The sequence below is a fragment of the Symphalangus syndactylus genome, chromosome 1 (assembly GCF_028878055.3).
Source record: "Symphalangus syndactylus isolate Jambi chromosome 1, NHGRI_mSymSyn1-v2.1_pri, whole genome shotgun sequence".
Lineage (NCBI taxonomy): Eukaryota > Metazoa > Chordata > Mammalia > Primates > Hylobatidae > Symphalangus > Symphalangus syndactylus.
The window spans coordinates 60,517,155-60,661,333 of record NC_072423.2 but is presented as its reverse complement, the minus strand read 5'-3'; the positions used below and the strand labels follow the sequence as shown (position 1 = coordinate 60,661,333).

At 37.3% G+C, this 144,179-nt stretch overlaps 1 protein-coding gene and 1 pseudogene across 19 annotated transcripts; one reads left to right on the top strand and one right to left on the bottom strand.

Annotated features, from left to right (window-relative positions):
* Positions 1-44,605: 44,605 nt before the first annotated feature.
* On the bottom strand, positions 44,606-120,016 carry SS18 (SS18 subunit of BAF chromatin remodeling complex). 19 transcript variants are annotated; one of them, XM_063613939.1, is made up of 11 exons: positions 119,769-120,008; positions 116,273-116,349; positions 106,928-107,012; positions 86,168-86,321; positions 81,218-81,439; positions 67,893-68,060; positions 67,162-67,266; positions 64,436-64,528; positions 63,610-63,732; positions 60,964-61,097; positions 44,606-46,725 (listed from the first exon to the last, which is right to left on the bottom strand). In XM_063613939.1, the coding sequence occupies exons 2-11, from the start codon at positions 116,347-116,349 to the stop codon at positions 46,699-46,701; spliced, it is 1,188 nt and encodes a 395-aa protein (XP_063470009.1). In that variant the 5' UTR covers positions 119,769-120,008; the 3' UTR covers positions 44,606-46,698. The 19 variants fall into 19 exon arrangements, 18 of the variants coding, with proteins under 18 accessions (XP_063470009.1, XP_063470067.1, XP_055091690.1 ...); XM_063613997.1 differs by having other exon boundaries at positions 119,855-119,998; XM_055235715.1 differs by having other exon boundaries at positions 119,859-119,984.
* A 6,499-nt stretch (positions 120,017-126,515) lies between these two features.
* Positions 126,516-127,988, top strand: LOC129488276 (small ribosomal subunit protein eS24-like; annotated as a pseudogene).
* The last annotated feature ends 16,191 nt before the right edge of the window (positions 127,989-144,179 follow it).

The window sequence follows — 144,179 nt, the reverse complement described above, 5'->3', positions numbered from 1 at the left end:
CCTCCAGAAAGAACAAACAGCAGTATTTATGAATGTCCTTTGCCTGCCACCCTTACAACAGGATTTGGCATTCTTCTTAAACTTTACTTATCTGAAAAATTAAAAAGTATCTTGCTGTTGTTTTAATTTGAGGTTTACTAATCTTTATCCATTTGATGTATTGTCTGCTGTATTGACTACTTATTTTTTGCCTATAGTTCTATTAGGAGCTATATTTTTCAGGTTGATTTGTGAAGATCCTTAAATAAGTATATTAACCCCCAAGCATATAAATTGCAAGTGGATTTTTTCCCAGTTAATTCATTTTTAATTTTTTTAATATAGCCAATTTGTCTGGATAGTATTCATTTGTTTTTTTGTATTTTTTTTTTTTTTTTTTTTTTTTAGTAGAGACGGGGTTTCACCGTGGTCTCGATCTCCTGACCTTGTGATCCACCCGCCTCGGCCTCCCAAAGTGCTGGGATTACAAGCGTGAGCCACCGCGCCCGGCCTCATTTGTTTTTTAATTATATTTATTGCGTTACATTTTCTCCTGACATCGAAAGCTTTACATTGTTTGTTGGTCAAATGTATCATTCTTTCCTCTCGTATCATTCTTTCTTCTTAAGGTGCCCTTGATTCCACTTGGTGCCCATATTTCTTAAAAGAGAGTGGCATGACATATCTTGAGAAACAAAAGGGAGGAGCTGGCTCAAGCACAAGCAGAGTAATTCCATCCACTGTGCCAATGTTACAGGAAAAGGGTCCCAATACAGACCCCAAGAGAGGGTTCTTGAATCTCACACAAGAAAGAATTCAGGGCGAGTCCACAGAGTAAAGTGAAAGCAAGTTTATTAAGAAAGTAGAGGAAGAAAAGAATGGCTACTCCATAGACAGAGTAGCCCCGAAGGCAGCTGGTTGCCCATTTTTATGGTTATTTCTTGATGATATGCTAAACAACAGGTGGATTATTCATGCCTGCCCTTTTCAGACCTTATAGGGTAACTTCCTGATGTTGCCATGGCATCTGTAAACTGTCATGGCGCTGTTGAGAGTGTAGCAGTGAGGACGACCAGAGTTCACCCTCGTGGCCATCTTGGTTTTGGTGGGATTTAGCCGGCTTCTTTACTGCGATCTGTTTTATCAATAAGGTCTTTATGACTTGTATCTTATGCTGACCTCCTATCTCATCCTGTGACTTAGAATGCTTTAACTGTCTGCGAATGCAGCGTAGTAGGTCTCAGCCTCATCTTGCCCAGTTCCTATTCAAGATGGAGTTGCTCGGGTTCAAACGCCTCTGACAGCAAGACACATAAACAGCTGGAGAATGTTAAGGATTGCAGTGTGAAAGGTGACTGTAAATATCATCAAGCTCTATCCTTTTCAAACTTTGGAAACATGAAATTCCAAAGAAATGCCACAGGGCCCCTGCTAGGACCATGGGACTTCTGAGCAGATGGCCCAGGACTCTACTGCAGCTTCAAACAGAACAGCTCAAATTTTATCTTTTTCTGTATTGGACTAACACAAAATGTTTACATAATGTTACAAAATGTTTACACTCTTATGTGTTTGCCCTCTTAAATTGCCCTTAACACTCTTAAATTTGCCAACAAATGTTTAAGTGTACGGTACAGTAGATCATTAAGTACAATGTGCTAAACACGATGTACAGATCTCTAGAACTTTTTCAACTTACACTGCAAGAACTCTTTACTCATTGAACAGTAATGGAGGCGGAAATGGGGAGTTGCTGTTCAATGAGTATAAATGTTTCATATTTTTTAACGGGTTCCTTAATCTGATCAAGAGCAACACACTTATTTATAAAAGCCACTAGATGGCCTCCACTTTCTTATCACCGTCACTGGCCTGCATTCTGTAAGAACTCCCTCAATGTGGCCTGAATTAATTAAGTCACTTGTCTGAGGTAGCACAGTTAGTGGCCAGGCTGGGACTGGAACCTAGGTCTCCAGATTCTCAAGTCAGTGTTATTGTCAGAAGCATGAGAACCAGAACAACTCGATCTTGAGTAGGGCTGGGTACAATGAGGTTGAGACTTACTGGGCTGCATTCCCAGACAGTTAAGGCATTCTAAGTCACAGGATGAGATAGGAGGTCAGCACAAGACACAGGTCAGAAAGACCTTGCTGATAAAACAGGTTACAGTAAAGAAGCCGGCTAAATCCCACCAAAACCGAAATGGCCACAAGAGTGACCTCTAATCATCCTCACTGCTACACTCCCAGCAGCTCCATGACAGTTTACAGATGCCATGGCAACATCAGGAAGTTACCCTATAAGGTCTAAAAAGGGGAGGCATGAATAATCCACCTCTTGTTTAGCATATCATCAAGAAATAACCATACAAATGGGCAACCAGCAGCCCTTGGGTCTGCTGTGTCTATGGAGTAGCCATTCTTTTATTCCTTTACGTTTTTTTGTTGTTGTTGTTGAGACAGAGTTTTGCTCTTTCGCCCCAACCGGAGTGCAGTGGTGCGATCTCCACTCACTGCAACCTACGCCTTCCCATTTCCAGCGATTCTCCTGCCTCCACTTCCCAAGTAGCTGGGAGGCACGCGCCACCATGCCTGGCTACTTTTTGTATTTTTAGTAGAGACGGGGTTTCACCATGTTGGCCATGCTGGTCTCAAACTCCTAATCTCGTGATCTGCCCGCCTCGGCCTCCCAAAGTGCTGGGATTACAGACATGAGCCACCGTGCCCGGCCTATTCCTTTACTTTCTTAATAAACTTGCTTTCGCTTTACAGACTCACCCTGAATTCTTTCTTGTGCAAGATCCAAGAACCCTTTCTTGGGGTCTGGATTGGGACCCCTTTCCTGTAACATTATTGTCAGAGGCGTGTGAACCAGAGCAACTCCATCTTTTTTTTTTGTTTTTGAGACAGAGTCTTGCTCTGTCACCCAGGCTGGAGTGCAGTGGCGTGATCTCATCTCACTGCAACCTCCGCCTCCCAGGTTCAAGCAATTCTCCGGCCTCAGCCTCCAGAGTAGCTGGGACTATAGGCGCCCGCCACCATGCCCGGCTAATTTTTGTATTTTTGGTAGAGACAGGGTTTCACCGTGTTAGCCAGGATGGTCTTGATTTCCTGACCTCGTGATCTGCCCGATTCGGCCTCCAAAAGTGCTGGGATTACAGGCATGAGCCACCAGGCCTGGCCCAGAGCAACTCCATCTTAAACAGGAGCTGAGTAAAATGAGGCTGAGACCTACTAGACTGCATTCCCAGATGGTTAAGGCATTCTAAGGCAAAGGATGAGATAGGAGGTCAGCACAAAATACAGGTCATAAAGACCTTGCTGATAAAACAGGTTGCAGTAAAGGAGCCGGCCAAAAACCACGAAAACCAAGATGACCACAAGAGTGACCTCTGGTCGTCCTCACTGCTACACTCCCAACAGCGCCATGACAGTTTACAGATGCCATGGCAACATTAGGAAGTTACCCTATATGGTCTAAAAAGGGCAGGCATGAATAATCTACCAGTTGTTTAGCATATCATCAAGAAATAACCATACAAATGGGCAACCAGCAGCCCTCGGGGCTGCTCTATGGAGTAGTCATTCTTTTATTCCTTTACTTTCTTAATAAACTTGCTTTCACTTTGCACTGCGGACTCGCCCTGAATTCTTTCTTGTGCGAGATCCAAGAATCCTCTCTTGGGGTCTGGACTGGGACCCCTTTCTTGTAACATTATGACTACCATTGTCACACTCTCTACAGTTCTTATGGCACTAAGTTTAATAATATCTGCTGGATAATTGCTCTAATCTCCTGTTCCATGGAAAAACAGATGCACACTTCAACTTTCTCCTTGAACATTTTCCAACTGTTTATGTGTCTTGCCACAGTGGATGGAATTACTGTGGTTGTACCGAAGCCAGCTCCTTCCTTTTGTATATTCAGTTCGTGGTTGTTCATGGCTGGCTGCCCTGGCTTTCTCCAAGACTGGCCTTACTGGGATGGGATAGAGGGTCCCCTAGTGGCTGAACCTGAAGAGGACTAGCTATGGTAACACTTAAGAGGTTTTTTTGTTGTTGTTGTTGTTTGTTGTTGTTGATACAGAGTCTCACTCTGTTGCCCAGGCTGGAGTGCAGTGGTGCAATCTTGGCACACTGCAACCTCTGTCTCCCAGGTTCAAGCGTTTCTCCTGCCTCAGCCTCCTGAGTAGCTGAAATTACAGGCATCTGCCACCGCACCCAGCTAATTTTTGTATTTTTAGTAGAGATGGGGTTTTGCCACGTTGGCCAGGCTGGTCTTGGACTCCTGACCTCAAGTGATGAGCCCACCTCGGCCTCTCAAAGTGCTGGGATTACAGGCATGAGCCATCACACCTGGCCAGTTTCTGCATTTCTAACGAGCTCTCAGGTGTTGTGATGCTGCTGGGCTGAGGACCACACTTTCAGTGGTCTATCTCAAATTAGCAAGCAAGTCTCCAGAAAAGACCTAGAGGGAATCGAACACAGGGCATAAATCTGGTGACAATGATGCATGAGCTCTGGTCTCAGGAAGGCCAGCACTTGGGAGATTTCTATGGTGGGAGGCTCAGCAAATCCTCCAGGAAAGGCTTGAATATGGTCGCAAGCCACTGAAAAGGCAGGAAACCAAAACTTCTGTTTTGCTGGAAGCTGCCTGGGTTTACAAAAAATACACAACTGGGCTCAGAAAAGCAAATGGGTGAGTCTTCTAATGAACCATCTACATGCCTAGCACCCACACGGGGATCAACGAGAGCCTAGAGTCCTGGATTGTTTAATAAGATCCACTTACTAGTCTCCCTTGACTTTCAAGTTAACACCTCACCGAGGTGACTTCGCATGCCCTGGAGTGGCACCTAGCTCCATGGTGGCAGGAACATTATCTGATTGGAGATGATCGTCATAAAGGCTTTGGGACAGGAGCATTTGCTAAGCTGGTTTCAGTGAGACTTTCACAAAGCTCCTTAAGCAGTTTGCCTCATAGCAGGCAATATTCAGTCTTCCTCCCTCTGTGGCGTTATGCGGGGGCTTGGAGCTTCATTAGCCTCAGTTTAATTTTTACCAGATCCCTGCTGAGCATACACAGAAGCAATTTTTTTAATTGCCTATTTTTTTTTATATTTTGTGCTTTTCTTTCTTCTTCTTTTCTTTCATTCAAAAAAAATTTATACAAATACTTTTGCATAAGGGAGATGAATCATTGGTGAAGTTTGAAGTTTTGTTTGTAGAGTGTTTTTAAGGCATTAGGGTAAAGAATATTCTTCTCTTTTTAACACTATACAATTGACCAGCACTTTGGGAGGCCAAAGTGGGTGGATCACTTGAGGTCAGGAGTTTGAGATCAGCCTGGCCAACATGGTGAAACTCCATCTTCTCTACTGAAAATACAAAACTTAACCGGGCATGGTGGCGTGTGCCTGTAATCCCAGCTACTCGGGAGGCTGAGGCAGGAGAATTGCTTGATCCGGGGAGGTGGAGGTTGCAGTGAGCCGAGATGGCACCACTGTACTCCAGCCTGGGCAACAGAGGGAGACTCTGTCTCAAAACAAAACAAAACACTATACAATTCAGAAATATATACATATTTTTTCAATAATGGGGGATATCTTTTTGTAACAAAATGTAGAAAAAACAGCCCCAAAAATATTTTTTTCAAACACTGTCTTGCATGTAAAATTATATTTTTCATTACTTTGCTGCTAATAAAGTATAAATTTAATTTATGGAAATGATAGTTATATTTAATGCTTATCTTACAAATATCTTTTATTAAAGATAAACATCAGGCCAGGCTCAGTGGCTCACGCCTGTAATCCCAGCACTTTGGGAGGCCAAGGTGGGAGGATCACCTGAGGTCAGGAGTTTGAGACCAGCCTGGCCAACATGGTGAAACCCTGTCTCCACAAAAATACAAAAATTAGCCCGGCGTGGTGGTGCAGGCCTGTAATCCCAGCTACTGGGGAGGCTGAGGCCGGAGAATCTCTGGAACCCGGGAGGTAGAGGTTGCAGTGAGCCGAGATTGCACCATTGCAATCTCCACCCTGGGTAACAAAGCAAGACTCTGTCTCCAAAATAAACAAACAAACAAACAAAAAAACACATATTATTTTCATTTCTATTTGTCAGTTACAAGCTTGAGACAAACCAGAGATAACTTCATTTTTAATTTTCTCAGTTTGTTGACAGCACTTTTCCTTTCTAACCCTTTCTCGAAGATCCAGGATTGGGTAAAAGAGGGGTTTCAACTAGTCAGGAGTTGGCCTTCCTCTTCACAGAAAAAAACAAATGTTTTGCTGGTGTTTGGTACATTGCGGAGGGTTTTCTCTGGCTCTGATCTACAGTTGCTATGTTGAGAAGTCTTCCTGTTTCTATTATATCACTGAAAAGTTCATGTTATCTTAAAATGTCCCCTGCCACAGCCTCGATTCTCCCAAGGAGCATATTCCTTTCCATAGAATGGGCATTTTTCGAACTTAATATCTTACATTTGATTACCATTGGTGCATATTTAAATGTTGTCTTGCTCATCTTGTTTATTACATATATGTATTAAAAACTAATAAAAGCAAAATAATACAAAAAGTGAGCATTTCATTTTGGCATCCTCCCTATTACAAAACCCTGCAGATGTTTGGCTGCCTGTGATATATTTTGGGGGGTGGAATTTGCAACTGCTATAATTAAGCAATACCATTAAGTCACCCGAGAGTAAATTAGAAGCTAAACTGGTGCTGTGTGCTCAGGAACCCAAGATTATGGGCTGAGATCTCTATTCAGTGTATGAAGTCAGCTTCCTTCAAATTGATTCTGAAATAAAAGGTGTTATTTCTATTCCCCACCCCCAGAATACATAAGTGTATTAAACATGTCCCTAATATTGATTTGGCATGCCGGTTGTAATCTTAAATTGTAGGGGGAAAATGTTTTCGTAAATAGAGCTATTTCTGTTTTGCTACTACTGTTTCAGCCGTAATGGGCAAGAGAAGTGTGTAGGTCTGGATTATTTCCAAGGATTTGGCTGGGTTCCACTGACTCAGTAGTGGTAAAAAAAAAAAAAAAAAGAAAGAAAGAAAGAAAAGAAAAAGAAATCAGGAGAAAGAAATAGGGAAAAAATAGTCCCAGTATATATTGTTGCAATTAGATTGGATAGTTAATGTTACTTTTCAGAGTCTTCCTTACATAATACTATCTGAAGCAAGACCATCAAATCCCAACAACCCAAAACACAAATTGTCAGCCATCTGAGTAGAACACTAACACAATGGTTGTCACCAATGGCAGTTTAAGCAACCTATAATCAAATATACCTAGAATATTAACAATTAAAAACATGTTGAATTGTCTAATATAATTAAAAGATATAACCTTGAACACACCATCATGCTAAGCTCCTCTCTTCAAAGACAATTTAAGTTGACCAGACTAAGACAAAATGATTATCTAGCCCCTTGATACTCAAAGTGTGGCCTTTGGAATAGTATCAGGAGCATAGTGTGACAACTTGTTGGAAATCCAGAATCTTAGGCCCCACCCATGGCCTACCAAATCAGAATCTACATTTTAACAAGATCCCACAGTGATTCGTGAGCACATTTACATTTGAAAAGTACATAGACCCTTTACTTCCTATCTGCTTCTGGATACCTCATTTGGCCTAAATTCACAAAGCCTTTTAGTCACCAAACTGCAGTGTCTCCATTGAATCTCTTCCCCACCTTTCCACTTGTCAATCCTTCTTTGACTTTGATGATATGGCTGAAAAGCCACACTTTATTTTGGCAGCTTTCCAGAATTCTTTACAAATACCCACTGTGCAGAGGATTGAACATCCTCTCTCATCTTTCCAGAACAGCTTTCACTGAGGTTCTTAGAGAAATGTTGACAAGATATTGATGCTGTAAACATTTTCAGTTTAGTCCTTAGACTGATCTCTTATGTACTTGAATTGTTAGGACAAATTGCTTTTATCTTCATAGCTGTCATATGTCTCTCCAATCTCACAATCTGCGGCAAACTGGCAACTCAAGTTTAGGAAGTTTTTTGTTTGTTTGTTTGTTTGTTTTGAGACAGACTCTCGCTCTGTCACTCAGGCTGGAGTGCAGTGGCGTGATCTTGGCTCACTGCAATCTCTGCTTCCTGGGTTCAAGAGATTCTCCTGCCTCAGCCTCCTGAGTAGCTGGGACTACAGGTAGCTGCTACCACGCCCAGCTAATTTTTGTATTTTTAGTAGAGACAGGGTTTCGCCATGTTGGCCAGGCTGGTCTCGAACTCCCTACCTCAAGTGATCCACCCTCCTTGGTCCACCCTCCTTTGGGAGCAAAGAGCATGTTGACCAGGCTGGTCTCGAGCTCCCTATCTCAAGTGATCCACCCTCCTTTGGGAGCAAAGTGCTGAGATTACAGACATGAGCCACCGTGCCTGGCAGTTTATGAAGTTTTCTATTCTTCTTTCAGTTTTTCTTCTACAGATACTACTCTGCTTTGCTTCTTCATTAGTCTGGACTTAATCCATTTTTATCTGGCAGTCTTTATGCAGAGGGAACTTTTTTTTAAAGTAACATTTGTGACCAATCAGGAGTGTGTCTCCATGCCCTTCTCAAGCTTCCACTTTTTCACTCTTCCTTATCAACAGAGATGGATTAACGTTTCCAATTCTCCATGATTTTGTTGGAAGGTTGCAAAGGGTATCAACATATGAGGGCATATATCCTCTAATGTTTTGCTTTAAGGAAAAGGGAGACAAGGCCGGGCGCGGTGGCTCACGCCTGTAATCCCATCACTTTGGGAGGCCAAGGCGAGTGGATCACTAGGTCAAGAGATCGAGACCATTCTGGCCAACATGGTGAAACCCCGTCTCTACTAAAAATACAAAAAAAAATTAGCTGGGCATGGTGGTGTGAGGCTGAGGCAGGAGAATCACTTGAACCTGGGAGGTGGAAGTTGCAGTGAGCCGAGATCGCATCACTGCACTCCAGCCTGGTGACAGAGCAGGACTCCGTCTCAAAAAAAAAAAAAAAAGAAAAGAAGAAAAAGGGAGACAAATACAAACCTATCTGCATGAAGTTCATTGCCTTATGTTCCTAAAGGTAAAAAAAAAAAAAAAAAGATTTAATTGGCCGGGCGCGGTGGCTCACGCTTGTAATCCCAGCACTTTGGGGGGCCGAGGCGGGCGGATCACGAGGTCGGGAGATCGAGACCATGGTGAAACCCCGTCTCTACTAAAAATACAAAAAAAAAAATTAGCCGGGCGTGGTGGCGGGCGCCTGTAGTCCCAGCTACTCGGAGAGGCTGAGGCAGGAAAATGGCGTGAACCCGGGAGGCGGAGCTTGCAGTGAGCCGAGATTGCGCCACTGCACTCCAGCCTGGGTGACAGAGCGAGACTCCGTCTCAAAAAAAAAAAAAAGAAAAAAAGATTTAATTATGGCAAAGTCCAATCAACCACTAATGGTAACTAGTATATCAACCAAAAGGTCAAAGTCAGCTTTGTAGCTGAGCCAGCCTCTATAGATTCTTCTCCTTCTCTCCCAAAATATGCTTGCTTTGCAGTTGCCATCATGATTATATTCAATATAAGATTTTGCTACATAGGGTTTGCTTTTATTTCTAGCTGGCATTTCAGTATAGCCATGACTTTCACAGTCTCAAGATCATGTATCACCTGAGAAAATAATGAGCCAAAATGCTTGAATCCAGGAGAAATTTCTACAGAGCTGTCTTTTGACTCTCTGTTCACACAGAGTGTGGTGTTTCTTGTCATGGGATAATAATCTGAGAAAAAACATCTGGCCAGATCCACTACTTGGTTTCAAACTGCACACGACTTTAATATGTTAGAATAAACATTCCTTGAGTGCCTATTACACACAAGGAACAAAAGAACAAAGGAACAACTCTTACAGCTAAGTTATTTTGTCTTATTTCTTCAAGACTTTTCTTCTCAAATCCATCACGAGGGCCTCCCATCCAATTTGAAAGGTCTCTGTGGCTGTCCCCACTCCTGGAGGTGTTCACATCAGCCCTGGGAACACTATCAATTCAGGAGAGGCCTTGAATACGGCTTTTCAACTCCCCATGGAAGCACTCTCCCAGCCATCTCAAAGAGCAGAGCTCTTGATGGCAAATCAAACATAATTTTAGTTAATATGTTTCTAAGTCATCTCCGTTTAATTTTTTGCCCTCCTCCCTCCATGGGCCATTTTTCATACGACTTCCAATGGTATGAACAATTTCCCAGCCTCTTGAAACTCTATGTGCTTAGCACTGTGGGACCTAATCAGGTTTTCTGAGCAGCTCCATGCTGTGTTCTCAGCACTCTGGGGCAGTGGAAGACAGCTCTAAACTAAACTGGGGGAAAATATGTTTTCCCTCCCCTATTCCCAAGTCTGTAGTTGGCTCTCAACAAGTTTGCTTCTGATATAGTAGCCACTTATAAAACCTTATCCTCATATTGAGAATCACTGCCCTCAAGACACATCCAAAGATGCTGAGAGACTTCTGATATCCGACAGTGATTTGTGAGAGACAAAGGAGGGAGCACTCAAGACAGCAAGTCTGTGCCGGATGCTGGATTTGCGTATCATTGGCTGGGCAGAGACATGCACATGGGCAAGTAAAATCTCATTTGGCGAAAGCCCTATCAGTTTAAGCAATCTGCTCCAATGTGGACTATTTGTCCAACTGAGACGTTCTTTAACTTGGAGGGACTCTTCATTCTATTCTCCTCAGTGCTCCCTGGTAAATTTTTTCTTTTCCACATGGTAAGTTTTTGGTTTCTGAGCCTTTTTTTCTAAGCTTGCCTGGAGCTTCATACAACCATTTTTATAAAGGAGGATTACCAAGAGAGAATATGCAAACAGAATTATAAAGTTTAGACAAACACTGACTGATTCGAAAACTAGAAACAAGTTCGAGTCAGCCATAACGATTTCGAAAAACAAACCTCGCTTATAATAATAGGATGCTCTGATACATTCCCTACTTTATACTTTGTAAATTAGGCTGCTGTGCTCATTATTCACCCCTCAGGGTTGGCGAGAAGAGCACTGGCACCCCAGGTAATATTTTTTGGCAACCCCTCCCCAAAACAACAAAGCCAGTCCCCCACCGCTCTCTCCTCTCCATTCCTCAGGTCGCCCCATCTCTCTAATTGGTATTCATCCAATGCTGAACAGTAGCTATCAGTACTTGATTAACAGCCTTGTGAGACCTTATGATAGCAGCAAGAGTTGGCTCTTGTATCCACCATTTAAAAGGGACGCATGAATGTGAGATTCTGGTTTCAAAGAGGTACAGATGGAGGGCATTGTGTTGCCACCATCTGAATGGGTAGCAGGAACAAGGGATGTGTAGTTCAACAAAATGAAGAGGAACACCGCAATCCCTCTGCAGTGTTCCCCACAGAATCGCCATATCCTGGGGAACTTTTAAAGCTTGATCTGAGTCTGCATCACTCAAACATGAATCAACCACTTGATTGTTTAGTGTTGAAATGCCCTTTTGCATTTCAAAGAGCCTTAACGACTCTCACTTTTCCTACATTCTGATTTCTGTGCAATCACACCCCTTTTACTCCCACCAACCCCAAATTCAGAATTCCTAACTCCCTATCTTATAACACCTTCACTGAGTCATAGGACATTGAATGTTCATCTCTGCTGATAGACTAACTAGACAGCAGCCCAGAGGTACATGCAGAAATCTACTTCTCTTCTGAATAGCCCTGAAAGTCTCTAGTTACGAAGAATTGTGCATGTCAGGATTATGCTTCCACCATATGGGGCTCTTTGCTTTGCAGTGAGTTGGGCACAGGATTTCAGAAACATGTTTTGGGTCTCATGGAACGACCAAGTATTGTTTGGATTGCACCAGATTTTACAAGCCATCGAGTAAATTGTAAATACTTCTGGATACTGGTGCACATTTTATAAATAATTCTGGCAGGGTTTTAATTCTCTAGGACTTCAGGGGTTTGTTATATTCAATTTTGTATTATTTGTTCATTTCCATGTGGCCTTACTTCTGCAAACACAATTTCTTGAAAAATGGAATTAAGTCCAGATTTGGCAAATACAAAAGGATGATATGTAACATTTCTCTCATAAAGTGGTTCTGAGCAAAGGCAAAATGAACTCATTTATACTTAGTAAAACATCATTGTAAATGTATACGCAAATATCAAAAGGCAAACTGATATTTTAAATTTCATCAGTCTTTACAGTTGCTATTCTAGCATGTCTTTAGAGTGACAAGGACTCTCTCTTTTGGTCAGTTTTAGACCCAGAACCTCACAGGGCCAATACATTTGACTAGAGGAGGCAATGATTAAGGGGCCCCAGTGCCAAGTTCCCTTCAGAAGAACTGTTTCTTTTCAGAATACTTCACACTTACATACCTGCATTGATTCTGCAGAGTGACCCAAGGAGAGAGAAAATGGCTTTACTGCCTTTTTTTTCTTTAAGAGATAGAGTCTCACTCTGGAGTGCAGTGAGAGGATCATAGCTCACTGCAGCTTCGACCTCCTTGGCTCAAGTGATCCTCCCACCTCAGGATCCCAAAGTGTTGGGATTATAGCTGTGAGCCACTGTGCCTGGCCACTACTACCTAATGTTTAAAAAAATTCTGAGCTGGCTGGGCTCATTGGCTCACGCCTGTAATCCCAGCACTTTGGGAGGCCGAGGCAGGTGGATCACGAGGTCAAGAGATCGAGACCATCCTGGCCAACATGATGAAACCCTGTCTCTACTAAAAATACAAAAATTAGCCGGGCATGGTGGTGGGCACCTGTAATCCCAGCTACTCAGGAGACTGAGGCAGGAGAATCACTTGAACCCAGAAGGCGGAGGTTGCAGTGAGCCGAGATCATGCCACTGCATTCCTGCTTGGTGACAGAGCAAGACTCTGTCTCAACAACAACAACAACAAAAATTCTGACCTGTTCATATGATTATGTTCTCTCTGCCTAAAATACTCTTGAAGCAGATGTCATGATGGCAGCCCTTCCTGGCCTCCTACTTAAAATTGTAACCCCTCTAGCCTGAATCCCAATCCTCCTTTTCTGCTTTATTCTTCACCAGGCCACTGCATACACACATCCACATACATGCACACACACACACATGCACAAACACGCACACACAAACACGCACACCTTATTAGACATCTCCTTGAGGAAACAGATTTTTGTCTTTTTTAAAGTTCACTCTACAAAAATAAAAAATAAAATAAAGTTCAGTCTAAAGTTTTAAAGTTCACTCTGAAGTTTTAAAGATCACTCTGATGTTCCCCAGTTCCTGGAATAGTGCCTAGCACAGGAGACACAATAAGTATTTGTTGAATAATCAAATGAATGCAAACCCACAAACAACATAGGTACAAAAACACACTCTTACAACCACACCTTTAGTGTAGAGCCTACACTTCAATATTCACTTTTCCCCTAGACTTTGTTTCATTAGGACTAAACCTGTATTTGATATTTCTTTTAGCCTGCTTTCATCTCTATAGAAAAGTTTGAGGTGGGAGAAAATGGATTTCCTGAATTCTGCACTTGACTGGAAGTAATTAGCCAAGCTTTTTATATGACTCCTCAATGGCTTTATTTCCTCAACAGCCTCTCTCTTCAAGTCCTTCAGTATGCACTGACTCTCTCGCCATCAGGCCACACAACACCACTGCAATTCTTGCTCAATCTCTAAATCCAAATGGACAATTCTCTGTTTTCTTAATTTTTCTTTCCTTCCTTCATTCCTTTCCTTCCTTCCTTCCTTTCTTCCTTCCTTCCTCCCTCCCTTCCTTTTCCTTTTTTGTAGCCAACATACCACATTTGCTGGGTTGGCAGCTCACTTCATTGCATACATCTTGCCCTCCTGGCTTCTAAATGCTGTCTCTCTGATTTCTGGCTAATCTTCAGCCGCCTGTGCACGTCCATTAAATGCTAGATTATTCAGGGCTCGACCTATCGCCTATAATCAATGACTCCCAAATGTCTGCCTCCAGCTCAGCTCTTGCCTCTCAGTTTCACGCTTGTATTTCTACCTGCTCATGTGTCACCTCCCCTTGCTGTCCCACAGCCCCCACCCCCGGGGCCCACATACCCAGAACCGTCCTGCTCGTCTCCAGGTGCTCTCACGGGAGGGCATCGCCATCTGCCCGCTTGACCAGTTAAAAACCTTGGACCTTCCTCTCACCCTCAAACTACCTCCATGTGAGAGTAGTTAGCAAACCAAGGGCAAAAGCAGCGGCTTTAGGGGGGCAGAGCAAAGCCAGGCTGGAACCTAAACTCTGTGAGATCTTGGGCAAATCACTTACACTCTCTGAGCCTAAACTTTCTCACATGTAAAGTGGAGATATTTATTATCTAATAACAATATCTGGCTTTAAATTTGTCATAAGGCCTCATTTAATCATTTTACAAAAAGGTACGCATCAGGTGCTATGCTAGGCAGTAGGGTTTAACAGTGAACAAAATAAACTGCTGCTCTCTGGAACAAGTGAGATAATGAGGTACAGCTTTTTATACTTAATCTAACAGAGCTCAGAACACAGAGAATAGTTTCCATTCTCAGCAAATGGAAGCTATTTTTATTATTATCCCAGTCACTATGATCTATTAAATCTACCCTATCAATACATATTAAATCCATACCAACCCCCTTCTTCCTGCCCCACCCCCCACCTCAGTTCAGGCTCTTAATATTTTTTGCCTGAATTATTTGCTGGAATTTCTCACCTTCTAAAATGTTTTCCAGGCCAGGCACAGAGGCTCAGGCCTGTAATCGTAACACTTTGGGAGGCCAAGACGGGCAGATCACCTGAGGTCAGGAGTTCAAGACTAGTCTGGCCAACATGGTGAAACCCTGTCTCTACTAAAAATACAAAAATCAGCCAGGTGTAGTGGCATGTGCCTGTAGTCCCAGCTACTCAGGAGGCTGAGGCAGGCGAATCGCTTGAACCCGGGATGAGGAGGTTGCAGTGGGCCGAGATCACGCCATTGCACTCCAGCCTGGGTGACAGAGTGAGACTCCACCTCAAAAAAAAGATTTTCCTACTACCATTTGTACCATGGTGTTCATGCAAATATTTAAGCACCTACCTTGTGTTAATCACTATTTAAAAATCTGAGGCCATGACACTGAACAAAACAGACCCCAAAAATTCTTGCTGTCATGGAAGTGACATCCAAGTGGGTCATACTTACCTCACTTTAATTCATTCTCCACAATGATGTCAGAATGAATGATGTTCCAAACTTTATGCTCAACCTTCAGGCCTCAGTTGAAATGCCATGTGTTTTTCCTCATCCCTTAAACAGGGTTGGGTGCCCAGGACAGCTGTCCTCCTAGTGTCCTGTCTTTCTTCATTATGGTCTTCATCACTCTTGAAACTTTTGTTTTTTTTTTTTTTTTTTTTTTTTTTTTGAGACAGAGTCTCGCTCTGTCGCCCGGGCTGGAGTGCAGTGGCGCAATCTCGGCTCACTGCAAGCTCCGCCTCCCGGGTTCACGCCATTCTCCTGCCTCAGCCTCCGAGTAGCTGGGACTACAGGCGCCCGCCACCACGCCCGGCTAATTTTTTGTATTTTTTAGTAGAGACGGGGTCTCACCGTGGTCTCGATCTCCTGACCTCGTGATCCGCCCGCCTCGGCCTCCCAAAGTGCTGGGATTACAAGCGTGAGCCACCGCACCCGGCCACTCTTGAAACTTTTTAAGGACAAAGTTCAAACTGTTTACCAAGGTATAATCTGTAGTCTTTGCAACTGCTCATGGGCCCAGCTAATGTCCTGCCACTTCCTCGTGAGCACAATCTGTCCCCACCATAGCAACTTACCACCAATTCCCCAAATGCATGCCATGCTCTCAGCTCTCTAGGCCTTTGTTCATGCAGGAGCTAGCATTTCTTGAGATCTCTTATACATCAAATGTAGTACCAGGAATTTTTAATATATTATCTCATTTAGTCCTCAAAATAGGTTGCTATCTCAGTCAGAAGTTTTGTTTTTATGTCAAGGGACAGAAACCGGTTTATGCATAAAGGAGACCTACTGATTAATAACAGCAGAGTCCAGGGGTAAAATCGGTGTCAGGCTTGGCCTCACTGGGGAAAGAGCAAGAATCTTGGGGCCTGGTTTTCCTTTTCCCGCTTCTGAGCTCTGGTTTCTTTATATTGGCTCCAAACTTCCTATGCCCAATGTAATTTTAGGTTCAAGATTATCCAGAAGAGAGAACTCAAAAAATGAGAATTCAAACAAAAATCTAAAAATTGAGTGTGGCTGGCCCTCCTCATGTGTCCATTCCTGAACCAATAGATGCAAGGCGCCAATTGCCCTGTGTCCAAGACACACACCTCCCCTCAAAGCTGAGAGTGAACTCCAAGGTTCACCCACAGATGAGACATGGTTTCCCCAAAGCAAAATTAGCATACGGTATAACCAAAAAGAGAGGGGAAATAATAACAAAAATAACAAACACCTATTAACTAAAACCATGATTACAAATAATGCCCTCCCTTCCCCAACACTGCCCTCCCTTTTTTTTTTGTTATTTTTTTACAGTTTTGGCAACAAAAGTGCATAAAGATTAAGCCACTTGCCTAGAATGACAGAGGCCAGTTCTCTTTTGTGTGCCCACTGCTTTTTAATGCCTCTCTGTTCCCTTTACTTAGAATGGTCTTATCCTGTCTCCTCACCTGTCAAACTCCTAAAGGTGCTTTGAAACTCAGCTCAAGTGTGACTTTTGAAAGGCTTCATATACACATCTTCTCTACTATCCCAGCTGATAAACTCACACTTCACTGAGCACCCCCTTACTCCCATAACTTCCCGAATATTCCTCCATAAGCCTTGACTTTCGTTTGTCTCTGCAGAAAACTGACTTAGGCTAGGCGTGGTGGTTCACTCCTGTAATCCTAGCACTTTGGGAGGCCAAGGTGGGCGGATCACTTGAGGTCAGGAGTTTGAGACCAGCCTGGCCAACATAGTGAAACCTGGCCTCTACTAACATACAAAGAAATTAGCTGGGTGTGGTGGCACATGCCTGTAATCCCAGCTACTCGGGAGGCTGAGGCAGGAGAATTGCTTGAACCTGGGAGGCAGAGGTTGCAGTGAGCAGAGATGGCACCAGTGCACTCCAGGCTGGGCAACAGAGTGAGACTCTGTCAAGAAAAGAAAGAGAAAGAAAGAAAGAAAGAAGGAAAGAAAGGAAGGAAGGAAGGAAGGAAGGAAGGAAGGAAGGAAGGTAGGAAGGAAGGAAGGAATGGAAATTGTGATTTATTCATCTGTAGACCCCCAGTGAGACTCGAAAGAAAGAAAGAAAGAAAGAAAGAAAGAAAGAAAGAAAGAAAGAAAGAAAGAAAGAAAGAGATTTATTCACCTGTAGACCCCCAGTGAGACTCTGTCAGAAAGAAAGAATGAAAGAAAGAAAGAGAGAGAGAGAGAAAGAAAGAAAAAAAGAAAGAAAGGAATGAAGAAAGGAAAAAAGGAAGGAAGAAAGAGAAAGAAAGAAAACTGTGACTTATTCATCTGTAGACCCCTGGTGCCCAGTACAGTGGTTAATAAGTTTGATGAATAAAATTGAACTAACATGGTGCTTTAATTTCACAAAATAAAAGATAGCTCATTGGCTCCATTATCCACATGAGGAAAACTGAGGCTCTGAGAAGTTATGTGTAACTCTCATCTCACAGGCTCTTGGGTGCTGGGTCACCAGGGGTTGGTGCTGGGCTGGATAACTGAGCTAAAAGAGGCTCAGAGGGAAGTAAGTCTGAATTGCAGTGAAGTGAGTGTGAATCTATATTCTAAACAATGTTGGGAGTTAAGAGAGGGACAAGATAGAAAAATAGAATGCTTGCGAGCAAGTGGGCATTAACTAAGTAGGGAAGGTTCTGGATAATAGCCGTGAAACAATAGAACTGTTCACGCGTCCAAGATTTATATTTACTGGCAACTGGGTGGGATTATTCAGAAAATGTTGAAGCCAGGGCTCAAGTGGAGGTTCTCTCCTTCAAAGTCAAATGCTGTTTACATCGTTTTTTAAGGTATAAAGCTCTTGGCTTACCTTAATCCACTTCTATGGGTTGTAGAGGTCATTCTCATCTAAAAATTTAATTGATAACTTTCCTGTGTGACTCAAGGTTCAGAATCAATGTAGAAATAGAATATTTACTAAAAGATTCATTTCCATCTTTATGTTAGCAGCAAAATGGCAGGCGAGGCAGAAAGAGAATTAGGGGGCACATCGCTTCAAATACCATGGCAAACAGGGTGCACCCTGCCTTCTCTGGAATCCAACAGGGCTAGCCCCTGCTGCCCAGTCTTGCCGGGTACAGAGGATCCCAGTACCCGGAAGAGCAGCCTAACACCGGGCTGCTCAGATTAGACTTATTGTTTTGACCGAAGGCACTGATAACAGTGGGCAAGAAAACTGCCTTCCAGGAAGGGCGAGGTATTCAGAAAAAATGATCCTTTGTTTCCTGGAAGAAGGTAAAAATGATTCACAAGAGGGGGAAACATGAATAAACATGACACAATGACAATATTCTGGCCTACTAATAATGTGATTTGGAGGACTTTTTTATGATTCCTGTTGTGAGAGAACTATTTTAAAGTCTTTCACCCATCAGGCAGACCTAATACTGTTAGCTAGACCGATTAATTTTACATCTGTTCTAACGTAAATAGCCAACAGGCATATTATTTTCAGATTCCTAAAGGTTAGTGAATAACAGTGGAATTAATTCTTGGTACATATGAGAACAAACATGCTCTCCCCCATTTATGTCCCTTTTTTTTTTTTTAATAGATGACACTTAGCAGAGCTTCCGTTTACAGTCATCCCTGGCTTCCTACCAAGGTAACATGATCCTTTGGAAATTTGGAACTATAAGGTTTTGGAATCTGTATTACAAGGAAGATACAAAATTATGAAATTCACCAAAACTGTCATCCTGGATTTGGTTTGGATATGCTCCTAATAACAGTTAACATTCAGTCTTCCTCATGGATTTACCCTGAGACTAGATTCTCTATCCAAGTCTAGCCCAACTGGGGAAAGAGGACATATATATTTTAAAATATCACATTTCATTACTTTAGCACTGAATTGAATACTATTCAAATAGAAAGAATAAAAGAATACCTCTGGATGCCTAGGCCTTCAGAGAATATCAAGATGAATTAATTATTGTCCTTGCCCCCAAGAAGTATATAATCTAGCAGGAGGCTAAGACAGTAGGCTGTGATCACTTATATGAGAGAGCTTCATTCAAAATACAATGTGGATTCAAAAGAAAAAGATGGGTTGAGAGATAGAGGTTGTTGCAATTGAGAAGGATTTTAATAGTAATTTATGGGGGTGGGGAGGAGAAGAATAGAAAGTTGAGGATGTCCCAGAGGGCAGGAATGCACATGGGACACTCTTACTGTTGATTTAGAGGAACTGCATGACTCAGCTGGATGCAGTGGCTTACACCTGCAATCCCAACACTCTGGGAGGCCGAGGCGGGAGGCCAGGAGTTTGAGACCAGGCTTGCCAACATGGTGAAACCCTGTCTCTACTAAAAATACAAAACTTAAGCGGGCGTGGTGGTGTGTGCCTGTAATCCCAGCTACTCAGGAGGCTGAGGCAAGAGAATTGCCTGAACCTGAGAGGCAGAGGTTGCAGTGACTTGAGATGGCACCACTGCACTCCAGCCTAGGCAACAGGGCAAGACTCTATATCAAAAAAAAAAAAAAAAAAAAGAACTGCATGACTTATCTTTCTCTAAAAAAACAAATTGAGTATTAAAACTGCTCCACAGATTTTTTTCCATTTGGTTTTAATCATCACTGCTGTCGATCACAAATCAGTAAGCAAATCCTTAAATCTGTGAACATATCAATAGAATCTGAATAAATCGAGCTAGTTTAACGGCTAATATGAATACGCTGGATTTTCTGTTAATGATTCAATTTGTAATCTGCCAATTGACCCCAAAGTTCTGGTCCAGGTATAGACAACACGTAGACAAGGAGAGCTCAAAGTCGGAACTCACCCCTTGGTTCACGCATACATGGTATTACGTAAAGCCACTGCCTCCATTTTCGCAACAGGTTTTTCAGAAACCATTCCCCTGAGAAATAGTACTAGTAACTATTTATTAGTGAAGTTTCATCATACATTGTGCATCTTTCCTTTCCCTTTTCTTCAGCAATATTGCAGAGGAAGAGTAAGCTTAACATAATATACATGATCATAACCCAGCAGAATGAACTGTAACCAAGGAGAACGGCTTCATCTAGTACAAGAGATGCAAGCGCTCTTTACTTGGATTCAGATGTCCTCAAATGACCACCTTCTCTATATCTTTAGGTTGCCCTACCTGGAAAATAGGGCTAATTCAACTAACCTAGATAACTCAGACATGATGGCAAAATTAGCTATTTGGGGTTCATTGAGTGCATTCAATATGAAAAGCACGACGTATGTCACAAACACAGGGCTGTGACTTCAGGGGAGACAAGAAACAGCAGGCACAAATGAACTTTTGAAAAACAAAGGCCCTATTCTCATGTAAATACTCCACAATAAAGGCTATGGAAAGAAAGCAGCAGGAAATATAAAATATAAACAGAATATTTTCCATGAGGAGTCAGCAGATTTTATCAAGTTAATAAATTATTACAATAGAGCATATAAAATCAAACTCATGCAGAATCAGACCAGAGAATATAATGTGTGGCTGCTGGGATTATCTGGTGGGAAGGATTTCATTGATTTTTATAGAGCACTGGATCTGGGAGATTTTAAAATTAGGCAAGGATGATGACCCAGTTTGGGTGGGAAAAGCTTAGAGAATCCATTCAAGGAAGAATATAGACCAAGAAGAAGTCTCTGGAGGTACAGTTATTTTTAACCTTTCAGACCTACATGACATAAGGAGAATTCTGAAAACTGAATGCAAAGAGGAAACATTTTATGAACTTCAGTATCCATTTCTCATTGTCATCACCCTGGCACAGAATTTTAAAAGAGTGGCAAAGTTTATTTACACTTAAATAGAGATTTGAGGAAAACAAAATCAAACTTGCTTTCTCGTTTTTACCAGCATATGCGAGAACAAAGTTGGGTAAATTTTCTTTTGGGCTCTGATGAGACCAAGAAATCCTTATACAAAATAAAAACCATAGCATTAAATACAAAACATATTAGAAGTGGGTATGTCAAATTTAAAAATCAGTGGTGGCCAGGTACAGTGGCTCATGCCTGTAATCCCAATGCTTTGGGAGGCAGAGGAGGGCAGATCACTTGAGGTCAGGAGTTCAAGGCTAGCCTGGCCAACATTGCGAAACCCCGTCTCAACTTAAAATACAAAAATTAGCCCGGCCACCACACATGCCTGTAATCCCAGCTACTCAAGGGGCTGAGGCAGGAGAATTGCTTGAACCTGGGAGGCAGAGGTTGCAGTGAGCCGAGATTGCACCACTGCACTCCAGCCTGGGTGACACAGTGAGACTCTGTCTCAAAAAAATAAAATAAAATAAGAAAATTCACTGGAAAATTTGTAGGAACACTGAGAACTACAAAAAAAATTGTGTATCAGTTAGCTATTGCCAAAAACAATGCTGCATAACAAAACAACCACCAAAACCAGTGGCACACAAGAAGCACTTGTTTTCATGGTTCTATGAATAAGACAGGTGATTTTGCTTCACAAAGACTGTGTCTGCTCTATGTGTCTTTCATCCTCCTTGGACTAGTGGGCTAGCCAGGCATGCTAACATCTTGGATCTAGGCTCAAAACTAGAATTTTCACCCAATTCTGTTAGCCAAATTAAGGACTACGGACAAGCCCAAAGTCATGAGCACGGAAGTATACTCCATCCATGGTGTGAGGATCCAACAAGGGTAAAGAACTGAGAATTCAATCAACCACATTTTGTTTCAAAGTTACATATCAGTACAGCTCTGAAAAAATGATCCAGTCAGAGATCAAAATGGACCTGAATACAGAGACACACACTTTTAACGAACTATTCATTGTAATGATGATGTTTCCAATTTCCTTTTCATCTAAGTGTGTATTTCCCCTTGTGCATATAATAATTCTAATGGCTGACACTAACTTATTTTGTTATAACTGCTTAAAAAATCTACAGCAGCCAGGCACAGTGGCTCATGCCTGTAATTCCAGCACTTTGGGAGGCCAAGGTGGACAGATCAACTTGAAGTAGGGAGTTCGAGACCAGCCTGGTCAACACGATGAAACCCCGTCTCTACTAAAAATACAAAATGTTAGCCAGGCATGGTGGCACGCATCTGTAGCTCCAGCTACTAGAGAGGCTGAGGCAGGAGAATCGTTTGAACCCAGGAGGCGAAGGTTGCAGTGAGCCAAGATCACACCACTGCACTTCTGCCTGGGTAACAGAGCGAGGTTCCATCAAAAAAACCAAACCAAAACAAAACAAAAACAACTAAGGCATTTTTCTTTTTAAACTTAAAGAACTTTATAATGGTTCTATAATATGGAGAGATTAGATCCCGTGAGATGCATTCCCCATATACTGAAAGGTTTTGAAAGTGTTATTTCTGCAAATTACAAGTAAATTCTTAAGAAGGGTTCTACCATGTTACTGCCTCCATCCTTAGAGGCTAATTCCACTCCATGAATTTTGGGAGCATTTCAAACTAAATGAGGAGTGGAGGCAGCAGCCCCTAGATTTATACTCCATCTTCATTTACCCAATGAAACTCACAACAGACTCTCAGAAGAGTTAAAGGCTCTCAGAAGAGATAACTCTCAAAAGAGTTAAAGACACACTTTTAAGCTCAATTACCCAGAGAATCTTTTCCATCTGCAATATCAACTGTCCCCATGCAAGTATTCCTCTTTATCATCAGAAATATTAAAAATGGCTTCTTAAGATATAACTTTAACCAATCAGATAAAAATATCAGTAATGTTCTATTTTGGTAAAGAAACAAACACTTTAACACTGTTGGCTAAGAAGTAAGTTTATACAAGTTTTTTGAAAGCAATCTGGTGATGTTTATAAAAGTTAGCTAGCTGATATGTGAAAATATCATATCCCTTGATACAGTAATTCTACTTCTGAGAGTTTATCTGAAATAATTAACCAAGTGTAAAAAGAAGTATATATGCAATGTTCATTGTTGCATTATTCACAATAATAAAAAAGCAGAATCTACCTAAATCCTCATCAATGGGAAATTTGGTAAATAAGTAATGGTACTTCCTTCCATACCATGGAATATTAGGCAGCTATGAAAAAAGGCAAAACTATTTATCTAATCATGTTAAAGACCCAAGATGTATTATTGACTGAAGAGTAGCAGATTAAAAACTGTAATAGTATATATAATTTGTTTGTTGGAGACAAGATCTCACCCTGTCACCCAGGCTGGAATACAGTGGGCATGATCCCAGCTCACTGCTGCCTCGAACTCCAGAGTTCAAGTGATCCTCCCTCCTCAGCCTCCTGGGCAACTGGGACTAGAGGCATGTACCACCATACCCAGCTAATTTGTGTATTTTTTGTAGAGATGGTTTTTGCCATGTTACCCAGATTGGTCTCAAACTCCTGGACCCAAGAGTTCCACCTGCTTTAGCTTCCCAAAGTGCAGGGATTACAGGCATGAGCTACTCCATCCTGCCATAAATACATATAATTTGTGTGTATATTTTCATATATGTACATTCTATATGTGCATATGTATGTATGAAAAGCTATATACCAACCTATTCACAATAATAATCTCTTGGGGGAAAGGGTTGTTTTAGTAGTGTGGAGGTAATCGTTACTTCTGTTTTTTTTTTTTTTCATGCACTTCTGTATTATTTGGATTATTTGTAAAGCATATGTATTACTTTTATAATACTTTTTCAACTAAAAAAAATGCTTTCAACTGTTTTCACTTCCTCTGTCCATCTAAACACAATATAATACCATCTAAACACAATAAAACCGTGCCAAAACGGGTGCCTGTAGTCCCAGCTACTCCGGAGGCTGAGGGAGAATGGTGTGAACCTAGCAGGCGGAGCTTGCAGTGAGCGGAGATCGCGCCACCGCACTCCAGCCTGGGCGACAGAGCGAGACTCCATCTCAAAAAAAAAAAAGCCCTGCCAAAATCCCACATATGCAGAAACCAAAATATTTGGGTAAAATGTGTCATTGTAAAGTAAACAAAATGTTGGAGAGCCTACACAGCTATCCACTGGTAGTTCCGGGTCAGGTGCCAGATCCAAATGTAGTTTAGCTGTGGTTTGGTTTGTCTACTAGTGGTTGTGTCTATTCTGGTTTAAATATCAATAGAGACAATTCTGGGCTCTGTGCCTGACTGGGACGTCAAAGAAAGTACCAACAATTCCAGTTATATCCTTATATCCTGGTTAATCAGTATCCATTTCATAGCCATGGAACAGATGCTAAGTCTAGAAGACTTAGTATCTAGAAAACCAGTATCTAGAAGTCTTCTAAGTCTAGAAGACTACTGGGATGTGGCAACACATCCTTTGCCTTCCCATTTCCAAAGATGGGGGTTACCTGCCCCTTCCCAGGCCAGGCTCCACCCCAAACCATTCTCACCCCTCTACCTCCAGTATAAGAATCTCAGCCTGCCCCTGTTTAAGAATGGAGGCTGAATGAGGACAACAGCCAATACCAATCCCTGTATCTAACTTCACTTATTGTGGGTGTCTTGTTACAGGGTTTACCATATTTCTAAACCACAGGTCCCTAACCAGACTGCTTTCATGCACTGTTTTCATTCCCTTCCATATTCCCCCAGTGAGAATTTTTTTTTCCACTGTCCCTTCAAGAGCCAATTCAAATGTTGCCTCCTTTATGTGAAGCCATAGAAATTCTCCTCCTTGACTCTGATAAAATGCTTCACTGTCCTCTGATCTTCCCCACCACTTTGTACTTCTGTCAACATTTTCTTGATCATTTTCTGAAGTCTAGGCAATCAACAAAAATAATAAATGAAGCCCCAATTTGTAGCATTTCCCAATTTCCATGGTGTAAATATTCCCACTGTGGCAGTTTTCAAGTGACCAACGTAACATCACTAAATGCGAAGTTGGAAATGATGTGGTAGTATACCATTAAATATTCTTTCTACCATACAGATGCAATAGACATGCATAATCTCAACAGCATTGATAATACAGAAATGTAGCAAACTAGAAAATAATGAGTTTTAAGTGTTTATTAATTTTGTCTTTAATATACTTTATTTCATTGTAAATTTACACAATTTTAATAATGTCTGGGTTTAGCAACTGGCTTATAAAATTCTTGAAATTTTAACAATTGGCTCTCATGAGATGGTGCAACACACACTATTGGTTTAAGGTGAAGTGGAGAGGTGTAGGCTGGGACATTAAGTGTACAGGTAGCAGTCTAACTAGGGATATAGATGAAATTCCTCCCGGGAGAATATATTTAGTAAGAAGGTAAGAGAAAGCAGCTAAGGATGAAACCTGGAGGATACCAATATATATATATTTTTTTGGAGACGGAGTTTCGCTCTGTCGTCCAGGCTGGAGTGCAGTGGCGTGATCTCGGCTCACTGCAATCTCCGCCTTCCAGTTTCAAGTGATTCTCCTGCCTCAGCCTCCCGAGTAGCTGGGATTACAGATGCCCGCCACCACACCCAGCCAAGTTTTTATTTTTAGTAGAGACGGGGTTTCACCATGTTGGCCAGGCTGGTCTCGAACTCCTGATCTCGTGATCCACCCGCCTCAGCCTCCCAAAGTGCTGGGATTACAGGCGTGAGGGACACCAACATTTAAAGGGCAGGCAGTAGGAAGTGAGGAAGAGATGAGAAATAGCGGATGGAGAGGTAGAAGTGCAGCCAGGAGACAAGGTGGTCGAGAAGCCAGTGGAGAAGAGTGATTGAGAAAGAGGGAGTGGTCGGAGGGTAAAAGGAAACCAAGAGATGATGAACAGGAAGGGAAATTATGCAGTCATTTATGGGATCACTTGTTATTCATTCAACGTTTTCTGAGAATTCACTTTTAACGAGTGCTCTGGAATGCTTGGAAATCAAAAAGTGGGACCTTTCAATCTTCCTGTAGGCTGAGACCCAAAACACACTTCACATGAGGTGCCAGCCCACCTAGACAGGGTTTGCCAAGACCTTCCTCCCAACCCCCATCTGAAGGGCATAAAAAGAGTAAAATTAAAGTGATATCAAAGTGGGAATTTCTTTGAAGAGTTTTCAGGGGCTGTGTATGATAACTCCATGTGCATTTCACTTACTTCAAGTCCAGGACGCCATTCAGAACCACTTTGGAAGCACCTGAAGTTTCTGGGGCTTGGGAGACACGGTAGACTGATGTCTGACTCATTCCAGAAAAAAAAAAAAAAGTGTACAGACGAGAGACAGGCTGAAGTGGCACAGAGTACACTCCATAGACAGAGTCCAGGGCTACATTTGAGGACTTACTATACTACCTCTAATAGGAATCTCAGCCTGGAAATTTTGTAAGGTATCATGCTTAAAAGAGTTTTGCCAGAGGGCTAGGTGACCTCTGCATAAATGTTGGGGGTATCATCATATGTCTGGATATGGAGATCAAGGGCAAGAAAATAGCCAGCAGTAAAATTCTCAGGACCAAAATTGGACACAGCCACACATTTACCACATTGAATTTTCTTTCCTTAGTTTCTGTGACACAATTTCTCCTGGTTTTCTATCTCTTGATTTCTCACATTGTCTGACTAGTTCTTCTTTATCTACCCACTCCCTCCAAGTGTTTACATCTTCAAGGTTTCAGTCCTCCTTATATTTCAGGAACTCCCCTGGCGATATCATCCTCTCCCATGACGTTAAATGTTACCCGTGTTCTATGACACATCCTATAGCTCCAGCCCATCCTATCTCTTTGGTTCTGTACTTGGATTCCCAATTGACTATAAGCAACTCTAAATTAGCTGTCTCATGGGCTCATCAAACTCGAACCCTACATCTTCCCTCTAAAATATTTGCAAATGGCCGGAAGTTTATTAAAAAGTTTTACCAAAAAATCCAAAGTTCTACTCCTAGATATTTACTCCTATTCACTCCTGGAAATGAAAACGTACGGACACACAAAAGAATTTGTAAACAAATGTTCATAGCAGCATTATTCATAATAGCCTAAAACTGTAAACAATACAAATGTTTATCAGCTGATAAATGGAGAAGCAAAATGGGTTATGTCCATACAATGAAATATTACTCAGCACTAAAAAGGGGAAAACTGTTACACACAACATAGATCAATCTCAAAATCATCATGCCAAGTGAAAAATTCAGAAACAAATGTTTACATACTGTATGACTTCAGTTAAATGAAATTTCTAGAAAAGGCAAAACTATATAGCAACAAAAAACAGATTTGTGGTTGCTGGAGCCAGGGATGGGGACAGGTTTTGCGTACAAATGGGCATGAGGAAATGTCTTGGACTGGTGGAAGTGTTCTAAGATTGGATTGGTGATGACAGCTACCCAATTCTATGAATTTAGTAAAATTCATTGAGCAGTACACTTAAAATGTGTGAATTTTATGATATGTAAAGTATACACCAATAAAGTTGTTTAAAAGGAAGTTGCAGAGTAATATGTAATGCACATAGCATCACTAAATCATTTAAAAAATAAACACAATGTAATATTTACATCTGTGTGAGCCCAGAAACAACTCTGGAAGGATACACACCATTCCATTACTGCTGATTATCTCAGGGGTAAAAGGTGAAATGAATTATATTCTTTACACATATTTAAATATATTTAACAGTATAAATAACAGGTATACTCTGCTTTGAAATTTATTTTTTAAAATAACAGAGGAAACTAAAGATTTAAACAAAACAGAAGGGCAGCAAGAGACTCAGGTCTAACAAGCAGCAGTAGACACTTATATATAGTAGAAAGAGTAATATGGGCCAGGCATTGTGGCTCACAACTGTAATCCCAGCACTTAGGGAGGCCGAAGCAGGAGGATTGCTTGAGGCCAGAAGTTCAGCCTGGGCAACATAGCAAGATCCTATCTCGACTTTTTAAAAGAGTAATAGAATCAATTGAAAAGGTGGACTGAATTGAAAATAACTCAGTTGGCCACTCCCTTGAAAGTCAGAGAGAAATCCAAATGAACATGAGTAGAAGTAAAAAAGAAAAGAAGAAAAGTGCTATTCCCACTACTGCAAGAAAAGCAGAAGAAAGGAATATTTCTGTGTTAAGTAGCAAAGCTTTCTCAAGTACTTGAAAAACCAAAAGCTGATAGAATTATATGGCTAGCCAAAAATAAATATATACAGTCAAAATAAGAATAACAGGAAGGGGGATTTGCCCTGCTAGATATGCATTCATTCATGTTTTCAGTAAATATTTATTGAATACTCGTATATACCAGGCTCTGTTCTGGGCACAGACACTGTAATTGAATAAAAAGGAAAACAAAATCTCAGTTCTTGTGAAGCATATACTCTAGTAGAGAGGAATAAGCAATAAATGAAACTCAAGATGTGTGTGTGTGTGTGTGTGTGTGTGTGTATTACAAGTTTATAATATAGTATGTGAGTTGATGATAATAAGTTGGAAAAAAATTAAAGAGGAATATGGAGTACCCGGGAGAAGAGGTTTCTATTTTAAATGAGTGGTCAGGGAAAACCATACAATTGAGGTGACACTGTGCAGAGACTGGACGAAAGGAGAGTGGAGTGAGCCATGTGGATACCTATGGAAAAAGCAAAGGCCCTGAGACAGAAGTGTGATTGGCAAGTTCAAGAACAACAAGGAGACATGTGTGACCTCCTTACATTAAAACATACTTTAAACCTAAAACAGTTAAAGGGGTAGGCTTTAGGGCAAGGATAAAACAACAAAACAAGACAAATAGCCCAGAGAAAGACTTTAATATATGATAAAAGAAGCAACAATAGAACCAGAATGATGTCACGTAAAGGGGGAAAAGGGGAAAAAAAGGGAGAAAACAACTTCAAAATGTTAATGATGTTTATCAATAGATAGTGGAATTATAGACAATTTTAGTTTTCTTCTTTATGTTTTCTGTATTTTTGAATTTTTCTAAAATTAGCATGTATTACTTTAAAAATGTTTTTAAGAGCAATGAATTAGTCTAAATGTACTGGTTAATATATTCAAGGAAAAATTTTATTAAAAAATTACAGATTAAAGTTATATGTTTTAAAAATCTAAACATTATAAAACAAAGAAAACATAGATAAAAGTTAAAGGACTTTTCAAGCTTTCAAGCAATAAAATAGACATATTTGCCTATATTAGATAATCAATGTTATACACATATAAACTACCAAAATGAAAAAACTACTTTTTAAGTATAAATTACTGCTGAATTAACTTATCCAAAAAACTATATTACAAAAGCATGACTTATTATCTATTGAGCTTATCCAAATATATAAGGAACCATTTAAAACCAGTAAGCAACATAAATAGGCAGACATGAACAAATAAGGAAATACAAATGGCTAACACATAGAAAATACTCAATTCAACTCATACTAATAACCAAAGAAATAAATATTAGAATAAACTACCATTTTTGTCTGTGAGATTTAACGAAGACTTACTTTTAAAAAAATGCTAAGCCAGGCCCAGTGGCTCGCACCTGGAATCCCAATATTTTGGGGGACAAAGTCCAGAGGATCACTTACGGCCAGGATCTCAAGATCAGCCTAGGCAACACAGGAAGACCTCAACTCTACACACATTTTTAAAAATTAGCCAGGTGTGGTGGTGTGCTCCTGTAGTCCTAGCTATTCAGGAGGCTGAGGCAGGAGGATCGTTTGCCCTCAGGAGTTGAAGGCTGCATGAACTATGATCATGCCACTGCACTGCAGCCTAGTGACAGAGCAAGGCCTGTCTCCAAAAAAATAAGTTATTAGTTAAAAATTTAAAAATAAAAATGCTAAAAATTGACAAAGGAGGATTAATATATACTCAGTCTATTCTAGGAGTATAAATTAGTATAATCTCATTGGAAAGAAATATGGCAGTATTTATCCAGAGTGTTAGAAAATGTTTATATCCTTTGACAAGATAATCCCATTTTAGGAATCTATTCTAAAGAAATAACCCCAAATAATAGTAATTTACTTATTTAGCACTTACCACATGCAAGGAACTACTATATCTAATGCATTAACATGCAATAACATTGAGAAATTTGAGTAATATATTAACTCATTTAATCCTTACAACAACCCTGAGGTAGGTAAGTATCCTATTCTCTCTAGTTAGAGATACAGCAACTGCGGCACAGTTTCAATTGTTGCCCAAGGTTTCAAAACTAGTTAGTGATGAAACTAAAAAGGCAAGACTCAAACCCAGGCAGTCTGACTCCAGGTTCTATGTGCTTAATCACTCTGCTGCACTGCCTCTCAGGATAAACAGAAACACAAAGATGTTCGCCTCAGCAATACTGATGATAGAAATTTCCATAAGAAAAGCCAAATATTCTACAATAGGGGAAATGACTAAGCAAAAGACAGTGTAGATAACATATTATACTTATTTTTTAATATAGTTTTTGAATTATATGTTATTATTTAGGTTATTATAGACTCTAAGAAACTTTAGTCTATTAAGAAAATTAAAATGATATGTACTGAAAATGCAAATAATATGGTGTGGTTTTAAAAACATTTGTATTGTACTTCCTCTAGTCTAAAGCACTATCAATTATAAGAGTAAGACATATCATTATTTTATGTTATAAAGAAAGAGAACAAATCCCAATTTCAGAGATATTAAAATGTGAACTCAATGGATCTCAGATTTAGTTCCAACTAGGAGGTATTCTTTCTCTGAGGATAATTTTTGATCTGAGTTCCCAAATATGAAACTCAATGCAGTGTGGCTATTCTTTTAAGCCTGAATGTTTATACAAAGTCTTTTCTCCATTGTGGCAACCTTATTGATCCATTAGCCCAAATATGAGTCAATAGATCCTTCACATCAAGGAGCCCTTGCTATCTCTTTTGGATAGAAGAGGAGAAATTATTACTAACAATTACACATGCCAGACCAGAAGCCCATCATTCCCACTGTAAGGAAACTTTATAGCAGAGGAACTTGAGAATTCTTCAAAGCCATAAAATTAAAAAAAAACAGGTTTAACAGGTGGCTTGAAAGAACACGGTTGAGTGAATACTATGCAGTAAGGAAAGCCATTCGGCATATCACAGATTATTTAGGCAGGGTTATACAGAGGGACGGAGGAACACTGGGAAATAGAAGGAGCATTGTTAAGGTGGAACTGGCATGGAGCCAAGGCTATGAGAGCATTGTGAAGCACAGAGGCAGAAGGAATCTCATGATGGTAAGATTGTTACAGGTATCATATAGTTGTCTATACTGGTGAAAGAGCATAATAGTGCATGCTTTCCTAGCAAGTCGGATTCTAATGGTTTAGCTCTGGGCACAGACTAGCAGATAACAGACACTAAAGAGAGAAAATGTTGTCATATATGTCATCGTTCCATCTGCATTCCCACAAAATATCTTCCACCAAGGAGACTTTTTTTTTTAATTGAGGGGCAATGGGACAGTTAGCTACGTTTATCGTTTTAATTATTGCAATGCTACGATTCTTTAATAAATCACTGGTATGACCAAGCACCTACTCCAGGCCTACTCAAAATGAAACGTACCCTTCTAGTACACAGCTTAAGTATAGACATTTATACAGGTTCACAATCTCCTCTCCAGCTTCGTGGGGCCAGATGTGTGCATAGGCAGTATATTACATGGCACCTCCAGGGGACTCTGAGTCAGATAAAGAGACTATAACCTCACCATGGGTCAGACCAGGTTTTATAGCCAAATGACCTCAGGGCTGGTCCGGATTTTGGAATTTTGGCTAAGGCACTGTGGACTCAGGTTAAAGCCCTAACTTTTACCTCTAACCCATCTATTTTACTACTTCATTTTCAATGTATGAATCCTAAATGTCTATAAATATCCTAATTAATAACATTTCTAATACTCAATCAATATTTATGGAACTCCCATTACATAACTGGGCATTATTCTAGGCATCATTCTAGACATCGAGTGACTAGTAGTAGACAAAACAAAACCCCTGCCTTCAGGGAGCTTTCAATGACTCCCCTGGGGCAATGAGAAAATTCATAAATGAGCTATAAATAAAGAGTTCAGTGTTTCATTCCTAAATCTATTCATGGCTGCCAAAAAGACCAGAGACCACATCATATAACACAGCTATTTATATTTTATCATGTCAATGTCAAATACAAGAAATTCATAATCAAGCTTTCCATACAGTTTTTTTTGTGCTATTCTTTCAGTAAACATTTAGAATATATAGCATATATGTAATCATATCCCCCTTTCCCTCCCTAAAACTGCTTATTAAAACTGCCACCCCAGCTGGGCACAGTGGCTCACACCTGTAATCCCAGCACTTTGGGAGGCCGAGGCCAATGGGTTGCTTGAGCCCAGGAGTTCAAGACCAGCCTGAGCAACATGGTGAAACCCCATCTCTACCAAAAATACAAAAATTAGCTGGGCATGGTGGCGCTTCCCTGTAATCCCAGCTACTTGAGAGGCCGAGGTGGGAGGATCACTTGAGCTTAGGAGGCGATCGTCAAATTGCAGTGAGCCAGATCGCCACTGCACTTTAGCCTGGGCAACAGAGGGAGACCTTGTCTCGGAAACTGCCATGCCTGCAACCCCAGACGGGTTGAGACACCGGCCCGTGATCCCAGCAGGAGAGCCACAGGCACTCAATTACAACCCTACTATAACCTGACAGCTGCAGTGTGGGCTGTGCCCAGCAAAGCCATGAGAGAAGGGGCGCCAGGAACTCCTGCCCCAGTGTGTCCAGAGGCAGTACTTTGAGTCAAAGATTATCCTGGGAATTTAGAACGTAATATTGTTTGCCCTGTTAGGGTTGGAACTTGCTCGAGACCTGTTACCCCTTTTTTCTTCCCTATTTCTCCCTTTTGTTATGCAGATGTTTATCCTATGCCTGTCCCACCACTGTATTTTGGAAATACACAACTTATTTGATTTCACAGGTTCACATATGAAGAGCAATTTGTCTCAAGATGAATTGTAACTTGGGTCTCACCCATATCTGGTTTAGATATTTAGATGAGTCTTTGGACTTAGACTTTAATGTTGATGCTGAACAAGTTACATCTGGGGCTACTTGGATGAAATGAATGTATTTTGCATATGAGAAGGACATAAATTTTGTGGGGCCAGAGATGGACTGCTATGGTCTGAATGTTTGTTCTCTCAACATTCGTATGTTGAATTCTAATCACTAAGGTCACAGTATTAGAAGGTGGCATCTTTGGGAGGTGATGAGGTCATGAGGTTTCCCTGATGGGTGGGGTTCTACCCATATAAAAGAGACCCCAGAGAGCTCCCTCACTCTTTCCACCATATGAGGACACAGACAGAAGGCCCCATCTGTGAACCAGCAAAAGTGCCCTAACCAGATACTAAATCTCCCTGCATCTTGAACTTGGACTTCCCAGTCTCCAAAACTGTGAGAAATAAATTCATTGTTTATAAGCCACCCAGTTTATGGTATTTTGCTATAGCAGCCTAAACAGACAAAGACTCTTGTGCCTTAGTATCTTTTTTCTTGATCAATTTATCTTTAAAAAAAACAGCTTTTGATGATCCTCTAATTTTTAAATTGTATTACTTTCTGCTTTTTAATAACTTCTTCAAAATTCTAATGTTTTATTTGCATTCAATTTTGGAATCCTCATCTATATTCCTGAACTAAATTTCAGTCTTTTTTGTTTTTAAATAAAACCATTGAAAGCTATCAATTTACTTCTAATAACTGCTATATCAGCATCTCATGTTTTTTCCTTCCTCTTTTTTATGTGTACAATATATTTTTGTTAACTATAGGCTATAGATACCAGTTTTGATAGAGAACTTTTATTGTAGCTCATTTCTAAATTTCTGCTGAGACCTTCTTTAACCAAAGGCTGTTTAATCAATTTTGAAAGTTGTTAACACATGTACTACTGTTGTCAAAGAAAATGACTTGTAGAATACTGACTGAATTTTGATCAGACTTCTTTTGTAAATTAGCACAAGGTACATTTTAAAAAATTACTACATATACTTAAAAAGAATGTATATTCTGTCAGGTACAGGATTCGATATTCATTTTTAGGTTTTCTGCATCAAAGCTATCCTGTATTCCACATCCACTGGCCATATGTGGCTACCGAGCACTTGAAATGTGATTAGTGATAGGCTGTAAGTACAAATAAAATACAAACCAGATTTCTAAGACTTACTATGAAAACAAGGATGTAGAGTGTCTCATAAATTTACATGTTGAAATAGCATTTCTGATATATTGGGTTAAATACATTATTAAAATAAAGTTTCCCTGTTTATATATTTTTAAAACATAGTTACTAGAAAATTTTAGCCTGGCATGGTATCTCACACCTGTAATCCCAGCACTTTGAGAGACCAAGGCAGGCGGATCACCTGGGGTCAGGAGTTTGAGACCAGCCTGGCCAACATGGTGAGACCCCTGTCTCTACTAAAAGTACAAAAATTAGTTGGGCATGGTGACACTGCCTGTAATTCCAGCTACTCGGGAGGCTGAGGCAGGAGAACCGCTTGAACCCGGGAGGTAGAGGCTGCAGTGAGCCGAGATCGCACCACTGCACTCCCGCCTGGGCAACACAGGGAGACTCTGTCTAAAAAAAAAAAGTGTTCTGCATCCTTATTAATGTTTTGTCTGTTTTAAACAGTTTCTGCTACAAATGGACTAAAATCTTTTCATTATGATTTTGGAGTTTTAAATTTTGCTTATAATTCTCAGTTTTTGCTTATATAATCCAAAGTTATATCTTACTTAGGATCCTTTCTTATCCCTATTAATGCTTTTTGCCTTACAGTTTGATATTAATATACCTGTATCTAATTTCTAGATTTTTGTTGTATTTTTAGTAACATCTCTTAATAAGCATTAGTTGGGGTCCACCCAACATAATGTCCTTAAATGAGTTTAATCTATTTACATTTATTGTGATTACTGATGTATTTACACGATTTTATCTTCTTTTGTATTTCTTAAACATCTTCCCCACTTTTTTCTCCATTCATTCCTCCCATTGGATGAGTACATTTTCTCTATTCTCATGCTTTTTTCCTTTCTTCTCTTTACTGGCTCTAAATTTCTGAATTGTATGTCTTCTTTTAAAAATGACTTTTACATTTTATTATTATTATTATTTGAGAGAGTCTGGCTCTGTTGCTCAGGCTGGAGCGTAGTGCTGCGATCTCGGCTCACTGCAACCTCCACCTCCCAGATTCAAGCGATTCTCATGCCTCATTCAGCCCCCTGTGCAGCTGGGATTACAGGCGGATGCCACCATGCCCAGGTAATATTTTGTATTTTTATTAGAGACGGGGTTTTGCTACGTAGGCCAGGATGGTCTCAAACTACTGGCCTCAAGTGATCTGCCTGCCTCAGCCTCCCAAAGTGTTGGAATCACAGGTGTGAGCCACCATGCCTGGCCTACGTTTTGTTGTTTTACCTGAAAATTTTCCAACTAAGTTTTTTTTTTTTTTTTTTTTTTTTTTTTTTGAGACGGAGTCTCGCTGTGTCGCCCAGGCTGGAGTGCAGTGGCGCAATCTCGGCTCACTGCAAGCTCCGCCTCCCGGGTTCACGCCATTCTCCTGCCTCAGCCTCTCCGAGTAGCTGGGACTACAGGCGCCCGCCACCACGCCCGGCTAATTTTTTTTTGTATTTTTAGTAGAGACGGGGTTTCACCGTGGTCTCGATCTCCTGACCTCATGATCCGCCCGCCTCGGCCTCCCAAAGTGCTGGGATTACAAGCGTGAGCCACCGCGCCCGGCCCCAACTAAGTTTTTCAGTTTTCCTATTCTCCTGACCATGAAAACCCTTTAGCATTCTAACCCTTTAGTTGCATGCATGCAACCCTTTACATGACCTATAATCTATTCATTGGTCATGCTTCCTATCTTGTCATTGTATCTTAGTATTATATCAGCTATTTATTGCCACAGTAATGCTGCATAACAAAGAACCACACACACAAACAAATCAGCAGCTCGTATAACTATAAACACTTATTTAGCTTAAGAGTTTGCATAGTCCAGCTGATCTGTGCTAGACTTGCTTATGCTTCTGCAGTTAGCAGCCTGGTTGGCTAGGTGGCTCTGATTTTGGTTAGGTGTTAGCTGGTGTTGGTTGTGCCAGTTCAGCTTTGCCCCACGTGTCTCTCACATTCCTCCAGCAGGTTAGCCTGGGCAGATTTCCATGGCAAGGGTAGAGGTACAAGAGTGGAAGCAGAACTCCACAAGCGCTTTTACAAACTTCCTTGAGTCAACAACTAACATCCCCTTGGTCAAAGCAAGTTACATGGCCAAGCAGAATCAACGGGCAGGAAAGTAAGTCCCACTCCTGAGAGAAACATACTTAAAAAATCTGTCCGACTCATATATAAAAAGGGGACATGGACTTGAGGGCCGAAAAATGAGGCTATTAATGGAACCAACCTATCACACTTAACTGTACCCTTTCTCACACCCAAAAAAGTAACGTTTCCTATCCATAATTATGTTTTGACAAATTTTATGTAGTCTCTATTCTTGTTTACATCCTACACCTTTCTATTATTTCCTTTTGCTCCAATACATCTTCTATGGATGATGAATTCTCTTGGTCTTTGCAAGCCTGAAAATGTTCATTTTGCCCTCACTTTAGAATTATATAGGTTGTTGCAAAAGTTATTGTGCTTTTTACCATTACTTTCAGTGGCAAAAACTGCGATTACTTTTGCACCAACCTAATAGTTTAGCTGGGTGTAACATTTAGACTTACTTTCCCTCAGTATTTAACTCTATCTTTTGATTATTGCAGAGAATGGTCTAAATTTTCTTTATAGGTAATGTGCCTTTTCTTTCAGGTAGTTTTGAGATTTTCTTTTTCTTAACAGCAATATAATGTGTCTAAATATGGACAGGATTCATTTTTATTCACCCTCGTTGGAACTTGGTTAAGTTACAATTTGTGTATTCAGACTCAGTTGTGGAAGACTGTGAGCTTTCATTGTTTTGTATCTTTTTTTTTTAACCAATGCTTCAATTTCCTTTTGCTGAAGCTCCCATATTAAAACTCTGCACTCATATTGTCTTAATTTTTCCTTCATATATATATATATATATATATATATATATATATATATATATATATAAATCTTGTTTCTTGGTGCTCTGGTATGGGGCAATTTCTCATACCTTAATCTGTTTCACAGATTTTCTTAACTGTGTCCAGCCTACAGTTTATGCCAATTAAGCTGGTCCAATTACTACGTTTTTCACTTAAAAGCTTTTTTTTTTTTTTTTTTTTTTTTTTTTTTTTTAGAGACAAGGCCTTGCTTTATCACCCAGGCTGTTCTGCAGTGGTGTGATCATAGATCACTGCAGCTTCAACCTGCTGTGTTCAAGTGATCCTCCGGCCCCAGTCTCTGGAGTAGCTGGGACTCCAGGTGCAACACCCAGCTAATTAAAAACAATTGTTTTTTGTAAGTAGAGACAATGTCTCATTATGTTGCACTTATACGATTTCCAAATGCTTTTTACACGTACCTGTTATTTCACTTGTTTTTGTTTTATAATATCTGAAAATCTACGTGGATGGATGGGTTATCTCTTTAAACATTCTAAAATACATTATTTTAAAATCTGTCAGACTTTTAAATAAAATCAATGTTACGTGGTGTGAACACAGGTTCCAAGTTAGTTTGTTAACATATTTTGGAAGTTTGTTTCGTGGGCTTAAAGTAGGTTCATTTTTTTCTCTTCCCCACCCTTCCTGCTTCCTTCTGTGCATCCATTTGTCTCCCAGATCCCAAACCAAGTCTAGAATCAAAACTTTGAGAAAATTTATTCCTATTCTCCTAATGATTTTAGAAATTATTTAAAATCCAATACTAAGTTCAAAATAGCTTGGTTTAGTTCTAGATCGAGAGGCTAAATATGTATCTTCTAGCATCATTATGTCCAGCTTCTTCAAAACAAGGCCCTAGGTGGTGGCTGGCAAGAAGGGAGCTTTTGTTAATTTTCTTTCATAAATAGGAGGGAAAGTGGGAGAGAGTCACATTCTAGCCTCTGCCTTAAAGCAGCAAACCTGGCTCCATTATCTTATTATATTATGTATAGTATTTTTTGGCTCAATTACTCCACAGGAACCAATTTCTCAAGTTCCACTATCAATTTCTACACTCAGAACCCAGGAGGCTCATGGTTTCCGCCTTCCCTATTTACATTTTTATTCTGGTTTTGGTCCATAGAGATGCTTACCTTCTTTAAACCTGACTCTCTGTACTTTAATTCTTCTTTGGTTGGTTTCTATTAGTAGCAGCAGTATTATGTGTATAGTGGGTTACATCAAAGTACGATATAATGCCTTCTTGATCAGAAGTCTTTATATAGAATATTCAAATAAAGACATACACCAAAACACACACTTTCTGACCTTGAATGAGTGACATTTGAAATAAAGAATTAAGTAAAAATGTAAGATGCACATTTTTAGTGATACTGACTAAACATGAACTGTTATTATCTTCCAATAGATTGTTGAAAATTATGGTTCAAAGCCACTTAATCACCAGAACATTCAGGTAGCATTTTATTTCACAGAACCAAAAAGTTAAGTGCCACTGATTTGCAGCTTGGAATTCAATTTCTTCTTATAAAAATCCCAGTTAACTTATTAAAAATCAAAATGCTTTTTGGGGGGGTGTGTGGAGGATGAATGACTTTCGGACTAGCCCCAGAGTTGAGAATTATAAAAAAAAAAAAAAAAAAAAAAAAAAAAAAATGCTGTGTTTATTTAGAGAGTATTACCCCTTGGAGCCACCGTTTGCACTAATGCATTTTACATTAGCGTGCCGCATCAGGAAATCCTGACTTTTTGGTGCCAAGGGGGTAATTAATATCAGTTCATGTTTTCAAAATGGTTGTGTTTATGTGGGAATGAGGACTGAACACTAACATGTAGAGCTTGAAGTATGAAAGCTTGCTGTGAAGCAAGATCTTGGGAAAGAATGGAATACTGAAATTAATGAACAGGAAATAGGATTTCTTTGGATAGAATATTAGTGCTGAAGAGAAAGCCAAACTACACTTCCTTGCTCTTAATTTTCAAAGCAATAACAGACAGAATTCCCTAGTATAGCCATATTGATAGAAAAGAAGGTAAAATCCTTGATAGCTATATGCAGTATTTTGGTCCACTGATATCAGGAGTCCTGATAAATATCATTTCTAAATATCATTCCATAGCTAATACAGTTACAGCTTCTGTAGACATAAAACTCTTTACATTTGACTTAAGCTGAATAAGAGCTACTATTAGAGTAAAATCAAAATACTTTTGGTGCATGTTTTTTTTCTTTATCCTCAAAGAAAAGATGGCAGAGAAACTAGAATCAAAGTACACATACCATAGAGTGAAAGTCAGAAAACCAAGGAAGCAGCAAGAAAGCATTAGAGAAAAAAATTCAAAGAATCAATTAAAGTGATAAGTCAAAACAAAGTTAAAATCTTGAGAGATTTTATGAGGTCCTACTTACAAAATGCTCAAAGTAAGTATATAGAAAACATGATATTTATAAAATTTATAATTATACAGATGCCAAAAAAGATCAATATTAACTATATTTTTACCAATACTTTCAAATTAACCAAATTTATTGTTATTAAATGTGGCATTCCCATTCATTCAACTGATGGAAAGCAGAGAGTGATCTTAGAGAAAATGCTACATAATTTTGGCCTATTTCACTAGTCACAAACATGAATGGAATTATTATAATGTATGCTAAACACATAGTACACTCATCATTCCTAAAAATTGATTCCATACAGAGCATATCATAGAGTAATATGAACTGGCCACTACTGCATCACCCTACATCAGAGTACAGGATTTGCTCCTATCACAAAGGGCTTAATAACATAGAAGCGTTACTTCTCTCATGTTGAAGTCCAAGCTGATAAGCGGGAGAGGAGAAGGCTTCATGACAACCATTTTCAGGGGACTTTTGATTCTATCTACCTACCCTGTCATTCTCTGGAGTATCTTTCTATCTATAAAGCCAAAGCTCCCTAACAATAGGTCATGTTCCAGCCCATGGAAAAAAGAAAAACGAAAGCACCGTTTTAAGAATGTGGTCTAGAAGCTGTACACATTACAACTGATAGCCTCCTGGGTTGAACTTAAAGTCATATGACCACATCAAGCTGCAAAGGAGAACGTTAAATGTCTCTAGGTAGGCAGCCATGCACCCACCCAAAACGAGGGGTATGTTTTAAAAATAGTAATGGAGGGGCCGGGCGTGGTGGCTCATGCCTGTAATCCCAGCACTTTGGGAGGCTGAGGCGGGCGGATCACGAGGTCAGGAGATCTAGACCATCCTGGCTAACACCGTGAAACCCCATCTCTACTAAAAATACAAAAAAAAAATTAGCCGGGCGTGGTGGCAGGTGCCTGTAGACCCAGCTACTCAGGAGGCTGAGGCAGGAGAATGCTGTGAACCCAGGAGGCGGAGCTTGCAGTGAGCCGAGACAGTGCCACTGCACTCCAGCCTGGGTAACACAGCAAGACTCCGTCTCAAAAAAATAAAAATAAAAATAAAAATAATGGAGGAAAATCATTATTCCTAGGAGAGAACAAAAACGATAACCTTTCAGAATATTCAGGATTTCTTACTCATCTATTTTAATATTAAATAATATTTTAATATATCATGAGAAACCCTCTCAGGATGGTATCACAGTTCAAAATTATAACATAAATGCATCAACTCACATATCTAAGTTCTTTTTTTTTTTTTTTTTTTTTTTTTTTGAGATGGAGTTTCGCTCTTGTTGCTCAGGCTGGAGTGCGGATGGTGCAATCTCAGCTCACTGCAACCTCCACCCTCCCGGGTTCAAGTGATTCTCCTGCCTCAGCCTCCTGAGTATCTGGGATTACAGGCATGCGCCAGCACCCCAGCTAATTTTGGATTTTTAGTAGAGATGGGGTTTCTCCATGTTGGTCAGGCTGGTCTTGAACTCCCGACCTCAGCTGATCTGCCTGCCTCAGCCTCCCAAAGTGCTGGGATTACAGGCATGAGCCACCACGCCCGGCTCTAAGTTCTTAAACTATGGATCTCTATCAGGAAAAGACAAAATAAAAAATATATACACATTTACCCATATATCTAACATATATGCATATATAATACACACATATACACATGTATATGCACCTGTATTTGTGTTTATATATGTAACACACACACGTGTGTACATATATACATATGTGTGTGTATATATATGTAAAACAATCTCCCATTCTCAAGGTTATCAAATTGGGCAATAAATGACATTGTCACTCTAATTATACGTCTTTATTAATAAAAATTATATTGCATTGTCTATTTCTGAGACTTGAATTTGTAAACAATAAAACAAAGTTTTCTACTGATTTCTTATTTTTTTTTTTTGTTAGTAATCAAACAGAGATACTTTGGGGCAGCTAAAAAGATAGTCCATTAGCAGGGCACAAAAAAATTAAAGAGCTTTTAAACATCAACAAGCAAAAATCTCTAAAAGGTTGTAGTCATTCTTTACAAAAACACACTTCAATAATTTTCTTACTATTAAGAAGCTAAGGGCCGGGCATGGTGGCTCATGCCTGTAATCAATCCCAGGACTTTAGGAGGCTGAGGTGGGCGGATAACTTGAAGTCAGAGTTCGAGACCAGCCAATATGGCAAAACTCCATCGCTACTAAAAATACAAAAAAATTTGGCCAGGCATGGTGGCACACTCCTGTAATCCCAGCTACTTAAGAGGCTGAGGCACCACAATCGCTTGAACCTGAGCGGCGGAGGCTGCAGTGAGCCAAGATGGGACCACTTGCACTGCAGCCTGGGAAACAAAGCCAGACTCTGTCTTTACCAAAAACAAACAACGAAAAAGCTAGTGATTATGTATAACTTCGCAGATAACTTTTATCAAATAAAAAAACACTGTGTTAGAGAAAAACAACTCACAAGTTTATGCCAATTAAATTAGACAGTTAAATGCATTTAACTAGTCCTTGAAATGGAATACATAAAACATAAATAAATAGCTTTAACTAGAATTAATTTCTTAAATTAAAGGAATAGAGTGGCTTCTCAAATCACTGGAAGAAAAATGATACAATAAATGATGCTTAAGCAACTAGTCATCCATAAGAAAAAAATTAATGTCCTAAATTATATCATGTACAGTAAGTTTCAGAAAAATTGAAGCAAATATGAGGAATATTTTTACAAATTTGCTAGTTAGGGGGGAGTCATAAGCCAAACTTTTGACTACATAAAATCTTAAAGCTTTAATACAGTGAAAGACATCGTAAGTTACAAAATAATGGACAGAAGAGACCTGCAACAATAGAAGAGACAAAGGATTAACTGTACAGGGACATATGTAATTTTACATGTATGTGCACACATCTCTGTGTGTCTGTGTGTAATTTCCTCTCTCTTACACAACAAACATCCCAACAGAAAAACAGACAAAGAACATTAAAAGGCAGTTCATAGCCAAAAAAAAAAAAGTGTAATAGGCACTTAAAATGATGCTCAACTTACAAATAAATGCAATTCAAATAAAATTCAGAGATAACTTTTTTTTTTTTTTTTTTTGAGACGGAGTCTTGCTCTGTCGCCCAGGCTGGAGTGCGGTGGCGCAATCTCGGCTCACTGCAAGCTCCGCCTCCCGGGTTCACGCCATTTTCCTGCCTCAGCCTTTCCGAGTAGCTGGGACTACAGGCGCCCGCCACCACGCCCGGCTAATTTTTTGTATTTTTAGTAGAGACGGGGTTTCACCGTGGTCTCGATCTCCTGACCTCGTGATCTGCCCGCCTCGGCCTCCCAAAGTGCTGGGATTACAAGCGTGAGCCACCGCGCCCGGCCTCAGAGATAACATTTTAAAAAATTGATGAGAATTGCAAAAATTAGTGAGACTAATGAACTGGTGTTGCCAGTGATATACCTTTTATGGTGATACTTTTTTCAACATCCATAGCCTTACACTTAAGATATTACAGATTTACTGTATAGAAATACCCCAACAGCACACAAAAAACCCCCCCAAAAAACTCTGCAATATAGCTTATAAAAGCTTTGTTTCTGCAACAGTAAAAAATTAAGAGGCAACAAGGGAACAGGGAACATTCAAGATATTTCTAAGTTAAAAAGAAAAGAAAGTTGCAAAATAGTACGCAGTATAATTCCATTTTTGTTTTAAAAAACAACATATAGGTTGGCTTATTGTGTAAAGTTAAACTGGAAGTACCAAATTTTTAATAACTGTGACTTTTAATGGATGAAATTATGAAAAATGTTAACTCTTTGTATAATGTATGTCTATTAATCTTTTATTTAACATGAATGACTTTTTAAAATGAAAAAAAGGCAATGACTTACACGTACAAATTCTGAGATGGTTTCTAATTCAATGTTAACATTGAAAACACAGAACTTAGGAGCAAGAAGAATCTTCAAGTACTTTTAGATATGTTTACTGGAATATTTAAGTGATTAAAAAACATAGTGTTTGCTTCTATTTGGGGGTTAACGTATGAACAATCAGAAGTTCGGCCATGAGTTGCTAAGTATATAAATTGGGTTACCATTACATGGGGGCCCATCGCACCATACTCTGCTCTACACTTGGGTGTATGTTTAAAAATTCCATTAAAAAATTTTAAGACAAAACCAAAAACAATGTGCCACCTGAATAATGCTACAGAATAATAACATATTCCCAAATAACAGAACTAACACACTTAGCATATTTTGAAATGTTTAATAGTGACCCCACTCTTTTCTTGGTAATACCTTGTTTCTGGAATTTTATGGGATAGTATGGTATTATTACTTTGATAAAATGCCAATTTCAGTTGTAGAATATATAGTGTGTACAGAAATGTCAAATCTAGTAGACAGCTACTGGTAAAGTTATTCCTCTTACTAGGTAACAGAGAAGTAAGGTAATTTTTGTCACCACCAATTAAAAACTTTTAGGAAATAGGACTGTTATAAAACAATTAAACCTTGCAAATGCACTAGTCTCCAGGAAGAAAGTCCTGGAGGAAATTCTGCTTATTAAAATTGCAATTTTAGTTTCCATTAAAAGGAGAATAAGACAACAGAAGATGGGTTGGCAAGACAAATTATTTCTTAATGTCAGTTGAGCTTATTTCAAATGAGGTAACGTATCTACACCAGGTTGGGTTCAGTACAATTTTATCTCCTCATTTATCTAATTCAGTCATCTTGATTATAGCCTCATGGACTTCATTTTCAGAGAAAGAATTCTGTAACAAACGGCCTACATAACATGCTGATTACTGAACGGTTAATTCTAATTAACTTGGGCATGGCAAGAGAATTTTTGATGAAGTCCTAGAATACAAATATAGTCTGCTTATACTGGACTAACTTATATAAAAACCCACAGCATAGTCTCCAGACAAAACAAGAGAGTCAAAGAGATCTAATTTAAAGAAACAAATGAGAAAATTAAAATCACAAATAATTTATTCTTCCGTTAGAGTTGATACAGTTTTAAATAGCAACAAAGTACACAGTGGTGGAAAATTGGCACAGAACCTACAAGCATTTCAATCACAATAAGGCTGTCCATGCTTTATCTGTTCAAACTTGATGTCCATTTCCTACTGATCAAGTTGAAAGAAAAACCCTAATTCTGGCCAGGCACGGTGGCTCACGCCTATAATCCCAGCACTTTGGAAGGCCGAGGCGGGTGGATCACCTGAGGTCAGGAGTTCGAGACCAGCCTGGCCAACATGGCGAAACCTCGTCTCTACTAAAAGTACAAAAATTAGCTGGGTGTGGTGGCGGGTGCCTGTCATCCCAGCTACTCAGGAGGCTGAGGTAGGAGAACTGCTTGAACCCGGGAGGCGAGGCTGCAGTGAGCTGAGATTCCGCCACTGCACTCCAGCCTGGGCGACAAGAGCAAGACTCCATCTCAAAAAAAAACCCCAAAAAAAAACAAAAACAAAAAAACCTATTCTGACCTTGAAACACACAAACACACACTCTCTCTCTCATACACACACAAAGACCCACTGAAATTCCTCCTTTTGATTACAGTATGTTGAGAACAGTATGTTCTGCTTATTCAAATCTATGACACCCCTTCTGTTTTGTTTCCAGTTAGAAGTTGGAAAAACCAATTCAATTATAAAGAATACATCTTATTCCCTGGGCATAGGCAACTGTGATGAAAATAGCAACTTACCTTTGGGCTAGATGTTTTCAGATTATGCTTAAATAACCGTGGTTAGAAATTTTTCAATGCATGCTTTCCTGCCCCACGCAATCTCCCTGAATTTAGCTAAATAATCAGGCACAGGACAGTCTCAAATAATGATTAAAATATGCCATGCTAATAAACAAGGTTATCTAGAATGCAACCTCTGTGCTTCAAAAACAGATAGAATAAACCTCATCAATAATCATTTTCCTAAATATCTCTTTGTGTTATATTAACCAACATAAAAAAGGGAAAAACATAAAAGTGTCCCTTTATAAATGATATTATTTCCAGATAAGAAAGTTGAAACAAAGGTTTGTAAAGTCTCCTGAACTATTCAGTTTAATAACCAATTATCCCTCAATGTTACAAAATAAAATTACTGGATCAATGTTGACTCTTCTTTGATATCATTTATAAAATGCTTTGATATTACTAAGTTCCCTGATAACTCAAACAAGGTAAAATTAACACCTTCATTTTCAGTTATTGCTATTTTAGAAGAGGATTACCACTTTCATTTTTATGAAACTGTTTTACCAAAGCCTCCTCAGATCCAACACAAAGTAATTCTTATTGCCTCACATTTTAAAACAGTATTATAAATGATCTTTATAAAAAGGTTTAATCCACAAAACTGGAAGGCTTTTAAAAAATGTCTTTTTACTCAAAACTGTATCACAGTGCCCTTGATTATCTAATAGATAAAAGGGATTTGAATTTCCTCTATGAGAACAGAACAGTGGACATATGGTGTGCTTTGTCTTCCCCTCACCTTTATCTTTATAGCACACCATTTTGAGACCAAAACAATCAAGCATCTACCATGCTCCAGTCCACATTAACAGAGGATTTCTGATTCTGTCCAGTGCGTAGTGTACCGCCTTGCATATTCACCACATGAAATAAACATAATATACAAAATATTGCTGCTGTAAGAAGTGTACATTTCCCTCTTCCCCTTACAAAAAAATCTGTGGAAAAGTATTAAATTCCCTTACCCTTCATAAACATACAAAGCTGTTCACACCTTTCAGTCTGTAACAGTCCATTTGAAACACAGTTCCAAAATCATTACAAATTGGTTATGTCATTGCATTTTCTGTCCAATGTTGCCATCTAGAGTAGAAATGTGAAATCAAGAGTATTTTTGAGCTACTAAAGCCTTTTATAACTAAACCACAAAGGCTGCTTACTGATGAAACAGCCACTTATCCACAAGGTTTTTCCAAAAACTAGATGGAATGGAAGGATCTCTTCACAGGGAGGTGTCCACAGTGCTGAGGTGACAATATGGCTGCTAATAGATACTGGCTATTGGAATGTAAGTACTTTTTCACTGCTGGTAATTTCCATACTGTCCCTAAAAGATAAATTTAAAAATATAATTAGATAACAGTTTGACCATAACAGGCAAAGAAGATTACAAGCGAATCATTTCTAACACTGTCATACCACAAAAAAGCAGCCGTACCTACAATAAACAAAATTTTTTTATATCGTTAGGTACACAGTATCACCCTGTAATTTCTTCTGATATGATATTCAATTGCAAATGAATTTCATAGTCCAAAATATGCTAGGGATTAGCAAATGAGCCTAGAATAATACTTGTCAGAGTGAGAACTTAAATGTTTAGTGAATTTTGTTGAATGAATTCAGCAGGCATTGAGTGAGAAGTTCTAGTTCTAAATTCTGATGTAATATATATATATATATTAGGGTGTAAATCATATGCTAGTGTGACAACTTTGTGAGTGTTTAGCTTGTTATAATTATTACAAATGAACATCAAGGGTATTTGCAACAAGTGAAAATGGAAAGGTATGTGGGACATAAAAGGTAAAGAACCTTCTATCCATACCAAAATAATTGGTCCTTTCCCTGAGGTCAACAAAGTTCAGTAGAGGTATTTAGACAGGCCACAGGGACATAAAATCAAGGAAAGTTGTTTTTATTTGTGTTGTCTGTTTTGTTTTTTTAATAAGGTAGACTTGAAGACCCTCAGGATGACAGGATGAGACAGAAAGGGAATATAGATAAAAGGGACATGATGAAGCAGCACAATTCTGTGAGTGGGGGGTAAACAATGTCCGGTATACATCTGTTCAGGTTAACTTTTGGAGAAGAGCAGCAACATCTTTTCCTCTAAAACAGAAGGTAGAAAAAAAGAAAGACATACTATGAAACATGTATTTTATTAAAAGTTTCTTAACTGTGTTTAAAACAGATGTTCATAAAAGCACTAATTTTCAAAAAGCATGACTCACTGGAAGCATATAATTAGTTAACTGTTTCCTTTGGCTAAACAATTCTCTCTCCACGTCACAATAATATAACTCAAAAACATTCTAGACTTGAAATACTTCTCTACCATAAGAAACGGTACCCTAAAAATCTACATTTCCACAGAAGTAAATACACATGATAATGTGTTGAATGTCACCACATATATGATGGAATAATGAATTAAATAGAATTACGGATTTTATGGGCCAGGCATGGTGACTCACACCTGTAATCCCAGCACTTTGGGAGGCCAAGGCGGGTGAATCACTTGAGGTCAGGAGTTCGAGACCAGCCTGACAACATGGTGAAACCCCATCTTTACTAAAAATACAAAAATTAGCTGGGCGTGGTGGTGCACATCTGTAATCCCAGCTACCTGGGAGGCTGAGGCAAGAGAATTGCATGAACCCAGAGGGCAGAGGTTGCACTGCACTCCAGCTTGAGCAACAGAGCAACTCTGTCTCAAAAAAAAAAAAAAAAAAAAGAGATTAGGGATTTTACACTAGTGTGTTTTACATAGTTATATTCAGCTAAATTTAAATCAATGATCATCTTGAAGGATTTATGGGTAAAATGATATCACATCTAAGATTTGCTCTAAAATACTCTGAAAAAAATAGTGTAGAGGGGTAGATAAAACAACACTGGCAAAATGTTGATAAACTGATGAAGTTGGGTGATGGGTACACAGGGGTTCACTATATTACTCTCTTTTCTATATGTGTTTAAAATAAACATAATAAAAGGTTTAAAATAAGAAAGTTATTGGTTAGCATACTGGAGCTTATTATTCCATTGTTGGATTGTCTAAATACTAAATCTGAGTTTAAGTTCCAACTCTATTGCTAACTTCTTATTTGAGTCTAAAAAAAGCTCTGTGAGACTCAGTTTCTTCAATCATCAGTGGGAGAGTAACATATACATCTCTGGATCACAATTTCCCTTCTGTTAATGTCTACATTAATTCTTGTACCTCATTTGTTTGTTATGATGCTTAAATAAGAGAGGACATGAGAAAGCGCTTTTTAGAATTATAAATCAGTGACTCTCAATGACGGAGATTGGAAATGCTCCCCTAGTCAATGTGTAAAATGAGATGCTAATGATGAAAGTGAGTTGCAAATATAAATGATGTGAAAGCAGAAGAGAGGTTAAGAACCACTGTACCATAGTTTATAAGCTACAATTTATCTACTATATTATGAACTACTTGAAGAAAGAGACCAGGTCAATAATGTATACCAAATAAATTATATCCAAGCAACTGTGAACACTTATGGAACAAATACTCATCATCATCATAAATACGGAAAACAGAGAAGACTCAGAAATTAAGGTGTAATTACAAAACAGATAAGTTCTCTAAGTCTTAGCAAACTTAAGAGAGTTCAGAAAGGAAAAGGTTAACATAGCCTAAATTAATTAGAAAAATATTCCCAAGAATGTGGGAGCCTTGAGAAAACAGTAAGATCTGAATAGCAGAAAAAAAGAAAAGGGGGCAATTCAAATAGAAGAAATAGCTAAAACAAAGGCACAGAGGATAAAATATAGAATGCTTAGGGAAGTGGGAAGAAAGAATATGCAATAATGAGGAGTAGAAGCTAATAATACACCCTGATAACAATACCTTAGTATGTGTTACACATTGTATTAAGTGCTTTGTGTCCATCTATAATATAGTAAATATTACCTCCATTTTACAGATGAAGAAATGGAGGCACTGAGAGTCTAAGTAACTTGGCCCATACTTGATCACAATGCTAGGACCAAACAAAATCACAATCATGCCTAAAAAGGTAGGTTGTGTATCTGCAACCATTAACAAATTCCAAGGTGGAATTAAGGATTAAAAGTATGGGTTTTGGAGCCAGAAACCAATTTCTAGTGCTAATGTCACCACTTAACAGCTTCTTATCCTTGGGCAAGTTGCTTAACCCCCCTTGAGTTTCAATTTTATCATCTGACAAGGGTAATTATAATCTCTATTTTAAAAAGTTATTCAAGAAGAAAAACATGAAAATGCTCTGTGAACTACTCAAATACTCATTAACAGTATGGGTGGCAGCATGGCACAGTGAACAGAGCATGGGCTTTCAGCACTCAGCAGTGGTCATGCAGCTTCACCACTCCTCAGTTCTGTCATCTTGAGTAAATCACTTGAACACTCTAAGCCTCACCTCTCTCTTTGCTTCTTCAATTTTTAAAAAAACTCCTCTGACTACAGTATGAAGAATTTAATGGGAAAGAAGACAGTATGGAAGATTCTACTGCGATGAAGACAGGAGATGAACGTGGTCTAAACTAAGATAAGGGTGTAGGTTAGAGAGAAATGAATGGATTCAAAAGCTTTTCAAAAAGGAAGATCAATAACATTTGTCATTTATTAGACGAGAGAGGAAAAGGAGGGACACTTAATTATCAAACAGACACTTGGCATTCTAGCTTGGTGATAGTACCCCTCTCTTTGATAAAGAACACAGAAAAGTTTTGGTAGAAAAAATTATAGATTTATTGTGTTTCTGCTGAATTAATACCTATGATACATCTAAGCAGAACTGTCGAGTAGGCATCTAATTTCCAGAAGAGAGACTGAGACTATAAATAGAGATTTGGGAGTCAACAGCATGGTGAACTGAGACCTTGTGAATAAATGAGAATGCCTAGGGAGATTATATTGAATAAGAGTTCCTAAGGTAGAAATCTGAGCAATACCAACATCTTTACATTTCTTTCCTTCATTCTATTTACCTAATCAGTTTAAAATCTTAACATTATTTCTTCACAACATTTTAGGGGTTTCCTCTTATCTCTAGTCTTGTGATCACGCATTCAAATCTAGAAAGTAACGGCCTTATTTACTCAGTTGTTTATACTTTATTCACCAATATTTATTGATTATGTGCTGTGCTCTACTAGGTGACAGAGACTCAACAGTAATAAAAACAGACAAAGCGATGCTTTTAAAGTGGTTACATTCTTCGGGAAGAAGAATATGACAATAAACAGTAACAAAATAATCTGTCAAATGAAGAGAAATGTTATGTTGAAAAATTAATGCACGTTTCTATTCAAGATGGATTTATCTGGTAGCCTGAAACAATAAAAAAAAAAAAAAAACTACACAAAGCATATGATAATCATATTCAGGACACACAGGACAGAGCCAGCAAACGACAATGATCCCTGAGACATGGTAAACAAACGAGGCCAGCCCTCTGACTACCACAGCTAACTACCTTGAGAGTTTCCAGTCTGCAGTATATGAAGGGGAACTGAGGCTGAGTCTGCCAGATGTTCTGACTTAAGGAGATAAGGCTTAGTGTCTGGAGAGAAAAAGGTAGCTAGAGTTAACAGGACAGAGTACCCTAGAAGAAAGATCTGCCTAAAGAGACAACTGTGGAGATCTGCAGAAGAACCCTCCTCCTATTCAGTATAGTACAGATATGCAAATGTGTGAGGAAAATACCCAAGGTTGAGGCAAGAAACATCCAAAAGGATTAGGGGAAACAATACTTGTTTGTCACATAGGAACAGAAACAATGCTTATTATTCCCACCAGCCAGAGTAAAAAGCCTTACAATTCAAAGGGCATTGGGCAAAACACCCAAAAGGCTCTTACCTTATCAGTGATGAGTGTTTAGCCCAGGACTAAACACTGCTCTTTGTCCTGCCTAAAATATCTTAAAAGCAATTTCAGAAAGTTCAAACTGTTTGTAACTTATTAAACTGAATCCCAAAGCAAAGCTTAAGAATATCTCTAGGTATATATATATCTTCATCACCCAATAACATAAAATTCACAATGTCTGGAATCCAATTATCACGCACACAAAGGATAGAGGAAAAAAAAACTGATTAAAACTGACCCTATAATGACATAGATTATTAGAGTTGGCAGAAGAGGATATTAAAAGAATTATACTTGTATTCCATATGTTCAAAACAATTAAGGACAGACACAGAAGATATTAAGATCTAAACCAAACTTCTAGAGGTGAAAACGACAAAGTCTGAGATAACACTCAACAAACTCCAAGCATAAGAAACATGAAGAAATCAACACCAATGCATGCTCTCATCAAACTGCTCAAAACAATTTGGGCAAGAGAGAAATTTCTTCAATCAAACAATTTGATAAAGGGAAAATCTTAAAAACAGAGAAAAAAGACATATTAACTACAAAAGAACAAAGATAAATGACAGCAAATGTCTCCTTGGAAACAATGTAAGGAAGAAAAGAGTGGAGCATCTTTAAAGTATGGAAAGAAAACAAAAACAAACTGTCCGCCTAGAATTCTATACCCAGAGAAAATATCTTTCAAAAATAAAGGCAAAATAAACATCTTTTTTCAGACATACAAAAACTGATTATTACCAGTACACCTGCATTTCAAGAAATGTTAAAGTCCTTCAGGCAAACAAAGATACCAGATAGAAATATGAATCCATACATAAATAATAAAGAGTACCAAAAACGGTAACTACATGGGTCAATTTAAAATTTTTTTTCCTTATATTTAAGTATCTTTAACTGATTTTTTTAGACAAAAATAAATTCAATATACTGTGGGGTTTATAACATATACAGAAGTAAAATTTGTAACAATAACACAAAGATCGAGAAGAAAAGCAGACTACCTTAAGGTTCTTACACTATATATAGGCATACTATCACTTGAAGACACTGATACACGGTACATAGACGAACCTTGAAAATATTATTTTAAGTAAAAAAACAAAACACCAGTCACAAAACTCCACATATTGTATGATTCCATTTATCTTAAATGTACTGAAGAGGCAAATCCATAGAGATAGAAAGTAAACTACTGTTGCTGGAAAATCTCCAAATATTTGAAAACAAAATTACAGACTGAGTATTTAAGTATTTAAGGCTGAGTAGTTGAAGGAGAATGAGGAGTGACTGCTAATAGGTATACAGTTTATCAGGTTGGTGAAAATGTTTTAAAATTAGAGGGTGGTGATGGCTGCCCTTTTTCTTGAGACAGGATATTATTAGCTCTGTCGCTCAGGCTGGAGTATAGTGACACAATCACAACTCACTGCAGCCTCAGCCTCCTGAAGAGCTGGGACTACAGGCACATGCCATCGTGCCTGGCTAGTTTTTTGTAGAGGTGGGGTCTCGCTTTGTTGCCCAGGTTGGTCTTCAACTCCTGGGCTCAAGCAATCCTCCTGCCTTAGCTTCCCAAAGTGCTATAATTATAGGCGTGAGCCACCATCCCCAGTCTACCTTTTTGAATATGCTTAAAAACCACTGAATGGTATACTTTAGAATGGTGACTTGTATGATATGTGACTTGTATCTCAATAAAGCTGTTTTTTGTTAAAAACAGGAGAAAAATCAAAGGAAGGCAGAAAAAGAGGAAAAGGAGAACAAAAACCAGATGGGACAAATAGAAAAAATAAAGATGATATACTTAATCATATCCATAATCACACTAAACATGTCAAAAACCCCAATTTAAAGACAGCAATTGGCAGGTTGGATTTAAAAAAGCAAGATCCGACTGACTACATATGCTGTCTACTTAAAATATAATTTAAATATAAAAACAAATATGTTAAAAGGATGAAAAATATATTATTCTAATACTAATCAAAAGAAAAGTGGTATTGCAGTATTGATACTAGACAAACTAGATTTCAGAGCAAACAATATTGGCAGGGATAAAGACAGTTATTTGATAATGGTAAAGGAGTAAATTCATCAGAAAGATTTGAAAATCTCCAAATATTTGAAAATGAAATTGCACACTTCTGATGTGTTGTGGGTCAAAAAAGAAATAAAAGTGAAACCAGGATGTATTTTGAACTGATTAAAAATAACAGCATCAGATGCAGTTTAAGAGTACTTAGAAATAAACATCTATATTAGAAAGAAAGACAGTTCTTAAATCAATGGGACTACAACTTCAATCTTAAGAAACTGGAAAAAGAAGAACAAATAAAACCCAAGTAAGCAGAAAAAAAGAAATAATAAAGTTCTGGGCAGAAATCAAAGAAACAGAAAAGCAAATGGGCAAAAGGCAATCAATAAAATCAAAAGCTGCTTTTTGAGAAAAATCAATAGGTAGATTAAAACTAGGCAGATAAATGAGGACAAAGAGAGAAGACACAAATTATTAATATTGGAAATGAGAGAGGTAATATCACTACAGATTATGGAGATATTAAGTGATGATAAAGCAATTATTCAACAACATAGATAAAATGGACAACTCCTATGAAAAATACACAAAACATTTACTCAAGGAAAAAACAGATAACCTGAATACCCCCTATATTTCATAAATTAAATTTATAATTTAAAAATTTCTCACACAAAAAAACTACAAACCCAGACGGCTTCACTGGTAACTTACACCAAACATTTTAGAAAGAATAATGCCAATTTTCTGAAGGGAGGAAATTCTTCCCAATTCACTCTATGAAACCAGTGCTACCTCAGTAACAAAACCAGACTAAAATGTTACAAGAAAAAAAAAACAGATTCCAAAATTTGTCATGAAAATACAGATGTTCCTTGACTTACCATGGGGTTATGTCCCAATTAACCCACTATAAGTTGAAAATACCCTAAGTTTTGCATACCTCATGTAATTTATTAAACACTGCACTGAAAGTATAAAACAGAGTGATTGTATGGTTACTGGAAGTAGAATTTCTACTAAATGCACATCACTTTTCACAGCATTGTGAAGTCAAAAAACCTAAGTTGAACCACTGTTAAGTCAGGACACATCTGACTGGGACTACAGGCATATGCCACCACGACTGGCTAGATTTTTATAGAGGTGGGAGGGTCTTGCTTTGTTGCCCAGACTGGTCTTGAACTCCTGGACTCAAGTGATGCAGACGCAGAAATTCTTAACAAAATTTTAGCTAATCAACCCAATATATAAAAAGGATATACATTTGTAATCCCAGCACTTTGGGAGGCCGAGGAGGGCGGATCACGAGGTCAGGAGATCGAGACCACGGTGAAACCCCGTCTCTACTAAAAATACAAAAAATTAGCCGGGCGTGGTGGCGGGCACCTGTAGTCCCAGCTACTCGGAGAGGCTGAGGCAGGAGAATGGCGTGAACCCAGGAGGCAGAGCTTGCAGTGAGCCGAGATTGCGCCACTGCACTCCAGCCTGGGCGACAAAGCAAGACTCCGTCTCAAAAAAAAAAAAAAAAAAAAAAAAAAAAGGATATACATCATGACCAAATGGATTTTATCCCAGGTATGAAGTTGATTTACATTTGAAACTCAAACAATGTAATTCAAAAATTAGCAAACTAAAAAAGGAAAACCGTAATTCCCTCAATAGATAAGGAAAAATCATGTGACAAAATTCAACATTCATTCCCAATAAAAATTCTCTGCAAACTAGAAATATAACACCTGATAAAGGACATCTACAAAAAACCCTACATTAACATCTTATATAAGGATGAAAAACTGACAACTTTCCCCCTAAGATCAGGAACAAGACAAAAGATGTCTACTCTCACCATTTTTATTTAACATGGTACTGGAGTTTCTAGTTGAGGCAAGTAGGAGGGTGGGGAAGGAACATGGGGGAGCATTCAGATTGAAAAGGAAGGAGACTGTCTTTATTCACAGACAACATGATTTCTGTGTTTGAGTATTCAATGAAATCTACAAAAACACTACTAGATGTGATTTTAGTAAAGTTATAGTTTTGATAAAATATCAATACACAAAAATAAGCTGTATTTGTATATACTAGCAACTAATAACTGGAAATTAAAATTTTAAAAAATTTACAATAGCATCAAAACACATAAAATACTTAGAAAAATGTAAGATCTATATAGTGAAAATTATATGACATTGTTAAAAAAAATTTTAAGGGACATATGCCATGTTCATAGGTTGGAAGACTAAATAATATTGTCAGTTCTCCCCAAATTAATCTATAAATTCATGGCAATTACAATGAAACTCCTAGTAAGCTTTTATGTACAAACTGACAAGCTGATTCTAAAATTTATATGGAATCCAAAGAACCTACAGTGCCAAACAACTTTGTATATAAAGAACGAAGTTCAAAAACTAATACTACCTGATTATAAAACTTATTTTAAAACTATAAAACTTATAAAACTATAGTAATGAAGACAGTATGGTACTGGCATAAAGATACATAAACAGATGAATGGAACAGACTAGAGTTCAGAAACAGACACATGTTTATGGAAAGCTGATTTTTTGCAAAGGTAAAACGACAATTCAGTAGGTAAAAGATAGTTTTTGGCTGGGCGTGGTGGCTCACGCCTGTAATCCCAGCACTCTAGGAAGCCAAAGCAGGCGGATCACGAGGTCAGTAGATCAAGACCATCCTACCCATCAAGGTGAGACCCTGTCTCAACTAAAAATACAAATAAAAATAAATAAATAAATAAAATTAGCTGGGTATGGTGGTGCACACCTGTAGTCCTAGCTACTCGTGAGGCTAAGGCAGGAGAATCGCTTGCACCCAGGAGGTGGTTGGGTGCAGTGAGCTGAGATCGCGCCACTGCACGCCAACCTGGTGGTGACAGAGCGAGACTCGTCTAAAAAAAAAAAAAAAAAAAAAAAAAAGACAGTCTTTTCAACAAATGACGCTGAGAAAATTAGCTATGCATCAGAAAGAAAAAAAGCCATGTAAACTTTATTTCATACTTCACACCATACATAAAAATCAACTCAAAATGAATCACAGACTTAAATGTAAACTCTAAAATTACATAACTTCTAGAAGAAAGTACAGGAGAAAATCTTTGTGACCTTCAGTTAGGTAAAGATTTCTTACACATATGATCCCAAAAGCATAATCTGTAAGAGAAAAAAAGCTGATAAATTAAGCTTCACCAAAATTTAGATTCTCCTGTCTTTGAAAGACACTATTTATAGAATGAAAAAACAGACAGGATGAAAATATGTGCAAATGATACCTGATTAAGGACTTGTATCTACGATATACAAAGACCTCTTAATACTCAATAACAAAAAAAAAAGAACCTCCAATTTAAAAATGAGCAAAAGATTTAAACAGACACTCTTGAAAAGAAGAAATATAGGTGGCAAATAAGTGAGACGATGGTCAACATCATTTGTCCTTAGGGATACTCAAATTAAAGTCATGAGGTGTTATAACACACCTATTAGAATAAATAAAATGTAAAAGACTGATTCATACCAAATATTGGCAATGAGTTAGCAAGGATATGGGTGAAATCATACACTGCTGGTAGGAATGTAAAATAATAGGAATGTACAATGGTACAACTACTTCGGAAAACATTCTGGCAGTTTGTTGAATTAAATATATACCTATCATATGATCCAACCATTCCACTCCTAGGTATTTACCCAAGAAAAATGTCCCCAGGGACTTGTCCATGAATGTTCATAGTACTGTGTCTGTAAACCCAAATGTCCCATCTCAATGGACAAACAAATAGCCATATAATGGAACACTACTTAGCAATAAACAATTACTGGCACAAACAACATAAGTATCAAAACAATTATGCTGAGTAAAAGAAGCCAGATAAAAACCAGAACATACTATATTATTTAATTTCTATACAATTTTGGAAAACGTAAACTAATCCACAGTTTAGTTAAAAGATTAGTTAACATGGTCTGGAGAGGGGATGCAAGTGGAGGGATTTCAAAGGGGCACAGGGAAAACTTTTGGGCATGATAGATACCCCATTATTTCGATTCTGCTGATGGTTTCACAGGTGTGTATATACATGTCAAAAAAGATCAAACTGTACACTTTTATTACATGAAGTTTAATGGTATATAAATTATACTTCAATTAAGCTGTTTAAAAAACTATGAAAAGGGTAGGGAAAAAGAGTGATGCAATGGAGGGTGTTATGTCTTACTTAGATGGTCATGGTCAGTGAAGGACTCTCTGATATGACATGATGACATTTAAGCAGAGATTTTAATAAAGTGAGTTTGGAGGCACTTCGGGCATTCAGGCAGAAAAAGGGGCAGCAAATACAAAGATTCTCAGGTAGAAACTCACTTGATGCATATAAGGAACAGCAAATAGGCCAGTGTGACTGAAGCAGAGTGAATGAGGGCAGCGAGTGGTTGGGATATAAATATGCAGGCACAAGAAGGATAGCATAGGAGGTGGGAGTACAAGTCCTATACGGCCTTGTAGGCCAGTATATCATATGGCTTTTACTTAAAACACCACAGGGTTGTAAGCAGAGAGGTAACTAATGTCTTTAAAACATTACTCTGGGTCCCATGTGCAGAGTATCTTGTAGAGGAGCCACGATAAAATCAAGAAAACCAAAAAGGAGGATATATTGCAACAGTCCAGATGAGTGCTAGTTGTGACTTTGACTTGGGTGAAAGGAGACTGTGAAAAATGGCTAGATATTGGATATATTCTGAAGGAAGAGGTGAGGGGATCTGCTAATTGGATGTCTGCTTTGCAAAAAGGGGAGTCAAAGATGACTCTAGATTTTTAACCTGAGGAACAGGAAGAATGGAACCACTGTTTACTGGGATAGGGAGGACCGATGGGGAAGTATCCTAACAATTTCCACCCTTTTAATTTCTCCCCTTTTATCTTGCATATTGCTGTAAGATTCATCTGCCTAAACTACAACTGTAATTATGTTAGTATTGGGTTTCAGAATCTTCATTAGTTTTCCATTGCCTCAACCATAAAGAGGTGAACGAACTATTTTTCCTAAAATAAAGAAATCAATAGGTCTTTGGGTAGGGGCTAAAGATAAGGTTAAACATTAGGTTAATGTGGAAACACTACTGGCACTAAAATAGCTAAAATGGTCCCCCCCTCATATTCTTTTCTAGTGGGGAAGGAGAAGTGGTTAGCAACTACTCAAACACCATGAGTCTTTATCCACAGTACAGTCCCAAATTCCTGAGAACTTTAGAGAGTGGAATAATTATGATGATAAAAGGAGAAGTAAATCATGTGTCTATCATAGCTACCAAGTGCTAGCCACTGCTACATACTTTATATACACTGCTTTTCAAGCTCCACACTGATGTCAGGATAAAGTCCAAGTCCCCTAATATGGCTTGTAAGAGCCTTCTTAAGCTAACTCCAACACCTCTCTCCAGTCTTGTCTCTTCTTCCCCATGCTTCTGCTTTATTGAACTACACACGGTTTAACACTAGTCCCTTTGTGAATGCTCTTCTTTCATCATCCACATCTACTTGGCTAATATTGGCTCATCCTTGGTACTTCACACTTATATATAATATTTCCGAAGGAATATTTCTCAAGATCTGAGTTAGAAGCTCCTTCCACATAAATCTTAGCTTTCCTTATCTAAGTACTTAGCACACTGTATCATATCATGTTTACCCGCCTGTATGCCATCTACACTTAAGTTCATAAAGGCTGAGTCCATGTCTATCTTATTTCCAATATGTTCCCAATCTTAGCATGGCACTTGGCATATAATGGTTGCTCAATAAACATTTGCTTAATGAATGGCTTGAAGTTTAGGAGATTTGGAAATATATTGACTTAGAAAGGAAAATGATCAGTTTAGTCTACAACATGCTAAAGCTGAGGGAATCCAAAGACAAGAGATGTTCTGTACATTTGGATAAAAACGAGCTGAAACTGGGTTGAGAAGTAAGAGCTAAGAATACTGAAAATAGAGGGCAGGATGATTCAGAGGCTAGAAAAAAAAACAGTCAAGAATTGATATTAGGGTAAAATAAAAAGCAAAACCAATTAAAAACAATAAAGAATGAATCAATGTAAACACAAGAGGAACAAAATGGTTCAGAAATATAGAAGCTAAAGAAGACCATTTAAAAATGAAAAAGGAAAATGTGCCAATAGCTAAAGTGAGGTCAAGGAAGAGCAAGATAGCTGGTTGCCTCTTTTACCTCCATAGGACCTACTACAGTATCAAACACGTGGAGAATAAATATTTGTTGAGTGATGGAATACATGAACAGAATCTCACTTTTTAAAAAGTTCACCTGCAGATTACAATGAACCTAAATTTTATCTGCTCAGGAATCCTGCCTTTAAATACTCACTAGCCACAACTTATTTCACTTCTAAAACTTATTAAAACCCCCAACTGATACTTTTGTTTTGTTCGAGTATATTTTTGAAAAATATTACTTATCTGTTCTTATGCTTTTTGTATCTCCTTTGTCTTAAGAAGTGTCAATACAAAAGGGTTGTAGGCGTGAGAGAGGGTTGATAAAAGAACTGCTCATGCCTCAAATTCTAGTTACCACTGCATCTGAGTTTTTCCTCAAACCAGATACTGACGTTGACCCTGAAAGCCTAAACTGCATAAGACAGTTCCATGTTAAAAAATAACCTATTTTAGACAGCTTAAGTGGTGAACAAACCAGATCACCTTCACTGAAAAGCGCAGACAAACCTGAAACCAGCCTAAAGGAATTGCCTAATAATAAATCATTTCTATAATAATTCAGAGTATATATGAGTACATTCATAAAACAATGACTGTGGTACAAGTCTGAGGAGTTTAACGACAAAAATAAGAAACTTAAATGAACACTGGGTTCAAGGGAATACAGTCATCCCAGGATGAGATACACTTCTACATATCTGAAAGTAGAATGACAGGGGAGAAATAACAGTTGAAATAATAGTTATGTGTGTGGAAGGAGGCAACAGAGGGCGGAAAGTTTGAATTTAAAGAGGTGGGATATTATGGGTGTGAAGGAAGTGTAGTGGATACGCTGGAGTGAAGTGGAGTGCTAATGAAAGAATCAACACAGATGGACTCCACATCTCAGTAGGTCAAGGCAAAGTCTCAGCAATAAACATCAGGGAGGATCATAGAAATCACTAAGGTTACCAGAGGTTGGGAAGAAAAGGGATGAGAAGGGATCAAGGAGGGAGAAATAAATGAATTTATTAACACTGAACTGTATGTACACTCAAAAATGGTAAATATGATAAACTCTGTATCTATACTTTACCTCAGTAAACAAAGTATGCCTGAGGGTAAAGACCAGACAGAGGGACAGAGAGAGAGAGAGAGAGAGAGAGAGAATATATATGTTGTCTTATGTTAAGGCCATGTTTTATATGATAGAGTAACTATGATCAACTGTGTTATTAAACAGCATGAATCTCAAAAGTGATATACTTTTTGTTAACAAATGTACCATAAACATTCCCTCATGAGGGAAACATGAGGCTTCAAGTTAAATAAATTAAAAAAAAAAAAAAGTTCACCTAATCAAGAGTGAAAAAACAATGTGGCAATTCTGCAGCCGGTCAAACTACTTACCTGGTCATATCCATAAGGCCTCTGCTGGGGTGGCTGTGGTGGTCCAGGCTGTGTTGGTCTATATCCTCCATACTGCTGACCTTGTCCCTGTGGGTAGTTAGGATACTGAGGACCTGGACCACCCTGTGAAGGACCTGAAAATAATTTACACAACAAAAACCCACATAAAATGGTAAGTCCCTAGAACTCAGGGAAGGATGTGAACTAGAGAGATGCTACTATATTTTTCTATCTAAACTAAAAAAAGGTAGTTTGGTACCTTGATTTCCTCAAATGCTTTCTGAAATAAATCTGGATGGTAATAATAAGAGTAAAAATACTGTAATGTTACTTCACTATAATTATTGTACTATGCCCTAGCCATTACAAAAGATATTTCAAAATGGGTAAAAAAGACTCAGGGAGTTGTAAAGTAGGTTAACTCCATGATGATAAGAAAATTAATGTATCTGGTAGTGTTAACCAGTACAAGCAAGAGGAAAAAGAGAAAGCAAGAGGCAGGTTCAAAGAAAAATACTGAAATAACTTCTGAATAAAGTGGAGGAATAAACGATATTTACAACTATATGATTCTAGATTTATATTTGCAATCACCAAAAGTATATGTCTATACTATGCATTGACAAATTTATTACCAAAATATTTTATAATAGAAACTAAAAACTAGAAAACCCACAGGTTACATGTGAAAAAACTTGATTCAAAAGTCACACTGAGAATTAATCACCTTTAATACTTTACCCATAAAAATGATTACAAATTCCAGAGATGGCAAGGGACTGATTTGGCTTGCTAAACAGTATGTCTGTTTTATAAACTCTACTACTTTCCATTGTAAAGAATGCTTTAAAAAGCGTGAAGTTGGGCTGGGCGCAGTGGCTTACGCCTGTAATCCCAGCACTCTGGGAGGCTGAGGTGGGAGGATCACCTGAGGTCAGGAGTTTGAGACCAGCCTGACCAATATGATGAAACCCCATCTCTACTAAAAGTACAAAAATTAGCCAGGTGTGGTGGCATGCGACTGTAATCCCACCTACTCGGGAGGTTGACAGGACAATCGCTTGAACCCGGGAGGCAGAGGGTGCAGTGAGCAGAGATCACACCACTGCGCTCCAGGCTAGGCAACAAGAGTGAAACTCCGTCAAAAAAAAAAAAAAAAAAAAAAGCATAAGCTGAAAAGCTTTGACACTTAAATGTTTTCTATCATAGCCATTCAAACCCTGCCATAAAAACACTGATTTCAGAGAAAAGTGTCAAAAGAGAACAAGTTTGCAAGCTTAAATAAATTATATCAGTCTATTATTTATTGTATATTCAACTATTAAAACTTTATTTCTAGTGGAAATAAAGTTTTTTTTTGACAACACAAGCCTATGGATAAACAAAATAGAAATTTCTCTTAGGATTCCTGATGTCTAACAAAACAGCACTTAACTATAATACTTTAACAAAAATTAAGCTTTCTTTCACCCTCTCTTACCATTGAAGGTATTTAAGTCAATGAATTTACCTGATTTAGCTGCATTACATCTATTTTCATGCAAAGGCAATAAAACCAGAATATTGTATTTATTAAAAGTATAAATACTAAGTAGTCACAAAATGAAAAGGCCATTTGGGAAGGGCAAGAAAGTTCCTTTATGAAAGAAAAAAAATCCATGGAATATTTCTAAAGTCACATCTAGAATTTGGAAATCAGAACTTGACATTTTTAGAAAAATACCTGACTCCCAGTATCTGACTGAGTTTCAACATGTATGCTGAGGGGGGCAAGAGAATTTCAGTCTGACTACTTAGTTCTAAGACCTGTTATCACAGGTAGACAGAAATGTCCACAGCAATGGCAGAGCTTAAGTCAATGAATAAAAATAAGATATTACCGATGTGAAAGAGACCCTGTTAGGAAGAGATGGAGTCAGTATTCCTAAGCAGCTACTTTTCTTTCAACAGAGTTATATCTAAACTGGTTCTAGCAGCCTGAGAGTTAAGACTGAAATATCAGGTCCTCATCATTCCCCACTCCCTACTAATAAGTTAAAGTCAGATATCCAGGTAGTAGGTATTATAAGTGAGTATATAATAGGAAAATATTGCTACACTTCCCCCAAATTCTGTATGATACACAGCTGCAATAATTCACCCCGATGGATACGTATATTGCTATTTAGGGAATGACAAACACATTTTCTTCATGCATTCTGAATAGATCTCATTTGTACTCAAAAAAAAAAAAAAAAAAAACAGTATGTCTTAAAAAAAACTGTATTGGCCACTAGTTTTTCAAAATACATTTGCTAAGCAGATTATATACATATGGTCAATAATTACCCAATCATCAGTTTTCCAAGCACACACAGGGCTAGGCATGACAAATAGGTCTGATAATTCATTTTTCTTGTCTTTTAAATGACTCCACACATTACCTTTGGTCAATGAACCATCTCCAGTTTGTAGTTCTTTTTTAAATGGATTACTAGTTTATCTAAGAGCAACATTTAAACCAACATTTTAACAGTAGACTAGTCTAAAACTGAATTTTTAAGTGATAATTCTTGGAAAAATAAGTATTAAATATCCACTTCCATATTTTAAAACAATCAGCACTACATTTTTTTGGTGATAAAAATAAACCGTACAAAGCTTTACCGTAGCCCTGCTGCTGTCCTGGGTAACCTTGCTGCCCTGGGTACTGCTGCTGCTGGGGTGGATATCCCTGTTGTGGAGGTGGTCCCTGGTATGCATCTTGCTGTTGGCCATACTGTGAATTTCCTACAGGATAATTGGAGAAGAGGAAAAAAAACTGAGAAGTCTGCTTAAATAACTTTTTTCCCTCTAAGATGCATAGCCAACAACACAAGAACAAAATGAAATGCCATATTGATTTTTAGAAGTTAACAAAACAAAGAAAAAACTCAAACCAAACAGAAGGATTTCGGCCAAACAAACTGCAGTTAAAGCCAATTTTGCAAGGTTGAACTGCAGCATTTTCAGCGTCTCTGCCATACGAGCATTACATTTACTGGAACATCACAGTCATAAGATCATGACTATGCTAAATAAAATAAAAAAGACAAAATTAAAGACAGCTACAAGAGCACACACTAGCTACACGAGATCAGCAAGCTGTTTCCTAAAGGCACTATACTTATATGTAAAATTATACATATGTCAACACACACGAGAAAAAAAAGTTTGATGGATTTATGTTCAAATAGAAAATTTCCACTGAGGAAAAAATTATCTTTAATGTTTTAGTCTTTTTATTATTGTTAGAAATGGCAAGTCATGGTTATACATTTTAAATATTTGTAAGGAAATTATTTTGATTGTTTTGGGCTCCCTGCAACTTTCAAGAAAGCCAGCAACTAGTATTCTACAAGAGCTTTGCATGGGTAGAAGTTGTCTTATGGAAGAATTTTCATTCCTGTAGAAGGGGATATATATGTGTATGTGTGTGAAGGTATATAGATACCTCCTTCGTAGTAATGTTGTGAGGAATCCTCATAAGGCCTATCGTAGCCTTGTTCAGGATACGACGGTTGCTGATAACCGTAATCATTATGACCTACATCAATTCGACAAGAGACAGGAAGAAACGTTAATGGCCACTGAGTGAAAACCCTAAAAATATTTAAACTTTCAGATAAAATTGAAAAAAAAGAAAAAGAAATGGAACATAAAAAATAATTTCAATTGCATTAGCCAAAGATTTACCAATGTGATTGTTTTCATATTGAAATAACGTGCAAATTTTTTTAAAAGCAAAAAGCAGTAGTTTTAGAAACATTACACTTATTGTCTTAAATCTGATAATCCTCATTGAGGGAAAAAAAAACTATCTCCCATTTAAAAAAAAAAGAGAACAAAAGTCTTTCACATGTAAATAACCTAAATTAAATTAGAATGAACAAAGGAAGTAATTATCATATTTTGTCAAACACCTGTTCTGCTGGTCTCCAATTCCACAGCATATGCTAAAAACAATGCAAAATATAAAAGAGTTCCATAAGTTTTTCCCCTGAAAGAAACTGAAAAATTTTCACGTTCTAACATTTACTTGCATATAAAGTTAAGTGTCTCAAAGTATCTTCAGATGCAAAATTATATATCTTAAGGCTGCCATTTTGGAAATCTTTAGAAAATATTTCAAGTATCATAAACATACATCTTCATAAAATTAATATTGTGCTGAGAGAGTATATCTTTAGTTTTAAAGCACAATAAATTTTACCTGTGAGATAACTGGACTCTAGTGAAAAATAATACTCTCACTCTTTTTTTAAAGTTTCACTAAGAAAATGTAGGAAATAACCTTTTAGTTACCTAAAATCTAAACTCAATTTTACAAAAATGCCTAATTAAGGACACAGGAATAAAATTACAAATGAACATTATATTATACTCAGTGCTCTAGTATTCTAATGTTCCCAAGCCACCTCATAAATACCTACATGAAGGGTTGGCAAACTATGGCCTGCAGTCTTAATATGGCCGGTGGCATGTTTTTGTAAATAAAATTTTATTGGGATACAGTCATGCCTATTCATTTCAGTATTGTCCATAGCTGCTTTCATGCTACAATAAGAGTTCAGTAGCTGAGACCAAAACCATATGGCCCACAAAGACTAAAGTATTTATTATCTGGCCCCTTACAGAAAAAGTTTGCCAATTCCTAATCTATATATTTACTAACATAAATATCCGGACATGAGAGAAAAGAGCCAATGTTGTTTACAAATATTAATTGTTGACATACTCTATATAAATGTCAGATATAAAGTAATACACACCTATGCAAAAATGATACCCTTCAAATTAAAATCCACTAATAAAATGAATTAAAGTAACCTTAATGCTTTGATATTTACAAAATAACAAACCAATATATTTTGAACAGAAAGGTTATACTTATAACAATACACATGTCACATTTCAAGAGATACCCAGGACCAAAATAACAATGTCAAGTTTAACTCTTTAAAATGTAATTAAAAATTAAAAAATAGAAACAATCATTTATTTTCAGCAGACTTAATACATATAATTTAACAAAGTAGATTTCACGTCTTTAAAATATGTATAGTCTACAACAACCTTACTAAAGTTTTTAATTTAAAAAAATCTTAATACCATGTTTACATATGAAAAGAAAAACAAAACAAAAACCAATGTCCTTAGGTACAAATGTACCTTTATGTTTTATGTATTAACAAAAAATGACAGGCGAGATGTTTTTTCAAATATCCTAAATTGTATCTTCTTGCTAGCTTACATGGGCTGCTAGTCAATGGCTGCTAATACTTTAGCTTTAAGTTTCTTAGTTTCTCTGTTCAGTAATTTATATTTACATCAAACGATCATATACATGAATAAGGCTTTTGGCAAATCCTAACAACCCACATCATTTTGTAATGTATTTCTGAATTATTTTTTCTTCTACATTGTATTATAAAATTTTCAAGCATACAGAAAAATTGATGAAACTCTACTGTGAAAACCTACTTGTATGCTTGGATTATTGCTATTCAAATTTTCCTAAAGTACAGTGCATCTTACTAACCAATTTTTCACAAGCCACCTTCTACAAAAAAACAAAAACCAAAAAACCCTAACTAAAAATCTTATTTCCAAATTGCCTTTCCCATTCTACTCAATCTCTATATGGCTATATTATGGATATAATTTAGTCTCCCAAATTTTTCTCAAAGGCAAGCACTAATGTAAACCTTTGTTGAGAAGTATGAAACATTAATTAAAATGATGAGACTTGGAAAAATAACTTAAGAACTATATACTCTACGTATTTGTACAGTTAATACAAGTCAACTAATCGGTGAACTTTATGGCAGGTGAATTATATCTTAATGAAGCTCTTATAAAAAAAGAGTAAATCAATAAACATAAGCTTTGGCTGAAATCAAACAACCCTAAATATATTACAAAAGGATCCTCTTTACATAAGGATTCCAACGACAGACTGTGATTCCTGATGGTACTAATGGAACAGCTACCCAAAATATACTTTGAATTAGATTATAAACTAACGCTATCATTGGTACTTTAGAGTACTGAGTGTTTCAAAATTTAGAAGAAACAAATTGTTAGTTTCTTCGCCCTCATTAAAATGTTTTAAATAACTCTCTACATTAATATTAGGCAGGGATAGAAAATGGGAAAGTTAACATCAGGAGAGATTACCATCAGGGTAATATTGCTGGTTCATGCCTTCTGGAGGACCTTGTCCACCATGACTGTATTGGTCCCCATAATAGTCTTCCTGGCCTGAGTACTGCTGTGGTGGGCCTGAAAAACCACAACCAGTCAAGATATAAATAACGTGTTCTCTATGTCATCAAAGGCTTTCTTTCTAATTTGGTATTATGAAAGATTATTTCTCAACTATAGATTCCCGTCTCATGATTTGGCATTTCAGATACTTTTAGCTATTCATATACATACGCATACACACACAGCAGCTCCACATACCACATTTACTAAAATCAATGTTAAGACTATACATGCAATATCAAAAAATACCAGCTCAGAAAAACAAATGCTAACTTCTTAAAAATAGGTTAAACTAGTAGCAAATTTATTTCCTTTTAATTTTGATACTACAGTGCTGTGAAGTAAAACTGGGTTTATTCCTGACCTTTTATTTTATAACTTTTCAAAAACAAAACAGTATTTTCTGTTGTGAATTAGTGAGCTTTTGATATAAAATTTTATGATATAACTTTTTCCAGAAAATAACAGATAAGAAGTTCCTATCTTCTTCGTGACCCCTTTGTACCTACTAGAACCCTACCTTTTGTCAAAAACAAAAAAGAAAGAAAGAAAACGCCCTGACTTTGTCTAGATTAAAAGGTAATGAAAATTTAAAGCCTTTCAATTACATTAAGTAGCAAATTTTCCAAATGGAATCTTACCCTGTTGAGGAGGTCTATAGGGAGGAATCTGTCTCTGACCCATCATATGATTGCCTTGGTTAACTTGACCCATCATCCCCATAGGTGGCTGCTGTCCTTGGTAATGTTGTCCGCCTCCCTGTGGCATATTGTATTGCTGAGAAGGAGGCTGCTGATGCATCATTGGACCTGAAACAAGACACAACATGATATACATAATTTTTTGTATATAACTTGAACATCTCAAGAGAAATAAGATAATCTTTTATCATATAGTCCCCAAAATATATAAAAATGCAGTAAAAACTGATTTCAAATAATAAAAATAAGTCTTCGAATTAAAATTCACATGCCTAAAATAATCTGCAAACAAAAGAAAATAACCAATCCATGGTGGTTAACTTGAAATCCACTGGAAGATGATTCTTAGTCATTTTTTAAAACAAAATGCATATAATATATGAACATCCTGAATGTGTGTATTTTCCATTACACGCTATATTTATCTATACCATCTTTCTTGAGAAGATATCATCCTTATGCTACACTACAAAATACACCAAAAGTAAACTTTACAAAATCACACAGCAAAACAGTGGTCAAACTAAGGGAAAGAAACCAAATCTCTAGATTTTTACTTTGTTCTCTTTTTCAATACTCACTCATGATATAATGGTAGACAGGGAAACTATACAAATACTTAATAGAATTTCATAAGCTTTAATTTAGGACAAAATCTTAAAAAGTCTTCTTTCCCTTTCCCAACTACAAGATTTATAACCTAAAAAGGCCTCCTTGAAATCAAATGGCTATAGTGCTTAATATGTTAAAAGACACATACATTACATAAAGACTCTCACACCTCTAAAAACAGGCAGAGACATGCAACAAGCTGTAGGCTAAGAAATCTGAACTACAGTTTCCAAAGTGAGCAATACTGGGGTAGCCAAACTACCACTGCTATAGCATCACATTGGCAACAGTAAAAATGTATCCCAGGAAGCAATAAACAATGGCCAGAAAGTCCCACAATGCCATCTAACAATGTTAAGCAGCTCCTGAGAGGTTTACTGGGCCAAGTTACGGTATGGGGAACTCATCATTTTGCCATTATAACATCACTGTCTCAGAAGTATGGATCAGTCCTTTCCCAACTTGCTGTTTATTATAGCTACATACTCCTCCTCCCCCTTGAGTGACATGGAGAAAATTTAAGTACAAAAGGCAAAGTACTAGACAGCCTGGAAAGGTTTCACAGATGAAAGTGCCCAAATGAGCCAAAAGTTCACTATTTAATTACTTAACAAACAAAAACAAAACAAGCCCACCTCTTCAAATATATTACTGACTTACAACAGCAGCAATGATGTAAGCAGAAAGACTTCACATTTCCAATCAGAAGAACTGTTTTATCTGAAGGAGTACTTTATCAGAGCTGCTTTTCTCCTATTTGCCTTCCGTGCTTCCGTTTTTTTTCCTTCTTTTCAATTTTATTCTCATAAATGTGAATGTAAGCCTCTCAAAAACTCTGGGACCTTTCTTTCAACAAGGAAATACACTCTTTGTAGAGACAAAGTGGCTGGGTGAGAGTAGAGGCGAAGAGAACTTAATACTGAAGGTACCCTACAACACTGCCAGTTACATGGTTTCACAGTCATTTCCTATAAACTCCTAACAACTACCAGAGGTAAGGACCCTAATTCTCTATTTTTTTAGCCAAGGAATCTAAAAATCAAGATTACACAGCTAATAGATAAAAACTGAGAATAACACAAACCTCAAATTTTATTTTGAAGCACGTTTGTTCTCTTTTTCATTGCCTCTATTAAAAAATAAGCTATAACAAATTCGTAAGCCAGAAGTGGTGGCTCACACCTGTAATCCCAGCACTTTGGGAGGCTAAGGTGGGTGGATCACCTGAAGTCAGGAGTTCAAGACCAGCCTGGCTAACATGGTGAAACCCCAACTCTACTAAAATATACAAAATTAGCCAGGCATGGTGGTGCACGCCTGTAATCCCAGCTATTCAGGAGGCTGAGGCAGGAGAATCGTTTGAACCTGGGAGGCAGAGGTTGCAGTAAGCTGAGATCATGTCACTGCACTCCAGCCTGGGCGACAAGAGTGAAACTCTGCCTCAAAAACCAAAACAAAACAAAACAAAATACAAAACAAATTCTGTAGTTCCGAAGCAAATAATTTGCAACAAAAAAGTTCCAAAACACTAGTTTAATAGCAGTTATAATTTTCAAATATATGTTGCATATACTATTAAACACTAACATTCATAATTTAATAGGTAACCCGATCGGACATGTACGTAATTCATTTTCAGTAAATGAAGGTTTTGCCTTTTCTTCTCCAACACTGTCTAAAGACCTCTTGTCTTAACAGCAGGTAACTATATAACTAAAACCTATAATATTAGAACCAAAAAGGAAGCAAAACCACAGTAGCCAAAAGAAAAAAAAAATCCAAAAAGATATATAACAAAACACTAAACCTTGCTCTAAAGGAGAGCAAAGTAACTGGAGCTTAAGCCCGAGATAGAAAAGACCATGCCACTTGTGCTTTATCTTCTGGGACTGTGAGCAGTTCCAATCCCAAAGAGCTCAATTACTACCCTTCTTTTACTGTCACTTCTCTCCCTCAGAGGATCCCAACATCATTCATGATCAAGCCTAAACCACAGAGGGAATGGAGTCAGCTAACACTACTAACGCACAGTACATTTCATAATTTTCCTCGAAGCCTTATCCATTAAAGAAAAAAAAATTATGACTTTATGACTTCAATTCTGATTGTTTAGGAAGTATATTATTTTCCTTCTTAGGATAATGAAATTATGCTACACTGGCAGTGTATATTATCTCTTGAGATACTAATGAAACTAAGAGAAGTAAACTCAAAAGGTTACCCCAAAATATGTTCTAAAAACTCATACTGCAGAGTGAAATAGCATTATAAAATGCATCTTCTATAACCATTTTCTGCAAACAATGGTATCATACATTACTACAGACTTAAAGGTTATTCTTCATCTTTTACATAAGCCATTTTGATGTTAAGACGCACTACAAAGCGTGATAATACATATGCAAAGACCCTACTGATGTCTTAATTACCTAGAATATATGTTTGCAAGCGTTTTGCAAGGGCATATAACAAACACTTATCATTAGCACATTATTTCTTCCCATTTTGGGTTTTATATTCTAACAGATATTCTATGAAAATAACATCTTTTATTTTAAACACATGTAAAAACCTCCCAAATTACCATATTTTATATTATTGGAATTCTTTTCTCCAATGAGATGGTTAATACTTAATTTTATCTTAAGTCAGTGTTCAAAAAAAAAAAAAAAGAAGTTTTTTTGAAGAGTAAGTCAAGGATCAAATTTATTGAGTACTTATTAGGTACAACACCCCAGGCTAGGAGCCATAGTGATATAGAGATGTGATGAGCACTGCCACTGTCTATAGTGACATACAATTAGGTAGACTGAAAAAAACAATTTTTAAATACTTTAAGGAAAACATTGTTTTAATCTGTCAATTCTGAATAATGTAATTTTACAAATATTCTATATATATAGAACATTCATACATATACACATGTATTTCACATCTTCAGATACAAACCAATACACTAAAATTTTATAAAAATTGTATCACTAATCTACAAATTATTTTAAATAATATTGTTTAAAATGACAGCTAACATTTAATGAACACATTATTAGCCAGGCACTAAGCTAATAGCTTTACCTGTATTATTTATCTTCCCCAAAGCCCTATGAAACAGGTAGTATTATTATCAACTTCTTCACAGACAACAACATTTAAGGCTCACAAACATTAAGGATCTTACCCAAAGCTGTACTGCTATGAAAGGCTCTAAAGTTGCATAGCTACTAAATGGTCCAAAGCCCATGCTCTTAATCACTATGTATACTTCCTCTCCAAATTCAAATCATACTTTTCCCATGCCACTATCTCCCATGAAAACAGTTCTGTATAATACATCTCTATCACTGTAATATAAAAATCTTAAAATATAAGAAATTTCTTCACCCCACCTATCTTTTATAAGCTTAAGACCATGAAACTCCATAGATAATATCCTCCTCAGGCCTATTTTCACATTCATATTTCATCATTTACTGCTCACATTTTACTATTTGTTCCTTAACCATTTAATCTCAAACTAACCCAATTATAGCTCTTATTTGGAGTTATTTCTAATAATTTATTTGCAAGAATCCCTGTATTCCAAAAAACTCAATTAGCTAACTCACTATCTGCTTAAATAGCTGCTTAAAAAGAATAGGATTCTTTACTTACCTAAATTATACACCTGTCCACATCAAGAATTTTTAGTAGTTAATAAGATGTTTAGATACAATATCAAGGATAAAAGAACAAGAGCAAGTAAGAAAATGTAGGATGACTAGCCCAGTTCAGTAAGGTCACTGCAGCCAAGCACAAATTTAGCTGAGTTTCCCAGCAACCAATGAAAAAACGGAAACATGTTTCTAGCTAGTAAAGAGAACACCATCATTAAGAGATACAAAATCTTTCATAACGTTAAAACTTGAGAAAAAATCTCATAAAAGTTTCAAAAGGTATTAAAAATAATATCAATAACAATTTTGTTATTGTCATTTGTTTCTTTAGTGACACAGACCATCTTTACACACAGTTATTCATACTAACCATTTCTTCAAGCTGGTTATTCTTAACTGTGGGCAATTTTGTCCCTCAGGGGACACAGTTATAGCAAGAGGATACCTATCTAGCTAATCAGTCAACAAATAGGATACAGCAGTGAACAGAACAAGACACAGTTCTTCACTTCATAGAACTGAGTCTAAAGAAAAATAATACATATTTCTTAAAATTATGTAATTATAAGTAGTACTGCTTAAAGGATTCTAAGTATAGGCTACTACACTTAAGTGAATTTGCCTAATAATTTAAAATATAGTGAAGTAAGAGGTGTTTTTTATTTTATGTTGTATGCTTTTCATATTTTTTAGATTTTTTTTTTTTTTTTTTTGAGACGGAGTCTTGCTCTGTCACCCAGGCTGGAGTGCAGTGGTACAATCTCGGCTCACTGCAACCTCCACCTGCCAGGTTCAAGCGATTCTCCTGCCTCAGCCTCCCGAGAAGCTGAGACTACAGGTGCACACTACCACGTCCGGCTAATTTTTGTATTTTTAGTAGAGACAGGGTTTCATTATGTTGGCCAGGTTGGTCTCAAACTCCTGATCTCAGGTGATCCACCCACCTCGGCATCCCAAAGTGCTGGGATTACAAGCATGAGCCACCAAACCTGGCCAAGATTTTTCAAATTTAACATTAGTTATCTTAATAATCAGAAATATTAACTGATTACTAAAATCAGAAAAAAATCAGAAAAATTTAGTAAATTTACTTAATTGGGATTTCCTGTAGCTCCTTTCATCCTGGATGGGGGTTTTGGGTCAAGCAGGGGGTAAAGGATCGAGATTGGAGACTGAGATCAACCACATGGACAAGTGATTAATCAAGTCTACAAAATACAGCCCCGATAAAAACTCTGAACATTAAGGCTAAGGGAAACTCCCCTGGTCAGCAATACACCCTGTGCATATTATCACACATCTGCGAGAGGAACACAACATATACTGACTGTTCAAGGAGAGGACAACACAAACTTTGCATTTGTCCTCCACATTTGATGTCAGCAAATCCGCTCTACCTTCAAAATACATGGTAAATATCCCAAAACTGACTACTTCTGATTACCTCCATAGCTATCACACTATTTAAAGCCACGATCATCTCTTAAATACAAGAAGAGCCTTTTAACAGGTCTCCCTATTTCACCCTTGCCCAATTACAGCCCATTTTCTATACAGCTGCCCAAAGGCATTTTTTGAAAACCATATATTCAGATCATGTTATTCCAGTGCTCAAAACTTTCCAGCAGTATATCTCCTTCCACAGAATAAAATCTAAAATCCTTACGGACTAAAAGACTTTCAAGGCCTAGCCTTCAACTATCTCTTGGACCTTATTTCTTATGACTTTCCACTTTCACTCACTCTGCTCCAGTTCGACGGGTCTCCTTGCTATACCTCAAACACACCAAGTATGCTCCAGTGCACACTTGCTGTTCCATCTGCCTGTGCCACACTCTTTTTCTAGGTATCTGCTTACCACCCTAAAATGGCATACATCCTTATTTTTCTTTTTCCTTTTACTTTGCATATTTCTCTTCATAACACTTATCATTATCTGACATATTTGTATCTGAATCCTTAAGATAAATGAGAAGCTTTTAACCTTATAATAACATTTATATTGTTAGGAAATTACTAGCATTTCCCAAAGTGTCTATAAAACCTTATAGTCTTCACTTTGCATAGTAGGATCAGACCATATCAATGACCATGCAAGCTGAAATCATGCAAAATGATCTTAATAATCAGTAAGGAAAAAAATCATAATTATTCCATGGCCTTTAAAATTTTGGTCAAAACATTGACAACTCTATTACTGTCAGTTAAAAATACATAGGGAAATGAGAAAATATTTAATTCACTGTAATTTTAAACATTAGAAACATTGAGAATTGGCCAGGTGCAGTGGCTCACGCCTGTACTCCCAATACTTCGGGAGGCCTAGGTGGGCTGATCACGTAAGGTCAGAAGTTCAAGACCAGCCTGGCCAATATAGTGAAACCCCATCTCTACTAAAAATACAAAAATGTGCTGGACATGGTAGCATGTGCCTGTAATCCCAGCTACTCGGGAAGCTGAGGCAGGAGAATCGAAACACTTGAACCTGGGAAGTGGAGGTTGCAATGAGCCAATATTGCACCACTGCACTCCAGCCTGGGTGACAGAGGAAGACTCCGTCTCAAAAAAAAAAAAAAAAAAAAAAAAAGTGGAAAAAAAAAGAAACACAGAATTAAAGTGTTTCACTTCTTTGTAAAAATCCTGTCAAGAATAATTTGAAAAGGTAGTTCCCTTCTCCTAATGGTATATATGACGATTTAGAGTAAGTCTCTTTTCCATGGCTTAGCAAATTGTCACACTCCTTTCTAAGTTTGGATTGGCATCCAACATTTTATCCTTTACACTTTCAAAGTTGTGAAATATTTCCAAGAATTTCTTTAATGTGAAATATTTTGCCAGTCTTGCTTCCTCTGGGACATCTTCATCCTTTTCATCACAACTACTTCTCTCATTTGTATCAATGAGTTCTTCTTCATTAAGCACCTGCAGTGCATAATCAGATTCTCTGAAATGGCAGCAATGTCAACATTCCCACAGTCAGCAATTTCTTAGTACTCCATTTACAATGAATTTGGATTTCATTTCCAGCATTATCACTTTTCATTTCTTTGTTGCACTTTTATCTACGTTGGCCAAGTCCCTCTTTCAATTATCCAGGTTTGTAAAATCTCACAAAGGTTTACTACTGGGAGCCAAGGAAGCAACACAACAACAAGCTTTGCCGTATGTGCATGAACTAACTGACAGATGCACAGTGACCAATCACTGACAAAATCTAAAAGTAACATCCATCACTTATCATGACAGGCATCTGTTATTTATGTAGTGATTTGTAGACTGAAGAAAGAGCAGCTAAGAGTTCATACTTTATACAATTACTCTTAATGTACTATGGTAACTGAAATTCAAATGGTGGTGCTGGGGGAACAGGTGTTATTTAGCTTAACTGCAGTAACTAATATTCATGTATATCAGAATCGCATACAACAAGGCCTGTATTTAGCTTAACTGCAGTAACTGATATTCACGTATATCAGAATTGCATACAGCAAGGCCTGCCTGTATTTCCATAGGATGTCTGTTTCCTCATGCACAGAATGATAGTAATAGTACGTTACCTACTACCTCAAGGATGTGAGAATTAAAGAAGACATGCAAAGCATTTTGATAGTTTTGTTTCTGTTAATGCCTGGCACTAACAGGTACTCACTGAATATTAGCTGTTACCTTTGGTAAGTAATATGCCAAAAAGAAAAAAAAAAGAAGAAGAAACGCTCCATGGTAATATATTCATGTTAACTGAAATCAAATCAGTTTCTTTAATAAAAATCTTCTCAGGCCTTTTAATAGTCTAATAAGCATGCTGAACCTTCCAAAGTATTTTACTAGTAATTAGTAAATCTATTAATACCATAACTTAGCAAATGCTGGGTCAAAGTTCTGATATAATTGGGAAATAATCATATTTTTTCATGAATATTACCATTTCAGAATCCCATCACTAAAACAAACTATTTTAAAAAGTTAAATTCCAGCCAGGCGCGGTGGCTCATGCCTGTAATCCCAGCACTTTGGGAGGCCAAGGCGGGCAGATCACAAGGTCAGGAGATTGAGACCATCCTGGCTAACACGATGAAACCGCGTCTCTACCAAAAATACAAAAAAAATTAGCCGGGCATGGTGGCGGGCGCCTGTAGTCCCAGCTACCTGGGACACTGAGGCAGGAGAATGGCATGAACCCAGGAGGCAGAGCTTGCAGTGAACCGAGATCGTGCCACTGCACTCCAGCCTGGGCGACAGAGCGAGACTCCGTCTCAAAAAACAACAACAACAAAAAGTTAAATTCCTATCTCTTAAAACTAACAAAATGTTTTTACATGTGAAATTCACTAAGGCAAACAGACTTAACCTATAAACAACTCCTTCAATAACAGACAAACCACAGAATATATGACATGAACAGGCAATTCATAGAAAACATGCAAACAGCAAATAAACATACGAAGTTATGCAACCTAATAATTGAAGAAATTAAGTTTACAGTTTTCCCCTACATATTTAGCAAATAGGAAGATTGTCACTAGGTATGTAGTAAAATAAGCACTTTTATATGCTGTAGGAATGTGAATGTGGCCTCATGCAACCCTTACTGAAAACAATTTGGCAATGTCTCAAATTCATATTTTAATAATTCTATTTCTAGAATTTATCCTACAAAAATCTTGTACAAGTAATCAAAGACTAGGTACAAAGACATTTTTTCCAGGAGTATTTGTAATAGTAAAAGACTAAAAACATCTATCAAAAGTGAATATGGCTTTGTTGTATTATAATACATCCATACAAAGAATGTTGCCATTTAAAAAATGAGAAAGATCTATATATACGAATGGCAGAGGTACAAGGAAATAAACTACCATGTAAAAATACATATGTAAAAGTAAATGCTAGGCTTATCTCAAGCACCTCCTTTTGGTCTATCTCTTAATAATCCATTGTGTAATAGTAAGAGATAATAACATAATAATAAGAGAAAACAATCTCAGCTGTGGCAATACACACTCTTTGCCCTTCATACTTATATAACGAATGTGAACAGTTTAGGTACTGAAAGAAAAATGTCCTCCTACTTTCATGACAAGCCTCTGGGTCAGTCTAACCAAAGAGTACACTGATAGAAAGCACAGTGTTTTGAAGATATTGTCATTTGCAAATTAGCCATGTGAATCAACACTTTCTTAATACTATTAAAACAACCAGAAATAAATTAGATGCTGTGGCTAAAATAAGACAGTAGCTGATAAATCAATCTCAAATGTTTTTGTGTTCACCTTTTTAAAAAAGCTTGATTGACCAACTGATTTTATAAAAATTATGCAAATGATTACCAAGTCAGGATTTTTACATGCATCATTTCACTTAATCTTACTTAGAGAAATTAAGTAATTTAGTCAAAGGTCCTGCATACAGTAAGCTACAGGGGGCCAAGACATATCCAAATCTAAAGACACATGGAACTTACAAAACATATTCTTTAACACAAGCACTGCAATTTGTAAAATTCTTTATATTTGAATATATAATTAGTAAAATTCTGTTAAATGTGGAAAGCTATAATTACTAATGCCTGATAATGAAAAATACACAGATATCTGTCCAATATAACATCTTCAGAAATCCCTTCTATACAATTTGCCTTTTCATACACTGAATGTACTTGTTGCTTTATTAAATAAACATTTTTCAGACAGGTGATCATATAACACTTGATTTTTACTGAAGAAATGAAAGAAATAAATAAGATTTTGTGTGTCCATCCTCAGACATTTTTCTAGGCATTTGGGATACAGCAGAGAACACACATCCTGCTTTTATAGAGCTTGCTGAATTCTAGCGAAGTTTATGCTCTATATGCAAATAAGTTTATGTAGGAAGATGGTGGTTTACGCTGAAAACCGGAGTTACTCTGTTTTTTTTTAGAGACAGTCTTGCTCTGTCACCCAAGCTGGAGTGCAGTGACACCAGCAAACTCACTACAGCCTCGAAGTCCTGTGCTCAAGTGAACCTCCCGCCTCCACCTCCGAGTAGCTGGGACTGCAGGCACAAGCTACCATGCCCAGCTAATTTTTACATTTCTTTTTGTAAAAAATGCAAGTCTCGCCATCTTGCCCAGGCTGGTCTTCAACTCCTGGGGTCAAGTGATCCTCCCATTTCAGCCTCCCAAAGTGTTGAGGTTACAAGCAAGGGCGCCAACACCCAGCCAGGTCTTTCTCTTAAGGTTCAAAATGACAAAAAAATAAACTTTTATCTGGGTAACAGCGACAATAACATGGGAAAGTATATGGTGGATTGACTATTACACTTAAGCAACATTTTGCCAGCAGTTTAAGAAACAAATTAACATAAAAATTGGGCCCAGCGTGGTGGCTCGCGCCTGTAATCCCAACACTTTGGGAGGCTGAGGTGGATGGATGGCTTGAGGTCAGGAGTTCAAGACAAACCTGGCCAACATGTCTCTACTAAAATACAAAAATTAGCTGGGCGTGGTGGCAGGCGCCTGTCATCCCAGCCCCTAGGAAGGCTGAGGCAGGAGAGTTACTTGAACCCAGGAGGCGGAAGCTGCAGTGAGCCGAGACTGCACCTCTGCACTCCAGCCTGGGCGACAAAAAGTTAAGACTCCATCTCAAAAAAAAAAAAAAAAAAATTGTGCTAAATTGCTCACCTGGAAGCAATGGACCCTCTAAGAGAACACAGAGAAAAACATTTTGTAATAATATTAGCTTAGTTGCTGAATTAAAACAAATAAAAATAAATAATAATAAACAAAAGCTTTGAAAGTAAAATATTCAGCTTATTTTTACAAAAACTAAGAATGTTTTATAATGAAATGAATATTAAAACTTCATTAATAAAACTCTTCAATCATCCTCTAGCATCTAGTAAAAAAATTCATTAATAAAACTCACCATGAACTTCTTTATTAAAAGGTAACATTTAATTAAAATGCTTTTATAAGAAACTCATATGATTAAAAAACTAGATGCTGCCAGAATACTGTATAACTTTCTTTTCTGGTAACTGTAATTTTGTGTTGTTTTGATTCTGAAATATCAAAATTTAAATGAAGTTTTTTATTTGTCCTAACGAGATTTTTAAAACAATAAAAATTTCCGGTGAAACCCCGTCTCTACTAAAAATACAAAAAAAAAAAAAATCAGCTGGGCGTAGTGGTGGGCGCCTGTAGTCCCAGCTACTCGGGAGGCTGAGGCAGGAGAATGGCGTGAACCCGGGAGGCAGAGCTTGCAGTGAGCAGAGATTGCGCCACTGCATTCCAGCCTGGGTGACAGAGGCAGACTCCGTCTCAAAAAAAAAAAAAAAAACACAATAAAAATTTCCTCAATGATTTTAACCATATTTTCTTTTTGAAAACTGTCCTTAATCTCTTCAGATCTCTACCTGGTCATTTCTGTACAGTCTACTTTCTATTAGGAAATTTATAAACTGACCAGGTGCAGTGGCTCATGCTTGTAATCCCAGGACTTTGGGAGGCCAAGGCAGGTGATCACTTAAGCCCAGGCGTTCAAGACCAGCCTGGGCAACATACCAAGACGTTGTTTCTATTCTTTTAACAAAATACAAAAAACAAAAATAAAAAAGAAATTTATAAACTATGAGAACAAGGCAAAAAGTGATATAACTACTGTACTATAGTAAAAGGAAGACCTACACATACTTACAAAATACGACATTTTTAAAAATGAAAGTTGGTCCCTAAGAACAAAAAATTTCTTATAAACACCTCAATACTTTTCTCCAAAAAGTCAATATGCACATTGCTGTATGCATTATTTTTTCTTCAAATCTTATTATGTCATATCAAACCATGCTGCAGCAACATCCATTTTTTGTGCACACCATACCTTTTCTTAACTATAGGTTTCTAAGAAGTGTGCCATCATTAATGGAGTTGCTGTCAGAATCATCAATTTTCCTGTTCTCTCTCCTGGTAACCAAACTGTATAGAGAAACACATGAACTCCCTTCTGATCTAGCACTGACTGGATCTTGCTGTTGTTTGGACTTTTAATTGACCTAATAAAAACAAAAAAATAATTCTACCGTAAGCATTAAGTAACTTTGGGGGGGAAAAATGTAACAAGTGCCAGTTTTGTGAAGCTACAATGATTGGCAATTTTTTCTATTATCTCCTTTTGCTTTCAGTACATCTCATGAAAATTATTAAAAATCTGTATTATTTTACAATTATATTATTTCATCATAAGGAATTATCAACAGATTAACTTCTTTTATCTGGGTATATTTTAGTGCTCTGTTTATTTTATAAATCAAAATCTAGAAAATTTTATTCCAAATACATTTAGTTCTATCTTACAGTCTTAACTTCATTACATTTTGTAACTGAAATAGCATTAAGCTGGAAATATGCCAAATGTTTTAACAGACAATTAGCAGACCAGAGCGCCACTTACTGGCTTTTAGTTATTATTCACAGAATACTTAAAAGAGAAACATGGTACAATTTCATTCTGAGATTGGTAATAAACTTTAATGGAATGGACTTACACCACTCTAAGACGAGTACAGCAGCACCTCCACTGAACATTCTAATGGTAAATTATTTTAGAATTACCTTTTAACGCTGAAACACAGCATCAGAAAACATCCATATAAATCAAGGGGAATTCATATAAATTAATAGATCCTTAGTAAGTAAAATGAAGGAGCAGGTGTTTATTTTCTCAACTTTCTAGCTAAACCAAATGTTTGGTTCTTCACTGACTGGCTTTAAAAAACAATTCTCAGTAATACAGAACCACAAACAAACTGTCCAAAAGACATAAAAATAAATAAGCTTAAAAAGCTACATTGAGCAAAGAGATTTAAACTAGCTTCAAACTCAACATCTCCTTTTTATGGGCATGACTGTCACTCACTTTAAACTTTTATTTTTATGAACCAGCTAAGAAACTGACAACAATCATTTTACTTTTCAAAGGCTAACAGAGCACTCTAGTCAAGAAGGGCATAAAGCTTAGTTACCTTGGTTTGGCTGCATATTCATATTTGGTCTGGGACCATAGTTTCCCATTGGTTGCCCTTGACTCATTGTCATCTGATTCTGTACTGGCATGCTCTGTGATGATGGCACAGAATGGTTGTAACCTCCCATGGATCCATGGCTACTTGAAGGCATATTCATGGAACTGTTTGTCATATTGAGTTGATTGGGTCCAGGTCCCTGCATAGGCATATGGTTAGGCCCTTTGAAGAAAAATGATCAGAAGCAAAATATGAAAGTTAAACAGATGGTCCATACAAAAGTACCTGGAAATAATATTGTTTTCCATTATTATAGTAATACCAAAGAGTAATTAATCGATAGCAAAGTAAATGGTTTATAGGAAAAGACAGCAAATACTGTGAAGTAGTTATTCCCATTTCAGATTAAGAAATTCATGCTTTTGAAAAGTCCGGAGCACTCTGATAAAGAAGGGAGGACTAGCTTCTTTATAAAAGAGCAAAACATATCATAAGGTTGGAGTAATTAACTGTGAACATAAATGAATAGACTAACAGATCGGCTGAATAGAACAGAGTCTAAAAATAGACCCAAATACATAGCTGAGTAAATAATCACAGTAATATTAAGTATTAGTGAGTAATAGAAAACTAATTCAGTAAATGGTATTGTGACAACTGGAGAGCCATTTGGAAAAAACAAGTTGGATCACTATCTCATTTCTTCCACTAACTAATTCTAGATGAATAGAAAACTTAAACATTTAAAAAGAAGAAACCATAAAAGAATTTCAAAAAGGAGAATTTTAAAAATAATAATGGAAGGACCTTCTTAAGTATGCCAGAAAACCGAGCCATAAAACATTGATAAATTAGACTATATAAAATTTAAAAATTTGCACGACATAAAAAACTCAAAATTAAATAATAAAAAGGTAAATAAGAAAATATTATTTATAAGATAGATCACAGACCCAGACCAAATTAATTACTTAACATATGAAGTAAGTAAAAGATCACCACCAGTAAAAGAATGGGCAAACGACATAATGAGGGAATGACTAGTTCACACAAAAACTACAAAAAGGTTCATCAACATTAAAAGATTGATTGCTTCACTTAAAATAGGAACGCAAATTAAAACTATGAGACCGAACTTTCACCTTTCAGATTCTCAAAAATCAAAAGTTCGATCTAACTATATTATGAAGAAAGAAGCACTTTCATCCATTGTTGAAGGAACAGAAATCTTACTTATATTTCATGGGGAATCAAGCTTATGGAATCAAGGGTGGGATCAAGCTTAAGGAAATTTGTGATGACAAACAACAATTCAAATAAAGTAGTTGTCCCTCAATATCTGTGGGAGATTGGTTCCAGAACCACCCACGGATTTCAAAATCCGTAAATGCTTATGTCCCTGACATAAAATGATGCAGTATTTCCACGTAACCTATGTACATCCTCTCATATACTTTAAATCATCTCTACGTTACACGTACTACCTAACACAATGTAAATGCTATGTACATAGTCGCTATACTGTGTTGTTTAGGGAATAATGACAAGAAAAAAAAGTATGTACATGTTCAATACAGTCACAATTTGTTTTTCCAAGTACTTTCAATCCACTGTTGGTTAAATCCATGGATGTGAAATTCATAAATGCAGAACTGATGGATATTACTATTTTTACACAAAGCAATTTGGCACTAACTGTCAAATTTTAAAATATATATACCTTTAACCCAGCAATTTCAGTTCCGGGAATTTATGCTACAGATATACAAATTTTTGTGTGCATGTGTATTGACACACAAAATATATATGTATGTGCATATATATTTTTACAGGCAAATTCATGACAATATAATTCATAATAACAAAAGACTAGAAGCCTATGTTTCCATCCTAAATGTTCGAATAAATTAAACTTGTAAAAAAGAGACCAAAAAGAATAAGAAATCTATTTACATATGGAATAAAATAATGGTCTCCAAATATTATCTTTGAGAAAGAAGAGATACATAATAGTATTTAATGAGTGTTATCATTTGTACTTTAAAAAAAAAGAATAAAAATAAAGGAAATATACATGCATTATTTTATATAGAGAAAATCTCTCTTTTTTTTTTTTTTTTTTTTTTGAGACAGAGTCTCACTCTTGTTGCCCAGGCTGGAGTGCAATGGTGTGATCTTGGTTTACTGCAACCTCCACTTCCCGGGTTCAAGCGATTCTCCTGCCTCAGCTTCCCAAGTAGCTGGGATTACAAGTGTGCACCACCATGCCAGCTAATTTTGTATTTTTAGTAGAGATGAGGTTTAACCATGCTGGTCAGGCTGGTCTTGAACTCCTGACCTCAACTGATCCACCCACCTCAGCCTCCCAAAGTGCTGGGATTACACGCGTGAGCCACCATGCCCAGAGAGAGAATATCTCTGAAGGACAACTAGAAACCAATGCCTCTCTAGAACTGTACAGAGAGGTGGCAGCTAGGCATCCTTTGGTATCCTTTGATTTTGGTCCCATAGGCATGTATTACCTAGTTTTTAAAAAATCAATTAATTTTTTTAGGCTGGACTCGGTGGCTCATGCCTGCAATCCCAGCACTTTGGGAGGCCGAAGCAGGTGGATCACCTGACGTCAGGAATTTGAGACTAGCCTGGCCAACATGGTGAAACCCCATCTGTATTAAAAATACGAAAATTAGCCAGGTGTGGTGTTGTGTGCCTGTAATCCCAGCTACTTGGGAGGATGAGGCAGGAGAATCGCTTGAACCCAGGAGGCAGAGGTTGCAGTGAGCCGAGATTGCACCACTGCACCCCAACCTAGGTAACAAGAGCAAAACTCTGTCTCAAAAAGAAAAAAAAAATAGTAATTTTTTAAAAAAGGGAGCCTGAGACTGAGTAGTGATTTGACCCAGATCAATGAGAACATAAGTAGCTCTAAAACTGAGTCTACATAATGAAATATACATTAAAAACAAAACTGAAATAGGAAACAAGAGCCAAGATGCAAATTTGTGTGCATAAAAAGGCTGGCTAAATGCTATAAGGAACAAATAAAGAAAATATAAGTTACTGGCCTTCCAATTTCTCCTGCGCTTAACTATAACTCCATAACTATTAGGAGAAATTCTTTGTGCTTTTTTTTTTTTTTTTTTTTTTTTTTGATGGAGTCTCACCCTGTCGCCAGGCTGGGGTACAGTGGCGTGATTTCGGCTCACTGCAACCTCCGCCTCCTGGGTTCAAGTGATTCTTGTGCCTCAGCCTCCTGAGTAGCTGGGATTATAGATGTGCAACACCACGTCCAGCTAATTTTTTGTATTTTTAGTAGAGATGGGGTTTCATCATGTTGGCCAGGATGGTCTTGATCTCTTGACCTCGTGATCCACTTGCCTTGGCCTCCCAAAGTGTTGGGATTACAGGCATGAGCCACCAGGCCTTGTCTGGAGAAATTCTTAACTACTGTTTTGGAAGCTTTACAGTATTCTGAACAACCCAGGTCATAAGTGGTTGATAATAACTAGCTTATAAAAGAATATACTTCAGAAGGCCTTACACAAAACCAAAATGTCATGTTAACCATAATTGTACTGCTGCTCAAATGCTTCTTTGGCCTTAGGCTTCAATGTTATATAGAGAATTTAATTCAAAGTACCATCATAAAAAGTCACAAAACTCCTAACTAGCTAACCTGCACTATCACTACCTTCCCAGTTCTAAAAACAGTGTGTCCTGGTGAACTAAATGTGGATTTGGCAAGAAGCTTTCTCTTGACTAAAATATGACTACAAACTGAAAAGCAGTGATGTCTTTATTCCTACCTCCATACTGGATGTGTGCCATATATGTTGCAAGCCTTAACAGGAAATAGGAGACAGCCACTGAAACACCACTGCCCTCCTATATGATCGGTCACACTTCAATCTTCCATAAGCCAGGCTACCTTGCCTCTTCTGCTCTGTGCTCTCTTTTGTTTCCTTACTGCACCCATCATCCTTGGACACCAATGCTATCAATCAACACAATCGGCTACAGAAAACAGTATTCTAAAGATACTAATTACTAATTTTAATAATTGTTCTGTTATTTTATTTCCATTACTGCTAGTTGTATAATGCCTTCTTTATCAATGAAAATAACTTTTGTCTTAGAAAGTAAAAATAGTCTGATACCTAATGTAGATAATATGCTACCAAAAATTATGGCCATGGGTTGATGCTACTGTTACAAAAACAAAATAGTGTAAAGATACTTTCCTGATTAAAATTTCAAACCAGCCAAAGGTAACTAAATCAGCATCCAATGTCTTAAAACATATCAACCTAGTGACCCTACACTTAAAATTGACGAATAGAAAACAGAATGGCTCAGTGTATAAATAATGTAAGGAAGTTGACATTATATTTCAGCCTTTAATTTTTGCTTTAAAATCAATTCTAATATTTATGTTATGGTATAAACATATGTATTAAAAAATCTAGATTCAGCTTCAATATCAACAAGGAAATACTAAATACACCAGCACTTCAGAGACTGTTTTGTTTCTTTCCCCATGTGTTTTTCCCAGTGATACTGTTTCTGAGATCAATCAATATTTAAGTAAATAAAAACTCAGGGAAATGTTATATCTTTTTTAAACAGACTTTAATTCTTAAGCCATGGTGCAACACCTTTTTTTCCAAAAAGCTTCTAAAGCCAACTGTATTGCAGTTTCAGACAGACTAAATTTAGCCAGTTCTGTTCATCAGAGGAATGGTGTGTGTCAGCGACATCAAAGCCCAAGGGCAGCCTGATAAACACTGAATACAGGTCACGTAGCTCTGTAGCTAACAAACTCTAAGAGAGCTTGTACTCGGGGGCATTCAAAGCAGTTTTGTCATCAACAATCTAGTATCCCTTGAGCCCCCACGTCGTTTCAGTTGCTAAGCAACTCTGGTGTTAATGTCTTAGAGGAGAAAAACTTACCAGGCATCTGGCCGTTCATCTGGTTCTGCATGTGCGGTGCAGGAGGACCCCCACCTACCATTCCATCTGAAGGCATGTTGTGAGAGCGTGGAGGGGGGGGAGGGCCGCTCTGATTCATCCCTCCAGGACCCATAGGCATATTCTGTGTGGGTGGCTGAAAGAAGACAGTTTAGTAAAACAAGAGAAACAGACTAATATATGAAAGATGCATAGGGTAAAAGAGTTGCTTATGTTACTAAATTGCATAAGAACAAAAACACAAATGCATTTCAAATTCTTCCAATGCATTTTCGTCACGAACATAGTTAATAACCCCCAAAACTTTAAAGCATATTTACTTTGTAAAATCTCAATAGTGAAAATTAAAATGTTAACATTCTATAAAAAAATTCTCATTTATTTATATATTAAGCATTTCTAATGTGTCTATTATTATCTAAATTATGTGAAAAAAATTAAATGTCCTTTCATTATTGATATATTGGATATATTATTAATGATGGATTTTACCTAAAAATGTACAGTAACAAAAAATGATGAAAGGACTCTAAGTCCCAAAATGTGCCATATTTTACACTATTTCGGAGTGGAGGATAGTGGCAGCAAAGGAATGTTTTAAAACATGAAGACAACAGTTCAACATTTTTGTGCCGACTACTGCTATAGATTGGAAACATTACTGATGGCCTCCAAGGGTACAGAGACAGCTGCCTCAAAAGGATGCCCTTGGCAAATTTCCTAATGCAATTTTGAAGAAAACCACTGACTAACCTTCAGAGTTCACAAACGGGCAAAAGGAAAAACATACATATGAGGTGGTCTGCCACACCTGGGTCCCTTCTTAGGGATATTTTGGTGGAGAAAGCAAACGGTTAGTTTCGCTCCAAACTCCCATTTTTAATCCTGTAGGAGGAGAGGGAGGCATTATTCTTTAGGAATCTATTTCTGCCTTCTTTCTGTACTTTGATGTTCTAAATGTAATGTCCATTCCTATAATATCAGTTGTTCTCTTCCTCCTACATTTAAAAATGGCCAGTTACTGTATACCTTTCCATTTTGTGAACACAATTCTCTTTGGCACACTTAACAGATACACATTGTTATTTGGCCATCACATTTAAATACTCAAACCTCCAAACAGTTAATAATCACTAACATTTACAGAAATAAACAAGTCTACTCTAATATCACACATTTTAAAATCAGAATTTTAATTTCTTCACAACTAAATCCAGATGAATGCTCTTTATTATTTTCTCTTAAATTCTCATATTATTTCTCCAACTTGTATTCTTTAAACACTTAAAAACCTTGTTCAGTTTTCACCAAAAAAAAAAAAAAAAACCACCAATTTGAGTCATATTATCTAACTTTTAATCATCCTTATTTATCATCCTTCAAACCTGGCTACCTTAACCCTCTTCTGTCTGAAAACAGAAATCCTTCTTCCTATATTCTCGTCCAAATTTTCTGTTAAAAATTCATGTTCTCACTCTTAATAGTGAGGTCATTTTCTTGTAATTCAACTAATAAAACATCATTACTGTTACCACCAGGCTAGAATAACTTGTATCAAACCAACCCTCAGCTAAATAAAACTCATAAAATCTAGACAAAAAGTAAAAACTGTTTGAAGGCACTAAAGAGTGACTTACACAAAGAGGAACAGGAGGCGCTACAACTCCTGAAAGAACGGAAGCATGTAAGACCAGCTCCACAATTATCTTGGCTTTTTCCTTGAGTTTGCTGAGTAACAGGGAAATACAGCTCAAGTAGAAAGTGCAGTCCAATTGGACGAAGGAAAAAAAGAGTTGGAAATTTTGACTATCAAAGAGCTGGAAACTAAAGAATAAATTTCCAGAGAGAAAGGACCACAAGAGGGGAAACATTCAAGAAAACTAGTCGAAATAGCAGGTAGGAGGCTAAAGAGCTCAGCAGAGATTCCAGCTGCTGCTCACTGCTATGGAGACAAAGACTGAATGAAGTGTAGGCCCCACCAAGTTAGAGAAGCCTACATAAATAACTCCAACTGTCTGTTGAGACTACAGAAGGGCCAGCTACTCCTTAAGAGTAAGGTCAAAATTGAAATAGAACAGCCCTAAAAAGTCTTATAACCAACCTTTAACAGATTCAAGGTAACCTCCTAGTACTTCACATACCAAAGGAAAACTTAATTCTCTTTGGGGCAAAGTAACACAAACTAGAGCTTCTGTAATTGTTCAACCACAAGGTCTAACACTCTTAAAAATTGCAAGGCTTTCTAAAAAACAAAAATAAATGCCCAACACCCACTTTGATAGCTGCAATAACATAAAAATTAAAAGTCCAGAAAAATAACAAGTGTTGTGAAGAATGTATAGAAACTGCAACTCTCATATATGCTGGTGGAAATGTAAAAGGGTACAGCCACTGTGGAAAAGAGTTTGACAGTTCCTCAAGAACTTAAACAGTTACCATACGATCTAGCAACTCCATTCCTAGTGCATACTAAAAAGAATTGAAAACACACACTCAACGCAAAATTTCTACACAAATGTTCATAGTAGCATTATTCATAATAGTTAAAAACTGGAAAAAACTCAAATGTCCACCTACTGATGAATGGATAAACAAAATGTGGCATATGAATACAATGGAATATTATTCAGCCACAAAGAAGAAATACTTATACATGCTACAACATGGATAAACCTTGAAAACATTATGCCAAGTGAAAGAAGATGGACACAAAAGGCCACATAAATTGTATGATTCTATTTATAGGAAATGTCCAGACTAGGCAAATTCAGAGAGACAGAAAGTAGATTTGCTGTTGCAGGGGATGGGGAGAGGGGGAGAACTGAGATTGACAACAGTTTTCACTTTATTAGGGTAGTGAAAACATTCTGAAATTAGATAGTTATGATGCTTACATAATTGTGAATATACTAAAAACCACTGAATTGTGTACTTTAAAATGGTTAAAATGGTAAATCTTATATAAACTGTATCTCAATTAAAAAAAGAATGGACAACCAAGAGAAATAACAACGAATTTAAAAAGACACCTAAGTCATTCAGATTTTGGAGTTCCAGGCCAGATGTGGTGGCTCACGCCTGTAATCCTAGCACTTTGGAAGGCCAAGGCAGGCAGATCACTTGAAGCCAGAAGCTCAAGACCTCCCTGGCCAACATGGTGAAACTCTGTCTCTACTAAAAATTAAAATAAATAAATAAATAAATAAATAAAATCAGCCAGGTGCAGTGGCATGTGCCTGTAGTCCCTGCTACTTGGGAGGTTGAGAAACGAGAATCGCTTGCACCTGGGAGGTGGAGGTTGCAGTGAGCTGAGATCGCATCACTGCACTCCAGCCTGGGAGACACAGCAAAACTTTGCCTCAAAGAAAAAAAAGATTATGGAGTTACTAAAGACTTAAAATAACTGTGATTGGTATGTTCAAGAAATAAATAAGGCTGGACACGGTGGCCCACGCCTGTAATCCCAGCACTTTGGGAGGCCGAGGCAGGTGGATCACGAGGTCAGGAGATCGAGACCATCCTGGCTAACACGGTGAAACCCCGTCTCTACTAAAAATACAAAAAATTAGCCGGATGTGGTGGCGTGCATCTGTAGTCCCAGCTACTCGGGAGGCTGAGACAGGAGAACTGCTAGAACCCAGGAGGCAAAGGCTGCAGTGAGCCGAGATCGCGCCACTGCACTCCAGCCTGGGCCCCAGAGCGAGACTCCGTCTCAAAAAATAAATAAACAAACAAACAAACACAGGACAGATAGAGAATTTCAGCAAAGCCTTGTAATTCTGTAAGAAAGTCAAATGACAATTCCAGAACAGGAAAATATTAATCATTAAAATTAAGAAATCATTAGTTTAGAAACAGCAAAACAGAGATTTAATGAAGAAATGAATTGAACCCAGATATATCAAAGTATTAAAAACTAAAGTCAGAAAAAATTTTAAAAGCAGTCAGTGAAAATAAGACATATCACCTGGAAGAGAACAGCAATAAAACTAACAACTAATTTTTCATTAGAAATAATAGAAAATGAAGATAACAAAATGACATCTACAAAGTGCTAAGACAAAAAAAGAAAACAAGAAAATCAACCAACCAGCCCAGAATTCCACACTAAGAAAAAAATACCTTCTAACATGAAGATGAAATAAAAATAAGTTTAGATGAACAAAAGTTAAGAAAACACTTGTTATAAGAGAACAAAATATATCAAGCTAAAAGAAAATGGCCCCACATGGAAGCATAGAACTAGAGGGGTTAGTTAAGAGGAATGGAAAAGTATATGTGGATAAATATATATTAATATTAACATTTAAAATAACAATAACAATGACTCTACTGGTTTAAACAAATGTAGAAAAATAAAGTATAGCACAAGACACACAAAAGACTAGGCTAGGCCAGGTGAGGAGGGTCATGCCTATAATCCCAGCACTTTGGAAGGCCGAGGCGGGGGAATCCCTTGAGGCCAGGAGATCAAGGCCAGCCTGGCCAACATGATGAAACCCAACCTGTACTAAAAACACAAAAATTAGCAGGTGTGGTGGCAGGCACCTGTAATCCCAGCTAACTCGAGAGGCTGAGGCAGGAGAGTTGCTTGAGCACAGGAAACGGAGGTTGCAGTGAGCTAAGATCACGCCACTGTACTCCAGCCTGGGCAACAGAGCAAGACTCCATCTAAAAAAAGAAAAAGACAGTGAGGTAAATGAAATTAAACCGTTATAAGGTTCTTGCATTTTTCAACAAATGTTAAAAGTAGAAATTTAGACTACAACCTAATAAACTAACATTTTAATATTTTACTGAAGAATATTTTAATCTCCAGGGCAACTACTTAAAAATACATGCACACATATTAAAGATGTATACTGTAAAATTATATGTAAAATCAAATAGAAAAAAATAATGCTTGATTAAAGAAAAGAAAGTAACAAATAGAAAAAAAAAACCTGCCTTGTAAGACACAAATCCTACTATATCATGTCCTACATTAAATGTAAATGGACCCATCATTCCAATTAAATAACAAATACATTAGATTTCAAAACACAACTATATTCTGTGTACAACACAACTACTTTAAATTCAAGGGAACAGATCTATTAAAAGAAAAAAATGGAAAAAGATATCATGCAAATACTAATTAAAAGTATGATGATGTTGCTACATTAATACTGAATAGCTGGCTTAAATTATTAGGGATAAACAGAGATGCTTTATTATGATGAAAGTTCAACAGGAATGTTTAACAATCATAAATGTGTATACATCTCAAAACACAGCTTCAAAAATTTATAAAGTACAAGTTGACAGAACTAAAAGGAAAAACAGAATAATCCAAAATAACAGTTGGAGATTTTAAGATACTTCTCTCAGTAATTTATAGAAGAAAAAAAACCCTATGAATATAAAAAAATTTTGACATTACTAGTAACCAATTTGTTTGACCTAATTTGTATTTATAGAATCCAATAACTGTTCAATACACATTCTTCTCAAATACTCAAGGAATGTTGACTGAACTGAATCACATACTGGGCCATAAAGCAAGTCAATAAATATCAAAAGATTGAAATCACATAAAATATATTTTCTGAGCACAGTGGAATTAAACTAGAAATCAGTAGGCTGGGCGCGGTGGTTGATGCCTGTAATCCCAGCACTTTGGGAGGCCAAGGCGGGTGGATCACGAGGTCAGGAGATCGAGACCATCCTGGCTAACAAGGTGAAACCCTGTCTCTACTAAAAATACAAAAAATTAGCCAGGCGTGGTGGCGGGTGCCTGTAGTATCAGCTACTCAGGAGGCTAGGGCAGGAGAATGGTGTGGACCCAGGAGGCGGAGCTGGCAGTGAGCCGACCGTGCCACTGCACTTCAGCCTGGGCAACACAGTGGGACTCCGTCTCCAAAAAAAAAAAAAAAAGAAATCAGTAACAAAATTATTCATAAAAGAAATCACAATGGAAATTTTAAAATATTTTTAATTCGTAATGAAAATGTAATATCCAAATTTGTGAGATGCAGCTGAAGCTATGCTTACAGGACCATTTATAGCTTTAAAATACGTATTTACAAGAAGGAAAGTTGAAAAATAACACTATCATCCTTTATTTTCAGTAGCTAAAGATGGCAAATCAAACCCAAAGTAGTACAAAGAAGGAAACAATGTAAACAAGAACAAAACTCAATAAAAAGCATTAAGAGAAAATTAAGCCAAAAGCTGGCTGCTTGAGAATATTAATAATTAATAACCCTTAGCAGAAATAATCAAGAATAGACAGAAATTCCAATTTTAGAAAAATTAAAAGGGGGGGCATCAGTACATATGCTATAGACAGTAAAAGGAAAATAAGGGGATATTAATATAGGCAGTAAAAGGAAAATGAGATATTAAGAACAACTTTATGATAATGTATTTAACAATTTAGGTAAAATGGACAACTTCTTTGAAAAACATAGCTTATAGAAACTGACACGGGAAATGGAAAACTGGAACAATCCTCTATTTATTAGAGAAACTGAATCGATCATTTAAAATCTTCCCTGAAGTAATCTCCTGACTCAGATAGCTTCAATAGAGAATTCTTCTAAACCATTAAGAATAAATAATACCTCACACCAATTTTTTGTTCCAGAAAACAAAAAGAAGGGGATCAGTTCCCAATTCTTTATGAAGCTGCCAAAACCTGACAACGACACAAGGAAAATGACAGGCCAAAACATCTCTCATGAACACAGACACAAAAATGTTACACAAAATTTTAGCAAATCAAATCCAGACTTATTAAAAAGATAATACATTATAACCAATGAAATTTATTACAGGAATGTAAGCTGATTTAACTTTCGAAAATTCATCAATGTAATTCACCAAATCATCAAAGTAAAATCCATATAATCATCTCAACAGATAAAGAAAAAGAATTTAATGAAATCCAATACCTACTCACAATAAAATCTTTCAGAAACTAAGAATAAAAGGAGCATTCTTAAAACAAAAATTTTACAGCCAACGTCATCTTACTGATGAAATACTGGATTCTTTCCCCTTGAATTCAGGAATAAGACAAGAATATACAACACCATTTCTATTCAACAAAATAAATAAACCAACACAAATCAACGGTATAAAGACTAAAAGAAAATAGAAAACAAAGTAAAAAGAAATAATGATTTAAAAAGAAGACTTATAATTGTCATTATTTGCTGATGACATAATTAAGTGCATAGAAAACCCAAGAGAACCTACAATAAACCATTAGAATAAGTGAATATAATAACTAAGGTCAATATATAAAGATCAACTATATTTCTATATATTTCCAAAAAACAATTAGAAAGTGAAATTTAAAAACTGGTAGCATAATAGCATCCAAAAAAACCCAAAACACTAGGAATAAATCTAACAAGAAATATGCAATACCTCTACACTGAAATACTGTTGAGAGAAAGAGTTCACAAAATGGAAGGATATGCCATCTTTGTTGACTGGAAGATTTATTAATAATATTGTAGAGGATAATTAATTTCCCTGATGTTGACCTCAAGATTCCATGCAATCCCAATAAAAATTCCAGACTTTTTGCAGACTCACAAGCCGATTCTAAACTTTGCCTGAAAATGCAAAGGACCCAGAATAGCCAGGAAAATCTTGGCGAATAACACTAGAATATACAAAGATTTATCATAAGCTACAATAAATAAGACATAATTAGTACAACGACAGACAAACAGACCAAGAGAACAAAGAATTAAGAAACAACCTACATATACAGTCACAACGAAACAACTTACATTTAATGGTTAAGGAATGATCTTTCCAATAAATGGTGCTCGATCAACTATCACATGGAGAAAAAAATGAACCTTGAGTCCTATCTCAGATTATATACAAATTTAATTTGCAGTGGATCATGAATAAACTAACTCCTACAAGAAAATATACATGTATCTTCATATCATCATGACTATGACATAGGAAAATATTTCTTTAACAGGATACAGAATTATCCCTTCAAAATATTGGTAAGTTGGACTTCATTTAAATTAGAAACTGTTCATCAGACACCACAGAGTAAAAAGACAATTTTCAAACTGGGGGAAGGTATCTGCAATATATATAGCCAACAAAAGACTTGTTCCAGAATATATAAGGAACGCCTACAAATCCATATATATATATCCATATATATCCATATATATAAAGTCTATCAGACATGAAATCTCTGATATTTCCCCTCACCCTCAAGCCTCCTTATCCGTAGTTTCAGTGATGGTAATTCCATCTTTCCAGTTGCCCTTCTGAAAACCATGGAGTCATCCCTAATGTCAAAGGGACAGTCTTTCAGTTCCCTAGCATTTTTGCAAGTTACTTTCGCTGATTTTAATATAGTTCTGGAAATTTGTGCACATACACACACACACATTTCTGTTCTTCACAGTAAGATATATCCAATCTCTTTACCTATCTGGACTCAATTAGTCTCTGAATTTTATATATATATATATGACCATTTTAAAATTTTAAGCCCATTTTCTTCAGTCTACATACATAGAACTCAATTTAAAAATGGGCAGAAAAGGGATATTTGGAAAACCTTTTGGGGATAAACACTGTTATCTTGATTATAGTGGTGATTACATGGATTTGTCAAAACTCATCTATCTATATACTTAAAATGAATGAATTCTATTGTATGTGAATTACACCTCATGTCACTTTTTCCCTGAGCACCAGAATTATAAGGTCCCCACTGTCTGCTCCAACATTTTCAGATATTCTTCCTTCGTAACACTGACTACAGCTGTAATTTCAAATGTGTTTGTGTAATGATTTAAGGTCTGTCTTTCCCGTTACAGGTTTAAGTTCTGTAAGGACTGTGCCCATGATTATATTTGCTTATTAATGGAGCCCCCAATCATCTAGTAGCAAATAGAGGTACTCGATAAATATTTGTTGAATGAAAAATGATTGTGCAATATGAACACTTTGAGAATTAAATTAGGAGGCAGTATCATTCTGCCAACTTTCATGTTTTTTAATTATCGAAATTGCCTACTCCACCTTCACATCTCCACTTGGAAGTCTATCAGACATGAAATCTCTGATATTTCCCCTCACCCTCAAGCCTCCTTATCCGTAGTTTCAGTGATGGTAATTCCATCTTTCCAGTTGCCCTTCTGAAAACCATGGAGTCATCCCTAATGTCAAAGGGACAGTCTTTCAGTTCCCTAGCATTTTTGCAAGTTACTTTTGCTGATTTTAATATAGTCCTGGAAATTTGTGCACACACACACAAACACAAACATTTCTGTTCTTCACAGTAAGATATACCCAATCTCTTTACCTATCTGGACTCAATTAGTCTCTGAATTTTATATATAATGTCCAGCAAACAGTAAACATGATTTTTTTTCCTAAGATATTTGAAAAAGCAGGTAGGCAATGATGTTGGTAAAATGCTCCGTATAATATCAATTCAGAAAAATGTGCCCCCATAGACAAATTCTCTATGAAATACAGGAATACTGCCTTTGTGGAACTTTTCATAATCCTTAATGGCAGAAGTAATCACATCTTCTGCTGTTTCAAATGTACTCTGAATACAAAGTATTTCTAAAATAGTACGTTATACTGTACAATAACTATTGAGTTGTCTTTCAATTATAGAATTTTTTGGTATATAAAAAGTTTTGTTATACATTCTTAAAGGAATCAATTATTTTTCTTTATAGTTTTCTCTTTTGCTTTTTATTCTCAACACAGCCTTCCTCAACTCAATATCAGAAAGATACTGATGTCTTAATTTGTACTAAAACTCACAAAAATAAACACTTCAGAGACATTTCACCCACAGTCTTGATTCCTGTTTTTAAACATCAAAATGTTTTAACTAGACACCTTTAATTGTGCAGCACCATGCTAGGTACCAGTGAAAGAAAAACACTTGGACACCAAGCTATGGCAGGTGAAAGAAAAGGGAGAACTCTGAGATGACCACCAAGCTTCTGACTAAGAGAACTAAGTGTTTTTAATACCACTTGCTTGAGACAGAAAATATGAAAATACTGGTTGTGAACTTTTTCCCCCTTTTTACAGCAGGGAACAACAGAGGGGGAACTGAGGAGAAATGAGTTTTGTCCATATTGTTTTGAGAGGCCTGTGGAATGTCCAAATGGATATGTCTATTGGAAGCTGGATTCATGGCTCATACTCATAAAAAAGATCTATATTTGGCAAGCATCAATGTTTTGATGGAACACCTGAAGTCAAGAATATAGGAAACCATGAGTATGGATAAAATCTCCCAGGAAGAGTGCATATAATGAGAAAATGTTCAAGAATGGAATAGCAACATTTAATGGGCATGATAAAGATGATGAGCTGAGCAGCCAGAGAGAGAAAAAGATAACTATCAAGGAAGCTAAAGAATAAGTTTCATAGGAGAAAATAGTCAGTATTATCATGCTTACCAAAAAGACCAGTGGTCCCCAACCTTTTTGGCACCAGGGACTGATTTTGTAGAAGGCAATTTTTCCACTGATGGTGGCCAGATGGTGGGAGGGGCAGGCGAGGGATGATTTCAGGATAAAACTGTTCCACCTCAGATCATCAGGCATTAGATTATCATAAGGAGCATGCAACTTAGATCCCTTGCATGCACAGTTCACAACAGGGTTCACCTTCCTGCGAATCTAATGCTGCCACTGATCTGACGGAAGGCAGAGCTTAGGCGGTAATGCTCTCTCACCTGCTGCTAACCTCCTGCTTTGCGGCCCGGTTCCTAACAGGCCATAGACCCATATCAGTCCATGGCCTAGGGTTTGGGGACCCCTGAAATAAGACAACATTATCCTGTTTATCAAACACTTAAACATTATTAAAATACCAAATTTTAAGAAAAGTTATTTCTATAACTTTAAATGAGAATATAGATGCTTTCTTTTTTTACTGTAATTAAAAAAACAAGGTACAGAATAGGGTACATGGCAAGTTCTACTTGTGTAGAAAACAGCAAGGTATATATTTATATTGGCTTTTATTGCATAAAAAGCAGGTGGAAGACAGGGGTGACAGTAGTTTTTTATATGGCTTTTTGTAGTCCTTGGTGTTCTAACCATAGCAAAGTTACCTATGCTAAAAATTTAGTAAATGTTACAAACATAATGCAACCTGCTAATCTTCAAAATGTTCCACAGCTCTAAGCATGTGTTCCTTCACCTTACTTGAATCACACCTGTAAAAAGGAAACTCTGTAAGATCAAATGTTAGTCAGAGAAGTACCTTAACAGATGCTTTGCCAGGACGGTTGCTGAACCTGAAGACTAATATTATCATCTTTACTAAAGCATCTGGAAGAAACAGTTAATCACATGCTACCCAAGGGCTCTGCTCAGAATGTCAAATATGATGTTACCAAAAAAAATGCAACTTAATTTCAAACAATATATAAAATGTAAGACTACACAGCCTCAATCAATTTTTATTAACAGGTCAGACTTTTATTCTTTGTACAGGTATCTTTGTAAAGATACTTACAAAAATTTTAAGTATATATTTAAATAAATTTAAAATTCAAGAAGTATATTTGGCTAAACTGGGGATATTTCAAACTCAGTACTCATAATGAATTAAGTAAAAACAAGATAAGGAATTCCAATCAGCTTTCAGCCTTCTTTTAAATCAAGACATGCTTTTATGTACTCAACTTAGTGGATGGCATCACCATCAGTCGAGTCTCCAAATACTCTCTTCTACGCTTTATATCTACTCAGTAACTGAATCCTGTTAGTTCTACTTCAAATACTCCAGAATCTAATGCCCCTTTCCATTGATATCCTCCAACGTGTACCTACATCTTTATTATCATCATTATCGCCAATATTCACTGAGTACCTTTACATGCTGGACACCGTGAACTGTTTTACAGCATTCTAATAAAATATATAGTAAGTATTATCTTTCTCATATTATAAAAATGATTCATGTTAAACAATATCAAATGAAGCTGACACCACAGGAACAGGAATAATATTTTTCTGAAATCCTCAAAATGTCACTGGATACTCCATTTGAAAGGCAGAGAAATTTAAGGTTCTTTATACCTAACTGCACATTAGAATTACCTAAGAAGCTTTTGAAATACTGTGACAGGTCTGCCACAAAGATCTACCAAAGTAAAAAAAAAAAAAAAGAAAAAGAAAAAGAAAGAAATACTGCGACAGGGCCCTCAGCCCAGATCAATTAAGTTACTGGAAGTTTTTTAAAGTTTTCCACATAATTCTAATGTGTAGCCAAGGCTGAGAAACACTAGACTATATGATTAGCTAGGTTCTTTCTAGCTTAAAAATGTTTGATTATACAAAAATATTTTCAGACTGTGTGCCTTAAAATGAACTACCACAATAGAAAGAACTATTTTCTCCCCAAGTTTTTCTCAAAGAAACATTAATGAATAAAACTTTTCTTGACTGAAATTGTTCTCTCATAATTCTTTTCTAAACAAATGGTGCCTACCACTTTGTATATGCTAATACTAGCAGATGATAAAAAATAAATTAACAATAACTAATATGAAATTAAAACGTAGAAATGCCATTTCTTCAAAGTATGTTTGAGAAGGAAAAATCTGCATACACAAAAAAATAGTCACACTTTCTACTGGTAAAATTGTTCCTAGGTGGGGGGAGGGGATGAGGATTGAAAAATGACCTATTGGTTAGTGTTCCTTACTGGGGGTAACGGGTACACTAAAAGCTCAGACTTCACCACTACACAAGAAATCCACATAACAAAATTGCACTTGTATCCACAAACCTATAAAAATAAATTAAAAATGGTTCCTAATTATGAAAATAATTATGTCAATAGTTTGTTGTTTCAGAAAGTAAACACCATCTCTGAGAACCAACATTTAAATGATGCCTGCAATGTTTACCAAGATAGATAGGGCCCTATCTATCTACACTAAATGGAGCCAGAGTAGTGCACATTTTGAACTGTCAGCTTTTTATAAATTTTATGTCTATTTCCATGCCATCTTGGCTGTCAAGTAACACTGCATGTATATATGTCTGCTTATAGAACAACTTCTCCCATTTTTGCTATTTGCTGTCTCTTGGCTTAAAATTAAGAAAACAAGTTTGTTAAAATATGTGTAAGGTGAAGAGTAAGTTCCATTATAAAGTTATAATGCTTTGGCATTAAGAAAAAAGACACAAGGCTGAAACTAAGAAGTAAAATGCTTAAGTGTTAGTGCACTGGCATTAGAAGTTATTTTGCTCCTTTTATTCCCAGTGTTTGGATTCTTGACTTTTAGATTCTAGCTAGTGCTCGATCTTGGCCAGTTCCAAACACATGAAATAGAACTATAAATAAGTAATTCTTCTCTTTAGATGACATGGGAAAAAACTCAAAGTTAAACTTACATATAATTACAAACACATTTCTAATTCCCACCCCATTCAACTGAAATGAAGTGAAAAACCCCATTCTAGAAAACTTAAGTAAAATCATCCTAAAACATAATAGTTCTTTTTCAGACTCAAGTATCTCAAACTATAGTTAGTAACGCCCTCTCAGCAAAGAGCAGAAAATATTTTTTAAATGCCAGAGCAGATCTAAAAAAGAACTTACAGAAATTCTAGAAATAGAAAAATATATACTAGGAACTCAAGGGATAGGTATAACAGATTAGGCTAAGTGAAAAATGAACTGGAAAACTGGTCAGAAAAAAATATACCTAGAATGATAAATGGTTGGAAAAGTCTGAAGGGATTAAGAAACGTAAAGATACAGTTACAAGGTCTAGTCTAAGTTTAACTGGAGTCTTATGGAAGAATTATTTGCTTGAAGAGATAATGACTGAAAACTCCCAAAACTGATGAAAGACATGCACCTACAGATGTTAGAAATCCCAACAGGCACCAAGCAGGATAATTAGAAAGAAATCTTCCAATATCTAACTACAGTGTGAGAAAAAAAAATTTAATTAAAAAAAAAAAGAAATCCACATCTAAACATATTAAAACCGCTAAAAATCCTAGACAAAGCAAAACTCTTAAATGCAGTCAAATAAGCAGATTATGTTCAAAATATCAACAATTACATGGATATCTGAATTTTCAATAGATACAAGACAGAAAACAATGCAAGGATAAATGTAATGTGCTAACAGTAAACAACAACTAACCTAGTATCTGTCCTTGGAAAATATCTTCTAAGAATCATGGTGAGCCAGGTGTGGTGGCTCATGCCTACAATCCCAGAACTTTGGGAGACCAAGGCAGGAGAATCACTTGAGGCCAGGAGTTTAAGACTAGCCCAGGCAATATAATAAGATCCCATTTCTCCAAAAAATACAAAAATCAGCCAGGCATGATGGTGTATGCCTGTGGTCCTAGCTTCTCAGGAGGCTATGGCAGGAAGATTTCTTGAGCCCAAAAGTTCGAAGCTGCAGTGAGCTATGATCATGCCACTATGCCCCGGCCTGGGTGACAGAGTGAAACACTGTCTCCAGAGGAAAAAAAGAAAAGAATGATGGTGAAATAAAGGCATTTTCAGACCCAGACCAAAACAAAACAAAAATACTGAAGGTATGTCTCACCAGCAAAGCAGTGCTAAAGGAAATACTAAGGAATGTTCTTTAGGAGGTGAAAAAAAAAAGTGATCTAAGCTAGAAGGTCATAAATGAAAGGAGGAACAGAAAGCATCAGAAATGGTAAGTAACTATGTGGATGAATCTAATGAATACTGACTTCAAAAAAAGACAGTAATAACAACCACTTGTGGGTAAACATATAGAGACTTAAAATACAACAACGAAAAGGTCATTGAAGGAAGGAACAGAAATGAAGTATTTTATGGTCCTTTGATTGGGATGTATATTATAATCTATACAGTAACCACTAAAAGAATAGTAAATAAGTAAGATTTCCCAACTAGAAAGAAAAAAAAGGAATAATAAAAAACAAATTAATTATTGGCTGGCCACAGTGGCCCACACCTGTAATCCCAGCACTTTGATTGCCAGACTGAGTTAAAAAAAAAAAAAAAAATCTACATCCTACTCATAATATCGTATCTCTAACACAAGAAAACAGAAAGGAGGATAATACCATGCAAACACTAAAGAAAGCTTGTTTAGCTATGCTAATATCAGATAAAGTAGACCTTAAAAGCATTACTAAAGATAAGAAGGGATAATTCACAATGATGTTGCAGGCGGCGCGCAGCACTTTGGGAGGCCAAGGCAGACGGATCACGAGGTCAGGAGATCGAGATCATCCTGGCTAACAAGGTGAAACCCCTTCTCTATTAAAAATACAAAAAATTAGCCAGGCGTAGTGGCGGGTGCCTGTAGTCCCAGCTACTCGGGAGGCTGAGGCAGGAGAAAGGTGTGAACCCAACAGGCGGAGCTTGCAGTGAGCCGAGATCACGCCACCGCACTCCAGCCTGGGCAACAGAGCGAGACTCCGTCTCAAAAAAAAAAAAAAAAACTTTAAAGAGCTACAAGGAAAACCAGTCAATCCACAATTTGACTTGTACATTTTAAACATACATCTCTCAGTAATTGATAGAACAAACAAACAAAACATTGGAAAGGCTAAAAAAACAACAATCATTAAGGCTACAGAGGATTCAAACAAGATTAACACACTTGACCTAACCTAATAGACATATATAGAGCTCTGCACTCAGTGGCTAAACAACACATATTCTTTTTAAATACACATGAAACATTTGTAAAAACTGACCATATGCTGGACCTTAAAACAAATCTCAAGGAATTCCAAAGAATTCAAATCATAAAATGTTATTTAATCACAATGCAATAAAGCCAGAAATCAAGAAAATAAAATATCCATGTTTGGAAATTAAGAAATGTATTTTTATCAACCAATGCATTAAAAAATAATTATGAAAATTAGAAAATATTTGGAATTAAATAAATATGAATATACTACATATCAGAACTATGATTACAGGAAAACTTACGTCCATTTTAAATGCATTAGAAAGGTGAAAACTGATGAAAGAGGCATTCATCTAAAACTCAGAGAAACAGAAAAAAACATACCAAAAGAAAGTAAAAGGGAGAAAATCATAAAGATCAGAAATTAATCATAAACAAAAACATACATGAAGTGCCCAAGGGCAAAACTATTTCCATAATAATAAGATGATGTTTGCCTTTTATGCTAAGTGCACATTTATAATGATGGTACAAAAGCAGCAGTGGATATAATTGCTGGAACCTCATTATGAATCAAGTCAATGACATCAAATTATTATTAGTCAATGTATTACTGGCTGCCACACACTTGCAGATGAAGAAAGAAAAACACAGTTTCAGTTAAAAATGTGCTTGATGAAGCAGTAAAAATTATTTAGTAAATTCTCCATGTCTTGTAAATAAATATTCAGCGACAAAATGGGAAAATAATAAACATTATCTGTCACAAAGTAAAATAATCAAGAAAAAGCAGTTTGTGATTGAGTTGCCAGCTGAATTAGGCACCGTTTTCACTGAACACCATTTTTACTTGAAAGAACAATTGTTAACTATATTTATCTAGGCGTGGGTATTTGGCAGACATTTTCTCAAAAACAAACAAAGTGAGCAAGAAAATCAACTAATAACATTTGTTGCCAAGATCAAATTTGAATTTTCAAGCAAGAATTTGGAATGTGCAAACTTATCTACGACCTTGAGCTTGACAGCATCCCCATACTTAGGCACTTTTCTGATGAGATTAGAGGTGATTTTAACCAATGTAGTCTTTGGTATCACACAGAAAAATGTTAATGTTTGGAAGAACTGTTTAACTCAGTAAACTTATACTTTCCAAATCACCAAAGCATGATGTTATAAAATTACACATAAGCAAAAATCTATTCAAAGTGTAATAAGGACCAGTGGGCTTAAATGTACCAGAATAAGAAAAACGTAATGATACGATTTAAGATTCCACACTGCAACTAACCTTAAAAAAAAAAAAAACAAAAAAAAACCAACTTACTGAGATCTGCTGTAATATCAAACAAGGTTATCCACAAAAATCTGAAAAGGCTATTAAAATATTCTTCCCCTTTCTAACTACATGTCTGTGTGAGACTGCCTTTTCTTCTACTACAACCAAAACAAGATACAATAGACTGAATGCAGAAGTAGATGTGAAAATATAGTGTCTTCTATTAAGCCCGACATTTAACAGAAACTTGCAAAAACGTAACATGATGCCATTCATCTCACAAAGATAGTTATTTTTCCTTTAAAAAATGTTATTTATATTAACATGCAATAAGTTCATTATTTTTAACAAATTTTTTAGATTTGTTTTAATTTCACAACTGAGAAAAATTCATAATTCATATTAACAATATAACCTACATCAAGTTCTTTTAAGTCCTCAATAATTTTTAAGAATGTAACGGGGTTCTGAGACCAAAAGGTTTGAAAAATGCTGCAACAGAGCACAATCAAAACCAAAAGTTGATTCTTTGAAAAGACTTAAAAAACCCATAATAAACATCTGGCAAGAGTGATCAAAAAATATTTTAAAGCAGAAGTCACAAATAATGACATTAAAAAGAAAATTATCACTACAGATAGTGTTGACATTAGGAAAATAAGATTATTTCAAGAGCTTTTACTTTATTTTCATGCTAATTAGTGTTCAAATTTATTAAAATGCTAAAAACCACAACTTACCAAAATAGGAAATTTATAAAATATAGAAATTGTCCTATAACAATTAAAGAAATAAGTAAATAAAAACTTCCTTGCAAACTTCAGATTCAGATGGCTTTTCTAAAGAATTATGCCAATCATTTAACAAAGAAATATAAATATTATGTAAATTCTTCTGTATAAGAAAAAGCAGAAAATTCTCCAGCTCCTTTTATAAAGCTACCATAGCCTCAAAATAAAAACCAGACAAAGGCATTATAAGAAAGGAAAATTACAGGTCAATCACACTCACGAACAAAGATGCAAAAATCCTAACCAAAATTTTAACAAACTGAATATAGCAATTTCTTTAAAAACACCATGATCAAGTGGGTCATCAACAAGTACGTTAATTATAAGAATGCAAGATTGACTGAGCATTAAAAGTATATCAGTATATTTTACCACATTAACAGATTAAAGAAGAAAAAGTCTTATGATCATCTCATTCAATGCAATAAAAGTACTTGATAAAATTTAACATCCATTCAAGACATAAATTTTTACTTAGCACACCAGAAACAGAAAGGAGCTTCCTTAATCTGATAAAAGTTATCTACAAAACACTACAGCAAACATCATACTTAATGGTCAGTGAAAGCTTTCCCTTTGAGATGAGGAACAAGACAAGGATGTCCTCTATCACCACTTCTATTCAGGAATGTAATGGAGGTCACAGCCAGAGAAGGCAAGAAAAAGAAATAAAAGGTGTAAGGATTGACAAGAAAGAAACAAAACTGATAATTCACAAACGATATGATCGTGAATATAGAAAACTGAAAGCATCTACAGAAAAACTTAGAAGCAAGAGTTGAACAAGAATGTGAGATTCAAATTAATTGCATTTCCATGTAAACAGCAAATGCAGCTAGAAAATAAAACTTAAAAGACAAAGATTCAATTTAAAGTGGCCTCAAAAAATATAAAGTATTAAATATCTAGCAATAAGCCCAATGAGAGATGTGCAAATTATCTACAGGGAAAAATCATAAAACTTCATTGACAGACATTAAAGAACTAAATAAATGAAAATACATGCAATGCTCACGATTTGGAAGACTCAACTTTGTAAAGATATCAAGTCTTCCCAAATTGATTTACAGTCAAGGTAATCTGAATGAAAATCCCTGCAGGATTACGTATATGTGTATATAACTTGACATACTGATGTTTAAATGTATATGGAAATGCAAAGAACCAACAGCCAAGATGTTCTTGAGAAAAAAAAAAGGAATAAAATTAAGTACGACAAGAGAGTGGAATTCATAAAAACAGACCAAAGAAACAATATAAACAGATCAGACACAGACCCACATATATACGGACACCTGATACAACATAGATTGCATGACAAAATATCTTGTTTTTCCAAGAAATAATGATGGAACAAAAAACCACCCACATGGAAACAAATGAAACTGAACCTATTCCTCACATTATTCACGAAAATAAATTCTACCTAGCTAGTAATCAAGTTGATGACAACTGCCACATGAAGAACTATTTCAACTTCAAAACTAAATATACTGATTAAAATATCCCCAGTGGGATGTATCTTAGGGACAAGCATCTTATTGTTAGTGGTAGTCTTGGTACCATTACATTGTTACATGTTTTATACAAAGTAGCATAAAGCAAATCACAAAAGCAAAGAAGCTATGAAATACTTGACTCATGTCAGAGGGACACAGGAGCCAAATGAAGAGGCTTCCATTGATCAGAGAAACAAAATTTCAACATAATAAAGAATGACTGCAAGGGATTTAAACATTAAAATCCAAAAATGTATTAAATTCAGATAATAAAAACAAAAATATTAAAATGGTAACCTACACAGGTTGCTAGAGACCAACTCATTCTGAAAATTGATGAAGGGACAGAATCAAGCGTTTATCATGACTTTCCTACGGGGACTCTCTAGTTTCAGGATAACCAAATATTTAATGAAAGGAAGTTTATCTTTTTAAAATAATTACAGCTAATAAATGCAAGAGGGATTACAGAATTAGAAATTCACCATTCTGTGATCCCAAAGTGAAATACAGGATCTGGTCCACAAGCATCAATGACCATTAAAACCATTACGTGATAGGCAGACAGGGAACTTTATAATGGATTGATCAGGCTGGTATCAAGTATACCCACTGATCAATCTTAACATTACTAAAAATGGAACAACCAAACATGTTCTTCCTGATCTGATATTATGGGAAATACAAAGCAACCGCCAACAAAATACTCTTACCAAAAATCTAAACCTCACTAATTAAGCCTCTCTAATTACCAGTTTACATGAAATAAGAGAAAGAAAGAACACGTTAAAGGACCATGAGAATACAATTAGCCAAATCCGGAATGTTAAAAATTCTACACAACATATGACCCAGTTCCTTTAACAAATAAATGAAGATTTAAAAAGATAAAATGATACAGATTAAAAGAGACTAAGACACATATCAACCAATGCACTACGTGTACCTTGTTTGGATTCTGAGGCAAACAACTATTAAAAAATTTAGAGTTTTTAATCGCTTCTCGGCCTTTTGGCTAAGATCAAGTGTAAAACATTTAGGTTTGTTTTAGATAACGGATAAAAATTGAAAATAGATTGAATATTATAAGACAGAAAGAAATTATGGTTAACTTAGTTGGGTATGAGAATAGTCCTGTCTGATAGAGATGCATATGGAAATACAGTATTTACTGGTCAAACTGTAAGATGTCTGGGACTTGCTGTGAAATACTTCAGATTAACAAATTACTTGTGCAATTAAAAATTAAAATAAATAGGTAAACAGGTAAATGAATATAACTTTCTCAGGGACAGAATCAATTTTAGGTGAATTCAAATTAAATATAAAAGCAAAACAAAGCTTTTAGATAACACATAATACTGTCATGTTCTCAGAGTAAAGCAGGATTTACTAAACAAAACTTAAAAATCATTCAACAAAAATGTGCCATACCATATGTAACTATAAAGATTGTCTACTTCACATGATTTTAAAGGTACTTACTGCTGGTAAAAGAGACTGCATATTTTGATTAGAATCTGCTATTGTAGCAAGGTATACCAAGTTTGTGTGCAACATCTGCTGATACCTATTAAAACAAAACAAATATCAATATTAAAAAATAATTTTCTTCCTACCTGCCTAAGAACAGCACTGTAATCATTTCTAAAGTTTCATTAAAAATTTGTTACCTGAACATCAATAGCACTTCAATTTTTCCTACGCTGCAAAAGTTCCCAGTAATAAATATTTAAATATAATGAGCTCAGAGATTTTACCATGTATGCTAAATAGTGTTATAATTTTTTATATGCTTATATATTTCAATCCACAAACCAATACCACGAGGCAAGAGTTCTTTTCTCCATTTAACAGATGAGAAACTAATGTTTAGAGAGGTTGATAACTTGTATATGATTGCATAGCTAGCAGATGGAATAACTGACATACGTAATAGGCCCATACTAGTACACTGAGTTTTTTTAAAAAGAACTAAATAAAGGAATCCAGTGAAATGTGCTTATCCCAGCTGGGCACAGTGGCTCACACCTGTAATCCCAGCCCTTTAGGAGCCCGAGGTGGGCAGATCACTTGAGGTCAGGAGTTCAAGACCAGCCTGGCCAACATCGTGAAACCCCATCCCTACTAAAAATACAAAAATTAGCTGGGCATGGTGGCACACGCCTGGACTTCCAGCTACTCAGGAGGCTGAGGCAGGAGAATTGCCTGAACCCAGGAGGCAGAGGCTGCAGTGAGCCGAGATCATGCCACTGCACTCCAGCCTGGGCAACAGAGTGAGACTCCACCTCAAAAAGAAAAAAAAGAAATATGCTTATCCCTTTCCTTCTGCCATTTTCATTTTGCTAAAAACCTCAAACCCAAGTACAGTCAATATCTTCTGCTAAAATGTAGGAAAGGGGGTGGGAACCACACCTTTTTTTCCTTTTCACTACTGTAGCAATGACCAACAATTTATGCCCGCTGTGTTTATACTACCCATCTATCAGGACACAGCATATAGAGAAGGCAATGAATAGGCAATCTCCAACTACAGAAAAAAAGAGATAGGCTAAAACAAAAGATGGAGGAAATGTTATAACACCAGCAACACTCAAGATTAACTTTAAGAAAATAAAGCAAATTCATTATCAGCATTATGTGGTTAAACATGCTTATTGTAATCTTACCTATGAATTAGTTTAGCTAAGCTTCTCTTCACAATTTTAACAAATTAACTGACAAAGCCATATTAAAATTCACAGTGATCCAATCACTAGTGTTTTGTCTCAGTGCAGCCATACAAGCCCCATGAGTACAAACTTAAAACCTGCATCAAATTGTTAGGCTTTCTTAAAATTTCATTTACTAAAAATGCTAAATACAAATTAAAATAATAAAAATAAGTTTATTCAGCTAAAGTGCTCTAATTCAGATTCCAAATTAATTCATTTTCTAAAATAGACACCACAAAGGAATCCTAGTTTTTCTTTTGTTCGTTTTTGGTTTTGTTTGTTTGTTTGACACAAGGTCTCACTCTGTCACCCAGGCTGGAGTGTGCAGTGGCGTAATCATGGCTCACTGTAGCCTTGACCTCCTGGGCTCAAGCAATCCTCCCACCTCAGCCTCCGAAGTAGCTGGGCCCACAGACACATGCCACACCATACAGTGCTAAATTTTGTATTTTTAATAGACAGGGTTTCACCATGTTGCCCAGGGTGCTCTCAAACTCCTGAGCTCAAGCAATCTGCCAGCCTCAGACTCTCAAAGTGCTGGGATTACAGGCGTGAGCCACTGTACCCAGCCGAATCCTAGCATATTCTTTGCTACTTATTTTTTTCCTGTTACAAACAACAGGTTTCACAGCTTTTTTTTTTTTTAATAAGAAAGGAAAAAACACTATTTCTTGCTGACCTTAAAATAACGCTTTCACAAACAAGGCCATGCTTTTAATGCTTTGCCTCACATGGACGCTATGTTGCCCAATCAGACACGATACATCTTTGATAGTGAACTTAACATAAAATGGACAAAGTAATAATTATATTGTACTGAATTATACATAATGGTTAATTGTGTTGTTGAAATTCTTCAAGCAGCACTAACAGAGACCACTAGCTGGAACTATTTCATTATTCTGTAGAGATCTAGGAAGGAACTTAAAATATAGTGTTCCATATCTTGCCATTTTTTAAAAAACCAACCAGCCATTTTTAATTAGAACACATAACCTGTTTCAGTCTAGGCCTTCAAGTTTTCCTTTGCTTGAGTATTAGTATGGTTACATGACATGAGATTTGCTGAGGACCACTGACCAAACCATACTAACAGACGTGGTTTATTCATGACCCTTTAAGAAGAAATTTTAGTATCACGCTGATTAGTACTTGACAAAGCCAGTGTGAAACTACTATTACATCTAATCTGCCACACTCTTAAGGTCTCATATATAAAATAATGGAGTTAAAGCAGCACACTGAAGTTGCCTGCAGTTTTAAAATCTATAAACCCAGCATCTTTTATGAAGTAGTTTCATTTTAAGACATTTGCCCAACCTTCTCTCATCAAATCTTTTCAATTTTTGTGAAATAATTTTAAACTTACAGAAAAGTTTCAATAGCAAAAAGTCTTGTATATTTTTTCTCCCAGATTCTCTAATTATTAGCATTTTACCACATTTTTCCTATCATCTCTAAATATACATACCAACACACACACACATACATATACACTCACTTTTTCCCAAAACCATTTGTGAGTCAGTAGTATATTACTCCTAATACTTCAGTACTGGCTTTCCCAAAACAAGGCTATTCCCTCATATAACAGGACAACCATCATGTGGAAGTTAACATTGATATATCATTACTATTTAATTCACAGAACTCATTCAAATTTCTCCAATTGCCCTAATACCTCCAAGTCATTTTCCCTTATATAAGGAGGTAGGTAAAAATGAAAAATTTTAATTGGCCTTTTCTAACTTCAGTATGTTTATTTTCTGTAAAATTGCATTATTTTATAGCATTCATCAAATAAGCACATTCTTTTCTTTTGAGACAGAATCTCACTGTCAGCTAGGCTGGAGTGCAGTGGCGCGATCCCGGCTCACTGCAATCTCCACCTCTCGGGTTCAAGGGATTCTCCTGCCTCAGCCTCCCAAGCAGTTGGGATTACAGGTATCCACCACCACGTCCAGGCAATTTTTGTACTTTTAGCAGAGACGGGGTTCCACCATGTTGGCCAGGCTGGTCCTGAACTCCTGACCTCAGGTGATCTGCCCGCCTCGGCCTCTCAAAGTGCTGGGATTACAGGTGTGAGTCACCACACTCAGCCCAATTAAACATATTCTAAGATGATTCAAGGTTCAAAGATGAACATTAACAAAAAAGTAGTAAATACTCGTATTATTTTATAACTTTGTATATAGGTCACCTAAAAAGCAATCAGCAAATGCTCTAGGAGAATCTGGACTCAGCTGACAATACTGAAATGATAATAAAAATGATATTAAATATATTTTTCTCAGAAACTTTGAATATTTTTATTCTATATATAGTTACATTTCTCACTGAAACAGTTTACTCTCTTAATGTTTTATTCCTAAAACAGCATATGTTGTGCCGCGCACAGTGGCTCACACCTCTAATCCCAGCACTTTGGGAGGCTGAGGCAGGAGGACCACTTAAGCCCAGGAGTTCGAGACAAGCCTGGGCAACAAAGTGAGACCCTATCTCTACAAAAAAGTGAAAAATTAGCTGGGCATGGTGGCACGCGCCTGTAGTCCCAGCTACTTAGGAGGCTGAGGTGGGAGAATCACTTGAGAACAGGAGGTTGAGGCTGCAGTGAGCCATTACCATACCACTTGCACTCCAGCGTGGGCAAAAGAGTGAGATTATGTCTTGAAAAAAAAAAATATATATATATATATATATATGTTGATATGAGGAAAAAAAGGAGTATATAAGCTAAGGGCTGTATTTAGTATTTTATTTTTGATGATGGTACTGTCCTGGTAAATATGACAAATATTCTCAAATACCCATGATTATTAACCTATTAAAAGAGACAGTTCACCTCCCACAGAGGCCACTGAGTAACTCATCAATTACTTTGAATCAAGTAAAATGGACACTATATTTGTTGACATAATTACAAAATTAAGCTGGAAGTAATTTCATTTTATAAAATAAACCTTACCTAGAAGCTATGAATATTTATTAGACAACGGGAATACACTTTATAGAATAAAAGTTATCTTCCAAACTACAGATTTAAACAACTCTTTTAAATTATGATGAATGATGAACACTAATTTTTTTTGTTGTTTGAGATTTATGCATCTCTGGAATAGTTTGGACTCACCGTAAAATGCAAAAAATAAGAACTGATTTAAGCAAACATAGGTTGATTTAGAAAATGCTCAAATCAAACACCACAGTGAATCAGTAACACATTCTCACATGTGTTACCAGAATTTAAAGGAAGAGGGTCCAGGCATATGGGCTCCACAAGTGATTCAGACCACTGAGTCATGAGTGTTAATATTTGAATTTGTGTGTGTCTGCAGACAGTGTTGATAAAGCAACATACACAAAGGTACTACCAATGAAAAGTCTTTGGGTAGTAAGAATACGGTACTCATTCTCTTATTTTTACATATTTTTGTTTTCTAATTTGCACATACTGCTTTCATAAAATACAGTTATTTTTAATTAAAAAAAAAAAACACTGTTTCAGGCAAAGTTATCACATCTTAAGGAGTTGTTAAATTAAAATTGGAGTATCAATTCCCAGATGGCTGTCATGTATTAATGTTTCTCTTTATTTTCCTTTTGCTTCTCCTACAATGAGAAACAAGAACACCTGTTAAGGTCGAGAGGAGTTGTTTTTCTCTGTATTCACAAACCAATACTGACAACTTGAGAAAGAAAGAATATCTGAAGAACAAAAGAATGAAATTAAATCCACCAAAAAGGGCAGAATTTAAGATTCTTCCTAAGTCAATTTAAGCCCTATTTGCTTAAATTGTTCACCAGGTATATGTGAGAAAATGAGGTCTAATCCAATATGTAGAGAATGAGGGAAATGATCATACATATATATATATATATATATATTTGAAAAAGTTGAAAATTTTGCTGACTCAGTTGGTTCTAGACCTAAACATACACTATCCGTGACATATGCTACCCTTGGCTCTATGTGGAGTTCTTAAAAACCAAAGGTAAAAATAACTTCAGTTATTCATCACTTAACAATGGGGATACATTCGGAGAAATGTGTTGTTAGGTGATTTCATCGTTGTTGTGCAAACATCATCAAGAGTACTTACACAAACCTAGATGGTATAGCTTACTACACACCTAGGCTATATAGTATAGCTTATTGCTCCTAGGCTACAAACCTGAAAAGCCTTTTACTGTACAGAATACTGTTGGCTGTGCTGTACTGAATGGTAAGTATTTGTTTATCTACAATTATCCAAATAGAAAAGGTGCAGTAGGAAGATGGTATTATAATCTTATGGATACTATAGTAGAAATATGGTATTGTAATCTTTCGGACTATTGTTGACCAAAAGAGCATTAGGTAGTGCATGATTGTATTCTAATGAGTGCCTCTAAGCTTTAACATTCCATGGCTGACTTGAGGAATTGATCTCCTTACTCTACACAGTTAAACCAAAGAAGCAGATCAGCTAGTTAATTTTTTAAAGAACATTCTCAAATATATGGACAAGATTCATCTAAGCAATAATATATATAACGGAAACAATAGTATAAAATGCAAAACATACAAGAGATTGAACAGTAAGATAACCTAGCACTCAGATCTTAGTTTCTAAACATCATTCTCCAAAAAAAGAACCAGGGCTTAGAGAAACGGGTGACTACAAACCTGCACAGGAAAAAAAACCAGGATGAGCCTAGAACATTTTGTGGTATAAGAAAATAAGAAAATGCTCAAAAAATAATGAAGACATATCAAGAAGCCAGCTTGAGGGGCTCCCACTGGCCAGATCTGGAAGAATTAAAGAAAATAAAGTAAGAGATTATAACCTAGAAAATACAGTAATAATGTTTAAGTCCATTTAGAGATAAATAAGTGAATGAAAGAATGAAGGAACAGGAGAAGAACAAATTTCTTCCTCACAGTAGGACTTAAGTAAAAGTAGAAGGAATGATAGATTTAGTCATCATTTGGTAACCACTTAAAGTGATAACTATTTTAGGCAAAAATCATTGGATTTTTAGTGGATGCTAAAATTACTGTGTTGAAGTATGATGAGAAACAATGTAAATGTGCCTCAAGAAATAGCAACTTTATGGTGAACAAACCATAAAGTTATGATACCACCTTAGTTAAGATACCACCTTAACTAAGTCATCAAAATTATCACCAATATTGGGACAAACTACTAACATATGGCTACTGAGGATGCACTGTGAAGGACACAATATCACGACGGTGGTACTCCTGCTAAAAGTGTATAGTGTGAATTTAATCATGGGAAACACCAGTCAAATCCTAAATGAGGGACATTCCACAAAACTACTGGTCTATACTATTCAATAATGTCAAAATCATGGAATATTTTTAAAAGACTCCCAGATTAAAGTATACTTAAGGGACAAGACAAATACAACACCAGATCCTGCACTGGACCCTGGACCAGAAAATATGCACTAATAGGACAACTGGCAAAATTCAAAAAAGCCCTAAATATTAGATAATAGTATTGCATTCTTGATTTTAACAATTATACTCTGGTAATTTAAGAATATGTGCTTGTTTTTAGGAAATACACATTAAGGTTATTAAAAGTAAGAGGGATTCATATCTGCAATTACTCTCAAATGTTTCTGAAAAACAATATGGGGGAGAAATGAATAAAAAAGCAAGTGGGCTATGTTATCGTTTGAAAAACTTCAGTGCAGCACATACAGGAATTCTTTGTACTATCTTTGAAACATTTCTGTAAGTGTGAAATTATTTCAAAACAAAAAGGCTTTTTGTTTTTTCTTGTTGTTGGTGTTAAGTAGAAACAGATCTCACTGTTGTCCAGGCTGTTCTCAAACTCATGTCGTCAAAGCAATCCTCCCACCTCAGCCTCCCAAAGTGCTGGGATTTCAGGCATGAACCATCGTGCCTGGCCAAAACAAAAAGTTCTTTAAGACACCACTTTTCAGCAACTGGATGTGCAAAAATATTTTAAAGATGTCTAATATCCACTGCTCACAGGGGTAGCTGAAAGCTAGGACTCTAAAAACCTGGCTGGGAGAAAGCAAACCAATACAATCTTTTTGCTGGCTAATTTGGCAACTTAGTATGGTCTTTAACCCAGTAATTCCATTTCTAAAACTGAGCCTACATAAATATTAAAAACAACAATATCTATAAACATGTATGCATAAATATGAATGCATATATGTAAATGCACAGAAAAATGTTTGGAAGAATACATACTAAAGCATTAGAAGCAGTTACCCCTATGGAGGGGAAGGAGATAAGATAGTGGCATGTAAAAGGTGACTTATCTCCACAAACTTATACTTTATAATTTTTTTTTTTACAATAACCATATATGACTTTTTAAATTTAAAAATACTTTTAAACAAAGGGGAAAAAGTAATGGAAACTTGGAATTAAATAGAGGGTAAATCAAATGACAGCAAGAGACCAATACAATGTGAAAACCAAACAAAGCAAGGGCCAAGGTTGGTGGGAATTATCTGCCGGAGGATACACCAGTGAGGTCTCTAGGAAAGACAGATGCGTCCCAAAACAAGGATGAGAATAAAATAGCCCTCAGTATCCACAGATTCCACATCCTTTAACCAACCATGCATTGAAAATATTCTGGAAAAAAAAAAAAAAAAAAAAATGGATGGTCGTGTCTGTACTGAACATGTAGGCTTTTTTCTTATTATTCCCTAAACAATATAGTATAACAAGTATTTACAGAGTATTCACATTGTATTAGGTATTATGAGCAATCTAGAGATTTTAAAGTTTACAGGAGGACGTGAGCAGGTGATATGCAAATCCTACACCATTTTATATCAGGGACACAGGCATCTGGGACTTTGGTGTCCATGGGGAGTCCTGGAATCGATTCACCATGGATACCAAGGGTCAACTATATTCTACAGCTGTGTTGACCAATATAGCAGCCACTACACACAGTAAAATACGGTTAATCCAAAATGAGATGTGTTATTAAAGCAAGACACACAATAGGTTTCCAAGATTTAGAACAACAAAGAAAAGAATGCAATATATCTCAATATCTTTATGCTAATTGTATATTAAAATGATACTATTTTGGAAATAATAGGTTAAATAACATGTATTACTAATACTAATGTCATCTGCTTTTTACTCGTTTACTGTGTCTACTAGAAAATTTAAAATCACACATGTGGCTCGCATTTATATTTCTACTGGACAGTGCTGTTCTATTCTAAATACTTTTGATAATATATTCAACTTATTCTACCACATCAGATTCTATTAGGGCATATTATTTACTTCAGATACATCACTTCAAAGTAAGAAAGTTTGGTCCTTATGAATGAAAATCAATTCTCTATTTATTAGATATAAGCTTTGTTTTCTCCACCACATACATGGATGCAACTCAATATCCTACATAAATGAAGATCTAACTTTTCCACAGATCAGACTATACATATATTTGAAGTCATTATTGTATAATGCAGGGTAAGAAGTGTAAGAAACGAAGTGATACCCAATCTCCTGCCAAAGAAAGCTTTCTTTTATAAATTAACAAGTCATACAAAAGCTTGTACACAAATGTTCATAGCAGTATTATTCAAAATTAATCAAAAGTACAAACAACACAAATGGCCATCACCGATGGATAAATAAAATGTGGTACAGCTGCATAATGGAAAAAAATACTTGCCAGTAAAAGGAATGAGGCACTGAAACATGCTTCAACATGGATGAACCTCAGAAGTATTACACTAAGTGAAAAATGTCAGTCAAAACTGACCACATAGTATATCAATCCATTTATATGAAATGTCACAACAGGCAAATTCACACAGAGAGTAAATTAATGGTTGTCAGGGGGTGAGGGGTGGGGGATAATGACTGCCAAAGGATGCCCAGTTTCTTTGGGGGATGTTAAAAATGCTGTAACACTGACTGACGTAATACCAGCACAACTCTATGAATATACTAAAAAACATTGAATTGCACACATTAAAATAGGTGAATTGTATGGTATGTGAATTATATCTCAATAAAGCTGTTAGTAAAAAGTAAAAAATTAACCAATACAAAAAACTGAATTAAAAAAAAGTTTCTTATCAATCTTACTGAGAACACTCTGAGGTCTTTCCTTTATTCTGAGAGTCCATTATACACTGAATAAGATGGTTATTGTCATCCAACATCTGAAACAGAATTAGAAAACGTTTAGCATAAAACTAGTGCATCAAGTAAAATAAAAAACTAGAAAATTCAGAAAGGGAGGGCATTAGTAAATACTGCTTGTACAAGAACTCTAAAACGTATCCCTTAACAAAATACTGTCCCCCCCAAACAATCATTACTATCATAAATCATTAAGCAAACATGGAAACAAAAAAAAACAAAATTTCCTTAAAATGACTTTCTGTTAATGTTGCTACCCGCTGTTACGAAGTATTTTAAAATTCATTTTAATAACAAATATAATTTAAAGCAAGATTAGTGTATCAGCAGCTCTCCTGCGTAAAATTTCATTACGTACTATTTAAATCTCTTGTAAAAATATGCCATGCACAGTTCATATGGACAATCTTTTCAGTAACTGAGTTTTCTTCCCTTCAGATTTCTAGAAATGTTTCATCTATACAGAAATCGAATCCCCTTGGGTCTTTTTAATATATATGATAGCTCACCACAAAAAAATCTTACACCTTTGGAATGATATCGTGTTTAATCAATAATGTTTTAATATTCCAATTATTCTCCCTCTGAATAAACAAGCCCAGAAGGGAAAATCTGAATTCTTTTATATCAAACATTTAATTACCTCTGCTATCTGTAATAGAAGCTTTAGCCAATTAAGACTAAAAGTTAAGAGTCCGAGTTGGCTTTTCATCATTCTAATGCTTTGGAGCAGTAAAGAAAAATTCTGTCCTTCTCCAGAATGAAATAAATACATGAAAACTTCAGCCCAGAAGTCTTGATGAGGTAGCTGGTTAGTTTCCAAGTTTTATAACAGCATGGTTTTGTGACTCCCCAATTATGAGATAATAATTAAACATAATAATTTCTATGCACGTATATTTGTTACAGACTCTGAGTTTACTTCATAATTATGCTGTCTCAAAAGTTTAAGAGGAAAAAGATACTGATTTATCATTCTATCATCTTTTAACATTCAAAGCAATCTTGGCTTTGAGGGTTAAATAATTCATCTAAGTAAAGTGGAACTGAAGAAAGAGTACTGATAGTAGCAATTAAAAGGCCAGTTAGTTTCAGTGCCAGTTTTGCCATTTTGAGCAAGTCACTTAAGTTTTCAGGGGCTGATTCAGCCGTAAGATCAAGGGACTCAGGAGATGCTCCTTCAGAACCTGCCCCACCCTACCAGGACTCAAAAGCATTAGCACAATACCATAATTACTCGATCTAAATAAAAGGAACATCCATTTAACATTAACTGTCACTTTTTTCTGCACGTGAATCATAATCTTCACTTACTGGGGAGAAAAAAAACCACTAACATGATCTGCTAATAAACGCAGTTATTTCTTAAATAGAATCATTGGATGACCAAAAAAAGTCCTTAAAACGCACGAATCCAGTCCTCAACCTAATGATTTCACAACTTATCTCCAGTATATTCCTCAAACTATTGAACTTCACCATTAAAATATCTGTCTCGCATCTAATATCAATCTCTCCCGTTGTAGAATAAGGAAGGCACTTAATTTGAAACCCATTTTTCTGTTCAGCTGAGAATGGAAAATAATTGATCAGCATCCTCCGAATTAATCATTATCCATGATAAATATCTTCAGACTTATGTACCAGAAACTGTAGAAAAAAAGAAAAACTCTGGACTTTTACTGTGTACAAAAACAAAAAAGGTGAGCCCTCCAGAAACGCAGTTTTGCGTGTGTGTACTTGGAGCTGTTTGCCAGGCTGCAGACTTAACTCAGAGCACTATACGAAAGCACTGCATTTCCAGGCACTGCCAAGCCCGTTTGTTCATAAAATAAAGCAACAGTTGGACAAATGTCAAAAGCCACACTACGAAGAACCTGACAGTAAACAGAAACCGATTAGCATAATCTATGTGGTCCGAGTGGTACTAAAACTTGACCTTTTTTTCTATTTTGATCTTTGCTACACAGCATAAAACAAAACAAAAATATTTAAACTGCTAAATACATCAGCAACTTTTGAAAGTCTAGGTCAGTAAAATTTAGAATGCTGCCTTGCTTGTAGGCAACAAGGGGTAGAGCACAATAAAGAACCTTTGTGTTCCGACTGGCAGTAACACAGCAGCGACTGCAGCAGCTCTATCTTTTAAAAAGGAGGCAGCTCCCTGTGTATTTATCACGACTTATATTAACTGGTCACGACACTCTCCACCATTAGACTGTAAGCTCCAGGAAGGCAGCGACCGTGACTCACCACAGTAGCCTCAGGGCCTAAAATAAGCGCTCAATAAATATTTGCTGCAGAATAAATGAATAGGCGGCGATACAGAAGGGCAGAAGAGGCTGTGGGGATAACCCCAGAGTCTATGGGGACCTTCCTTGCCCGCTCCTCCAACTCTACTAAGGTTCCCTCCAGCGTTCCCCACGTCCTGAGAGCTCCCAAACTCGGCTGAGTTTGCAGGGCGGCGACCAGCGCTCCGACTTCCCCTCCGCCTGCCGCGACCCGCGGTGGGGTCCGCACGAAGCAGCCGCGGCGCGCGGGGCGGGGCGACGCCAAAGTAACTCCGGAGCAACGCGCGGGACCGCCGGCCCGACACACGCCCTTCCCTGCGCGGCCGCCGCCGGGCGCACGCGCCCCGCAGCCCGAAAGCCACCCCATCCCTAGAGAAATCAGGCGGCGGCTGTTTAGGCTTTTGTGTCTGTAGAAAAGCGCGCAAATGCGCAAAAGACTCCGAGAAAAACCAGTTCACCCTCTTCCGCCACCCACTCAGGCACAGCCAGCAGACCGCGTTCCCACACACGGCTGATTCCCAGCAGGCCCGCCTCCGCCTCGGCCCCTGGCCCGGCCCGGTCGACTCCGGGCCCGGCCCTTCCCCCACGCCTGTCTCTCCCAGAGGCGGGAAGGGCCTGGCATCCCCAACCTCGCGCGGTTTCACCTTCTGAATCGCAGCGGGAGTGATCTCCCCCTTGCCTCGCTGCCTCGGGGCTGCGAAAGCCACAGACATGTTGCCGCCGTCACCACTATCGGCGAGTCCCGAGCGCTCCGGCGGAACGGCAAACAGGGGGAGAGACGCCGGCCTCTCGGGCTGAACCACCTCGGGAATGCGGGGAGGGGGGATGCTCCGGGGCCAAGCGGACGGGCGGCGGGGCAGGCCTGAAGGAGGCACTCTGGCCCAGGGACGTCTCGCTTCTGCGCACTCTGGGGGACCCCTAGCCCCGGCCGAACTTTCTTGATCGTCCTCTCATCCCCCGACCTCTCCTTATGGGCACCCCCTGGCCCTTTGCGCTAATGGTAGAGTCGCGCCCTAGTCCTCCCTCCGCTTCAGCGATTCAGGAAATGGTCCCGCCGCCGCGGGAGAGGGAGAGGTTGGGGCAGCCCCTGTCACAGGAAATGCGAGCGGCCCAAGCCGACCCGCCCCCTTCGCGCCGTTGCAACTTGCCTCCCTCTCCGGCCCTCTGAAGCGTCTCCCCGACTGTGTTGCAGAGCGTGCCCTAGACCTAGTTGTTTTTCCAACTTCATCCTTACTTACGCCTCCTGGCAAGAAGTGGCCGCCCCGAGTTGTCCAGGCAGCCCGGAGAGGGGAGGAAGGTCAAGACTCAGGAGTTCATGCAAATCCGTGGAGCATCTGCCGAGATAGGGCAGAGGTGGAAGGACAAGGTGAACGCGGATTCGCTGGTTTAAATGGCTCGGCTACGCCCCAAATGCGCACCTCCGAGTCCACAATCTCGCACGCACGCACAAAGTCGTGCCTAACAATTGGAAAGTAACCCTGACCCGAAACCGGGACACCAAGGTCGTGTCCAGTGCTCGGGAGCAATCGGCCAGGTTGGCTGGAGCGGACAGAGAAGAGCTCACCTCTTGGGACAAACCCTTAGCAGGAAAGTGGGTCGATTTCGTCTGACTTGGCTTTTTGGAATGAAGTTGTGAAACAGGGCATCCTCAATCTCTGTTTTTTAAGAGAGTACTTACTTAGTGCCTTGTAAATTAGGCCCAAGCTGCCAGGCTTCAAGTCAGTGTAAGGGAAAAAGGCAGTTTTCAAATTATGGAAGGAACACGGACACATGTGGGTTTTGTGTTGCTGTGGGGTTTTATTCTGTAAATTTGGACTTCCGTATAACACAAAGGGAAAGTTTATATAAAGTGTTATCCAACGTTAATGAATAATAAAAAATATTTCCATTTTTTATATAAATCGGAAAAGTAAAGAAAAAATACATTATTTTAAAAATTTAATCACTTGAGGCCAAGAGTTTGAGACCAGCCTGGGCAACAAACTGAGACCTCTGTCTCTACAAGAATTTTAAAAATTGGCTGGGTGTGGTGGTGTGCACCTGTAGTTCTGGCTACTCAGGAGGCTGAGGTGGAAGAATCACTTGAGCCCAGCGGGTGGAGACTGCAATAAGCCATGACTGCCCCACCATACTCCACCCTGGGTGACACAGCAAGACCCTGTCTCAAAAAAAAAAAAAAAAAACGAAAAATTATGTATCAAATAAATGCCTTTCACAAAAATGTCAAGAGTTTCATTGATTAAATCTGGATGCATTGTTTGTTAGGCTTTATACTGGAAACCTAGGGTACAATTGTGAATAACCTGGACATGGAACCTCCTCTCAAGGAGCTTATACACTAATGGGACTAACAGACCAAAAACAAATATGTATATATGCAAAGTCCCAAGAAAAACTAGCCAAAAAAAAGGGGAGGAACAACAGAATGACAGGGACACCTACATGAGTTAGTGTGAAAAGTCTTCCCAATTATATTTAAACTGAGACCTAAAGGATGAAGACAAGCTGTCGTAAGAATAAAGGGAAGAAAGTTTATACTCATACTGCCAGCAATTACTCTTAAAAATTTAATTGTTGTCTTTCACTATTCTAAGCCTTGAAGAAAACACTCTGGTATAGCTGGACTTAAGGTAATCACACCAAATTGGAAAACTTCTGTCAAATTTGGAAACCAATACTTGTCTACCACTATCACTGTGCACTCAACACCTAGCATGCAGAGTCATGTCTCAATGCTTTACACAAAAGTACCTTAGTACATAGTAGCTAAGAACAGTATTTCAATAGGAAACATGAATCGTAAATAGTCCTACTGCTCCAGTTCTGTGCATTTGGCAGATAGCACTGAAACTTCAAAGGGCAACATGAACCAATAGGAACACTTGTCTAATTTCCATATCCCAGCAAAAAAATAAGTAGTCGAAGGGGGCTTCTATTCCAGGGAGGCACCCGGAGATAGTTACCTTCTTTATTTAAATTACAGCTTCCCAAAGGTGAGAAAGGGAAATCCACTGAAAACAGGTTACAGGTTGGCCTGAGGTGTTTATTTCTTCAGAGTAGTAGGGTAGGGCCTAGAGCACCCATAGTCTGCAGGCATGAATAGCCACAGTCTTTTCTGTGACACCATGTATGCCATAAAGATACCATTATTCTCTGTGTCCGATCACATTAAATCAGTTGAAAAGCATTGTTCTATAAGTCCAGCCAGAAATGCAAATGATCTCCTTGAGAGAGGATACTTAAAAAGAACTACTTCACCCTCAAGCTTCCTTGCTAAAACCCAATCAGTCCAATCAGTTAGCCTGACCTGGAAAAATAGAAAATTTGGAAAGAGGAAAGATTGAGACTGAAGCCTGAAGATCTTTCTTAAAATTTTGGGGCCTTTGTAATTTAAGAGTCCTGAGCTAGCGAATACTTAGGGGAACATAATAAGTCCCATCTCACCTGACCACTAGTTTTAAGAGGAATCCCAAGGTAGACTGAGTGGCAGCAGAGTTGGTAGAAGGAGGAGAATAAATAGTCCCTAGCATTTAGTTAAGGAAGAAAAGGAGAATAAATATGGGAAGTTGGCCCAAGACTGGGAAAGGACTCTAAGGACTTAAAGGTAAGCTACTCAAGCAACCATCTCCCCAGCCAAAAAAATCAGTCCCACTATTTAAACTGCTCTTGAATGAGAGACATCTAAAGAAGGAATCCAAGTCACATAACCAAGAGGTAGAAGGAGTTTGAAATAATCCTAAATTGAAGAACATATACAGTGGGTCAGAATAAGAAAAATAATCTGTATGAACAGTTAATTCTTGATTACTCACACTGACGAATATGAAGTAGGCAGATTTAACAAAAAAAGATTAAAAAAATAAAATTGTTCATGTTTGATTTTTTATGTTTCAATTTTTAAACTGTTTTATATAAATTTGTACTCCTTAAAATACACCCCCCCATACACACGCACACATATATATTTGAAGCAGGGTCTCACTCTGTCACCTAGGCTGGAGTGTAGCACAATTTCAGCTCATTGCAGCCTCGACTTCCCAGGCTGAAATGATCCTCTCACCTCAGCCTCCCAAGTAGCTGGGACTACAAGCGTGCACCACCATGCCTGGGTAATTTTTGTATTTTTTGATAGAGACAGGGTTTCACCATTTTTTTCTGGTTGTTCTCGAACTCCTTTACTCCTAGTCTCGATCCACCCACCTTGGCCTCCCAAAGTGCTAGGAGAACAGACATGAGCTACCACACCTGACTGTGTATTCCTTAAATATACTTTTATGAATTGACAAAGTGAAGTGCTCCTGTAATATGTTCAATATTTAGTGAAACTATATAATCATGGCATTAAAAATTATCTTAATCCACAAAAAATATGTATGAATAGGTAACTAAAATAATTTTGCTTTCATACAAGCATTTCTTTAATATGTATTGTTTTAGAATTAATAGAGTATCTGCACTACCAAATGTGCTGATATTTTAAGCCCCTGAGCTGTCATAAATTCTTAGAATACATTGAGAAGGCATAGACCAAGCCTGTCTGCTCATAATTGGGCTCAGAGCAAAACCCCTCAGGTAATATCTTTCAAAATATTTCTGTTCACAGTCCCTGTGGCATTTGATGAGTCAATTTGAGTTGTGGCTCCCACAGATTTCAAGACTGTAAAGAAAGAAGCACACATCTGTATATTTATATAATCATTATTCAGGCACGAACAAATCACCTTTCCCAGTTCTCCATAAAGGACTTTTATTTTTGACACTACAGAAGATTTCATTCAAAGCAGACTATAACAAAGCCTATCGGAGGCATTTTCATCTCTTCTTATAATATCAAATATAGAATTAATTATGAGCTGAATCAATTATATTTTGGGGTTTAATGATATAGAAAAGTATTGCTTTTAAAAAAAAATTAGTTCCTATGGAAAGCTTTCACTCTTTGTGAAAGATGCATAGGTTTGGACTTCCCAATTCTTCTACCCATGGCATAATACTGGACAGGTCATTTCTGTATCTCACTGGACTTCCTGAAAAACAGCTGCCATATCTAAAAAGCTATTACAAATAATGTTTTTTTATTTAGCATTTATTACGCACTAGCCTCTGTGCCTTACATTAGATCCTTTAATTAAACAATTACCTTCCATTAGATCCTTTAAGTCTGTCTCAATTTTAACATATAAAACGTGTAAAAATAAACGGGATATTGTAAATTACTAAACAAGGACAAGATTTGCAATGTAATAATATAATAAGGAAAAATGGACATTTTAGGACCATAATCCAAAGTACTTGATAGGGCAGTCTACGCTTGGGAAATTTGCTGACCTTAAATATCAAATCAAATATCAAATGTTCTTTTTTCACATTTAGCATGTTCTGTGCCCTTGGGCGTGATATGCGGTTATTCTGCACTTAGTAAAAGAATATTACTGTTCTTGAACTATTTCACAATTTATAGAGAGGATTATAATATACTATCTGTTAACTAATTTTGCTACGAATGCGTGTAGTAGGCAGAATAATTTCATCCCCTTAAAAATGACGACCTCCTAATCCAGAACCTGTGATTATGTTAGGTTCCATGGCAAAGTGGAATTAAGGTTTTAGATGGAATTAAGATGGTTAATCAACGACTTTGAGATACTGCAATTAATGTGGATTATCTAGGTGAGCCCAGTGAAATCATAAGTGTCCTTAAATGGGAATCTGTGAGGCTGAAGAGTCAGAATTAGAGAGAGGGCATCTTGAGAGAAAGATTAAATCGGCCATTCTTGGCTTTGCTGACACAGTGACTTTAGCCCAGTGAGGCCTATTTCAGACATGTGACCTCCAAAACTATGAGATTAATAAATATGTGTTGTTTTAAACCACTAAATTTGTCATAATTTGTTAGATGAGCAATAGGAAGCCAATACAATGTTGTTTTCCAATATAACATTTATGTTTGAATTAGACATTATGCAGTAAAAATTGATAAATTATTAAATATATTACAAAATATGGTGTCTTAAACTAACCTAACAATTATACTTATTATATGTTTTCCTTAAAAGAAAAATAATATAATATTGTGGAGATTATACCCTATAGAGATAAAACTCATGCTAAAGCCAGTACAAAACATAGAGGAAAATAAAATTGCACTGTTGGGTACAATTTTATTTATAAGTACACTATAATAAGTTCAATATGCACATTGCAAACCCAGGAACAGTGGTTCTCAAACTCTATGGTCTCAGAAATACTTTGCATCCTTAAAAATTATCAAGTGCCTCAAAGCCCTTTTGTTTAGCTGGGTAATATCTCTTAATATTTACCTAATTAAAAATTAAAACTTGGAAACTTTTAAACATAAGCAGAGACTCCATTAGCTGTCAGGGCAATGAGATCATCACACATCATGTAGACTCTGGAAAAACTATTGTACACTCATAAGAGAAAATGAATTTTAAAAGACAAAAAACCTCTATTGTCATTACAAAAATATTTTTAACCCCTTGGACCTCTAAAAGGATATAAACAACCTCCAGGACCCCAACATGATACTTCCTAGCAGCAATAAACTTTAAAATAATCATATTTACAAACAAAACTGGTATAACTATTAAGTCAATAAGGAAGATAAAACAGAGTACTAAGAAGTATTCAAATAACTCAAGAAAGGGTAGGAAAAAAACTTTTATGAAACAAATACAAAAAAAGTAAGATAATAGATTTCAAGCCAAGCTATTGATATACTAAAAATAAATAGTCAAAAGACTCCAGTTAAAAGGCAGACATGGCTGGGCACAGTGGCGCGTGCCTGTAATCCCAGCACTTTGGGAGGCTGAGGTGGGTGGATCACGAAGTCCAGGGATGAGACCATCCTGGCCAACACGGTGAAACTCCATCTCTACTAAAAATACAAAAAATTAGCCACGTGTGGTGGCATGCGCCTATAGTCCCAGCTACTCTGGAGGCTGAGGCAGGAGAATCGCTTGAACCTGGGAGGCAGAGGTTGCAGTGAGCAGAGATCACACCACTGCAGTCCAACCTGGGTGACAGAGCAAGGCTCCGTCTCAAAAAAAAAAAAGGCAGACATTGGGAGAAGCACTTCTGATACTGGTGGGGGGTCTTGACTAGGAGTTGTCCAGGTTCTTGTCATGTTGAACAAAGAATTGAACAAAACGCACAAAGCAATGAAAGAATGAAACAACAAAAGCACAGATTTATTGAAGTGAAAGTATACTCTACAGAGTGGGAGCAGGTTTGAGCAAGCAGCTTAAGAGCCCTGGTTGCAAATCTTCTGGGGTTTAAATACCCTTTAGAGGTTTCCTATAGGTTACACCCTATGTAAATGAAGACTTGGCTCATGATCAATCAGAGGCTGAAGTGAAGGTTCAGCTTCTGACCAATCAGAGGCTGAAGTGAAGTTACACCCTATTGCAAATGAAGACTTGGCCTGTGACCAATCAGAGGCTGAAGACTCCCTGTTTCCAAACCCTATTCTCCTGCCTCACTTCTTAAATGGTGAAGTTAGAACTTTGCCTCAGTAAATCCAATCCTCCATAAAACAACAGGAAAACGGGAAAAAAAGGTCTTTATAAACTTTTGCAGAAATCCTAAATTAACCAAAGTCTTGTGTATATTTAAGAAAATGGCTGAATCTCAGTAAGAATAGTGAGCTTTGTAACTTTTTAACTTGCCCTATACTCATTCATCTCTCCCAAGCTCCACGGCATACTTGAAAACCAGCAGACTCACAACCATGGTACTTGTAAAAATCAGCGGTATACCAGTCACTAGAGGGGACAGAACAGTTTTGGAATTAACAACAACAAAGCTGCATCCCCAGAGATCTGTCACTAGTTGACCTGTCAGGCTGGTCTCTGAGAAAACTAGATTCATAGGACATGTCTTTACTTGACCTAAGAATATACAGTGGCAATTGCTTAACATTGCAGCTGCCTGAGACAGAGATCCCATTTGGAGTAAACAAGAGACTGGTCCAAAAACTGAAAAAGAGGCCAGGTGCAGTGACTCACGCCTATAATCCCAGCACTTTGGGAGGACAAGGTGGGATGACTGCTTGAGCGCGGGAGTTCAAGACCAGCCTGGGCAACAGAGTGAGACCTTATCTCTACTAAAAATAAAAAATAAAATTAGCTGGGCATGGGGGCATGTGCCTGTAGTCCCAGCTACTCAGGAGCCTAAGGCTTCTTGAGCCCAGGTGATCAAAGCTGCAGTGAGCTAGGATTGCACCACTGCACTCCAGCCTGAGCAACAGAGCAAGACCCTGTCTCAAAAAAATAACAATAAGTTAAAAAAAAAAACTAAAAAGGAAAATTAGGGAAATGAGATGTACACAGGAGACTTGCTTTGAAAAGCTCTGTCATATTCTTGGAGCTCTAAAAGGCCACATGCATATGCACAATTGTGCACATGCCCAGGTACAACCTGCAAAGGCCCTAATCTCTCATTTTTGTTTGACTCTGAGGATCTGAGAAAGCAGGAAGTTAAAATGAAAGCAGAGTTTTTAACTGATGGAGAATTGAAATTATGCCCCAACATATACATAAAGCCCTGGCAAAGGGAGAGAGATATATTGGTTCAAGGCATTTAAAAAGAAGTCTTGACCCACACATCACCTGATAACTAGCTAATGAAGTAGAAATTTCATATAGACTTTAGATAATTATCACAGCAAAGTCCTAATCAAAGAGCAACAACAAATGATGCAAAGGGAAGACTATGAGTTGCCATATTAACGGTACCATGAAAATGTACACGTCAACAAAAAAATTGTCAGGCAAAAACACCAGGAAAATGTGGCTTGTAAACAAGAGGAAAAAGTAATCAATAGAAACTGCCCCTGAGGAAGCCCAGATATTAGACTTGCTATACAAAGGCTTTAAATCACCCATTGCAAATATATTCAAAGAACTAAAAGAAATGATGTTTCAAGAATTAAAGAAACTTTTCCCCCACTTCCTGGCTGCCTAAGGATCGACTGCCATCACAAACAAAACAGTAACTATTTCAGCGAGGAAGTTCATGACCTACCAACTACTTTAGAGGAAACAACTGGGAAGGCAACAGTACCTAGGACAGAAATTTGGGGGAAACTAGCCAAAATGTACAATACCACACTGGATGTCATCTTTGAATTTGGTTTCAGAACCTGTTTTAGTGGTGGCAAGACAACTGGCTTTGGCATGATTTATAATTCCTTGGATTATGCAAAGAAAAATGAACTCAAATATAGACTTACAAGACATGGCCTGTATGAGAAGAAAAAGACCTTAAGAAAACAGCAAAAGAAATGCAAGAACAGAATGAAGAAAGTCAGGTGGACTGCAAAGGCCAATGGTGCCAGCAAAAAGTGAGCTAGAGATTGCGTAACAGTAGGAGTATGGATTCTGCAATGACTAATGACTTTGTGCTGACTGCATAGATTTTTCACAAAAGGATTAATAAACTGAAAAAAACTTAAGAATTAAAGAAAAATTTGAAAACAATGTTTCTCACCCCCAAAAATGTTAAGATAAATATTATTAAAAACCACAAAAAACAAAAAAATTATTGAAATGCACAAAATCTGAAATAAAAAACTCATGAGAAAGGCTCAAAAGCAGATTAGAACTAGAAGACAAAAAATCAGTAAACTGCAGATACGTCAAATGAGATTGTATAGTGTGAGAAACAGAAAAAATAATTAGGAAAAAGTTAACTTCATTTAGCCAGGTATGCAAGTATGGTTCAACATACATGAGTCAATAAATGTGATATATCACATTAACAGAACAAAGACAAAAACCATATTATCATTTCAATAGATACTAAAAAAGCATGTGATAAAATTCAACATCCCTTCCTTCATGAAAAAAAAAAAACCCAACAAACTGTATAGAAGAAACATACCTCAAAACAATAAAGGCCATATATGACCAACCTGCAGCTAACATCATACTAAACAGGGAAAAATTGAAAGCTAAAAACTTCTGCACAGCAAAGAAAACAATCAAGAGTGAAGAGTCAACCTAAGGAACGGGAGAAAACCAAAGAAAGAAACCAAAAGAAAGAAACCAAAGAAAGAAAACCAAAGCTGGAAGCATCCCACTATCTGACTTCAAAATATACTATTAATACAAAATATATCATTAATACTATTAATACAAAGCTATAGTAGCCAAAACAGCATGGTACTCACATAAAAAGAGACATGGTACTAACATAAAAACAGATGCATAGACCAATGGAACAGAATAGAGAAGCCAGAAATAAATCCACATATCTACAGTGAACTCATTTTCAACAAAGGTGCCAAAAACATACATTGGGAAAAGGACATTATCTTCAATAAAAGGTGCTAGGAAAACGGGATAACCACATGCAAAATGAAACTAGACCCCAATCTCTCACCATATACAAAGTCAAATCAAAATGGATTAAAGAGTTAAATGTAAGACATGAAACTACTAGAAGAAAACGTTGGGGAACACTTCAGAACACTGATCTGAGCAAGATTTTTTTTTAATTTTTTTTTTTTTTAGACAGAGTCTTGCTCTGTTGCCCAGGCTGCATTGCAGTGGCATGATCTCGGCTCACTGCAACCTCCGCCTCCCAGGTTCAAGCAATTCTCCTGCCTCAGCCTCCCAAGTACCTGGGATTACTGCTATGTGCACCACCACGCCCAGCTAATTTTTGTAGAGACAGGGTTTCACCATGTTGGCCGGGCTGGTCTCAAACTCCTGACCTCGTGATCCGCCCACCTCAGCCTTCCAAAGTGCTGGGATTACAGGCATGAGCCACCACGCCCAGCCAGGCCAAGATTTTTTGGATAAGACCCCTGAAACACAGGCAACAAAAGCAAAAATAGACAAATTGTTTGTATAAACAATCAAGTAGTATTCAGCCATAAAAAAATGAAATCCTACCCTTTGACATAACATGAATAGAATTGGAGGACATTATAATAAATAAAATAAGCCAGGCACAGAAAGACAAGTATCACTTGTTCTCACTCACATGTAAGAGCTAAACAAACAAACAAAAATTAATCTCATAGAGGTAGAGAGTAGAATGCCAGTTACAAGGGTCCGGGAAGCATAGAAAAGAGAGGAAAATGGCCGGTCGCGGGGGCTCACGCCTGTAATCCCAGCACTTTGGGAGGCCCAGGCAGGCAGATCACGAGGTCAGGAGATGAAGACCATCCTGGCTAACACGATGAAACCCCGTCTCTACTAAAAATACAAAAAATTAGCAGGGCATGGTGGCGGGCACCTGCAGTCCCAGCTACGCAAGAGGCTGAGGCATGAGAATGGCGTGAACCCGGGAGGCAGAGCTTGCAGTGAGCCGAGATCGCGCCACTGCACTCCAGTCTGGGGGGAGAGAGCGAGACTCCATCTCAAAAAAAAAATTAAAAAAAGAAAATAGAGGAAAATGAAGAGAAGTTAGCTAATGAGTACTAAATTACAGTGAGAAGGAATACGTTCTAGTGTTCTATAACACAGTAGGGTAAATACATTTAACAATAGTTTATTGTACATTTCAAAGTAGCTAGAAGAGATTTGGAATGTTCCCAACACAAGAAATGATAAATGATTGAGGTGACAGATATCCCACTTACCCAGATTTGATCATTATACATTGTATGCATGTGTCAAAATGCCATATGTAAACCAGAAATATGGGCAATCATTATGTATCAATTTTTAAAAATTAACCGTATTTAGAACCTTAGAGACCTGCAGGACACCATCAAGCCCACCAGCATACACATTATGGGAGTTCCAGAAGAAAAAAGAAGAGAAAAAGAAAGATTATTTGAACAAATAATTCCCATAATTTCTGAATTTGATTTTTAAAAATTAAACTGTGCATTCAAGAAGTGCAACAAATTCCAGGTAAAATAAACCCAGAAGAGATCCATGCCTAAACATATCATGGTCAAACTGTTGAAAGACAAAGAAATAGCCTTGAAAGCAAGAAAAGAGCTCATTACATACAAAATATATATATATATTTTTTTGAGACGGAGTCTCGCTCTGTCATCCAGGCTGGAGTGCAGTGGTGTGATCTTGGCTCACTGCAAGCTCTGCCTCCTGGGTTCATGCCATTCTCCTGCCTCAGTCTCCCGAGTAGCTGGGACTACAGGCACCTGCCAGCATGCTCGGCTAATTTTCTTTTGTATTTTTAGTAAAGACGGGGTTTCACCGTGTTAGCCAGGATGGTCTTGATCTCCTGACCTCGTGATCCACCCACCTGGGCCTCCCAAAGTGCTGGAATTACAGGCGTGAGCCACCATGCCCGGCCAGGATTCTTAATAAGATTAACACCTGACTTCTCATCAGAAATCTCAGAGGACAGAAGAAAACTGCCAACAGCTCTCAATATTTGGGTTAATGCTGAAAGATCACCCAGGACAGTTATTCCAAAACTTTAGCTTTCAAAATGTCTGCTATTCCATGTTTATAGGAGCATAGAGTTGTAGGCAGACATGTAGCTAAGGGACATTTTAAGGACCTAGGATGCTTCTAGCACTAGCATAAGAGGAAATCATATATATATATATATACACATATAAAATGTATATATATTATGTATCTACATGACATTATGTATGTGTGTGTGCCACACACACACACAAAATGTTCTTGTGAGGCAGGAGAATAGGGTCTAGAGACAGGAAGCCTTTACTTCAGCCTCTAATTGGTCGCAGGCCAAGTCTTCATCTGCAGAGGGCGTAACTGCACTTCAGTCTCTGACTGGTCAGGGGCCAAGCCTTCACATCAGCCTCAGATTGGTTGAGGGCCAAGTTTTCATTTGCGTAAGGTATAACTTCACTTCAGAGTCCAACTGGTCATGGGCCAAGTCTTCATTACTTAGTAAAAAATAGCAAATCTCTAACAGGTACTTAAACCCCAGAAGATTTGCAACTGGGGCTCTTGGCTTGTTCAAGCCTGCTCCCACCCTATGGAGTGTACTTTCACTTCAATGAATCTATGCTTTCGTCTCCCACTGCTCTGTTTGGTATTTTGTCCAATTCTTTGTCCAACACACCAAGAACCTGGATGACTCATAGTCAAGACCCTTCACTGGTAACACTTACATTTACTAAACACATTTCTCTTGCCTCAATTAAGGGCTAGAGTCTGCTGCCAGGGTCCCTTTAGAGTATTTTCCACAATGATGATGATATTAGTAGGGATGATGTCATCATTATAGTCAGGGCTAATACTACTAACACTTAAGGACAGGACCACACTTAACTAAATCGCTCCCAGTGATTGCAGTAGAATACTCAGGGGAAATCAGGAAATGATGTTATAAACTCTCATACATTATATAGACAAGTACAGGTTCTCAATATCTTCCCCCATCTCCCCATGTGAAGGGAGTAAAGAAAATTTAAGCAAGGCCCCTCCTCCAAATGATACAACCCACCCCCTATGACTCCCTACCCAGCCAGATGTCCCCAGACAGATTAGAAGTAAAAAAATCCCTTTTTATAAACTGAGAAACGGTGACAGTAGGAGCAGAAGCAAATTCCTCATTCTTTGCCATCAACTAAAAGATGGCAGAAGAAAAACTGCCATAAAATATGAAGCCTCTGTCTAGAGTTTTTAAATTCCTTTTTTATTTAAAACAACTTACGTTTTTAAGGTAAAGAGAACATCAAACCAACTGCACGTTTTAAATGCTGTTGTAATGGTTTTTAATATCTTTTATTGTCCTTACTGGTTGCCATTTTGTAGAATAAGGAACAACTTTGATGAGTTTTTTAGGAGTTTTAAAACACATTTTAAAATCTTGAACTTCTTTTTTTTTTTTTTTTTAAGAAAATAGAGATGAGGCCTCGCTATGTTGTCCAAACTGCTCTTGAACTCCTGGCCTCAAGTGATTCTACCACCTCAGACTTGCAAAGTGCTGGAATTACAGGTATGAGCCACTGCACCCAGCCTCAGACTTCTCTTTTTATCTTTAAGATTTCCATAAACCTTTTTTTTTTTTTTAAAAAGCTAGAGGCAGGTAACAAGTATGGGGAAAAAACTGTGCCTTATATCAACAATTTTGCTAATGTTAGGCTGAAAGATGGTGGATGACTAGAGTTTAAATTATGTTTAATCAAAATCAATATTTCTCAAAAAAAGAAAAAATGTTAACAAAGAATTTCATACCCAGCAAAACTGTCCTTCAAAAAAAGGGAGAAATTAAGATATTTCCATATAAACAAAAACTGTTAGGATTTATCACTAGCAGACTTGTCATGCAAGAAATAGTAAAGGGAATCCTTCATGCTAAACTAAAATGATACTAGAAAGTAACTTGAATCTATACAAAGAAATAAAGAGTACTGGCAAAGATAACTACATAGATAAATATAAGAGGCAGTATAAATATATTTTTGTTTGTAACTCTCTCCTTTTCTCATATTAAAAGACAACTACATGAAGCAATAATTATAAAGCTATGCTGATGGGCTGATAAAATATAATGATGTAATGTGTATGACAAAAAGAGTACAAAGAAGTGGAGAAAGACAAGCTAACTGGAGCACACATAGGTGTGCTTTGAAACTTAGTTGGTAGTAAGCCAAACTAGATTCTTGTAAATTAAGAGGTTATTTGTTATTCCCAAGGAAACCATAAATAAAATGACTTTTTAAAATATATTAAAGAAACAACAGAGGGTTAAATGGCACAGTAGAAAATTTCTCTCTCAGTTCAGGTTACTATAACAGACTACCATAGACTATATAGTTTAAACACTAGAAATTTATTTCTCACAATCTGAAGGCTGGAAGGTTTGAGATTCAGCATGATGGAATTCTGGAGAGAGCCCTCTTCCTGGTTCACAGATGGCCATCTTTTTGCTGCGTTCTCACATGTCAGATAGTAGAGATAAAGTGCAAGCTTTATTTTGTAGAAATTAACAAAGTTATTATGAGTTATTTGGCAGCTGTTAAGGGACCTAAAATCACCTGAACAACTTCAGAAAATAAAAACAAAGACGAATACAACTCTATTTCAAATACAAAACAGACCAATGAACTTTAATGTAACAGAATACACACACAAAAAAATCACTGATAAGGTTTCAGATTACATACCAGAATACACCTTTTAAAAAGCTACCACTTGTACATAATTCCACTGAGAAAGAACAGTCTTGTCAAGAAATGGTCCTGGGCAACTGAATACCCATGTACACAAGAACAAAGGTGACTTTTACCTCATACCATATGTAAACATAAACAAAGACCTATATTTAAGAGCTAAAATTGGCCAGGTATGGTGGCTCATGCCTGTAATTCTAGCATTTGGGAGGCCAATGCAGGCAGATGGCTTGAGCCCAGGAATTCAAGACCAGACTTCAACAATCCAAACTTCAGCTTTCTTATCATTCTCTATTGCATACTTTTTATTTCATTTTATCTACCCTTATCTTTATTTGTTTGTTTTTTTGAGACAGAGTCTCAAAAAATGTGTGGTGTGTATAATCAAGTTAATAGTCAGCCATAAAATTGTCACTCAGGCTGGAGTGCAACGGCGTGATCTTGGCTCACTGCAACATCCGCCTCCCAGGTTCAAGCGATTCTCCTGCCTCATCCTCCCGAGTAGCTGGGATTACACGTGCAGCCACACCCACACTCAGCCAATTTTTGTATTTTTAGTAGAGACAGAATTTCACAATGCTGGCCAGGGTGGTCTTGAACTCCTGACCTCAGGTGATTCACCCGCCTCAGCCTCCCAAAGTGCTGGGATTACAGGCATAAGCCACCATGCCCAGCCGATCCTTATGTTTATTATTTCATTTCTTCAACTTTTCTTGGGTTTAATATCCTGGGTTTGTGGAGGTTTTTGTTTTTGTTTTTTGTCCTTTCAAATGTATCTTCCTTTTTTTTTTTAACTTCTGTTTAGGTACATGTACAGGTTTGATATGTAGGTAAACTGTGTATCATGGTGGTTTGGTGTGCAAATAATTTCATCACCTGGGTAATAAACATAGTACCCAATAGGTATTTTTTCTTTCTATTCCATCTCCCTCCTCCCACCTTTCATACTCTGGTAGGCCCCAGTGTCTGTTGTTCCCATCCTAGTATCCATGTGTTCTCATTGTATAGCTCCTACTAATAAGTGAGAACATGTGGCATTTGGTTTTCTGTTCCTGTGTTACGTTGCTCAGGATAATGGCCACCAGCTCCATCCACATTACTGCAAAGGACATAATCTCATTCTTTTTTATGGCTACATAGTATTCCATGGTCTACATGTACCACATTTTCTTTATCCAGTCTATCACTAATGAGCATTTATCATTAATGAGCATTTCCATGTCTTTGCTATTGTAAAAGGTGTGCTACAGTGAATATACATCTGCATGGTCCTTCTGATAGAATAATTTAGATTCCATTGAGTATACAATCAATAATGGGATTGCTGGGTTGAATGATAGTTCTGTTTGAAGTTCTTTGAGGAATCACCATACTGCTTTCCATAATGGCTGAACCAATTTACACTCCCACAACAGTGTATAAGCATTCCCTTTTCTCCACCAACTTGCCAGTACCTCTTATTTTTTACTTTTTCACAACAGCCATTCTAGTTGTTGTGAGATAGTATCTCATTGTGGTTTTGATTTGCATTTATCTAATGATTAGTGATTTTGGGCATTTTTCATATGCTTGTTGGCCACATGTATCTCTTCCTTTGAAGTGTCTGTTCATGTCCTTTGCCTACTTGTTAATTGGGTTGTTTGTTGTTTTCTTGTAAATTTGTTTAAGTTCCTTACAGATGTTGGATCTTAGTCCTTCATTGGATGCATAGTTTGCAAACATTTTCTCCCATTCTGTAGGTTGTTTGTTTACACTGTTGATAGTTTCTTTCGATGTGAAGAAGCTCTTTAGTTTAACTACATCCTAATTGTCAATCTTTGTTTTTGTTGCAATTGCTTTTGGCATCTTCATCATGAAATCTTTGCCCCATTCCTATGTCCAGAATGGTATTTTCTAGGTTATCTGCCAGAATTTTTAAAGTTTTAGGTTTTACATTTAAGTCTTTAATCCATTTTGAGTTGATTTTTGTATGTGGTGTAAGATAGAGGGCCAGTTTCAATTTTCTCCATATGGCTAGCCAGTTATCCCAGCAACATTTATTGACTAGGGACTCTTTTTTCCCCATTGTTTGTTTTTGTCAGCTTTGTCAAAGATCAAATGGTTGTATGTGTGTGGCATTATTTCTGAGCTCTCTATTCTATTCCATTGGTTTATGTGTCTGTTTTTGTACCACTACCATGCTGTTTTGGTTACCGTGGCCCTTTAGTAGAGTTTGAAGTTGGATAATGTGATAACTCTAGCTTTGCTCTTGTTGCTTACAATTGGCTTAGCTATTGTTCTTTTTTGGTTCCATCTGAATTTTTAAATGGTGGGCTTTTTTTTTTTTTTTTTTTAGAAACAGAGTTTCACCATGTTGCCCAGGTAGGCTCTCAAACTCCTGAGCTCAAGTAACCCACTGGCCTTGGCCTCCCAAAGTGTTGGAATTACAGGTGTGAGCCACCATCTGTTTTCTAATTCTGTGAAGAATGTCACTGGTAGTTTGAAAGAAATAGCACTGAATCCTCTAAATTGCTTTGGCAATATGGCCGTTTTCACAATATTGATTCTTCTAATCCATAAGCACAAAATATTTTTCCATTTTTTTGTGTCATTTCTGATTTCAGTAGTGTTTTTTAATTCTCATTGTAGAGATCTTTTACCTTGCTGATTAGCTGTATTCCTAGGTATTTTATTCTGTTTGTGGCAATTGTAACTGGGATTACATTTCTGATCTGGTTGTCAGCTGGCATGTTGTTGGGAGGAACTGCTACTGATTTTTCTATGTTGATTTTGTGTCCTGAAACTTTGCTGAAGTTGTTTATCAGATCAAATAGCTTTTGGGCAGAGACTATAGGGTTTTCTAGATATAGAATCATGTGGCTAGGTGTGGTGGCTCACGCCTGTAATCCCAGCACTTAGGGAGGCTGAGGTGGGTGGATCACGAGGTCAGGAGTTCAGGACCAGTCTGGCCAACAAAGTGAAACCCCAAATCTACTAAAAACAGAAAAATTAGCTGGGCATGGTGGTGTACACCTGTAGTCCCAGCTACTCAGGAAGCTGAGGCAGGAGAATCGCTTGAAACCAGGAGGCAGAGGTTGCAGTGAGCCGAGATCACGCCACTGCATTCCACCCTGGGCAACAGAGTGAGACTCCATCACAAAAAGAAAAAAAAATCATGTCATCTACAAACAAGAGTATTCTGACTTCCTCTCTTCCTATTTGGATGCCTACTATTTCTTTCTCTTATCTGATTGCACTGGCCAGGACTTCCAATACTATGTTGAACAGGAGTCGTAAAAGAGGGCATCCTTGTCTTTTGCTGGTTTTCAGGGGGAAATATTTCCAGCTTTTGCCCATTCAGTTCACTGTGGGTTTCTCAAGATGGCTATTGGTTTTAAGTATGTTCCTTTACTACCTACCTTATTGAGGATTTTTGACATAAAGGAATAATGAATTTTATAGAAAGCCTCTTCTGCATCGATTAATCATGATTTGTTTTTAATTCTTTTTTATTTTTATTTTATTTTTTGAGACGGAGTTTCACTCTTGTTGCCCAGGCTGGAGTGCAATGGCACAATCTCAGCTCACTGCAAACTCTACCTCCCAGGTTCAAGCAATTCTCCTGCCTCAGCCTCCTGAGAGCTGGGATTACAGGTGTCTGCCACCATACCCAGCTAATTTTTTGTATTTTTAGAAGAGACGGGATTTCACCATGTTGGCCAGGCTGGTCTCGAATTCCTGACCTTAGGTAATCCATCTGCCTCAGCCTCCCAAAGTGCTGGGATTACAGGCATGAGCCACCATGCCTGGACTGTTTTTAATTCTTTTTCTGTGGTTCATCAAATTTATCAATTTGCATATGTTGAACCAACCTTGTATCCCAGGGATTAACCCTAATTCATTGTGGTGGATTAGCTTTTTGATGTGTTGTTGGATTTGGTTTGCTAGTATTCTGTTAAGGATATTTGCATGAATTTTCATCAAGGATATTGGCCTGAAGTTTGTTTTGTTTTGTTTTGTCATGTCTCTGCCAGGTTTTAGTATTCAGGATAATGCTGGCTTCATACGGTGAGTTGGGGAGGAGTCCTTCCTCCTCAATTTTTTGGAATAGTTTCAGTAGTAAAGGCACCAGCTCTTCATTATACATTAGGTAGAATTTGGCTGTGAATCCTTCTGATCTTGGGCTTTTTTGTTATTGTTGATAGGCTTTTTATTACTGATTCAATTTTGGAACTTATTGATCTGTTCAGGGATTCAATTTTTTACTGGTCCATTCTTGGAAGATTGTATGTGTCCAGGAATTTATCCATTTCTTCTAAGTTTTCTAGTTTGTGTGTTTAGAGGTGTTCATAGTAGTGTCTGATGCTTTTTGTATTTCTGTAGGATGAATGGTAATGTCCCCTTTGTCATTTCTAATTGTGTTTATTTGGATCTTCCCTCTTGTTTTCTTTATCAGTCTACCCAGGAGTCTGTTGATCTTACTAATTTTTTCAAACAGCCAATTCCTGGATTCATTGATCTTTTCTATGGTTTTTCATATATCTGTTTGCTTCAGTTCAGCTCTGACTTTGGTGATTTCTTATATTCTGCTAGCTTTGGCATTGGTTTGCTCTTGCTTCTCTAGTTCTTCTAGTTGTGATGTTAGGTTGTCAGTTTGAGATCTTTCTAACCATTTGATGTGGGCGTTTAGTACTATAAACTTCTCTCTTAACACTGACTTAGCTGTGTCCAAGAGATTCTGATATGCTTTATCTTTGTTCTCATTAGTTTCAAAGAATGTCTTGATTTATGCCTTCATTGTTCAGCCAAAACTCATTCAGGAGGAGGTTGTTTAATTTCCATATAATTGTATGGTTTTGAGTCATTTTCTTAGTATTAATTTCTATTTTTATTGTGCTGTCATCCAAGAGTGTGGTTGGGATGATTTCAGTTTTTTTGAATTTGCCGAGTATTATTTTACATACAATTGTGTGGCCAATTTTAGAATATGTCCTACGTGTCAACAAGAAGAATGCATATTCTGTTGTTTTGGGGTGGAGAGTTCTATAGCTGTCTATTAGGTCCATTTCGTCAAGTGTTCACTTCAGGTCCTCAATATCTTTCTTAATTTTCTGACTCAATGATCTAATACTGTCAGTGGGGTGTTGACATCTCCCAATACTTTTGTGTGGGAATCTAAGTCTCTTTGTAGGTCTCCAAGAACTTGCTTTATGAATCTGGTCACTCCTGTGTTGGGTGCATATATATTTAGGATAGTTAGGTCTTCTTGTTGAATTGAATGCTTTACCATTATGTAATGTCTTTCTTAGTCTTCTTTGATATGTTTGGTTTAAAGTCTATTTTGTCTGAAATTACGGTTGCAACTCCTGCTTTTTTTATGATTTCCATTTGCTTGGTAGTTTTTCTCCATCCCTTTATTTCAAGCCAACGGGATATCATTGTGTGTGAGACAGGTCTCTTGCAGAGATTATACCATTGGGTCTTCCTTTTTTGTTGTTTGTTTGTTTGTTTTTGAGAGAGGGTCTTGCTCTGTCACCCAGGCTGGAATGCAGTGGTAAGATCTCGGCTCACTGCAGCCTCAACTTCCCAGGCTCCTACCTCAGCCCCCCAAATAGCTGGGACCACAGGCACATGCCACGATGCCCAGCTTAATTTTTCTATTTTTTTGTAGGGACGGTGTTTCACCCTGTTGCCCAGACGGGTCTTGAACTCCTAAGCTCAAGCAATCTAACCACAGGATCAAATCTGCAGGCTCAATCTGTGCATATCAATACTAACCTGGAATATAAATGGGCTAAAGGCCCCAATTAAAAGGCACTTGTGTTGTTAACTGGTTATTGTATAGACTTGTTTGTGCATTACAGTGTCACTGGTCTGTGTACTTAAGTGTATTTTTGTAGTGGCTGGTAATGGTCATTCCTTTCAATATTTGGTGCTCCTTTCAGGACCTCTTTTAAGGCAGGTCTGGTGGTAACAAGTTCCCTCAGCATCTACTTGAATGAAAAGTATCTTATTTCTCCTTCACTTATGAAACATAGTTTGGCTGGATACAAAATTATTGTTTTTTTTTTTTTTTTTTTTTTTTAAGAATTTTGAGGGCCGGGCGCGGTGGCTCATGCTTGTAATCCCAGCACTTTGGGAGGCCGAGGCGGGCGGATCACGAGGTCAGGAGATCGAGACCACGGTGAAACCCCGTCTCTACTAAAAATACAAAAAAAAAAAAATTAGCCGGGCGTGGTGGCGGGCGCCTGTAGTCCCAGCTACTCGGAGAGGCTGAGGCAGGAGAATGGCGTGAACCCGGGAGGCGGAGCTTGCAGTGAGCCGAGATTGCGCCACTGCACTCCAGCCTGGGCGACAGAGCGAGACTCCGTCTCAAAAAAAAAAAAAAAAAAAAAAAAATTTTGAATATAGGCCACTAATCTCTTCTGGCTTGTGGTGTGGTGTTTCTGATGAAAAGTCCACTGTTAGCCTGATGGGGTTCCCTTTGTAAGTAACTTGCTCCTTCTCTTTAGCTGCCTTTAACATTTTTTTCTTGTATTTCAGTCTTGGAGAATCTGATGATCATGTGTCTTGGGAATGGTCTTCTTGTGTAATAACTCATGGGGGTTCTCTTCACTTCCTGGATTTGAATGCTGGCCTCTCTAGAAAGGTTGGGGGAGTTTTCACAAATGACATCCTAATATATGTTTTCCAAGCTGCAAGCAAGTTTGCTTTCTCCTCATCTCTTTCAGGGATGCCAATCAGTCATAAAGTTGGTCTCATTACATAAACATGTATTTCTTGGAGGTTTTGTTCATTCTCTTTTACTCTTTTTCCTTTATTTTTAACTGAGTGAATTATTTCAGAGAGCCAGTCTTTGAGCTCGGAGATTCTTTTTTCAGCTTGGTCTATTCTGCTGTTAGTACTTACAATTACATTATGCAATTTTTATAGTCTGTTTTTCAGCTCTATCAGATCAGTTTGGTTCTTTTTTATAATAACTTTCATCTATGAGCATTTGCATCATTTTATTGTGATTCTTAGCTTCTATGAAATGGGTTTTGACATTTTCCTGAATCTCAAGTATCTTATTGTTTAATATAACATCTTCAAATTGATACTGCAGTAATTGATTTTTAGTTTTTCTTCTTTTCTAATGTGTGCACTTAATGGTATCATTTTCTTCTCGATCATTGCTTTGGCTGCATCACACAAGTTTTAATACATTATATTTTTGTTATGATCCAGTTCAAAATATTTTCTAATTTCCATTGTGAATTCTTCTTTGACCCTTGGCTATTTCAAAATACATTAAAAATTTTTCAAATACATTTTGAAAATGTTATGGGCTGGGCATGGTGACTCATGCCTATAATCACTTTGGGAGGCCAAGACAGGAGGATTTCTTGGGCCCATGAGCATTTTTTTCAACTAACTGGGCATGGTGGCATGTGCCTGTGGTCCCAGCTACTTGGGAGGCTGAGGTGGGAGGATCACTTATGCCCAAGAGTTCGAGGCTATGGTGAGATCTGACTGTACCACTGCACTCCAGCCTGGGTGGCAGAGTAAGACCCTGTCTCAAAAATAAATGTTATGAAACAATTTCTAGTTATGGTGCTGGTAACTGATTCCTGGCTTAACTGCACTAGGGGAAGGGATGCAAAAATTCTATATGCATTTACTGCTTTACAATTTGCAAAACTTGCCTCATGGTCTACCATATATCCAATTTTTGTAAATGTTCCACATTTGCTCAAAAGGTATGTTTAGTCCACAGTTGTTTGGGGTATGTGTGTGAGACAGAAAGATAGACAGAAGAGAAAGAGCATGCCAAGTTTATTAGTTGGGTTGTTTAAATATTCTATAAGGCTTTAATTTTTTGTCTGCTTATTTTATCAATTACCAAAAAAAAACACTTTGTTAAAATCTCCTACAACAATGATTGGTACTAGGTACAAATTAGGAATTGTTAGGTATCCCAGTAAACTAAACCTTTTATCATTACAAAATGTCCTTCAGTATCTCTTGCTATGCATCTTGATCCAACGTCTACTTTGTTATACTAGCTTTCTTTGTTTAGTGTTTGCATGATGTATCTTTTTCATCATTTTACTTTCAAAATTTCTTTACTCTTTAATGTTGTTTTGTTTTGTTTTGTTTTGTTTGAGACGGAGTCTTGCTCTGTCACCTAGGCTTGTGGAGCTGCCCAAGGCCTTGGGAGCCCACCCCTCGTATCAGCATGCCTTGCATGTCAGACATGGAGTCAAAGGAGATTATTTCAGAGCTTTAAGATTTAATGACTGCCCTGCTGGGTTTCAGACTTCCATGGAGACTGCAGCCCCTTTATATTGGACAATTCTCCCATTTGCATTGGGAGCATTTACCCAATGCCTGTACCCCCATTGTATCTTGGAAGTAACTAAATTGTTTTTGATTTTACAGGCTCATAAGTGGAAGGGACTTGCCTTGTCTCATATGAGACTTTGGACTTGGACTTTTGAATTCATGCTGGAATAAGTTAAGACTTTGAGGAACTGTTGGGAAGGCATGATTGTGTTCTGAAACATGAGAAGGACATGAGGTTTAAGTGGGGCTGGGGTGGAATGATACGGTTTGGCTCTGTATCCCCAATTGAATCTCATATTGATTTGTAATTCCCACTTTTGGAGGAAGGACTTGGTCAGAGGTGACTGGATCATAGGGGCGGATTTCCCCCTTGATGTTCTTGTGATAGTGAGTGAGTTCTCATGAGATCTCATGGTTTAAAAATATGTGGCATTCCCCCCTTCTCTCTCTCTCTCTCTCTCTCTCTATCCTGTCACCATGTGAATACGTGTGTGCTTCCCCCTTTGCCTTCCGTTGTGACTGTAAATTTCCCAAGGCCTCACCCAAGAGGCAAGGTTTCCTCTTGCCTCCTCTATAGCCTGAAAAACTGTGAGTCAATTAAACCTCTTTTCATTATAAACTACCTAGTCCCAGGTAGCTCTTTATAGCAACGTGAAAATGGACTAATACACTTGGTTAGGGGTATTCCTAGGTATCTTATTCTTTTTATAGCAATTGTGAATGGGATTGCATTCCTGATTTGGCTCTCAGCTTGACAGTTGAAAGCTGGAGGCATCATGCTACCCAACTTCAACCTATACCACAGGGCTACAGTAACCAAAATAGCACAGTACTGGTACAAAAACAGACACACGGACCAATAAAACAGAATAGAGAGCCCAGAAATAAGCCACATACCTAACATCCATCTGGTCTTCAACAGCTGACAAAAATACACAATGGGGAAAGAAATATCTGTTTAATAAACACATCTGACAAAAGTCTAATATCCACCATCTATGAGGAACTTAAATTTACAAGAAAAAAACAACCCCATTAAAAAGTGGGCAAAGGACATGAACAGACACTTTTCGAAAGGAGACATACATGCAGCCAACAAGTGTATAAAAAAAGCTCACCCCCGGCCGGGTGCAGTGGCTCACACCTGTAACCCCAGCACTTTGGGAGGCCGAGGTGGGTGGATCACAAGGTCAGGAGATTGAGACCATCTTGGCTAACACAGTGAATCCTCCTCTCTACTAAAAAAATACAAAAAATTAGCCGGGTGTGGTGGCGGGCACCTGTAGTCCCAGCTACTTGGGAGGCTGAGGCAGGAGAATGGCATGAACCTGGGAGGTGGAGTTTGCAGTAAGCCAAGATCACGCCACTGCACTCCAGTCTGGGCGGCAGAGCGAGACTCCGTCTCAAAAATAAATTAATAAAAATAAATTAATAAATTAAATTTAATTTAATTTAAAAAAGCTCACCATCGCTGATCATTAGAGAAATGGAAACCAAAACCACAGTAAGATCCCATCTCACACCAGTGAGAATGACTATGGTGAAAATGTCAAAAATAACAGGTGCTAGCGAGGCTGTGGAGAAAAAGGAGAGCTTATACACTGTTGGTGGGAGTAGAAATTAGTTCAACCATCGTGGAAAGTAATATGGCAATTCATCGAAGAGCTAAGAACAGAGCTACCATTAGACCCAGCAATCCCATGAATGGCTATATACCTAAAGGAATATAAATCATAAAGACATGTGCACATATATATTCATAGCAGCAGAAGTCACAGTAGAAATTACATGGAATCAACCTAAATGCCCATCAATGATGGACAGGATAAAGATAATGTGAAACATATACACCATGAAATACTATGCAGCCATAAAAAAGAATGAGATTATGCCGTTTGCAGCAACAAAGCCAAATACCACATGTTCTCACTTATAAGTGGAAGCTAAATGATGAGAACACATACACACATAGAGGGGAATGACACTGGAGCCTACCAGAGGGTAAAGGGTGGGAGGAGGGAGAAGATCCGGAAAAATAACTGAGTACTAGTCTTAATACCTGGGTGATGAAATAACCTTACAGCAAACCCCCCATGACTTGAGTTTACCTATTTAACAAAACTGCACATGTATCCCTGAACTTATAATAAAAGTT

What these genes read in the sequence shown, in the direction of transcription:
- SS18 (XM_055235752.2), bottom strand. Translation starts at nt 119,333, where the DNA reads ATGTCTGTGGCTTTCGCAGCCCCGAGGCAGCGAGGCAAGGGGGAGATC. An exon ending in AAGACCTCAGAGTGTTCTCA is followed by an intron (nt 107,013 to 116,272) that starts GTAAGATTGATA and finishes TTGTTTTAATAG; the next exon opens with GTATCAGCAGATGTTGCACA. An exon ending in GGCCTTATGGATATGACCAG is followed by an intron (nt 47,511 to 60,963) that starts GTAAGTAGTTTG and finishes CTTCTGTTTTAG; the next exon opens with AGGAAAAGATGTTGCTGCTC.